Source organism: Dasypus novemcinctus, chromosome 20 (genome assembly GCF_030445035.2).
Source record: "Dasypus novemcinctus isolate mDasNov1 chromosome 20, mDasNov1.1.hap2, whole genome shotgun sequence".
NCBI classification, from domain to species: Eukaryota; Metazoa; Chordata; class Mammalia; order Cingulata; family Dasypodidae; genus Dasypus; species Dasypus novemcinctus.
In genome coordinates, this window is record NC_080692.1 from 1,965,839 (window position 1) to 2,110,017 (window position 144,179).

At 37.1% G+C, this 144,179-nt stretch overlaps 1 non-coding gene and 2 pseudogenes across 1 annotated transcript; 2 read left to right on the plus strand and 1 right to left on the minus strand.

The window, feature by feature from the left end:
* Positions 1–25,912: 25,912 nt before the first annotated feature.
* Positions 25,913–63,276, plus strand: LOC131274716 (eukaryotic translation initiation factor 3 subunit E pseudogene; annotated as a pseudogene).
* Positions 49,491–49,654, minus strand: LOC111764053 (U1 spliceosomal RNA). The gene has a single exon (XR_002796759.1). It is a non-coding gene; the product is annotated as a U1 spliceosomal RNA (small nuclear RNA).
* A 64,186-nt stretch (positions 63,277–127,462) lies between the features above and the next one.
* On the plus strand, positions 127,463–129,270 carry LOC101419773 (translin pseudogene; annotated as a pseudogene).
* The last annotated feature ends 14,909 nt before the right edge of the window (positions 129,271–144,179 follow it).

Consider the following 144,179-nt stretch of genomic DNA (forward strand, 5'->3'; position numbering starts at 1 on the left):
TCTTTTTTTTCCCCACAGGGAAAAATGTGCACTTTGAGGGTGTCAAGAGCTGAGAGCGAGCTAATGTCAGAGACTGCTGAGCTGAATGGAGCAGGAGCTGACCTGAGATGCTGGTTGTCAAATGTTACAGATTTAAAAAGTCAAATCTAAAATGGAAATAAACATTGATCCCTTTAATCACTTACTTTGATAAAATCAGCAAGAGTATTAAGTAAATATTGCCTTTTCCATTGCTCTACAGATTGGTGCCACCAGGAGTGTCTATTGGATGAACAGTGCCATGGATATCTCTCATTATTGAGGGTGTCCCAAACAAAAAGCTCCTGAGGTTTTATGGACCCAGAGGTTGTGGGCAGTGTTAGAGTGAGAGGGGAGAGGGATGGTGTCAAATAGTGGAAAAGTGCTTAGTACTGAGAAGGAGTGGAAAAAATGAAGTGACCTCAAGGTCGTCTCCTCTTTCCTCCCAGATATTGAGGTCTTAGTTGTGATATCTGATTCAGGCCTTAATTTTGAGTCCCTGAGAGAGACGTATAAATACACAAGCAAATAACCAGGCAAGGGGTCCTGAGTCCCTGACTGTAACTCATTTCAGAGCACAGACTTGGCTGTACACCAGGTCTGTGGTCCCACATATTTCCCACACACAAATTACCCTTTATGTGGCCTGCCTGTAAAGCATTTTGTAGTTGCCTCTGGTCAGAACTGAAAATTTGTGCACAGGTTTTTATCAGATGCAGGACTCCTCAACTCCACCTCTTGCTATTTTAGGACATGAGTGAGAAATATAGTCAGTACTGACATTGACCCAAATGGGTCCTACTTTGAGATGCTGTGTAAACAGATATTTAATCTGAGGCAATAGCAGACCAAACCATGACCAAAATAACTCTACGCACATTGATCAGGTCTGCCAGGAGGACTAAAGACAGACAAGATCTTCAAACACAGCCAGCATAGGAAAAGATGTCATACTATATTGGTTCTGTTTTAGAAAGCCAGGAACCCTCTGTGGAAGTTCTCATATGAACTGAGCTGGGACACTAAACTATGGGCAGCACAGCTCTTATCTGTAAGTGCAAGCTTATTTGAGTGTCTTCCAGTGCTGAGGCAGTGTCATGATGGAGTACACCTATAAAAAGTAAAATTTCAGAGGACACACTCAGGTCTCTAGAGACAGATTTCATAACAATGTTATGGCACTTCAATAAGAACCTATGTTAGTGAAGTATTTAAGCTTACAAAACTTCCAGTATGACCTCCTATTGCCCAGAATTCTGCATTAAGATTCCTAGTATAAGGCCAATCATTTAGTTTAGTACTTGGTTTAGAATGACCACCTAAGGTATTCAATTTCAGAATTTTGATGTCTGTGTTATCAATGCATTTGTCTCACTAGTGTAGACATCTGGAGACCTTCTGCTTGGAGATTGCAGGAGCAGAGGACAAATCCTTGGTTTCATGGTGAGTTCTATCAGGTGTGTGAGTACATTAGCAGTTAACTGTACTCAAAACATCTCATAAAGGCAGCATGTGTTCCCCCATCCTATGCCCCTCCCAGGTGATAGTTTGTTGTCATTGTTCTTATTGTTTCCCATTTATCAATCAAAACTTATATAGGAGTTGAGTGCCTGTCTGCATAGGGCAGGATGTGACTGGCAGGTCTCAGCAGGTCTAGGCTTTGCTGGTCTTGCCCATGTGCTGTGCTCAGCACACCCAGTTTGTTCACAAGGGGATAGTGAGCTTGAGTAGACCCAGTCAGAGCCTTGTCAATATGTGTTAGAACTCTCTCCAGTTGTTTCCACTTGTTAGTTCTGAAGTAAACAAATTGAAAAAATGAATGAACAGGAACAGTTGAAGCATGAGGCAGAACAACTATGAAATCAGATCCAGAAGCTTAGGAAAGCATATAAGGAAAGCATATAAAGATGGAAAGATTATTCAGATCACATCAAATATAGACAGATTGCCATCCAATCAATCTAGATAATAAATGCTCATGTTCAGTTCTTGGAGGGGGAGATAATCTGAAGGTCACAGAGATATCATGCTGATTTTATTCATGGATAAGAAAGTGGCTTTTTGTATTTTAAAGGCTAGTTATAAAAAAACAATTAGAATAGCCCTCTTTGAAAAGTTGGATGTTCTTATTGATTTCAAATTCTGGGTCTGAGTTTGTAGGGCATACTCATATTTCAAAAGTTGGTAAATACTGGATTGTTCCTGCATCTAAAGATTCTTTCCCAGTAGTCTCTGTCAATATACATCTGGAAGGAAAAAAATAGTATGAAATCATTGTTTAGAAATTAAAGTTTAAGCAATACTGGCCCTGATTTGTTATAATTTTAGCATTTAATGAAATGTATGATCATGTAATATGAAATCTGAATTGATGTACAAACACATTCACATACATATACATATCATTTTTATTCTCATTTAGATCTTTCACTCAGTAGATTTTATGCAACAGGAACAGAAAACTTTTAATGGGAAAACATGTTATATAATTTAACCAGATTATCAAATCATGCTTAAGAATAAACACAGAACCATGAAATTTAAGGAATTACCTACAATAAGTTTTCCTAACTTCCCATCCCTATCAATTTAATATTTACCATAACATCCCATCTATTTGAATTTTTGTGTGAGATATTAGAGAGAATAGGATGCATTTGCAGGCCCCCATGGAGAATAAGTGGTCAATAACTACAAAGGAGTGTGTACAATTGAAGGAAGGGGGCAAACATCCTGCTCAAATATATATTGTGGGGAGGACATGTGTTTTCAATGAAATGTTGAACTGAGACCCCAGACTGATCACTGGACATGTATAATCTAGACTGAGATCAACTTGTCCCCATTCATCAGCCACCTAGGTTGGCCTTTAATTCATTAAAATATGTGATCACCTCTGTGACTTGAGGGTGATACGGAGAATGGAGAGTTAAACAGATATCCTATCATTGGGCCACTAATTGTAGCTTGGGTCACAAATCCAGGACAATTATCAGACATAATATGTTCAGTAATCCAACACAGGAAACAAATGTGATCCTGTAGGACATGGGTACAATGGCTTAAGTCAGTAAAATTAAAGGGAATGGCCAAACCAAGTCTGAAGAAAGTGTTTATTGCAGTTAAGATCTTCTGGAAGGGAGGAAATACCCAATAGGATGTGCCTATCAGAATGTCCTGATCTGAAGGCTTAGGAATCTGTTCCAGAGTAGTATTTTAGCCTTAACATATTTTGGCAGGTGATATAGCTTTTGCATGCTATTCTGGCATCCTTTTTTAAAACAATTAAAAATATATTTTTTATTGTCTATTTTAAAAGATACATAGATTGCAAAAATGTTTCATTAAAAAATATAAGGTTTCCACATAGCCCATACCCACCCTCCCATCTCTCCCACATCAACAACCTCCCTCATCATTATGGCACATACATTGCATTTAGTGAATACATTTTGGAGCACTGCTGCACCACTTGGATTATAGTTTACATTGTAGTTTACACTCTCCCCCATTACATTCAGTGGGGTATGGCAGGATATATAATGCTCAGCATCTGTCCCTGCAATATCATTTAGGACAACTCCAAGTCCCAAAAATGCCCCCCTGACTCTTTTTTGAAGGCTCTTAGCCATATAAACTCATTTGTCTTTACAATTTCTCCCTTTAATTCAAGGTGTCTTTATAGTTGCATCTCTCCTTCCCTCTCCATGCCCTTGGCAAGTACCATGGCCATTGTCTCCACATCAGTGATATGATTTCTTCAATTGCTAGAGTCACAATAGTTCTATAGGAGAATACCAGTAAATTCACTCTAGTCCATGTTTTATTCCTCCATCCTGTGGGCCCTAGATTGGTGATGTCCACTCCACCTCTAAACTGAGAGGGGGCTTAGATCCCACATGGTTCATGGATGCAATTCTCCTGCTTGGAGTTGTAGGTGTTCTCTGGTGTGGTGGTTGGCCATCTTCACCTTCCTGTTAGCGAAACTATGCAAGTCCAACAAACTGAAGAGTAGGAGTTGCAATTCTGCTGAGGCTCAGGGCCAGCTGGCACATGGCCAGCCTAGAGACTTAGGTCTCCTGGGTAAAAACCAACTTCAGCACCACCACAGGTTTAGTAAAAGGGACAGAAGCATGTTTAGAAAGTTCACATCTGAGTCCAACTCCATCATGCTCAAGAACACAAATTCCAAGGTAGGGTCCACTGACAAGGCACTGAACTTGAGAGCCAACCTCCATGATCATTGAACCTGTGTGTCTCCATAGTCCTCAGGAGCACCAGTACCTGGGGTTGTATCTACTTCGGCTGTGTCTGGGATCCTGCTGAGATGTGCATAAGCACAACAGCTCTGATGACCCCCTGACTCTTTTTTGAAGGCTCTTAGCCATATAAACTCATTTGTCTTTACAATTTCTCCCTTTAATTCAAGGTGTCTTTATAGTTGCATCAGCAATTAGCGATTAGTAGTAATCCCTCAGCACCAGGGAGGCTCATTCCTGGGAGCCACATCCCATGCTTTGGGGAATGTAATGCATTTACATGCTGAGTTTGGCTTAGAGAGTGGCCACATTTGAGCAATATGGAGACTCTCAGGAGGTAACTCAGGCACTCTGCAGCTCTAGGACTAGGTCAAATTTCAAGCATACAGGCTTATAAGCATAGTCATCAGTATCAAGGGCTAATCATTGGACCATCCTTCATTGGTTTTTGCCATTGCACTTGGGGGATTGTTGCTGTTCCATTGGGAATGTGACCAAGCTCCCCTGGCTAGGAACTCAGCACTCCCTTAGTTATCATTTGTAACTGTGACTACTACAAAAACACTCAACATATATCTAAACATTTTTATGTACCCTATATATATGCCCTGGAGAACTCCTTCCTAACCATGTGTTCCCCATTAATAGCATCCCACACCAGCATTCCTCTCCTGTCATAGTTGAAACCCTCTTTGGACCAAAACTTCTTCACAAATGAAGGCTAATGTATTGGCAAATTCAATTAATAGGAAAATGAAAGTAGTGACAGGTTTAAAGATTAGAAATAGAATACATACTAATTTAGAAAAACTAAAATAAAGTAGAAATAAATTGGGGTATTAAATATGAAAAATATCATAAAACTTTGTTTTTAACATTTTGCCTTTCATCACTGTAATAGGTGTTGCCCTGTATGTACAGTGGCAAGGCAATTTCTTTCATTTCTTCCTCATTGTCTACATCCTTTCATTTTTTTCTAATTTTTAATTTTGACTTCAAAAAAGTTTTAGATCACATTAAAGTCACAAATAAAATATAGGGACTCCCATATAACCAACATCAAACCATTCCCCCGCACCCCTTCCCCAGCAATGGTCTTTTACATGTTCATTTTATATTTGCTTCAGCTGATGTATAGATATTGAAACATAGCTATCAAACATGGCTCCATTTGGGTTTACATTATGGTTTATATTTTAGACTGTACAATTTTCTAAATTTATAGTTACCTTATGGTTTACATTATGGTTTTCATTTTAGCCTATAGATTTTTATGCATTTTTGGTGAAATTTAACATGTCCTGTATCCATCATTGCACAATATTGTGAAACAGTTCCATTGCCCCTCAGTTACCCTGCTTTGATCTATTCTATTCCTCTCTACCCCTCCCTCAGAGCCCACAGTGACAATCAATCTTCACTGCTTGAAGGACCAGATTCACAGATACTTACATTGCTGAGGGCTTGACATACTAGACTACCCTCTCCCATTGGGAGCCACTAATTTTCTCGAGAGACACAATTCCCTCTGTTTGAGAACATGAGGCCTCCCCAGGATGTTGGTACACCTTCCAACTCATTGTATGTGTCTCCAACAAATGATATAACACACTGTAACAAGATGAGCACTCACACATTCCCTAGAAGTCTGCCCCTGTGCCAGATGTCCCCCCTTAAGCAACTTAAACAGGTAATCCTTCCTTATAATATATTCTAAAGATTTTTCTCAAAGTTATTTCAATCACACACCTGACAATCTCCCATGTTAAATGATCCCCCAACTCTTCCTCCAATTCCTTGGCCTATCTGGCACATCATCCCAACCCAGGCCCCCCTCAAGCCTGCAAAGCCCCACCTAAATGTATCTCTATGCCCTGATCTTAACCCTTCCCTGTAAAAATACTTACCTCCAACTTTTCATAGATTTCACCCATGTAGGCATCAATTCACTACCTTTCTTTCTTGCCCAACTTCCTGTAAGTCTCTAGCTCACTGACACAGCTTGATTTGCTCATTTCATATCACAGTGGTCATGTAGTATTGGCCCTTTAATGCCTGGCTAGCTTCACTCAACATAACATCCTCAAGATTCATCCATGTTATCCCATGTGTTTGCACTGTATTCCTTCTTATAGTGAGTAGTATTCCCTATGTGTATACCATATTTTATTTATCCATTCATCTGTTTATAGGGATTTGAGTTGATTCTAAGTTTTGGCATAGTGAATAATGCTGCTGTGAACATTGGTATGCATATATTGTTTTGTGTTTTTGCTTTCAGTTCTTCTGGGCATATACCCAGCAGTGGAATTTCTGGGTCATATGGCAAATCTGTAGCTAGTGTTTTGAGAAACCACCAAACTGTCTTACAGAATGGCTGTATCCTACTGCATCCCCACCAGCAATGGATGAAATATTCCTCCACATCCTCTCCAACACTTGCAGTCTTCTGTCTTTTTGATAGCTACCAGTCTTATGGGAGTAAGATGGTATCTCATTGTAGTTTGGATTTGCATTACCCTAATAGTAATTTTGAACATTGTTTTCATGTACTTTTTAGCCATTTGTATTTCTTCTTTGGAGAAGCCTGTGTTCAAATCAACTGCCCATATTTAAATAGGTTGTTTGTCTTTTTATTTTGAGATCTAGGAGTTGTTTATATTTGGAGGATATTAGTCTCCTATCAGATATATGGTTACCAAATATTTCCTCCCATTGGGTAGGCTGTCTTTTCACTTTCTTGACAAACTCCTTTGAGGTGCAAAAGGCTTTAATTTTGAGAAAGTCACATTTATCTATTTGTTCTTTTGCTGCTCGTGCTTTGGGCATGAAGTTCATGAAGGCATTTCCTATACAAACTGCTTCCCTACATTGTTTCCAAGGTCTTTATGGTCTTGTCTCTTATATTTAGGTCTTATATCCATATTGAGTTGATTTTTGTATAAGATGTGTGATGGTAAGCCTCTTTCATTTTTTTTTTTTTTGCATGTGGGTATCCAGTTCTCAAAGCCAATTTTTGAAGAGGCCATTCTCTCCCAGTTGATTGGGCTTGGTGGCCTTGTCAAATATGAGATGACTCTATTTATGAGGAACTATAACAGAACACTCAATTCGGTGTCATTGGGCAGTGTGTCTATCCTTCTGCAATTTCCATGCAATTTTCACTACTGTAGATTTGTAGTATATTTTAAAGTCAGGTAGGGTGATTCCTCCAAGTTCATTTTTCTTTTTCAATATGTCTTTGGCTCTTTGGGGCCTCTTTCCTTTCCAAATAAATTTCATAGTTAGTTTTTCTAGTTTGTTAAAAATGCTATGTTGATTTATATTGAGTATATTGAGATTGCATTGAATCTGTACATCAGTTTTGGTAGGATAGGCATCATAATAATATTTAGTCTTCCTATCCCAGAACAGGGAATATTCTTCCATTTATTTAGGCTTTCTTTGATTTCCTTGAATAGCATTGTGTAATTTTTAAGGCTTTTACTTCTTTAGTTAAATTCATTCCTATGTATTTGATTTTAAAATTTACTATTGTAAATGGTATTTGTTTCTTGATTTCCTCCTCAGATTACTCATTATTGGTGTACAGAAATGCTACTGATTTTTGCACATTCATCTTATAACCCACCACTTTACTACACTCATTTATAACTTCTAGAAGTTTTGTTGTAGACTTTACAGGACCTTCTATGTATAGTATCATGTTATCTGCAAATAGTGAAATTTTGACTTCTTCCTTTCCAATTTGGATGCTTTTATATCTGGTTCTTGCCTAAGAGCTCAAGCAAGAACTTCTAACACAATGTTAAAAATAGAAGGGTTGATAGTGCACATCCTTGTATTTTTCCTGATCTTAGAGGGAATGATTTTAGGGTTTCACCATTGTAAATGATGTTATCTGTGGACTTTTCATATATACTCTTTATCATGTTCAGAAAGTTTCCTTCTATTCATATCTTTTGCAGTGTTTTTATTAAGAAACAGCACTATATTATGTCAAATGCTTTTTCTGCATTTATAGATATGATCATGTGAATTTTTCTTCAATCTGTTTATGTGATGTATTTTTACATTAATTGGTTTTCTTATGTTGAACTATCCTTGCATACCAGGAATGAAACCCACTTGGTCATGGTGTATAATTCATTTAATATGTTGTTGAATGCAATTAGCAAGTATTTTGTTGAGGATTTTCACATCTAGGTCATTAGAGAAATGGATCTGAAATTTTTCTTTCTTGTAGTGTTTTTGTTTTACTCTGGTATTAGCATAATGTTGGCATCATAGAATGAGTTAGGCAGTGTTCCTTGTATTCCAATTTTTGGGAAGAGTTTAAACAAGTTTGGTGTTAGTTCTTTCTGGAACATTTGGTAGAATTCACCTGTGAAGCCATCTGGCCCAGGACCCTTCTTAGTTGGGAGGTTTTTAGTGGCTGATTCTATCTCTTCACTTGTGATTGGTTTATTCAGATCACCAATTTCTTCTTTCATCATGGTAGACTGCTTATGTGTTTTTAGGAATTTGCCATTTCCTCTAAATTGTCCTTCTTGTTGGAAAATAGGTTTTCAAAGTATCCTCTTATAATAGTCCTTAATTCTGTGGTGTCAGTGGTGATATCTCCTTTCTCATTTTTTGTTTTGTGTATTTGCATCTTCTCTCTTTTTCTCTTTGGCAGTATACATAAGGGCTTTTCAATTTTATGAATCTTCTCAAAGAACCAGCTCTTGGTCTTGTTTATTTTTCAAGTGCTTTCTTATTTTCTATTTCATTTAGTTCTGCTCTGATCTTTGTTATTTCATTCTTGCTTCTTCCTTGGGGTTAGTTTGTTGTTTTTTATTTTTTATTTTTTTATTTTATTTTATTTTATTTTTAATTCATTTTTTTAAAAAATATTACATTCAAAAAATATGAGGTCCCATTCAACCCCACCGCCCCCACCCCCCACTCCCCCCACAGCAACACTCTCTCCCATCATCATGACACATCCATTGCACCTGGTAAGTACATGTCTGGGAATCGCTGCACCCCATAGTCAATGGTCCACATCATAGCCCACACTCTCCCACGTTCCATCCAGTGGGCCCTGGGGGGATCTACAATGTCCCGTAGTTGTCCATGAAGCACCACCCAGGACAACTCCACGTCCCAAAAATGCCTCCCCATCTCATCTCTTCCTCCCATTCCCCACAACCAGCAGCCACCACAGCCACCTTTCCCACACCAATGCCACATTTTCTCTGTGGATATTGGATTGGTTGTGTCCATTGCACATCTATGTCAAGTGGAGGCTTAGATTCCACATGGATACTGGATGCAATCCTCCTGCTTTCAGTTGTAGGCACTCTAGGCTCCATGGTGTGGTGGTTGACCTTCTTCAACTCCATGTTAGCTGAGTGGGGTAAGTCCGATAAATCAGAGTGTAGGAGCTGAAGTCTGTTGAGGATCAGGGCCTGGCTATCATATTGTCAGTCCAGAGATTCAAATCCCCTAAATATATCTTAAACCCCAGCAGTTTGTTGTTTTCTAAATAATTCCTCCAAGTGTGCAGTTAGGTCTTCAATTTTCACTCTTCTTTTTTGATGTATGAATTTATGGACATGAATTTCCCTCTCAGTACAGCTTTTACTGCATTCCTTAGTTTTGAAATGTTGTGTTATCATTTTCATTATTTTCAAGGTAGTTATTTATTTTGAGATTTCCTCCTGACCACCTGTTTTCTGAGAGTGTGTTGTTTAACTTCCAGATGTTGGTGCCAAATCTGGGTCTCTGGCCCTTGCAGATTTCCAGCTTAATTCCACTGTGTTCAGAGAAATTATTTTGTATGATTTCAGTCTTTCTGAATACATTGAGACTTTCTATGTATCCTACCATTTTGTCTATATTGGGGAATGATCCATGTGCACTTGACAAGAGTATATATCCTGTTGTATATGTGTGTAATGTTCTGCATATGTCTATTAGGTTCAGCTCCTGTAATATTTTATTCCAAGTCTTTGTTTCCTTATGAATTCTCTAGTGAGATGTTCTCTCCAATGGTGATAGTTGTATATTGAAGTCCCCCACTGTAATTGTAGGGGCATCTTTTCCTTGACTTAGTTTTTCCAGTGTTTGCCTCCTGTTTCTGGAGGCTCTCTTGTTAGGGACATAAATGATTATGATTGTTCTTTCTTCTTGAAAATTATCCATTTCACTAATATATAGTGCCCATTTTTGTCTCTCAAAATAGTTTTGTATTTAAAATCTATTTTGTCCAGTATTAATATAACTACTCCTGCCCCATTTTGGTTATTGTTTGCCTGTAAGATTGCTTTCCATCTGTTCTTTTTCAACCTCCTTGAATTCCTGGGACTAACGTGTGTTTCTTGTAGAGAGCTTATAGATGGGTCATATTTCCTTATCCATTCTTCCGTTCTGAGTCTTTTAACAGGTGTGTTTAATCCATACACATTCAGTGTTACTATTTTCAAGGAATTACTTATATTAGTCATATTTTCTTTGGATTTGTGTTTGCCATAGGTTAATTTTTTCTTTTTTCTTTTTGTTTTTTCACTTGTTCTTACAATCTCCTCCAACTCTGCCTCTCATATTTTTTACTTTCCTCCTGCGTAACTTCATTTAGTATTTCATGAAGGGCAGGTTTCTTGTGAGCATACTTTCTTAGTTTTTATCTGTGAATATTTTGAACTCTCCATCATTTTTTCCCCCAAATTCTACTCAATTTATTCATTTAAAAAAATATTAAATTAAAAAAATATGAGGTCCCCATTCACCCCCACCACCCCCACACCACCACTCCCCCCACAATAACACTCTACCCCATCATCATGACACATCCATTGCATCTGGTGAGTACATCTCTGGGCATCGCTGCACCCCATGGCCTGTGGTCCACACCATAGCCCACACTCTCCCACGTTCCATACAGTGGGTCATGGGAGGACATACAATGTCTGGCAATTGTCCCTGGAGCACCACCCAGGACAACTACAAGTCCCAAAAATGCCTCGACATCTCATCTCTTCCTCCCATTCCCGGCACCCAGCAACCACCATGGCCACTTTTTCCACACCAATGCCATATTTTCTCGATTATTAACCACAATAGTTCATGAATAGAATATCATTAAGTCCACTCTAATCCATACTGTATTCCTCCTTCCTGTGGACCTTGACTTGGTTGTGTCCATTCCACATCTATGTCAAGAGGGGTCTTAGATTCCACATGGATACTGGATGCAATCCTCCTGCTTTCAGTTGTAGGCACTCTAGGCTCCATGGTGTGGTGGTTGACATTCTTCAATTCCATGTTAGCTGAGTGTAGGAGCTGAAGTCTGTGAGGCTCAGGGCCTGGCTATCAAATTGTCAGTCCAGAGATTCAAATCCCCTAGATATATCTTAAACCCCAGCACCAACTACAATTCCAGTAAAGTAGCATGAAAGGTTTGTGAAAAGAGATCCCATCTGAGTCCAGCTCCATCATTCAGAAACAACAGCTCCAAAGAAGGGCCAACTGACATGGCAGTGAACCCCATCTGCCATGACCATAGAACCTGTGGGTCTTTTTAACCCTCAAAAGGACCAATACCTGGGGTTGTATCTACTTTATCTGTCTCTGAGACTCTGCTTGGGTGTGCATAAGGGCAATCCTTCTGACAACCTCCAGACTCTTTTGTAGAGACTCATAGCAAGATAAACTCATTTCTCCTTTCCATTTCCCCGTACTTTAGGGCAAACAGCATTTTTAACTCCTGTTATTATATGTAAACATGGATATTCTGCTGGTCCACATTGAAACTTTAATTCAAGATAATTTTCTAGTTACATCATCAGCTGGTACTTGGTAGTGATCCCTCAGTGCCAGGGAGGCTCATCCCCAGGTGTCATGTCCCACACTGGGGTAAGGCATTGCATTTACATGCTGAGTTTGGCTTCAAGACTGGCCACATTTGAGTAACATGAAGGCTGTCAGGAGGAAACTCCCAGGCACAGTGCTGCTCTAGGCCTTGTTCTTATTTCAGGCTTATAGGCTCACAAGCATAGACATTAGTAACAGGGGCCCACTGTTGGACCCTCATTCCTTCCTGGTTCTTACCATTGCACCTGGGGGACTGCTGCTGCTCCCCTAGGGACCACGACAGAGCACCCCCAGCCAGGAACCCAGTACCTCCCCAGCTATTGTTTTTAATTGTTGCCACTATGAGTATATCCAAACATTACCATGCACCCTGGACATATGCCCTGTATAACTCCCTGTCAACCATATATCACCTATCAATAACATCCCATACCAGTATTCCTCCACTGCCATTGTTGAACCACTCTGTGATCCAAAGCTTCCTGAAAAGCGAACCCCAATATAATGTCAGGATTCCTTACTAGTAAAATGGAATATAGTGATGGGTTTAAAGGTTAGATATAGAATACGTATTGATTTGGAAAAATTCTACATCCTATCTTTTTCTTTTCTTTTTTCCCTAATTATTGAGGTTCCCTTCACAAGAGCCTTAGATAACAGTAATTCATATATACAATATACAGTACTCCCACACATCCACCATAAAACCTTTTCCCTTCCACAGCGATATTTTTATAACTTATTCGTATCATATTTACTTAAACTGATGTACAGACTCTGAGCAAATAGCTTTCAAACAAGGTGACATCTGTGCTTACATTGTGGTCCATACTTTAGGATATATAGTTTTCTAAATTTTTAGTTATCCTATATTTTACATTATGGTTTACATTATTAGTCTGTCGTCCCCTATAGGTTTTTGGTGTAATATTACATGTTTTATATCCATCTTTGTGCACTCTCGTGAAACTCCTCTCTTACCCCCACATTTACCTTGGTTCCATCCATTTAACATCCATTTTCCCCTCCCCTTGGGGCCCACAACAACAGCCAATCTCCATTTCCCAAGGAGCCACGACCAGAGATACTTGCAACAGTGTTCAGGGCCTGACATGCTCAACTGCCCTAATGCCCTGGGAGCCAACCTTTCTCTCGAGAGATACAGTTTCCTCTTTTTGATGGCATTAGTCCTCCCCAGGATGTGGGTCCACCTCCACCCTCACTACTTGGGTCTCTATCCAATGGTACAACCCACCGAGGCAAAATGAGCATTCAGACATTCCCCAGGATTCCGTACCCTGTCAGACTATCCCCTCTGAGCATCGTAAACAGGTAACCCTCTTAATTATATTTTGATACGGTTTTCTCAGCATTTTACTCTCAACCAACATCTGACACTCTCCTATGTTCGTATGTTGCCCCTCCCTCCCCCCAATTTTTCGGGCACTATTACCCATCCACCCATCCCCAGACCCCTCAAACCCACAAAGCCCCAACCAAAGGCAACCCCTTGCCCCCATTTTATCTCTTCTTTGTGCTCATACTTACCACCAGCTCATCGTAGATTCCACCCCTGAAGACATCAGCTCACATCCTTCCTCCACCCCCCGAATTCCTGTAAGCTTATCTTCCAGTCTCTAGCTCTCTGAGGCAGCTTTCTTATTTCATACAATTGAGGTCATGTAGTATTTGTCCTTCAATGCCTGGGTTGCTTCACTCAACATAAGGTTCTCAAGATTCATCCATGTTATCACGTGTGTTTATAGTGTATTTGTTCTTATAGCTGAGTAGTATTCCATTGTATGTATATACCACATTTTATTGATCCACTCATCTGTTGATGGGCATTTGGGTTGATTCCAACTTTTGGCAATAGTAAACAATGCTGCTATGAACATTGCTCTGCATATATCGGTTTGTGTCCTTGTTTTCAGTTCAGCTGGGTATATACCTAGCAGTGGTATTGCTGGGTCATATGGCAAATCTAAGTTTAGATTTTTGAGAAACTGCCAAACTGTCCTCCAGAATGGTTGGATCCTTCTGCATTCCCACCAGCAGTGGATGAGTGTTCCCATTTCTTCACATCCTCTCCAGCATTTGTATTCTTCTATTTTTTCATAGCTGCCAATCTAATGGGAGTAAGATGGTATCTCATTGTAGTTTTGATTCGCATTTCCCTGATAGCTAATGATTTGGAGCATTTTTTCATGTGCTTTTTAGCCATTTGTATTTCTTCTTTGGAGAAGTGTCTGTTTAAATCTTTTTCCCATTTTTTAAATGGGTTGTTTATCTTTTTATTTTCAAGATATATGAATTGTTTATATATGCAAGTTATAAGTCTCATCAGATATATGGTTGCCGAATATTTTCTCCCATTGTGTGGGTTCCCGTTTTACATTCCTGACAAACTCCTTTGAGGTGCAGAAGGCTTTAATTTTGAGGAAGTCCCATTTATCTATTAGTTCTTTTGCTGCTCGTGCTTTTGGTGTGATATTCATGAAGCCATTTCCTATTACAAGGTCCTGTAGATGTTTCCCTACACTGCTTTCCAAGGTCTTTATGGTCTTGGCTTTTATATTTAGGTTTTTGATCCATCTTGAGTTGATCTTTGTATAAGGTGTGAGATGGTAATCCTCTTTCATTCTTCTACATATGGCTATCCAGTTCTCCAGGCACCATTTGTTGAATAGGCCATTCTCTCCCAGTTGAGAGGGTTTGGTGGCTTTATCAAATATTATATAGCTATATATATGAGGTTCTGTATCAGAACTTTCAATTTGATTCCATTGGTCTATGTGTCTCTCCTTATGCCAATACCAGGTTTTCACTACTGTAGCTTTGTAGTATGTTTTGAAGTCCGGTAGTGTGATTCCTCCAATTTCATTTTTCTTTTTCAATATGTCTTTGGCTATTCAGGGTCTCTTTCCTTTCCAAATAAATTTCATAGTTAGTTTTTCAAGTTCCTTAAAGAAGGCTGTGTTGATTTTTATTGTGATTGCATTGAATGTGTGGATCAGTTTTGGTAGGATAGACATCTTAATAATATTTAGTCTTCCTATCCATGAACAAGGAATATTTTTCCATTTATTTAGATCTTCTTTGATTTCCTTGAACAGTCTTGTATAGTTCTCAGTGTATAAGGTTTTTTACAGCTTTAGTTAAATTTATTCCTAAATATTTGATTTTTTTATTTACTATTGTAAATGGTATTTGTTTCTTGATTTCCTCTTGATCTTGCTCATTATTGGTGTACAGAAATGCTAGTGATTTTTGCACATTGATCTTATAAACTGTGACTTTACTAAACTCATTTATAAGTTCTAGAAGCTTTGTTGTAGATCTCTCAGGGTTTTCTATGTATAGGATCATGTCATCTGCAAATAATTAAATTTTGACTTCTTCCTTTGCAATCTGAATGCCTTTTATATCTGGTTCTTTCCTCAGTGCTTGAGCAAGTACTTCTAAGACAATGTTAAATAGCAGGGGAGACAATGGGCATCCTTGTCTTGTTCCTGACTTTAGAGGGAAGGATTTTAGGATTTCTCCATTGTAAACAATGTTGACTGTGGCTTTTTCATATATACTCTTTATCATGTTCAAAAAATTTCCTTGTATTTCGATCTTTTGGAGTGTTTTTATCAAGAAAGTGTGCTGTATTTTGTCAAATGCTTTTTCTGCCTCTATAGATATAATCATGTGATTGTTTTCCTTCAATCTGTTTATATGGTGTATTACATTGATTTTCTTATGTTGAACCATCCTTGCATACCTGGAATGAATCCCACTTGGTCGTGGTGTATAATTCATTTAATGTGTTGTTGAATATGATTAGCAAGTATTTTGTTAAGTATTTTTCCGTCTAGGTTCATTAGAGAAATTGTCTGTAATTTTCCTTTCTTGTGGTGTCTTTGTTTGGCTTTGGTACTAGGGTAATGTTGGCATCATAGAAGAAGTTAGGCAATGTTCCCTCTGTTTTGGTTTTTTGGAAAAATTTCAGCAGGATTGGTGTTAGTTCTTTCCGGAATGTTTTGTAGAATTCAGCTGTGGAGCCGTCTGGCCCTGGGCTCTTCTTACTTGGGAGGTTTTTAATGACTGATTCTATCTCTTTACTTGTGATTAGTTTGTTGAGATCATAAATTTCTTCTTTTGTCAATATATGCTGCTTATGTGTTTCTAGGGATTTGTCCATTTCCTCTGAATTGACATTTTTGTTGGAAAAGAGATTTTCAAAGTATCCTCTTATGATAGTCTTTATTTCTATGGCGTCAGTTGTGATATCTCCTTTCCCATTTCTTATTTTGTGTATTTGCATCTTCTCTCTTTTTTTCTTTGTTAGTCTCACGAAAGGTTTGTCAATTTTGTTGATCTCAAAAAAACAGCTGTTAGGGTTATTTATCTTTTCAAGTGCTTTCTTATTTTCTATTTCATTTAGTTCTGCTCTTATCTTTGTTATTTCCTTCCTTCTTCTTCCTGTTGGATTACTTTGGGTTTTTTTTCTAATTCCTCCAAATTTGCAGTTAGTTCTTCAATTTTTATTCTTTCTTCTTTTTTGATATATGAATTTTTGGCTATAAATTTCCCTCTCAATACTGCTTTTACTGCATCCCATAAATTTTGGTATGTTGTGTTATCATTATCATTTGTTTCAAGATAGTCATTGATTCTTTTGAGATTTCCTCTTTGACCCACTGTTTTTCTAAGAGTGTGCTGTTTAATTTCCAAATCATGGTGTGAAATCTGGGCCTCTGACCCTTGCAAATTTCCAGCTTCACTCCACTGTGGTCAGAGATATTATTTTGTATGATTTTGATCTTTCTGAACTCATTAAGCCTTTCTTTGTGGCCCAGCATATGGTCTATCTTAGAGAATGATCGATGTGCACTTGAGAAAAATGTATATCCTTCTTTGTTTGGGTGTAATGATCTATATATGTCCATTAGATCCAGCTTCTCTAATATATTGTTCAAATATTTTGTTTCTTTAGTGATTCTCTTTTGAGATATTCTGTCCAGAGTTGATAGTGGTGTTTTAAAATCCCCCACTATAATTGTAGATGCATCTATTGTTTCACTTAGTTTTCCCAGCATTTGCCTCACCTATTTAGAGACGCCCTTGTTAGGAGCATAAATATTTATGATTGTTCGATTTTCTTGACAGATTTTCCCTTTCACTAAAATATAGTATCCTTCTTTGTCTCTCACAATTGTTTCGCATTTAAAGTCTATTTTGTCTGATATTAATATAGCTACTCCTGCCTTTTTTTTGATTATTGTTTGCTTTTATGATTGTTTTCCAACCATTCACTTTCAAACTCCATGAGTCTCTGGATCTAAGATGTGTCTTTTGTAGACAGCATATAGTTGGGTCATATTTCCTTATCCAATGTCCCAGTCTGAATCTTTTGATAGGTGATTTTAATCCATTGACATTCAGTGTTATTACTTTCAAGGAATTATTTGTGTTAGCCATATTTTGATTGGGCTTGTGTTTGTCATATTTTGTTTGCTTTTTTTTTTTCCCTTCTCTTTTTGTCTTTTTTGTTTGCTCTTACACTCTCCTCTAACTCTGCCTGTCCTGTTTTTTCCTTTCTTCCTGCAGAACTCCCTTTAGAGTTTCTTCAAGGGAGGTTTCTTGTTCGCACACTCTTCAGTTTCTGTTTATCTGTGAATATTTTGAACTCTCCATCATTTTTGGATGCTAGTTTAACTGGATAGAGTGTTCTTTCTTGGAAATTTTTTTCCTTTAATACCTTGACTATATCGTACCACTGCCTTCTTGCCTCCATGGTTTCAGATGAGAAATTAGCACTCACTCTTATGGAGCTTCCCTTGTATGTGATGGTTTTCTTTTCTCTTGCTGCTTTTAGAATTTTCTCTTTTCTTGAGCATTGGATAATTTGACAAGTATATGTCTTGGGGTAGGCCTGTTGGGGTTTATGACCAGTGGGGTGCACTGTGCTTCTTGGATATGTACAACTCTCTCTTTCAGTAGATTTGGGAAGTTTTCAACCATTATTTCCTGCAACACTCCTTCTGACCCCTTTCCCTTCTCTTCTCCTTCTGCGATGCCTATAATACGTATGTTTGAGTGTTTTGCATTATCATTCAGGTCCCTAAGTCCTAGTTGGATTTTTCCTATCTTTTTATCAATTAATTCTACTATCTGTTTGATTTCTGATGTACTGTCTTCTACATCACTAATTCTCTGCTCTGCCTCTTCTAGTCTGCTGATATTTGCTGCAAGTGTATTTTTGATTTCTTGAACTGTGGTGTTCATTCTCATCATATCTGTTATCTTTTTGCATATGTCTGCAATTTCCCCTCATGTTGTTAACCTCTTCCTTTACTTCATTAAATTTGTCAGTGATAAATGTTCTGAGATCTTTCATTGCTTGTGCAAAGTTCTGCTCCCCTTCCTGATTTTTAGTTTGTTCATTGGATTCAGCCATGTTTTCCTGATTACTGGTTTGGTTTGTAGATTTTTGTTGCTGTCTGGTCATCATTTTATCTTGACAGGTTTAATCAGTTCCATAGCTTCTTTGTCTAGTCTTGGAGATTCATTAGCTGTTTTTTTGCGTAAGTGTTATATCTTCTCTTTGTCACTTTGTTCTTCTTTTTCTAATTTCTTATTGCTGGTTAAGTTCACTTTAAAGGAAAGTATTAGTGCCAGGGAAAGGCAATTGTGTAAGCAAGGAAAAAGTGTAAAGTAGTATTGGTCATATATGTTAACAGAGCAACAATATGAGATCTGGGAGGATGGATGTTAGATTCATGTAAGTTGTGTAGAGTTATAGCATTAGGTAGAGTACCTATAATGATGTAGTCAACTGAATATGGGAGGAATATGGTATGAATTAAAAAGCTAATGTTTTCATGAGAGAGGGAAAGAGAAAAGAAAGGCAATAGTTTCAAGAGTGGATAACAGACAGAAAACAAAACAAAGGTATTAGAAATTAAGAGTTAGACACTTTGTGGATCAAAGAAAGGAGGTGGGATATAGGAGAGACAGTAGATGATGGAGGATATAAAGATGTAGGGGAAAGGGGATAGTGTAGGTAGCCAAAATCAATTCACACAGAAATGAGGCAGTGGAGGATGAGGAAACCCAACAAATGTGAGGTGTTCCTTGCAGCACCTATTGTATAATTAAGATAAAATAAAATAAGAAGAAAATGAGGGACAAGAGAGAGAGAAAAAACAAAAAAACAAAAGAGAGAAGAAAGGAAGAAAAAAAAGGGGGTGGGTAAAGGGTGTGGAACAGGTAGGGAAAAGAAAAAAAAGATATACACCAACCACAACAGCAACAACAACAACAAAAAACAACCTAAATAACTGGAAAAAAAAAAGACTTTGGGGGATACGCTGGGAGAAAAGACTAGGGGATAATGCAATGTTAGCAATCAGAACATTAAAAAAATTTAAAAAAAGATAAAATAAAAACAAAACAAAACAAAAAAGAAAAAATGCAAATGTTGAGGGCTAGGACATTGAAGGACCTCAGATGGACCTCAGGGCATGATGGATTCAGGGATGGAATGTCTGAGATATTGAAGACTCAAGAGGTGTGAGTCTCTGGGGTGTGGGCCACCAGGGTTTAGGGGCCTCAGACCTGGCTACCTCAAGTCTGGTTAACAGGGAGCCTGGGAGCACCACAGTGCAACACAGCCTTCAGGGATCCCCATAGCTGGGTGCCAGCTCTATGGGTGAGGTCACATCCACAAACTGTATCCTGTGTGTCTGAACCCCACAATTCACTCACTCAATGGGGTCTATTCTGTAGATGTATCACCAATTCGACTTCAGGACACCTCCCACCCTGTAAGCCCCCGGAACGGCCACCTGGGGGCGCCTCTACACTGCAGCCAGTTTAATGACACAGATCAATAGCCAGGTCCGGGGGTGGGGCTCCAGCCGTAAACACTGATAACAGAGTCCAAAACCGAAATTCCCATGCTTTGCAAAATATTCCCCTAATCAGCTTCCAGACATCTCACACCCTGCCAGACCCTGGTGGAGTCTCTTTATTGCTATCAATTTAAGTCCACTGCAGATCAGCAACTGGGCTTGGGGGAGGCAGGGCTCTAGGCGGAAGTGCTATTATTTGTGTCCGCAATCAAAAATTCCCCCGCTTCACAATAAAACTCCTGTTTGTCCCCCAAAATCGGTCTGCAAAGGCCTCCTGTCCTTTTAACCTCCCAATAGGCTGCTCAGGGCTTATGAATTCCCCAGTACTGCAGAGCCTCCAGATATTGCCACAGCAGTGCCAGTGCCACGGCTCTGCCCACCCCAGGAGGGAGCTTCCTGCATGCAGCCCCGACCTCCGTGTAATAGAGTCTCAGTTATATTTTATAGACGAATTTTCTCTGTTACCTTCCCATCAAATCGATATCCAGACACCTCCTGCCCTGCAAAAATCCTGAAACAGCCTGGTCCCAAAGAACATCCAATGCTGCCCAGCTGCTTCTTTGCAGGAGATATTATCTGGTTTGCTCACTCAGCCACCATCTTGCCCCGCCCCCACTTGTGTACTCTTGTGAAACACTTCTTTTGCCCTCACATTTACTTTGGTTCCATCTATTCAATATCTATTTCCTCCTCCCCTTGGGCCCCACAGTGACAGTCAATCTTCATTTCTTGAGGAGCCATGTTCAGAGATACTTGCAACAGTATTGAGGGCTTGACTTGCTCAACTGCCCTAATTCCCTGGGAGTCACCCTCTCTCTTGAGAGATACAGTTCCCTCTATTTGATGGCATTAGTCCTCCCCAGGATGTGGGTCTACCTTCACTCTCATTATATGGGTCTCTACCCAATGGTATAACCCACTCTGGCAAAATGAGCATTCAGATATTCCCTAGGAGTCTGCCCTGCATCAGATTATCCCCTTTGAGTATCTTAAACAGGTAACTTTCCAAATTATATTTTGAAAAGGTTTTCTCAGCATTTTACTTTCAACCAACACCTGACAATCGCCCCTCCCCAATATTTTGGGCAATATATACCCATCCACCCATCCCTAGTCCCCCTCAAACCCAGAAAGCCCCACCCAAAGTTCACCCTATGCCCCCATTTTATTTCTTCCTTGTGCACATACTTACCTCCAGCTTATCATAGATTTCACCCATGTAGATGTCAGCTTACATCCTTCCTCTACCCCCCAATTTCCTGTAAGCCTATCTTCCAGTCTTTAGCTCTCTGTGGCAGCTTGCTTATTTCATATCAGTGAGGTCATGTAGTATTTGTCCTTCAATGCCTGGGTTGCTTCACTCAACATAAGGTTCTCAAGATTCATCCATGTTATCACGTGTGTTTGTAGTGTATTTGTTCTGAAAGCCGAATAGTATTCCATTGTATGTATATACCACATTTTATTGATCCACTCATCTGTTGATGGGCATTTGGGTTGATTCCAACTTTTGGCAATAGTGAACAATGCTGCTATGAACATTGCTATGCATATATCGGTTTGTGTCCTTGTTTTCAGTTCTTCTGAGTATATACCCAGCAGTGGTATTGCTGGGTCATATGGCAAATCTGTTTAGTTTTTTGAGAAACTGCTAAACTGTCCTTCAGAATGGTTGGATCCTTCTGCATGCCCACCAGCAGTTCTCCATCATTTTTGAATGTTAGCTTTGATGAATAAAGTATTCTTGGTTGGAAATTTTTTTTCTTTTAATACCTTGACTATGTCATACCACTGACTTCTTGCTTCCATGGTTTCAGATGAGAAAAGAACACTTAATATTATGGAGCCTCCCTTGTATGTGATGGTTCTCTCTCCCTTTGCTGCTTTTAGTATTTTCTCTGTATCTTGAGTATTGGACATTTGACAAGTATATGTGTTGGGTAGGCCTGTTTTGATTTATGCTGTTTGGGGTGCTTTGTGCTCCTGGACATGTTCATCCATCTCTCTTAATAGGTTTGGGAAAGTTTCAGCCATTATTTCTTGCAACATCCTTTTCTTCTCTTTCTGGGATGCCTATAATGCATATCTTTATGTGTTTTGCATTGCCATCCAGGTCCCTAAGTCCCTGCTGAGTTTTTTCTGTCTTTTTATCAATTTTTTCTATCTTTCTATCAATTAATTCTACTATCTGATTTCAGATGTTCTGTCTTCCACATCACTAATTCTTTCCTCTGCCTCTTCAAAATCTGTTGTTATTTGCTGAGAGTGTTTTTGATTTCTTGGGTTTTTCTGTTCATCCCCATCATATCTGTTATCTTGTTGAGTATGATTATCATATCTGTTATCTTGTTGAGTATGATTACAATTTCTTCTGTATGCTCTCCAAATGTTTTCTTAATATCCTTAATCTCTTACTTCAGTTCATCTAATTGGCCTATGATATATGTTTTAAGAGCTTTGATTAGTTGTTCAATGCTCTGCTCCTTTCTTGGTTCTTAGTTTGTTCATTGGATTGGGCCATGTTTTCCTGATTATCAGTATGGTTTGAAACTTTTTGTTGCTGTCTGGTCTTCATTTTATCTTGCTGGGTTTATTCAATTGATTAGCTTCTCCTTCTTGTTATGTCTTCTCTTTGACACTTTGTTCTTCTTATTCTATTTCCTTTTTGGTGTCTAAGTTCCCTTGAAGGAAAGTAGTAGGACCAGGGAAAGCAAAAGAGGTAAGAAAAGAAAAAGTATAATACTAATATTGATACTAAATGTTAGCAGAAAAACCATGTGAGATATAGGAGAATGGATATTAAAATCACTAAAGCTGTGTAGAGATATAACAGTAAAAAAGTGGAGAACCTACAATGAGATGGCAAACTGATTATGGGGAAGAATATAATACAAATTAAAAGGCCAGTATGGTTAGGAGAGAGGAAAAAAGAAAAGAAAGAATAATAATATAAAGAGTCAATGAAACATAGAAAACAGAATAGAGGTATTAGAAATAAAATGTCAGAAAAATTAGGGGCTAAAGAAAGAGGTGGAATGTAAGAGAAATAATAGATGCTGAAGGATAGAAAGATGTAAAGGAAAGGGGATAGAATTGGTAGTCAAAATCAGTCCACACAGAAAAGAGGAAATTGATGTTGAGGAAGCACAGCAAATAAGAAGCACTGCCTGCAGGACCTAATATAAAAAAAGAAAAAGAAGAAAAGGGAAAAAGAAAAAAGAAAAAAGAAAAAGGCAAGCAAGAAAAAAAGAAAGAGAAAAAGGAAAAGGAAAAAGGGCCATGGGAGGATAAAGAGAAAGAAAGAACAAGAAACAAACCAACAAAAAACCCAGACAAGGCCTCAAACAATGAATCCTCTTTGCTTAGATGAATAAACTGCTTAGGAGCCTGACTTTCCCCCTTTCTCCCTTCCTCACTTCCCTCTTTCCTAGGGCAGCAGGAAGTCTGTGTGAGGCCTTCCCTCAGAGAATCAAAGGGGACACTGGAGAACCAATTCACCATAGAAAATGACTCTTAGTTTTTTGACAGAGAGCACCCACATCTTGCCATGAATCCTACATATGTTATTGGAAGCCCATAAACTAAGTTCTACTGTCTGTCTCCCTTAGGTGTGTTATGGTGGGGCTAGTCAATTTTCTGATTCCACCTTCTCCCAGACCAAGTTTCCTATCCCAGGACATTTAGGTAATTTGAGCTCTCTCAGCAGATCCACCTCTCCTCTCTTCTTAGGCTCTCTCTGAGCCAGCTGATATTCTCCTCCAAGCTTGAAGAAAAGGGAGGACCAGATAATTGGGCCTCATCCCACACCAAAACCTTCCCACTCCTGGAGTTAGTCTGTGACTGTAGGGCTAGGGTAATGCCAGGTTTTGGGGAGTGCTGGTCTTGGGAATGCAGGCCCAGGAGAAGGGGGTCTCAGGGTACATGGGTGTGGGGAATGTGGTTTATGGGGAATGTGATGTTTGGGGAATGCAAGTTTCAGTGAACATGGGTTTGGGGGTCACACATTTGAAACCAAGAGACTTGGGTATGCTGCTGTGTGGTGGTTTTCAGAGAATGCTGCAGACCTCAGCCCTAGGGGAAAGGTTTTGCCTTCCCATAGCTTCTGGCTTCAGTGTTAGAAATCCCACAGTTTTACCTTGAGCAAGCACTACTTTTGTCACAGTCTCCCCAGATTGTCATCCAGACACCTCCTGCTTTGTATGTTCCCAAAACTGCCCTCTCCAGCAGGATTCTGTCCCCACTCACCTGGTCTCTTGCAGCAGAGATGTCAAGGGTGCACTCACTTGGATGCCATCTTGATCCACCTCTTATTCTGGCATCTTTTGATGATAACAATCTGTGCATCTAGCCCAGGTGGAGATGGTGTCTGAATCCCATGGATATGTCCTCCCATGTTAACAGATGGCTTTAGGTTAGACAATTCCTTGATCTGGGACTGAGGACAATCCTGTCTCTACATTTAGCTGAGAAGCATGAGCTTTTGTGTGTTTTGTTCCCCCTTGTCAGCATAGGGGCCTCTATGATGAACATCCACATGGGTAATGAATAGATTATTTAAGAGTAGGATGTATTTTTATTGACATGTCTTATCCCCACAAGGTTTGTTTTATATGCTGACCAGAGGCTTGATGGTGGTATGAATAAAAGGGCAGATATAGACACAGCTCACTCAGTGAAAACAGCTGAGTATGTTCACAGTTTTACACATAACCCTTTAAATTTGCCCTAATAAGAGCAATTCCCATCAGAACTTGGAGGTGAAGGGTAACAGGGGTACACATAATAAATCAATATTACTAATATATTAAGTAGTTGCAGCCATACAATGGAGGTTTGTAGGGGCCTAAGGGATCCTCCCATAGTTGAGTCTGAACAAGAGTTCCAGTGGTGATGGACTAAGCACCAAAACAAGAGAACCTAAGGTTTGAAGGTTTCAATGTAATGGTCAGGCTAATGTGTCAGTTCATTCAGGTAAAATTGCCCAGTTGTTTGGTCAAGAAAGCACTGACCTAATTATAATACAAGTGCATTCACAGACTTTGGCAATCAGTAAGTTGATTGCATAGATAGCTGTTTATACCTACAATCAAATAAGGAGATTGCCATTAGCACTGAGTGATGTGTAATCCAATAAATTGAAGGCCATAAAAGGGTAAGTGATTACAGCATTCAGCAAAAGAATTTCTATCTCTACTTCAGACACAGCTAGCATCTCTTAGGAACTCATCAAAGACCTTCATCAAATCCCTTGGTTTGCAGCCTGCCTTATGGAATTTGAACATGTGCCTCCTCCATGATGAATGAGGCAATTTTATGAAAGTTCATACTATTTACAGATATCTCCTTTCAGTTCTGTTTTCCTATAGAGCCCTGACTAATACAGCTAGGTACTGGGAGTAGTTCTATAGAAACAGAATCTTAAAAATAGTATTTCTAAATTTGTTGGGGGTTGTTGCAGTTGGCTTTCTACTCTGATTAGATGCAAGGGCACTAATGATTCTCTGTTCAATAATCAAGAGGCCACTGACAGTTCATGCATTGAGTTGAGATTAGATATGCAAAATATCACCATTGGATACAACTACTTCCTTGCTTATAAGAGGCAAAGTTCTGGGTGAGAGTGTATTTAATACTTTAACAGAGTTGTGTAGTTAAAAGGTAATATGATGTTGGCTTGCTGTTTCACAATATGCTGAACACAGTTACCTAAAAAAGAGGATGAGCTGAAGGCTTCAAATTTACAACCTAAGCACTGCATGAATGATGAGAAAGTTTCTATGTGTGCTCTGAAAGAAAATCTTGTTTCATGTACCTGCAGCCTTGAGATTTCTGGAAACCAGACACAAAGTCTCATTCTACAATAGCAGAGTTACAATGGAAACTAAAATTTCAACCTTGCAGGTGTCTGCTGATCAAGTGAGGGCATTGATTGGAAAGGAGTGGAACCCTGGGAATTGGGATGGACACATATGTGTTGATGATGATTTTGGTGGGAACATTGAAACCCTAAATTCTGTGGAGATTTTGTCAGATAAACATGAAATTTTCTGTTCTGTGGGAAGCACTGAATATCAAGTGTATATCACCCAACGCCCAGGCTGCCCCAAGGAGTCTGGAACTTCTCCTTGCCCTGAGTGGGGTACTACACATCCTCAAGCCTGCACTGCCCAATTTTCAGCTTGTCCTATCAAGTCTCCATCTCCCCCCTGCCCTGAAGATACCATCACCCAACCTCCACATTGCACTGAGGATTCTGCCATGCAACCCCTGACAGAAGAGACTAATCCTGTCTCACTAGAAGATACTGCAAAGGAATGCCCTGAATTCAGTAGTTTACAAGACATTTGTAGTTCTCCTTACCCACCCTCACTACCCCTCCTCTCTCACAAATCTATAACTGGACTAAAATCAGAACAAACCCCCAAAGGTGAAGTACAAAGTTTGAGCCATGAAGAAGTATACTATAATCTAAAAGAACTGCATGATTTTTCCAATTTATATAAACAGAAATCAGGGGAATATGTGGAGGAATAGATAGTAAGGGTATAGGATAATGGTGGAAGATATATAAAGTTGGATCACACTAAATTTATTGATATTGGCCCACTAAGCAAAGATAGATTCTGGATTCAATGCTGCAATCTTGAGGGATTAGAAAGGGCTCTAACAGCTTGTTTGGGTGGCTGGTTGGACCATGGACCAAAAGATGGCTTATAATACCTGAAGTTGAGATGCCTAATTTACCCTGGTGTACTATAGGTGATGGGTAAAGTCTTAGAGAGTTTGGAATGCTAGAAGAGATTCAACATTTAAGTTCTGTGCACCCACAATAGGATTGTCCAGAGGACACACATTTTACAGGGATGTGAGGAATAAATTCATGAGACTAACTCCATGTTTCCTGAAGAGCACTGTGGTTGCTCTTCTCTGTAATTCAGATATTACTATGGGAACTTTTGTCATGAAACTAGAATCCTTAAACTAATGGGGATGATCAAACCCCACGCTGGCAGAAGCCAAGTAGAAGCACTTAATCTCCAAAGGCAAGGTGTGAGTGACTAGCAAAATGAAAAACAGACTCAAAGCAGCAATCTAAAGGGTCTTAGTTACATAGATCTATGGCATTCACTAACAGATCATGGTGTAACTAAAAGAAAAATAGGTGGGCAGTCTACTAAATTCATACTTGATCTCCATAAGCAGAAGAGTTCCAGGTTGTATGAACAAAACCTAACTTGAATTACAGAAAGAAAGAATCATGGCCCCATAATTCCAAGATTGAGACAGTTTACAGACACAGAGCCCCTTGAATGAGGGGAAGTCAGGTCCCTCTATGTCAGCATCCACTCTATGTTTTTCCCACAGCCAGTATTCATGGGTCCATTAATCAAGGAGTTTTCTTCCCTAACATTTCCCCTTATCATATGACATAAGTTGCATTAGTTTCATATTTTATTATTTAAGGATGTCAAATATGAGAGTGAATATTACCCAACGACTTGCACCCTATTCTGGAAATCTGCATATTGTAAGGTATATTTATGTGTTGATTTTATTTAGAGACTAAGAATGGTTTAAAGTGATGTATATAGCTGCCAAGTTGACAAGGGAGATGGACTGTGTTGGTTAGGCTATATGTCAACTCAGCCAAATTTGTTGTTTGTTCAAGCAAGCACTGAGCTAATTGTATTAGAAAAGCATTTCATGGTCTTTAATTACCAGTGAGTTGATGGCATAGACAGCTGGTTTCATCTACAATCAACTGAGGAGATTGACATTGGCAACTAGTGACATCTCATCCAATCAATTGAAGGCCTTAAAATGAAAAGTGATTTCAATATCCAGAGAGATAATTCCCATCTCTACTTCAAACAGACAGTGTCTCCTGAGAACTCATCCAGGACCTTCACTGGAGCCCCTGATTTGCTCTCTGCCCTTCAGAATTTGGACTTCTGCATCCCCATGGTCATGTGAGACAATTTTATAAAATCTATCCTATTTACAGACATCTCTTCTCAGTTATGTTTCCCTAGAGAGCCTTCACTAATACAATCACTATCACCAGTGTGTGGTTATCTAAAAGGCCCTCACCATTTCCACCACCATACTCTAACATTACCAGCAGGCCCTTCATTCCCCCTGCAGACAATTGGTGCTTAGTTGAGAAGACTTTATAAAAAGACTGTGGGACTCTGGCCCTCCCGAAGGTTTGAAGGAAGGTTGGGAGGGAACATACCTAGTGTCACAGAGGACACTATGGTGAGTCATCAGCAGGGCAAACATTTTAGGGGATGGGTATTAGAGCAGTGGAGAGCAGGGCAGAGGACAGCTGTTTTCCAGACAGAAATCCCAGGATGGAAAAGGGGCAGTAGCTCTAGAGGCAACACCTGAAAATTTTTCCAGGCAGTCTGGACATCTTTCCTGCCAATGATGTCATTGATCCTGGATAGAAGCAGCTTGGCAATGGTGGTGATGGTGGTGGTGGTGTGAGTAAGGGGAATTGGTTGTCATTTTATCCTTTTCTCTCTCTGCTGTTATATCTTAAAAAGCCCCACTGTGGCACCTGGACACACACACCCAATAAGCCCACCAATGCCCAACTATGGAGATGAGGGCATACATCAGGGTCCATGTGGACCTCTGGCCACCTGACATCTGCCTCACAGGGGCACCTCTACTATTGTGGGGGCCTCTGTTGTGGCTACAATTCAAGGTGTGCAGAAAGGGGCTTCTTCAGACTGTCACAACTTGGGGATGGAACACTGTTGCCACCTCTATAACAGCCACCATTTCTGTCTTGGTGATTTTTTCTCTGAAGTTGTGGAGGATTAAACTTCCACCCTCAAAATGAAACTCTCCACTACTAACCTTAACAGGATTACTTTTGTTATTGTGGAGAACTAAATCTTTGCAGCCATGAACAAAGTTACCTGGAAAGGCTCTGCATTTCTTTTTTCTGATGTTTCAACAACTTACTGGGCAATATGGTGTCCACCATATCTAGTGATCTGCTTAGAGTTGCTGAACTTATGGGTTTACCCAAACATTCTGTGCTCACATGCTTGGGAGGTCTTAAATAATGACTGGAGAATTTCTTTAACAGCCTTTCACAATCCCTACTCTTGGGTCTATAATTTGACGCATGCATAAATTCTACCAGGAGTCAGGGCTAAAGATCAGGACCAGGTGGTGGACTTGGCCCAGTGGTTGGGGCATCCACCTACCATGTGGGAGGTCTGCGGTTCAAACCCCAGGCCTCCTTGACCCATGTGGAGCTGGCCCATGCACAGTGCTGATGTGCACAGGGAGTGCCCTGCCATGCAGGGTCTCCCCCGCATAGGGGAGCCCCATGCACAAGGAGTGCACCCTATAAGGAGAGCCACCCAGGGCAAAAGAAAGTGCAGCCTGCCTAAGAATGGCACTACACACACACAGAGCAGACACAACAAGATGACACAACAAGGAAACGCAGATTCCTATGCCACTGACAACAGAAGCGGACAAAGAAGAGGACCCAGTGGGTGGACACAGAGAACAGACAACTGGGGTGGGGGGAGAGGGGGAGAGAAATAAGTAAATAAATAAATCTTAAAAAAAAAAGATCAGGACCGATGTTCCCCACAGAACCCAAAACTTATACACAACCCATGAGCATTCACCAAGGACGTTCCTTGGCTTCTGACAGCATTTTCCTAAACTCACTTGCATGGCTGGAGGAATGCCTCAGGATCTTCTAGCATTCCTCCTGAGAGCAACATGTATTCCACTAGCTCATCCCTTAGGTGCCCTGCAGGATCTCCAGTCCTGCTTTTCCAGAATGGCATCATGCTCAGTTGGTCACCCTGCTCCATGTCACGAGCTGAGTTGAGGTGCCAGGTGTTAAAGGTAGCCAATTTATGCAAAGCTAAAATGGAAGTAAACATTGGAAACTTCATTCACTTACTGTGATAATAAAAGCAAGGTAAACTGAGGAAAGACATGGGCATGACCCTGTTCCATTATGCTGCAAAATGTTGCCACTAGGGGAGGGACAGATGGATGAGCATGGACATGGAGATCAACTCACTGCTAAGGGAGCACTGGATGAGAGGTACTGTTTTATACAGTGTTATGGACTCAGGAGATGGAGATTAAAATAGAGTGCTGAAGCAGAGGATACTTAAAAGGTATCCTCCACCTATCTCAAATAAATGCTTCTCAGCTGAGGCATCTAAGGAAGGCCTTCACTTTGGGTCCCTGACAGGAAAGCTTTCTAATGGAAGTCTCTGGGATAGGAATGCAGCTATATTCATGAGTAAGACTGGACAGGGGGAGCTTAGTCCTTGACTAAAACCCCTTCAGAAACATCAGTGTAGTGCTGGGTACAAGGTCTGGTGTGCTGAGGGCAGATTTCCCCAATGTGCCCTGTCAGGTAAAGCCTTTTTAATTGCCTATAGTCTGTCTTGGAAAAAAAAAACAAACACATAGAAGTTTTAAACAGGAACTAAATTCCTCAGGGGGAATAATTATTGATAAAATTAGAATCAATATATTTCAGAAATTAGGAACAAATACAATTCAAATTTTTGACAGTAACTGCAGGCAATGTGACAACATTGCTCAACAAAGTTTTTTTTTTTTTTTTTTTTTTTTAATTGTGGTTTAAGAGAATTTATTCTTTAGGCGTAATGTTTTTTTTTTATTTTTTTTATTTTTTTATTTTTTATTGACTTTGTAATAATATTACATTAAAAATATATATGTGAGGTCCCATTCAACCCCACCCCCCCACCCCCCCTCTCCCCCCCCCCAACAACACTCGTTCCCATCATCATGACACATCCATTGGATTTGGTAAGTACATCTTTGGGCACCTCTGCACCTCATATACATTGGTTCACATCATGGCCCATACTCTCCTCTATTCCATCATGTAGGCCCTGTGAGGATTTACAATGTCCGGTGATTACCTCTGAAGCACCATCCAGGGCAGCTCCATGTCCCGAAGATGCCTCCACCTCTCATCTCTTCCTGCCTTTCCCCATACCCTTTGTCCATTATGTCCACTTTTCCCAATCCAATGCCACCTCTTCTATGTGGACACTGGATTGGTTGTGTCCATTGCACCTTTATGTCAAGAGGAGGCTCAGATTCCACCTGGATGCTGGATGCAATCCTCCCATTTTCAGTTGTAATCACTCTAGGCTCCATGGTGTGGTGGTTGTCCTTCTTCAACTCCATCTTAGCTGAGTGTGGTAAGTCCAATAAATCAGATTGTAGGTGCTGGAGTCTGTTGAGGCTCAGGATCTGGCTATCACATTGTCAGTCCAGAGATTCAAATCCCCTAAATATATCTTAAACCCCAACATTAACTGCACCTCCAGCACATTAGCATGAAAGTCTTATGAAGGGAGATCCCATCTGAGTCCAGATTCATCACACATAAACACCATTTCCAAAGAGGGGCCATCTGCCCTGGTAGTTAACCCCATCAGCCATGACCATAACTCCCATGGGTCTCTTTAGCCCTCAAAGGAACCAATATCTGGGGGTTGTATCTGCTTTATCTGTCTCTCTGACTCTGCTCAGTTGTGCATGAGGGCAAACCTTCTGCCAGCCTCCAGACTCTTTTTTAGAAACTCGTAGCCATATAAACTCATTTCTCCTTTCCATTTCCCCCTTACTTTAGGTCAAACAGCATTTTAAAGTCATGGTATTTTATGTAGACATGGATATTCTGCTGATCCGCATTGAACCTTCCGTATAAGGTCATTTTCCAGTTGCATCATCAGTTGGTAGTTGATAGTGGTCCCTCGTTGCCAGGGAGGCTCATCCCCGGGTGTCATGTCCCACGCTGGGGGGAAGGCATTGCATTTACATGCTGAGTTTGGCTTCGAGACTGGCCACATTTGAGTAACATGAAGGCTGACAGAAGGAAATTCCCAGGCACAAAGTTGCTCTAGGCCTTGTTACTATTTTGGGTTTATCAGCTCACAAGCATAGTCATTAGTATCAGGGGCTCACTGTTGAACCCTCACTCCCTCCCGGTCCCCACCACTGTACCTGGGAGACTGTCGCTGCTCCCCTAGGGACCACGACAGAGCACCACTGGCCGGGAACCCAGTACCCCCCCTACTGTGGTTTTTAATTGTTGCCACTATGAGTATATCCAAACATTACCATGCACCCTGGACATATGTTCTGTACAGCTCCCTGTCAGTCATATATCATCTGTCATTGGTATCCCATACCAGTATCCCTCCATTGCCATTGTTGAAACACTCTGTGATCCAGAACTCCCCGAAATTTGAAGCCCAATATAATGTCATGGTCCCTTACTAGGGAATGGCATATAGCGATGAGTTTAAAGGATAGATAAAGAACTTGGATAAAGTTAGATAAAGAACTTAGATAAAGAATGTTGACTTGAAAAAATTCCACATCCTATTTTTTTCTTTTTTTTTTCCCCCCCCCCCCTAATTATTCAGCTTTTCTTCACAGGAGTCCTAGACCACAGCAATGTATATATATAATATACAGCACTCCCACACATCCACCAGAAAACCTTTTCCCTTCCACAGTGATACTCTTACGCCCTATTCATATCATATTTACTTAAAGTGATGTACAGAGTCTGAGACATTAGCTTTCTAACAAGGTGACATCTGTATTTACATTATGGTGCATACTTTAGGATACACAGTTCTTTACATTTTTAGTTATCCTATGTTTTACATTATGGTTTACATTATCAGTCTGTCATCTCCTATATGTTATGGTGTAATATTACATGTTTTATATCCATCCTTGTGTACTCTCAAGAAACTCCTCTCTTACCCCCCATTTACTTTGGTTCCACACATTTAACGTCCATTTTCCCTTCCACCTTAGTGCCCTTAGTGATAGCCAACCTCCGTTTCCTGAGGAGCCACTTCCAGAGATAGATGGAATAGTGTTCAGGGCCTAACTTGCTCAACTGCCCCAATGCCCTGGGAGCCACCCTTTCTCTCGAGGGATACAGTTCCCTCTATTGGATGGCATTAGTCCTCCCCAGGATGTGGGTCCACCCCCACTCTCACTACTTGGGTTTCTACCCCATGGTGTCACCCACTCTGGCAGAATGAGCATTTAGACATTCCCCAGGAGCCCGTCCTGCATCAGACCCTCCCCTCCGAGCATTCTAAACAGGTAACCCTCTTTATTATATTTTGATATGATTTTCTCGGCATTTTACTCTCCACCAACACCTGACCCTCTCCTGGTTCGTATGCTACCCCTCCCTCCCCCCACTTTTGGGCAACGTTACCCACCCGTCCCACCCCAGCCACCCTCAAACCCGCAAAGCCCCAAGCAAAGGCAACCCCTTGCCCCCCTTTTATCTCTTCTTTGTGTTCATACTTACCACCATCTCGTCTTAAATTCCACCCCTGCAGACATCGGCTCATATCCTTCTAAAGGGCATAATTTTAAAGGATGAAACAAGGACATAGAAATAAAAATAAACTCACATGAATTATTTTATTTAACTCACTAATGAATGCGTGTATTATCAAGGTATTACAACTTGTTCAGAGGATAAATGAAATTATCACATATAAAAGTGCAGATAAAAAATGACAGAATTAATTTTCAAATAGATGTAAAATGTACCGGTCTTAAGAGCAATAATCAATTTTATTAGATCAGAACAGAACTTATTTCCCTTTCACTGGAAAATAATTATTTTCATTCTTAACATTTCTCTTTTTTTTTTGCAATTTACAGAATTGTAAAATAGTCCAAAACTTTAAGAGTGAAAATATTTCCGTGCACTATGCAGGCGACTCTGTATTTTTTTCTAATTTCAATGTTTTTCACAATTTTTCCTGTTAACATCATGAGGAAGAAAGACAGGATAGAAGAAATATCAGCTATTCCATTTCCCCACACCAGAAATGACAGTTATTTTTATCTACATTATTTAATTGTGACAGAGTAATTATCCAAAGAACAAGTTCCCAGTGTAAACTGAGCAAATTGATGCTCAAAATGATTTTTCCGTGGTCACAAAACTAGTAAATGGCTGAGCTGAAATGTGTGCTTCGACTAATTGCTCCAAAATTCATGCCTTTTCTCACTACCTTCTGAAAGATAAAAAGGTGCAAAATTCTATTTATGTAAGATGTGAAGTATGCCCTTAATCTAAATAAAATTTTAAGATGGAAGTTGGTGGGACAGATATCCCATTTTTGTCACACATCTAACATAGAAAACTAGGGTTAAACTGCCTCAGAAACAAATGTACAGTGCTAATCTCCTGTGTTCTCAAATTTTCTCATAAATAAATGAGTGTTAGAAAGGAAATTTGCAATCATCATCATCATCATCATCACCACTTCTGTCCATTTTCCAATTGCTCACTTTTTTTTAGAGTAATTGATTAAATATCCAAAGAAATGGACAACTTTACCTCAGTGACCACGTTCTTCCTCATGGGGTGAGAAGGCAGTGGTATGACATATTTATGGTACTGAAAAAGACAAACTGTCAGCTAATAATTCTGTATTGACAAATATTGTCCTTTAAGAATGATGAAGAAATTAAAATATTCACAATTAAACAGAAATTGAGAGAATTACTAAAGGGAATTCTGCAGGCAGAAAGGGAAAGACAGGCAAGAGCAATTTGGAGGACAGTGTAGAAATGTATGTCTCTTAGCCAAACTCTGCAAATAAACTCACTACATTGCCCCCTACATGGGATATGACTCCTGGCAATTAGCCTCCCTGGCACCAGGGGATAATTACCAAGATTTAATCAGTGATGCTTCTGGAGAAACTCAAACTCCTTGATCAAAAGGGGAAATGTAAATAAATTTTAAATAAATTACAGTTTTATGGCTATGAGATTTCAAACTGAGTCATGAATTGATTCAGAGGTTATGTTTATGCAAGTCTTAGCCAGGCATCACTAACATGCCAAAGTTAACATATCATCAAGCAAAAGTGCCCTGAGTGATCTAGGTTTGTATGGACACTATAGTGAAGCCACACAGCCTCATGACATTAGCACTCCCTCAGAGGATTCTATCAGAGAATATTAGAAATTCTTTTTCCTCAACATAACATAATCATAATCATTTACAAGTTCATACTCATGATTCTTCTACTCCTTTCATCTGAACCTATAATTTTCAATTTACCTTTTATGTATATTTCTGAGACTTAAAGCCATTGGATTGTTCTTATGCCAGTTGAGACCTGAAATTCAGCAGATACGCGGTCAAATTTCACTGTCCATTTCTTTGGGCTTGCCCTGGATAACCAATAAAATGATGAAGATTTACCAGCCTATCTCCCAAAAGCAAGGAAGATATTCAACTGCAGGCAAAACAACTCCACTCTGCTGCCCCTTGATATCTACATCTTTCTCTGGCTGAAGCAGAGTAGCTACTGACCCAAATCCCTCAAGAGATAATGTATGAAAATGTGGTGTGTATGTATCCACCAAGCAGAGCAGATTTTTTGTTCTTGTATTAACTGAATATCCATTAGCACTGATATAAAATACTTTAAAAATAAAAAGTTGGTCATTGATTGATATACACATTTATTCTTGTATTCTTAATTCTATTCCATTAGCTGATATGTCTGTGTTTGTGTTAGTGCTATATTGTCTTGTTTACTGTAGCTTTTTTATGAAGTTTTAGAATCTGGAAGCATGAATCATCCACAACTACTTTTTTTTTCTTTTTCAAGATAGTTTGGCTATTTGGGGCTCCTTAACCTTCAATGTGAATTTGTTTATTGATATATGCATTTCTGCAAAGAAGGCTGTTGATATATTGATGGGTATTCCACTGATTCTAACAATTGCTTTGGGTGCAATTGACTTGTAATTGATATTTAATCTTCTAATCCACAAACATTAAAAAAATGCTTCCATTTATTCTCATTTATTGAATTTCTTCCAGTAACATTTTTGTAGTTTTCCATGTAATAGTCATTTATATCCTTGGTTAATTTTTTCCCAAGAAAACAGATTCTTTCATTGGCTGTTAAAAATGTCACAATTTTCTTGATTTCCTTTTCAGATTTTTCATTACCAATGTGTAGAAAAACCACTGATTTTTGTGAGTTCATATTGTACCCTACAAAATTGCTGAATTAGTTTATTAGCTCTAATATTTTTCTTCTAGACTTTGTTGGGAGTTTCTATATATTGAGTCATGACATCTGCAGATAGAAAAGGTTTTGTTTCTTCCCTTCCAATTTGGATGCTTTTTATTACTTTTTTCTTGCCTAATTGCTCTAACTAGAACCTCCAGTACTCTCTTGAATAACAGCTGTGGTGGTAAACATTATTATCTTATTCTTGACAAGAGGGGAAACTTTCAATCTTTCTCCATTGAGTATACCTCCATTGAGTGTTACCTTTTTTGTTTTTGCTATATGTCCTTCATGTTTTTTCCTATTTTATTCCATCTGTTATTATAAAGAATATGTGCTGGATCTTGTCAAATATGTTTTCTGCATCAATTGACTTTAACATTTGTTTTTTTCTCCCCCCTTTCTTCTATTAATGTGGTGCATTACATTACTTGATTTTTTTGGACTCAACAATTACCAACCAAGAATGTTCTGATTTCTCCACATCATCTCCAGCACATATAGTTCCTGTTTTTTTAATAATAGCCATTCTGTAAGACATGGCATGATATCTCAAAATAGTTTTGATATGCATTTCCCTAATAGCTAGTGATGGCTAGCATATTTTAATGTGCTTTCAGGCCAGGTCTTTTGCCCATTTTTAAATTGAGTTGCTTGTTTTTTTTATCTTTGAACTGCATGATCTCTTAAAGCTATGTGGAAATCCTTATTGGATATGTTATTTCCAATTTTTTCCCCATGGAGTTGGCTACCTTTTCAACTTCTTACCCAAGTCACTGGAGGCAAAATAAAAAGCACAATTAAGAAATCACCACACTCCACAAGATCTTCAAGATATTTTCCTACATTTCTTCTTGGGTTGTTATGGTTCTAGTTTTTACATTTAGGTCCTTGATCCATTTGAGTTAATCTTTCTATGAGGCTTGAAATAGGGGTTCTTTTTATTTTAGCCATAGATATCCAGTTCTCCCAGGACCATGTCTTGAAAGGGCTGTTTTCACCTTCTGACCCATCTGAATGTGCTTGATAGCCTTGTAAAAAATTACTTGCCTGTATGTGGGTCTATTTCCAAATTCTCAACCCAATTCCTTTAGTCAATATTTCTATCATTATGTTTCTTCCATGTTTTTTTAAAAAATCACTGTACTTAAGTAATAAGTAAAGTTAGGCTGTGAGATTCCTCCAATTTCAGTATTCTTTTTTTAAATTAAATTTAATTAAAAAAAGATAGACTATACAAGTGCCACATAAAAAATATAGGGAGTTCCAATATGTCCTGCTCCCCATATCTTCCACATTTTCCCACATTAACAACATCCTTCATTAGTAAGGTACATTCATTAAAATTGATGAACACATTTTGGAGCATTGCCACTAAGTGTGGATAAAAATTTACATTGTAGTTTATTCTGTCTCCCACACAATTCTGTAGGTTATGACAAGGTTGATAATGGTCTGTATCTGTCATTGCAATGTCATTCGGGACAATTCCCAAGTCCCAAAAATGCTGCCATATTACACATGTTTTTCCCTCTCCCTGCCCTCAGAAGCTCCAGTGCCCACTGCCTCCACATCAATAATATGGTTTAATCCATTGCTAACATCACAATAAGTCTATAGTAGAATACCAGTAAGTCTACTTTAGTCCATAGTTCATTCCTCAACCCTGAGGATTCTGGGATGGAGATGTTCACCCCACCTCTAAGTGAGAGGTGGATGTTTTCCCATAAAGACTATGAGTGGGCACTCATGTTTGCAGTTGTAGACTCTCAGTTTCTTGGTATGGTAGTTGTCCACCATCACTGCCATATTTATTGTCCTAGGTGAGACCAGTGAACTGAAGATTAGTTATTTCACCTTCAATGAGATCCAGGGCCCAGCTGGCACATAGACAGCCCAAAGATTTAAGTCTCTTTGCTGTAGACCTACCAACTCTAGTACTAATTATAGGTTCAAATAGAAGGACAGAAGAGCCTATTTTGTCACTCGGGATCATAAATTCCAAAGTAGGGCCCACTGGCAGGTCACCAAACTCCTGAGTCATCTGCCCTGACTATGGTGTCTGGGTGTGTCCAGAGCCCTCAGGACTCCTACTATTTGGAATGGGAGAAAATGTTTTTAAACCACATCTGATAAGGATTAAATATCTGTAATATAAAAGCAATCCTGCAACTCAACAACAAAAAGTCCAAGTCGAAAATGATCAAAGCATTTCAATAGACATTTCTTCAAAGAAGATATAAAAATGTCCATAAACACATGAAGACAGTCAACATCCCTACCCATTAGGGTAATGCAAATAAAAAACAACATGATATACTTTTTCACACACACTAGGTTGTCTATTAATCAAAAAATGATAAATAAATGCTGGAAAGAATGTGGAGAAATTGGAGGACTCATATATTGCTGTTTGTAATGTAAAATAACATCGCTGTTGGAGATTTGGACCCAAAGGGTATCAGGAATGAAAGAAAGAGAAAAAGGGAGAAGAAAACAAAGAGTAAGAATGAGTGAGAAAAAGAACAAGAGAGCTGAGATCAGGGGGTCTGCGAGTAGAGACTCCTCAGGCAACTTTATTGTTCACAAGGGGCTCTATATATACCATAGTTCACATGGGTAAAACCATCAACATTACTAATAGTTTAAGAGATTAAGAAAATCTTATCTCAAGGTTTCAGTGTTCTATTTACTACACAAATGTTATCTGCTCATCTTTTCTTTCAGCCTTTCACAGCTTCATCCTGTTTGCTGGGAACTCTTAATTACCACATTCCTTAGATTGTAAGCATAACCATGGAGACAACATGTCTTCCTGAGAGGCCACTGTGCCTCAGTTTCCAACATCTCCCTCTTTTTGTTTTAGTCAAGGTGACCATGCCTGTCTTAGGTTGCCCTCCTCTGAGAGTCTTGCCCGTCATTGACTACCGGCCAAGCTCTTTGACTTGGGGGAATTATTGAAGTGTTTTTGCTAGCACCAGATTATTTGCATGTTTCATGGCTGTTACACTTTGCAATTTTCTTCAAAAGCACTGTCCGGCACAGGCAAGAATCATGAGCAACAGAACAAATATGATTAACCCTATTCCTAAAGCTGACAGGAAATGCTGCAATTTCCACCAATTAACTGGGAGTAATACAAAAGTTGCTTTCATTCCAATCACTTTTCAACACCCTTAACAAACTTAAATTATACAATTGATCTCCAATATGCAAAACAGAAGATCCTAAATCATTAACCCAATTATTTAACTGTTCATCAAAGTGCTCTTGGCTATGCCACAAATCACTAACATTTTTATGCCAATTATGCATGTATTGTGAAGTCTGTACTTTCAGGTAAAGCTACCATAGCAGTAGCAGCAGCTGTGATGATTCCAATTAGTCCCAAAATGCTTATAATAAGCAGTCCAAAAAAACATTTAGTTCATTTCAAGAATTCTTATGTAGCAATAATTGACTTTCAGAAGATGACTGCCAAATCTGAGTCATTCTCACCAGTATCCAGATGCATTTTCTTCTTCTGGCCTTTGCTATTGTTTCTCCATCTGGGGATGTCTATGAGCTGTTGGCAAGTAACAGGCAGTTGGAACTGCTGGGCTAGGCACCACAAGGTTTGGTCACCTTTCTGATGGAGCCATGCTGCCTTTACTCAGGTTTCAGTGGTAGGGCCCAGATCTTTGTAAAAGCATTTGCGTTAACAGTCCTAAAAGAGATGTTAGAGGAGTGACAGGGACATGACAGTCACCTGGAGGTTTTTTCATAATCTGAGGGTGATTTACAACAGTCCATCATTTCTGTCTTGTTTTTATATTTGCAATCTACCCCTGGATATGGATGGCAGTCTTTAGAATGACCAAACATTATTGGGTTAAGTCTTTCACTTTTAGCAGGACCTCCTATGCTAAACACAATTGCTTTTTTATGTTTGGCTTTTGGCCTCTTTTCAGAATTGTGATTAAAACCTAAGGGTTACTTGTTTAGAATTTTGCTTTTGCCACAAACTCCACCCAAAGCCAATACGGGTGCTTGCTACATTCAATTCATAGGCTAAGTTAATGTCCACAATTTAACTTCCTATTATTATTATTAAAAGCAGCTTGCTGGAGGCTTTCCTACTTCCATGAAGGACTTTTCCCAATTAATACATACAATAGTTTTAATATTTGAGCTAAGTGAGAGATGAAAGATTTTCAGTATTCCAAAAATATTACAAACTACAATAACATGAGAAAACACTGTTAATTACAGGAGGTTATAGTTTTGTTTTACCAAACTAAACATCATTGAAGAACTTGATAGAGCAGCTGGGACCCTGTAGCCCATTCCAATTGTTTGCTTCATTCAGGCTCTTAAGATAAGATAGTGTCTCTGATGTTTCTTTTCATTCTGAAGAAAGGATTACTGGTTAACATGATGTCATCAGTAGAGTTTCAGCCACCGATTTTATGCAGCTAGATTATTATCACCATGTTAGGACAGATGGTTGGGCTATGCACACAGCCTTGGGGAGGCACTGCAAAAGCCCATTGTTGACTTTTCTACAAGTAGGAGAATGCAGGCTGGCTTGACTTGCCTAAGGAAATACTAAAGAAAGTCTTACTGGTGTTTTAAAACAAAGTGATACCAACACAGCTGGACATAACTTTTTGCAACAAACTAGCAATATTTGTGACTGCTGCATACTATAATGTTGTTACTTCAATTTTTCTTTCAAGGTAAAAGAACAAATCTCTTGTAATTAGTTTGGAATAAAAAGAAAGCAGATTTAAACATTATTTTCCTTTAAAAGAGATAAGACTTTTTCTTCCTCAAACACTGAGGAAATGATGAGGTTAAAGCACAAGAAGCTATTTTGATAAAACGGACTTTCTTTGAATACTGATTATGAGGATAGAAACTTTTCATAAACTTTTACCAAAACAAACTAATGATTTGAGAGACTTTGAAAAAGGACAAAGTTTTAATCTTTGCATTAGTATACTACTTGATATTAAACCTTTTAAAACTTTATAGACTGATCCATCAAATTTTATTTAACTTTAATCATAAAAATTTCTTTTCCACGAACCTTCTACGCTTTCAGTATTCATTCAGGTTTTGACCCACATTTTACTCTTTCCCAATAATCATTTTATCTTAGGACAAAATTATTACTACTATTTTTAATAATAAAAACACATTCTATATATTCTACATACTAAGTTACCAGGCAAACTTCTTATAACTTGTAATTGCCATTAACACAAAATGAGCTTGTTAAAATAATTAACTTTTCTTCATTTTAAATACTTAGTAGCATGTAATACTAGAAACAGTTCCCTAGAAGCAAATTGGCAGGGGAGGCTGACTGCCAACAAGTTTTCCTGTTACAAAATTACCTTTTGTTATTATTATTATCAATTCAGGTTTTATTTAATAATGACTTTTGGGAATTAGTCACTTAAATACTTTAATTTAAACAATGCTTCATTATACTTCTTATAATTATTTATAACCATATAGACTATATTATCTTAAGACAAATTTTACCTTCACAGAGCACATTCCCTTACTTAAAGTTACCACAATATCTTCTATAACTTGTCACATGCATTTAAGTTCCAAGAGTTTATGAAAATTAGCCATTCTATTTTAGGACAAAAACACACCTTTTAGGAAAAACTTATTAAATTTCTGTCAGCATTCCCACAAACTTTTAACCTTTTAAAATATTCATTTAAGTTTTACATCCTTCATTTTATCCTGTGAAGAAAAATAAACTTTCATTTCAATCTAGGCAAGAACAACTTTTTATGAAAAGACTTATAGTAATTTTGTTAATCAAGACTTACAATTTTTATCATTGTAGAGACCTTATTAACATTTAAACTTATGTATTAATATAAGTGCTTATTTAATTTTTCACCATTTGAATAGAGCACTTGAAAAACATTTTCACTTATTAGTTTAATTTATATTATCATCCAGAGGTATCAAAATGACATTGAACTGACATTGAACAGACAGACAAACACAAAACAATTACAACACATTAACAGAAACATACAGTTTACAATTGATTCATAATTCTTACTTTCTTGGTATAGCTACTTTTAAGTTCTCTGTTATATCACATCTTAGATTGTACTTTTTAAAATTTCTTCTGGAATCCATGTTGCCTGTAACATGCAAGCTTGTGCTTGGAAACATTTTTATTAGTTATCAGCAATCAGTTAAGATAACTTGAGCAGCATAAATGTAGTTAAGTTCTTATTTAGCAGTTTAGACAGACCGTTAACACACATTTTTGGATTTCTACTCTGTAAGACTAAACTGAGCACCTCAAGCTCCTATTCTTGTTCTGATTTACTTTCTTTTATTTCAAATTTATTTATGGGCTAAAGCTGCTGCTATCTGGTGGGTGGTGGAACCTATGTCCTGGCAAGCTTTAATATAGTCTTGCATTGACCCTCCCACTGCCTTAATGGGTCTAATAGCTTTTTTGCATTCACTATTTGCTTGATCAAATGCAAGAGTTAATAAAATCAAGTTTCTAGCATCTGGAATTTCTATAGTTTTTTTGAATAATATCTGATAGCCTAGCTACAAACTCTACATATGGCTCATTTACTCCTTGTATAAATTTAGCAATGGATTGTACAGGTTTCCCAGGGGCTGAAATTTTTCTCCAAGCTGCTAAGCAGGACATTCTAACTTGAACTATTGCTACATCATCATACTGCATTTGTCTGCCAACTCCTGCCCAAGCTCCTATTCCCAATAACTGTTCTGCTGATATAAGCACCAGAGGGTCTTGACTAGCATTTTGCTGGGCAGTCATATTAGCCTCATCAGTCCACCAAGTTTTAAATTGCAGAAATTCAGCACAGCTAAGAACAGTACAGGCTAACATTTCCCAGTCCCAAGGAATCAATCTATCTGCCTGAGCCATGCCCTGAACTAAGCCAAACATATATGGAGAATTACCCCATATTGCACACAAGACTGTTTTAAATCTTTCAGTAGTTTAAAAGGTATTGATTCATGATGGAACTCAGCACCTCCCTGAGAATTATTGGCATTTAATGGAATTGGTTGTGATATGACTGGAAAAGCTGATAAAAATCTCATGGCCTCCAGATCCCCTTGTTGAGATCTTTGCAATAAACAGCACATCAAGGGTGTTTGAGGAGTGGGGTTGGAAACAACTGTCTTTTTAACACAGGGTATAGTGTCTGTCATATCTGAAAAAATTCCAGGGGCTGAGGTTGGGGCAGCCATAAGCGGTAGCTCATCAGGCACAGTATGTTGGACTGGATGTAAGCTAGGATAAGCACCTGGATGAGATATATGGAGATTGGATATTTCATTAGAGCAGACAGTTGTCTTTTTATCTATAGAAGGATTAGTACTGGGATTAGGCATAAAGCCAGGAGATTTTCCTCCATCCTTTGGTTCAGAATTTAGTTCTTTCACATGGCCCTCCATTTTATTTTTGTGTATGGGTTTTGAAAATAGAATAATTTCTTCTTCCTCATCTTCATCTGATTGTAAAGGATCTAATGTGATGACAATTTGCTCGCACAAAGTCCTCGCAGATAAAGGAATGGATTCCCCTTTCTGATAAGCCTCTGTTACACATTTCTACTGTTTTAAATTTAAGACATTATGTCTCCGAGGCTGAAACCAACCACAATGCTTTTGTATTAAAGCAAACAGTTCTTTTAACTCACAACTTTTTGCAGGCACCCCACTAGCTTTCAATAAGGTTTTTAACACTTGAGAATGTTCTTCCACACATCCTGTTTGATTACCCATTACCCTGATGACTTCATGGAAAATGTTACTTACTTAAAAGAAGACTCAAGTCACTCTGCTTTGGACATCACACAACCCTCAATGAAGTCTTTTCCATGGTTCCCGATACTGATTTGGAAGACTCGCTAACTTCTTCAGGCCCCATGTTAGGCACCAGATGTTGGAGATTTGGACCCAAAGGGTATCAGGAATGAAAGAAAGAGAAAAAGGGAGAAGGAAACAAAGAGAAAGAATGAGCAAGAAAAAGAACGAGAGAGCTGGGATCAGGGGGTCTGCAAGTAGAGACTCCTCAGATAACTTTATTGTTCACAAGGGGCTCTATATATACCCCAGTCCACATGGGTAAAACCATCAACATTACTCATAGTTTAAGGGATTAAGAAAACCTTATCTCAAGGTTTAAGTGTTCTATTTACTACACAAATGTTATCTGCTCATCTTTTCTTTCAGCCTTTCACAGCTTCATCCTGCTTGCTAGGAATTCTTAATTACCACATTCCTTAGATTGCAAGCTTAGCCATGGAGGCTGCATGTCTCCCTGAGAGGCCACTGTGCCTCAGTTTCCAACACATAATCATTGTGAAAAAGAGTTTGGTGGAAATGCAATGAATGTGCCTTACTGATGAAAGGGGATGTTGATGTGGGAGGAGTATGGGCAGGTGGAGAGCGGGGTATATGGGAACCTCTTATGTTTTTTAACTTAACATTTTTTGTGATCTATTTATCTTTTTAAAAAAGACAATAGTAAAAATAAATTTAAAAAATATCCTACAGGAAAAATAAAAAAATAAAAATACTTATATTTTGACAATGTTTTAATGACAGGCTTTTATTTACTAAAACAAAATGGGTAAAATAAATCAAATTGAAAGAGGAAAGGATTTATGATAAATAAACTAATGTCATACTCTAGAATAAAAGAGTTTGATGGTTCTTCATGGATTTAAGTATAATATTAATGTATGACAACCTATGCTATACCTAACTATATACAGAAAAGAATTGAAAACAGGAACTCAATCTGAAATTTGTACAGCAATATTCATAGCAGCATTATTAACAATTGCCAAAAGGCAGAATAAATACAAATATCCATCAATGTAAGACTGGATAAATAAATTGTGACCTATACATTAAATGGAATATTATTCAGGTGCATACTGTTGGAAACTGAAGCACAGTGGTTTCACAAGAAGAGATATGCTGTTTCCATGGCTATGCTTGCACCCTAAGGAATGCAGTAATTAAGAATTCTTGGTAAATTGGATGAAGCTTTTAAAGGTTCAAAGAAAAGTTGAGCACATACTTTTTGTAGTAAATAGAACACTTAGACTTTGTACCTTGAGATAAGAATTTTTGAGTTCCTTTGTAATGCTAATAGTTAACTGCCTGGTGCTCCTTGTTGTCAGGTGGACTGGGGTATACAGAGAGCCTTTGTAAACAGTAAAGTTGTCTGATGAGTCTTTACTTGCAGACCCCCTGATCCCAGCTCACTCGTTCTTCCTTTCTTTTTCTTTCTTTCTTTCTCTTTATTTCACTCTCCTCAAGTCCAAATCGCCAACAGCATACATAAATGAAGTTCTTCTACATCTAACAACAGTGATGTATCTTGAAGACATCATGTTGAAAGAAATAAATCAGAAACAACTGACAAATATTTCATGATCTCACATATCAAATAATACAATATGTAAATTCAGAGTCAGAAATTAGCAATTAGATTACAGGTTACCAGTGATATGGTCAGGCCAGGGAATGGGGAATTAGTTCATGAACATGACTTCATAGTTGGTGATGATGGTAGCAGAACATTAGGAATGTATTCATCACCATCAAATTGTATATTTGAAAGTGATTAAATTGATTAACTTAGTGTGTGTGTATTATATATATATACAATTAAAAAATATACAAGAATATCCTGTACCAGGATTATATCATGTTAATAGAGCAAATAATTGAAAAATAAGGACTTAAGGGAAAATATAAATGCTCTTTAGATCAAGCAGTATATCCTGAGTTCCTGTATCAAATAATTGAAATCTAACCAGTTTCTAATCATCAGCTTATCTATTCAAGACAGAAATCATTTTTATATATTTTTTGAGATGCACACATCTACTTGTTATAACTGCTCTAAAATCTTTGATAGATATTTAGTCTAAGTTAAAAGCATTTCTCTCATTGTGATGAAGATGACATCAAAATAATTGCTTGGAAAATATGCATATCATTCAGCAACATAACAAGATGGTATTCATAGGAAAATTGGTATTCATGAATGGAGAAGGAAGTCTTAAATGATAGTATATATGGAAGCAGAAAGAGGGATACATGGTTTTGTACCCCTTATAAAACAAAAATCATTAGCCTATGGGAAAGGCAAAAAACATATAATGTTACTTTGATTGTGACTTTGGAGAAATTCAAATACCTTAATGTCATCATGCTAACAAGAAGCAGTCAGCAGTCAGCCATGTGCAGACCAAAACTATGTGATGATTCTTGTTTATCAAAATAAATACTTAGAAAATTGACAAAAAGGCCATGGGCAGGATTTGTGGACTGAGAACTGAGAGGAAAGAGACTTGCTATTATGGAAGATAAGAAATCATGTACTGCTCAAACCTACATATCACTAAACAGAAGTCACCAGTCAATTACCTTTATGGAACAGAGTTTCTCAGCAACTTCAATCTTTTGAGTTACAATTGTGAGCAAACATCTCAATAAAGCACAGCATTGGCAGAAATTGAGATTTTGAATGAGAATAAACATAAAGAAACCATTTTTAAGTGGCCACAAAAATGCTGAGATACTAAACAGGTATGTGTGACATTTTAAGATGACTTTGAGTTGTCCTAAATGATATTGCAGGTCAGATTATGGACTTTATACATCCTGCCTTAACCTATTGAATGTACTGGGGGAGAGTGTGAACTACAGGGTAAACTATTTTCTATGTGGTGCAGTAGTGGTCCAGAATGTGTTCACTGAGTGTGATGAGTGTGCCACAATGATGGAGTAGGTTGTTGGTGTGGGAGGCATGGGGTGGGGGGATCGGGAGTATATAGGAACCTCTTATATTTTTTAATGTAACTTTTTTGTGTGATGTATATATCTTCAAAAAATACAATTGACAAAAATGATGGGGTGGTGGGTAGGGAGTAGGGTATAAGGGAACCTCTTACTTTTTTATTTTTATTTTTATTTTTTTAACTTTTTAAATGTAACCTTCTTTGTGATCTATTAACTTTAACTTAAAAAATGTAAAAAAAGTAAAACAGAAAAAAGAAACTATTGCCTAATACAAAAAAAGTAAAGAAATAAAGGATAATTTTGCATCTTCATTGTGCTTTGAGAAAAATATCTTACAGATAAGAGAGAGAAAAAGTACTAAGGAATATTAAATATTTGAGTTTTAATTAAAAGTTCATTTTATATGAAGAAACCTTGAAGAATATTTTTCATAATATATATTTATAATAAATATACACTGAAATTATGGACAAAATAAATGACCATATTATCCCTGAGATAAAAGTGAAATTGGAATTAAATATTACAAAAATTAAATGCATGCAAAAAATTTCAGGAATTGAAAACTTAAGTTTTCTGTTTAGAATAACATACTATATGCCAGGCCCATTAATGATAACACACACTTAGAAATATCAATAAATATGTAAAATGAAATGGCATAGTATCAAGAAAATGAAAGAAGTAGAATCTGAAGACTATTAGATTTTTGTCAGGAGCCACTGAGAAACATAATTCAATATTAAACATATTAAAGCAAACATGCTCTGTGAGTAAGTTTCTATATAAACCAGAAGCTTTTAACCCTATCCAGCAGGTACGAATATCTTCATAATCAGGGAACACAAATGACTTCTATCTCTATCTATTGCTATATGACCTAGAAATTGTTTCTATAATAAATTTAATGAAAAGTTCTGAGGATCTTCTGAGATTTTCTTTTTACAAATGAGATATATGATTATTCATCATCATTTTAAAAAATTTTACATTATAAGAAATGTAGGATTTTCTTGCCTCCTTTGTAAAACCCCAAAATTTGCATTTATATTGATTTTTTAATCACAATTTTTTTTCATTTTTAGATTTCCATGAAATGCCATCATAACATTCTTTTTGGCTCAGGTCTCCATTTGAATCTAGCTCAAGAAAATATCTCATTATTATTGCTTCACTATTTCAGCTTCAGGGGCATTTTGGTGTTAATATAGTTCTAATATTTTGAGTCAAACTGTGTAATCACAGAGAGATCTTCAGGTAACATTTTGAAAAAATATAGTAAACAATTGAATCAAAAATATCCAACTTACCTGATGAGAAAAATTCTGCCACATGGGGAAGAAAGATTTAGGAGTGCAAATGATTGAAGCTTTAACAGTACTATGTCTGAGAATTATTCATTAGGAATATCAAAGAAACTAATTAAATAGAATATAAAAATAAACCTGAAATGTGAGAGAATATTATTTTCCCTAACATGAATATATCTTTGAAATATTTAAATGATAAACAAAATCCATGATTCACTGAACAAAATTAATGGAGTCCCTTCCTGGGTAGATATACTTTTAACAAACTTTCTGCTGCTGGATTATTTATAAACATGTTTATTTTCTTTAGGATGGACACATATGAGTCATAGCTCTCATAAACCCTGGTTAACATTAATTTCATCCTCAAGGGAAAAAACTTTCCTTCAACATCTACATGCTAAAGAGTTCTTCCCTAAACCCTTGAGATAAATTAAATTTGAGGGGTATTTCTTTGAAGTAAAATTAGCAAGCTGATTTTTTGTTGTTGTTAAAATTAAGAAAAGAATTATTTATTAATTCTTTCCCAATTCACAGGAGATTCAATATATTTTAATTTATTCTAGATATATCATATAGGAAATACATAAAATATTTAACCATAGTGAAATAGATTTTCTAAAGATTTAGAACTAAGATTATGGCATTAAGGAAAATCATCTGCAGATTAAAAATAACTGAAAAATTAAAACCAATTTTACCAGTAGCTATGAAATGTAAAGAAAAGGAAATATTCAATACTTGATTTTAAAATAAAATATGAAAAAATAAAAATAAAAATACAGTTTGTGGCACAGACTGGAACTCTTACTCACCAAATACATTTTGAAAAAGTCCTCACATATAGGATATGTCCACTAATGTTAGTTTCCACTCAGAATGTAAATTATTAACCCTTAGCAGAATTTATTTAGGAAAATCAATAGTCTTTGTTCTATAATTTTTCGTTAATGACTGGCAATCTGAAGAGAAGCATAATGTGCAAAAAACTAAGGAACTCTGTGAAAAATCTTGAAAGTGAAGGCTACAAATAAAGATGTCACTTTCTAAGTGCTGCTACAGCTTCTTAACAGTTATAAAGTTAGAAATTTGGTGGGTAGGGGTTAGAACTCAAGCCCATAGAAGCAGAAATCCCAATTTACTTTTTTTTCTTCTTCTTCTTCTTTTTTTTTTTTTGGTGAGAGAGAGAGGACACAGTCCCCCACTACCTCAAATTATGCAGTGAAGTTTCCCACATTTGGGGAAATCTCAGGGGTCAGCATATCCAGAGTGCAATGAATAGGCCTTGACCAGGGAAAACCACCTTTGTGATCATGGTGTCTCCCCTGCCATGTAAGTAAGTAATGCCTTTTACATTTTAACAACCTTCTAATTTCTGGATTCATAGTACTCTTCTGAATTCACATATTGGCTTTTTCATTCAAACTGTTAGAGTTTGTTATAGGTTGAAAAATAAGTTTCAACTGGAAAATATTGGTTCACAGAGTGATGGAAATCTTCTAAATACTATATATTTCATTTTATAGTATCAAAATAATTCATTTATTAAAAATGAAAGAGATCACAAGCAGTCATATGATATATTTTTACAGATTAATTTTTAGACTGAACTAACAAATGGTATTTTAGTTTTAACTCTATAATCTCACTCTCGTAAGTGATATCAGGTGGCTGTGCTTCACTACTTATTTTTTTATAATTATTTTTAAAGAAGCTTTAGATTATATAAGTGCTAAATAAAACATATAGGGGATTCCCATATGTGACACTCCCTTTCCCTCTCATGCTTTGTCACATTAACATTAGTGAGGTACATTTGTTACAGTTTATGAACCCATATTGAAGCATTGCTACTAATCATGAATGACAGTTTACATTATAATTTGCCCCACACAATTTTGTAACTAATGACAAAATATACAATGACCTGTATCTATCACTGCAATGTCATAGAGGACAAATCCAATGTCCAAAAAATACCCACATATTACACCTATTCTTCCCTCTCCCAGAATATCTGTTGGCCATTGCCTTTATATCAATTTAAGAGTTCTTCATTACTAGAATGATAATTCTATAGTACAATAATAATTTCAACTTTAGTCCATTGTTCATTCCCCAATCTTGAGGATTGGGGGATGGTGATGCCCACTCTGCTTCTAACTGAGAGGGGGATAAGATCCCATGAGGCAGATGGATGGAGCTATCTTGCTTGCTGTTGCAGATACTCTCCTAAGGATGGGAGTTGTCCATCATCATCTCCTTGTTAGTTGTACTGGGTGAGTCCAAAGAACAGCAGAATTGGTATTGCAACTCTACTGAAATTCATGACTCAACTGGCAAATGGCTAGATGAAAAATTTGTTTCTGGGACATATATTTATCAGATACAGTGCTAATTATTGGTTCAAATAAAAGGGGTTGAAAGCCAAGGGTAGAGAACATATAAATGAATCTAATTCTCTTATGCTGGGGATCATAAATTCCAAAGTAAGGCAGACTGACAGGGTGCCAAACTCTGGAGGTGTCTGTCCTACTTACAGTTTCTGTATATTACCAGAGACCACAGGAACCTCACTATTTAAAGAACTGAATACTGTGGCAGCCAATGAAATTCTGCTGACATTTGCATAAGTGTAACCTCTGTAATGACCTCTTGATACAATTTGAAATCAGTCATAAAAACTCATTTGCATTTACCATCTCTTTCTTTTGGTCAAGGTATTTTTCCAGATGCTTTGCTAGTTGGTGCTTGGAAATACTCTTTTTTTTTTTGCAGACATAGAAAAGCCAATCATCAAATTTATATGGAAGGGTCAGAGACCTGATTAGCCAATGCCAGCTTGAAGAAGAAATTTTTTCTTTTCTTTTTTTTATTTTTTTAAAAATTTTTTTCTTTATTTTTTTACCATTACATTAAAAAAATATGAGGTCCCCATATATCCCCTACCCCCCTCACCCCACTCCTCCCCACATAACAACAATCACCTCCATCATCATGAGACATTCATTGCATTTGGTGAATACATCTCCGAGGATTGCTGCACCTCATGGTCAAAGTTCCACATCATATGCCCACACTCTCCCACATTCCATCCAGTGGGCCATGGGAGGACCTACAATGTCTGGTAATTGTCCCTACAACACCACCCAGTACAACTCCAAGTCCCAAAAATGCCCCCACATCTCCTCTCTTCCTCCCATTCCCCACACCCAGCAGCCACCATGGCCACTTCCTCCACACCAATGCCACACTTTCTTCAATTACTAATCACAATAGTTCATGAATAGAATATCAGTAACTCCACTCTAATCCATACTCTATTCCTCCATCCTGTGGACCTTGGAATGGTTGTCTCCACTCCACATCTATATCAAGCAAGGGCTTAGATTCCACATGGATGCTGGATGCAATCCCCCTGCTTTCAGTTGTAGGCACTCTTGGCTCCATGGTGTGGTGGTTGACCTTCTTCAACTCCATGTTAGCTGAGTGGGGTAAATCCAATAAACCAGAGTGTAGGAACTGAAGTATGTTGAGGCTCAGGGCCTGGCTATTACATGGTCAGTCCAGAGATTCAGGTCCCCTGGGTATACATTAAAGCCCAGCACCAACTACAGTTCCAGTAAAAGTAACAGGAGAGGCTTGTGAACAAAGATCACATCTGAGTCCAGCTCCATCACACAGAAACACAAACTCCAAAGTAGGGCCAACTGAGATGGCACCGAACTCCATCTGCCATAACCATAGAATCAGTGGGTCTCTGTAGCCCTCAGAAGAACAAATTCCTGGGGTTGTATCTACTTTATCTGTCTCTGGGACTCTGCTGAGGTGTGCATAAGGGCAACCCCTCTGATTACCTCCCAGCTCTTTTTGGAGACTCATAGCCATATAAACTCATTTGTCCTTTCCATTTTCCCTTGATTTAGGTCAAAAAGCATTTTTAACTCCTGTTATTATATGTAGACAGAGATATTTTGCTGGTCCAAGTTGAACCATTTATTCAAGGTAGTTTTCTAGTTACATCACCAGCTGGTACTTGGTAGTAATCCCTCGGTGTCAGGGAGGCTTATCCCCGGGAGTCATGTCCCACACTGAGGGGAAGGCAACGCATTTACATGCTGAGTTTGGCTTCAAGACTGGCCACATTTGAGCAACACAGAGGCTCTCAGGAGGTAACTCTTAGGCAACCTGCAGCTCTAGGTCTTGTTCTTATTTCACGTCCACAGGCTCACAAGCATACTCCTTAGTATGAAGGGCTCATTGTTGGACCTTCCTTCTTTTTGGTCTTTGCCATTGCACTGGGGGGACTGTTGCTGTTCCTTTAGGGACTGTGATAGAGCTCCCCTGGCTAGGAACTCAGCACTCCCTCAGTTGTTGTTTTTAAGTGTAACCACTAATAAAATATCCAAACATTTTTATGTACCCTGGATATATGCCCTGTAGAACTCCCTGCCAACCATGTGTCCCCTGTCAATAACATCCCACACCAGTATTCCTCCCCTGCCATTGTTGAAACTCTCTGTGATCCAAAACTTCTTGAAAAGCGAAGCCCAAAATATTGCCACATTCCATTAATAGTAAAATGGAATATAGTGATGAGTTTAAAGGTTAGACATAGAAAGCATATTAATTTAGAAAAATTAAGGTAAAAATAAATTGGGATATCAAAAAATTTAAAAATGCAAAAGCTTTGTTTTTGATGTTTTCCCTTCCATCACTGCAATAAGGTGTTGCCCTGTATGTAAATTGGCAAGGCAACTACCTCTGTCTTTTCCTCAGTGTCTATGTCCTATTTTCTTTTTTTCCTAATTATTAAGCTTATCTTCACAAAAGTTTTAGATCACAGTAATTCATATATACAATATACAGTACTCCCACATATCCAACATAAAACCCTTTTCTGTTCCACAGCAATAATCTTTTTACATATTCATACTATTTTTTACTGAAACTGATACACAGATATTGAGACAATAGCTTTCAAACAAGGTAACAGGTGGGTTTACCTTGTGGTTTATATTTTAGACTATACAATTTTCTAAATTTTTAGTTATCTTATGCTTTACATTATGATTTACCTTTTAACCTATCAGCCCATATATATTTTTGGTGTAATTTAACATGTCTTATATCCATCCTTGTGTAATCTTGTGGAACACTTCTATTTTCTACACCATTATATTGATGCCATCTATTCAGTACCTCTTTCCCCCTCCCCTTAGGGCACACAGTGACAGTCAATCTTCATTGCTTGAAGGTCCATATTCAGAGATACTTTCCACACTGTTGAGGGCTTGATATGCTAAACTGCCCTAAAGCACTGGGAGCCCCCATTTCTCTCCAGAGATACAATTGCCTCTATTTGAGAACATCAGTACTCCCCAGGACGTGGGCATACCTTCACTCTCATGATACGGGGCTCTAGCCAATGATATAACCCACTATGGCAAGATGAGCACTCACAAACTCCCAAGAAACCTGCCCTGCATCTGATTATCCCCTTTAAGAGTCTTAAACAGGTAACCTTCCTTATTATATTTTTGAAAAAGTTTTCTCAGCATTGTACTCTGAACCAAATACCTGACAACCTCCTATGTTCATCTGTTACGCCACCCTCCCCCTAATTCCTTGGGTAATATTACCCATCCTCCCATCCCTAGCCCCCTCAAGCCCATAAAGCCCCACCCAAAAATAACCCTATGCTACCATTTTATCCCTTCCTTGTACAAATACTTACCTCCAGCTTATCATAGATTTCACCCATGTAGGTGTCAGCTTACATCCTTCCTCTACCCCAATTTCCTTTAAGCCTATCATCCAGTCTCTAGCTCTTTAAGGCACCTTGTTACTTATTTCATATCATTAAGGTCATGTAGTATTTGTCCTTCAATGCCTGGGTTGCTTCACTCAACTTAAGGTTCTCAAGATTCATCCATGTTATCATGTGTGTTTGTAGTATATTCGTTCTTAAAGCTGAGTAGTATTCCATTGTACGGATATACCACATTTTAATTATCCATTCATCTCTTGATGGGCATTTGCATTGATTCCAACTTCTGACAAAAGTGGACAATGCTGCCATGAACATTGGTGTGCATATATCAGTTTGTGTCCTTGTTTTCAGTTCTACAGGGTATATACCCAGCAGTGGAATTGCTGGGTCATATGGCAAATCTATGGCTAGTTTTTTGAGAAGCCACCAAACTGTCCTCCAGAGTGGTTGGATCCTTCTGCATTCCCACCAGCAGTAGATAAATGTACCCATTCCTCCACATCCTCTCTAGCACTTGTAGTCTTCTGTTTTTTCATAGGTGCCAATCTTATGGGAGTAAGATGGTATCTCATTGTAATTTAGATTTGCATTTCCCTGATAGCTAGAGATTTGGAGCATTTTTTCATGTGCTTCTTAGCCATTTGTATTTCTTCTTTGCAGAAGTGTCTTTAAAATTTTTCCTATTTTTTAAATGGGTTGTTTGTCTTATTATCAAGATATAGGTTTTCTTTATATATGCAGGTTATAAGTTTTCTATCAGATATATGGTTACCGAATATTTTCTCCCATTGTGTAGACTCTCTTTTCACTTTCTTGACAAACTCTTTTGAGGTGCAGAAGGCTTTAATTTTGAGGAAGTCCCATTTATCTATTTTTTTCTTTAGCTGCTCATGCTTTTGGTGTGAAGTTCATGCAGCCATTTTCTATTAAAGTTCTAGTATATGCTTCCCTACACTGCTTTCCAAAGGCTTTATGGTCTTGGCTCTTATATTTAGGTCTTTGATCCATCCTGAGTTAATTTTTGCATAAGGTGTGAGATGGCAATACTCTTTCATTCTTTTACATATGGCTATCCAGTTCTCCAGGCACCATTTATTGAATAGGCCATTTTCTCCCATTTGAGATGGTTTGGTGGCTTTATCATATATTATATGACTATATATATGAGGATCTATATCAGAAATCTCAATTCAGTTTCATTGGTCTGTGTGTCCCTCCTTGTGCCAATACCATGCTGTTTTCATTACTGTAGCTTTGTAGTATGTTTTTGAGGCCAGGTAGTGTGACTTCTCCAATTTCATTTTTCTTTTTTAATATGTCTTTGGTTATTTGGGGCTTCTTTCCTTTCCAAATAAATTTCATAGCTAGTTTTTCTAGTTCCTTAAAGAATGCTGTTTTGATTTTTATTGGGATCACATTGAATGTGTAGATCAGTTTTGGTAGGATAGACATCTTAATAATATTTAGTCTTCCTATCCATGAACAGGGAATATTTTTCCATTTATTCCATTTATTTAGGTTGATTTCCTTGAACAGTGTTGTGTAATTCTCTGTGCAGAAGTTTTTTACATCTTTAGTTAAATTTATTCCTAGGTATTTGATTTTTTTATTGACTATTGTAAATGGTATTTGTTTCTTGATTTCCTTCTGAGCTTGCTCGTTATTGCTGTACAGAAATGCTACTGATTTTTGCACATTGATCTTATAACCTGCGATGTTACTAAGCTCATTTATGAGTTCTAGAAGCTTTGTGGTAGAACTCTCAGGGTTTTCTATGTACAGGATCATGTCATCTGCAAATAATGAAATTTTGGCTTCCTCCTTTCCAATTTAAATGCTTATTAAATGTGGTTCTTGTCTCAGTGCTTGAGCAAGTACTTTTAAGACAATGTTAAATAGAAGAGGTGATAGTGGTTGGCTGTGGGTTTTTCATATATACTCTTTCTCATGTTCAGAAAATTTCCTTGTATTCCAATCTTTTGCAGTGTTTTTATCTAGAAAGGGTGCTATATTTGGTCAAATGCTTTTTCTGCACCTATAGCTATAACCATGTGGTTTTTTTCCTTCAATCTGTTTATATGGTGTATTACATTGATTGATTTTCTTATGTTGAACCATCCTTGCATACCTGGAATGAATCCCACTTGGTCATGGTGTATAATTCATTTAATGTGTTGTTGAATACGGTTAGGAAATGTTTTGTTGAGGAATTTTGTGTCTATGTTCATTAGCGAAATTGGTCTGTAATTTTCCTTTCTTGTGGTGTCTTTGTTTGGCTTTGGTACTAGGGTAATGTTGGAATCATAGAATGAGTTAGGTAATGTTCCTTCTGTTTCAGTTTTTTGGAAGAGTTTCAGCAAGTTTGGTGTTAGTTCTTTCCAGAATGTTTTGTAGAATTCACCTTTAAATTCATCTGGCCCTGGCCTCCATTTAGTTGGGAGATTTTTAATGAGTGATTCTTTTTCTTTACTTGTGATTGTTTTGTTGAGATCATCAATTTCTTCTTTTGTCAATAGAGGCTGCTTATGTGTTTCTAGGAATTTGTCCATTTCCCCTGAATTGTCATTTTTGTTGGTATATAGTTTTTCAAAGTATCCTCTTATGATAGTCTTTATTTATGTGGGGTCATTGCTGGTATCTCCTTTCTCCTTTCTTATTTTGTGTATTTGCATCTTCTCTCTTTTTTTCTTTGTTAGTCTCGCTAAGGGTTTGTCAATTTTATTGATCTTCTCAAAGAACCAGTGCTTAGTTTTGTTTATATTTTCAAGTGTTTTCCTATTTTATATCTCATTTAGTTCTGCTCTTATCTTTGTTATTTCTTTCTTTCTTCTTCCTGTGGGTACACTTTAGTTTTTTTTTTTTTTTTACTAATTCCTCCAAATGTGTAGTTAGTTCTTCCTTTTTTTTTTTTTTTGAGGGATGAATTTATGGCTATACATTTCCCTCTCAGTACTGCTTTTGCTGCATCCCATAAGTTTTGGTATGTTGTGTTATCATTTTCATTAGTTTCAAGATAGTTATTAATTTCTTTTCATGTTTCTTCTTTGACCATTTTCCTAAGAGTGTGCTATTCAATTTATATATCTTGGTGTGAAATCTGGCCTCTGGCCCTTGCAGATTTCCAGCTTCATTCCACTGTGGTCAGAGATATTATTTTGTATGATTTTGATCTTTCTGAATTTATTGAGCCTTTCTTTGTGTCCTAGCGTATGGTCTATCTTGGAGAATGATCCATGTGCGCTTGAGAAAAATGTATATCATGCTGTATTCAGGTGTAATGATCTGTATATGTCTATTAGATCCAGCTCCTCTAATATACTGTTCAAAGTTTTTGTTTCTTTATTGATTCTCTTTTGAGATGTCCAAAGGTGATAGTGGTGTATTAAAGTCTCCCATTATAATTGTTGAGGCATCTATTCTTTCACTTAGTTTTTCCAGTGTTTTCTGCTTGTATTTGGAGGTGCCCTTGTTAGGAGCATAAATATTTATGATTGTTCATTCTTCTTGAAACATTATCACTTTCACTAATATGTAGTATCCATCTTTGTCTCTCACAATTGTTTCGCATTTAAAGTCTATTTTGTCTGATATTAACATAGCTACTCCTGCCTTTTTTTTTTTTTTTTTTTTTTTGGTTATTGTTTGCTTGTAAGATTTTTTTCCAGCCATTCACTTTCAACCTCCATGAATCCCTGGGTCTAAGATGTGTTTCTTGTAGACAGGATATAGATGAGTCATGTTTCCTTTTCCAGTCTTCAAGTCTGAATCTTTTGACTGGTGAGTTTAATCCATTGACATTCAGTGTTATTACTTTCAAGGAATTATTCATGTTAGCCATATTTTGTTTGGTCTGCGTTTGTCATATTTTGTTTGTTTTTGTCCTTCTCTTTTTGTCTTTTATGTTGCTCTTTCACTCTCCTCCCAACTCTGCCTTTCCTGTTTTTTTCTTCCTTCCTGCAGAACTCCTTTAAGTATTTCTTGAAAGGCAGGGTTCTTGTTGGCATATTCCTTTAATTTCTGTTTATTCTGAGAATATTTTGAACTCTCCATCATTTTTGAATGCTCGTTTAGCTGGGTAGAGTATTCTTGGTTGGAATTTTTTTTCTTTTAGTACCTTGACTATGTCATACTACTGCCTTCTTGCCTCCATGAGAAATCAGCACTTAATCTTATGGAGCCTCCCTCGTATGTGATGGTTTTCTTTTCTCTTGCTGCTTTTGGAATTTTCTCTTTGTCTTGAGCATGGGATCATTTGACAAGTATATGCCTTGGGGTGGACCTGTTGGGATTTATGGTGTTTGGGGTGCAGTGTGCTTCCTGGACATGTACATCCATCTATCTCTCAGTAGATTTGGGAAGTTTTCAGCCATTATTTTCTCCAAAAAACCTTCTGTCCCCTTTCCCTTCTCTTCTCCTTCTGGGATGCCTATAATACGTATGTTTGTGTGTTTTGCATTGTCATTCAGGTCCTTAAGTCCTAGCTTGATTTTTCTGTCTTTTTATCGATCATTTCTACTATCTGTTTGATTTCATATGTACTGTCTTCCACATCGTTAATTCTCTCCTCTGCTCTTCTAATCTGCTGCTATTTGCTGAGAGTGTATTTTTGATTTCTTGAACTGTGGTGTTCATCACAATCGTATCTGTTTTCTTTTTTGCATATGTCTGCCATTTCCTTTCCAAGTGATTTCTTCATATTGTTAATCTCTTCCTTTACTTCGTTAAGTTGGTCTCTAATATATATTTTGAGATCTTTAATTACTTGCCTGATGCTCTGCTCCCCTTCCAGGTTTTTAGTTTGTTCATTGGATTTGGCCATGTTTCCTGATTATTGTTTCGGTGTGTGTGTGTGTGTTGTTGTTTTGTTTTTTTTTTTGCTATCTGGTCATCATTTTATCTTGATGGGTTTAATCAGTTCCTTAATTTCTTTGTCTAGTCTTGGGGATTAATTAGTTGTTAGTGCCTAAGTGTTATGTCTTCTCTTTGTCACTTTGTTCTTCTTACTCTATTTTCTTGTTGCTGGCTAAGTTCACTTTGTAGGAGAATATTAGGGCCAGGGAAAGCAAAATGAGTAAGAGAAGAAAATGTATAAAGTAGTATTGGTAATAAATGTTAACAGAGCAACAATGTGAGATCTAGGAGAATGGATATTAGACTCATGTAAGTTGTGTAGAGTTATAGCAGTAAGTAGAGTACCTATAATGAGACAGTCAACTGAATATGGGGAAAATATAGTATGAATTAAAAGGCCAGTGTTTTCATGAGAGAGGGAAAGAGGAAAGAAAGACAATAATATCAAGAGTGGATAAAAGAAAACAGAACAAAGGTATCAGAAATAAAATGCCAGACAATTTGGGGGCCAAAGAAAGGTAGGTGGAATGTAAGAGACACAGTAGATGATGGAGGATAGCAAGATGGGGGGGAGGGGATAGTGTAGGTGGCCAAAATCAATACACACAGAAAAGAGGAAATGGAGGGAGAGGAAACACAGCAAGTGTGAAGTGCTCCCTGCAGTACCTATTATATAAAGAAAATAAAATAAAAAAAGAAGAAAAAGAGAGAAAAGGAAAAAAATGAGAAAAAGGGGGGGAACAAGCAAGAAAAAGAAAAAGAGAAAAAAAACTAAATAAATAAAAAAGGACCTTGGGGGATAAAATGGAGAAAAGACTGGGAGACAATGCAATATTAGCAACCATGACAAAAAAATAGAACCAACATTTCAATCTAGGAATCCTCTTTGCAGGATAATACACTTAGGGATCTGGCCTTCCCCCTTTCTCCTTTCCAAACTTCTCTCTCTCCCCAGGTAGCAGGAAAGCTGCTTGAGATGTCAGGTAGGAGATTCAAGTAGGTCCTTGTTGAACCAACTCAGCACAGAAGATCATAACTCTTTATTTCCAGTGTGAGAGCCCCTACACCTCACCAGAAACCCCAAATATGCTATTGGAAGCTTGGATAGCACCTCCTACTGTCCCTCCCCCTTAGGTGTGCTAGGGGAGGTCTAATTGATTTTCAGACTCCACCTTCTCCCAGACCAAGTTTCCTATCCCAGGACGTTTAGGTAAATTGAGCTTTCTCAGCAGATTCACCTCTCCTTTCTTCCCAGACTCTCCCCAAGTCAGCTGGTACACACCTCCAAGTTCAAGGAGAGAGAGAATAAACAACAACGCAAAACTCCAAGGGCTAGGGTAATCAAGGGCCTCAGATGGACCTTAGGGCTTTGTGGATTCAGGGATGGGAAGTCCGTGATATTGCAGACTCAAGGTGTGTGAGTCTCTGGAGTGTGGGCCACCAGGGTTTAGGGGACACAAACCTGGGAACCATGCATCCAATTAACACGGGGCCTGGGAGCACTGCAGCACAACAAAGCCTTCAGCGATCACAGCAGCCAAATTGCCAGCACTAGGAGGAGGTGTCCCACCACAACTTCTGGCCTCTGTGTCAGAAACCCAAAATTCCACTTCTTGCAAAAATCTCTTCCGTCACTGTCTCACTGAATTGACATCCAGACACCTCCCACCCTGCAAGCCCTGGAAACAGCCCGCTCAGGGCTTGGGAACACCCCAGCATAACAAAACCTTCAGGAATCCCTGCAGCCAGGTCGCTAGCCCCAGGGGGAAGGGTCCCACCCACAACCTCCGATCTCCGTGCAAGAGACCCAAAATTCTACCTCTTGCAAGGATCTCCTCTGTCACCATCCCACCAAATCAACATCCAAACACCTCCTGCCCTGAAAACACCTGAAACAGCCCAGTTCAGCAGGACTCTGACCCTAGTCAGCCACTTCTTTGCAGGAGAGATTATGAGGTGCACTCTCTCAGATGACATCTTGCCCCACCTCCTGGTAGTTTTCAAAGTCTGTCCCCTTTCCAAAAAAGGCAAGGATGCTTTAAATAATAAAATTTGTCCAAAGAAGTATATAGAAGAGAAATTTGAATATTTGTGGTAAGTTGCATGTTTTAAAAAATTGAATGAGTTCTGTGATAAAGCAAAATGTTTATTACAGAATTAAAAAGAGAAAAATGTTTGCTAAAACCTGAGTGGATATTGAAATTTCCAATGGTTTGCAGAAAAGGAATTTTATATTTCATGGTAAGATTTATTAGGTTTTTCTGTAAGATTTTTTAAAGAAATGTTTTATAGTCATGTAAAACTAAAATTTCAAAATTTACTGGGATTATTGGTCAGTTTTAGTATGGGATTTTTAAAAAGATTTATTTACCTTTAAGTATTTGGCCTAGAAGGTAAATTGTCTGTCTTATCACAATATTTTTTCAAATTTATGTTTTCTTTATCACGCCCCTCATTTAAAAAAACTAAGTTATGTCACATTTATATAACTATATCTTTAAAAGAACTATATTAACTCTCTTATTTTTCATATTACTTTTTAAAATCTTTTATCTTATCAGTTAAGGAGCTAAATATTGTTTCATCATGAACTATGACCTTATTTAGAGAGAGATTAAAAACAAAAACATTCATATGATATATATTAATGTAGCCATATAGTATATGTAAGCACTCATACGATATATATTACACAGTAGACTTAATTTTAAATTTAGCTAATGAATATTATTTTAATTTTCACTATGCAATCTCACTTACATAATCCAAAACTTGACTGTATTCTGTTGCCTATTAATAAAAACTATCTTTTGTCACCAAAGGAAATTAGTTTTTCACTCCCTAGCAGGTTTCTGATTTTTTTTTTTTTTGCTAGAAAAAGCTCCTGTGATTTCTTCTTCATCTATCTGAAACTTCATAAACCATTCACAGACAAAGAAGACTGGGAACTGGAAAACTACAAGGAGTGCAATTAAATCAGCCAAAGAGTACACCTTGACTACTCCCATCATGCACTTTTTGGATCAGCTTCTAGTCTTTCTGCTGCTTGAGTTTCTCTCTGTAAAGGAGATATATCATGAAAAAAAGAATTACTACAAGGGAAACTGAATCTTCTTAGTGATACCAACATGGTAGACTTTGCTATGGATGTTTACAAAAACCTTTGTTCTGATGATATTCCTCATGCTTTGAGAGAAAAAAGAACCATGGTTGTTGCACAACTGAAACAGCTTCAGGCAGAAACAGAACCAATTGTGAAGATGTTTGAAGATCCTGAAACTATTAGGCAAATGCAGTCAACCAGGGATGGTTGGATGCTGTAGGACTATCTGGCTGACAAACATGTTTTTAGGCAGGAATATTTAGACACACTCTACAGGTATGCAAAATTCCAGTATTAATGCGGGAAGTACTCAGGAGCAGCAGAGTATCTTTACTTTTTTAGAGTGTTGGCTCCAGCAACAGATAGAAATGCTTTGAGTTCACTCTGGGAGAAACTGGCCTCTGAAATCTTAATGCAGAATTGGGATATAGCCATGGAAGACTTTATATGATTAAAAGAGACCATAGATAATAATTCTGTGAGTTCTCCACTCCAGGCTCTTCAGTAGTGAACATGGCTTATTCACTGGTCTCTGTTTGTTTTCTTCAACCACCTCGAAGGCCGAGATAATATGACTGATCTCTTCCTTAACCAGCCACAGTATCTTAATGCAATCCAGACAATGTGTCCTCATATTCTCCGCTATATGACCACAGTTGTCATAACAAAGATGTTCAAAAATGCCGGCAGGTGCTAAAAGATCTAGTCAAAGTTATTCAAAAGGAGTCTTACACATATAAAGATCCAATTATAGAGTTTGTTGAATTCTTATATGTTAACTTTGATTTTGATGGGGCTCAGAAAAAGCTAAGAGAATGTGAATCAGTTCTTATGAAAGACTTCTTTTTGGTGGCTTGTCTTGAGGATTTCATTGAAAATGCTCACCTCTTCACATCTGAGACTTTTTGTCGCATCCCCCAGTGTACCAGCATTAACATGTTAGCAGATAAGCTGAACATGACTCCAGAGGAAGCTGAAATGTGGATTGTTAATTTGATTAGAAATGTGAAACTGGATGCCAAAACTGATTCTAAATTAGGTCATGTGGTTATGGGTAAAATGCAGTCTCACCCTATCAGCAAGTGATTGAAAAGACCAAAAGCCTTTCATTTAGAAGCCAGATGTTGGCAATGAATATTGAGAAGAAACTTAATCAGAATAGTAGGTCAGAAGCTCCTAACTGGGCAACACAGGACTCTGGCTTCCACTTAAGACGTGTTTACCAAAAAAGATGAAAAAACTATAAAGAAAGATGAAATAATAAAAGCATTATATAAAGTGTGACATTCATTTTAGAAAAAAAATAACATATTGGTTATAAATTTTGGAGAATTTGAATAAAATTGAATGTTTCATTAAAAAGTAAATAAATAAATCAGACAAAGCCAGCAACTGAGTTCACCCCCCCTCTGATGCCCACCTTGCAGACCACAGTTTGCAGGTGGACTCAGTCAATGACAACCCTGTCCCCACCAATGTTTGTCTAAATCAAATGAAAAACCTTGACTCCTTTGTTTGAGAAGGCAGACTTGAGGCTTTGTCTCCTAGCCTCCACAAACTTTAGAAAATGTTCCCTTGTATGGTCAATTTTAGTGTAGAAGTCAATCTTTTGCATTGGGTAAGGACCTAGAGAGCACGTGGTGTTCCCCTTCAATTTGACAATATTTAAACACTCCTGAATACTTTGACATTTTGCCTTCCCCCAAACTCCTTGATATCAAATTGTTTTGCACATCCCAGATGGCTCTTGGATAATCACCAATGATTGGTTCTTTTACCCTATAAAAAAGGAAATGTTAAATATACTTAGGTTTATTTGACATGTTGTCAGTTGTTTGGGAACTGTCAAATTAAAAGGGATTTTCTAATCTTGGTTAAATGTAAGTAAAACATTATTAATACAAATGTTTCAGAAACTATATTATTAAAATTTTGCCATCTACATTGTCAAATATATGTATTAGAACTGATAAGCTTGATATTAGAGATCAGTATAGCACTATTGACTATACTTTCAGTTACTTAAAAAATATTGCATGCCTCTAAATTGACCAAATATCATTTTCTGTTACACTGCTTCATTCTGGCACTTCTCTGAAAGTGCTTGCAATCAAGTACAGGTCAGACATTTTTATTCAGGAAAAAAAAAAAAACAATAACAGAAAACCCAAATACCTAAATGAGAAGCAAGGGTAGTTTAAAAATCATGTTTCACCTATCAATTATATAACGTTAGTAAAACTGAAAGGGTGGGACAAGGTCAAATACCTTGACCAACAGGTCCCTGTGAACATCTTCAACTGAACTTCATAGAGTCCCTACAGCCCTCAATGTTAAGCTTACCACAATTAAACCTTTTCATTGTTTATGAAAATCAGCCATTAAGTGTCCTTACTCCAAGATATGGCAGTCAACAGTGATGAAGAACATATTAAGTCTTCACTTGAATGCAGTGCTTGGCATATTCCCAGATGCCTAAAAACAGGAAGTGCTGCCAAATTAGTTGAGGCATCAGGTTATTTGGCCTAAGGACACATACAGTGCTTGAAAGAGCACCATGCTGCTGACCATCTAACCCCATGTAAAACCCAGCATATGTCAGGTGACTTCTTAAGAAACCATATTGCCCTCTCCTTCAAATATCCAAATCCTCCATAGTAATACTTTAAAGCCTGCAACTCTGTTACCCTTTCCTGAAGAAGGTGCACCCTCCTCAATGTTAAGAGGTTGTAGTTTCTCAGTTATCATCCCCAGGACCAGACTTACAGAAAAAAAATAAAAAACAAAACAAAACAAAAAAAAACACCACAACAAAACCAGTATTAAGTGGTGAAGCTGAAGAGATAAGTCATATACTGAGGCTCACAGTTGGACCTGAGAAGAAAGCAGAACAGCCTAGGCTGAAAGAGGAGGCCTGGTAAAAGGTAAATCCTATGCCTGGTGCCCACAGCAGAGCTCTAGGAGATGGTAGACTCTGGAGGGGAAGACAGGGTCCTCAGGAAAGATTGGAAACCATCTTCACCACTTGGTAGGAACTCTGAGAAAGCATCTCTGCTCATGCCTTGACTTGTACATTTCACAGCCCTGGAAATATAAGATTTTGCCCCCAATAAATTTCCCATTATTAGTACCAACCCATTTCTGGTACTTGTAACAGAAACCATGTGGCACACTAAGACTATTTCCAAATCATGGCAAAATACTCATGGATAATCTTTGATAACATAGTTCAAAACATCAAAATACATATATTTTTACATAATGTTTGTGTAACTGAAAGCCTCTTTAAAAATAAAAATATATATATACTGAAAAAAATCCCACAAAACACTCAGACATGTCAGGCTCATAAACCAGGCAAAATCATTAAGATATTTACCATATAAAAATTATCTCTCCCCTAACAGGATCATTTGAAAATTGGCAAGTGGACTTTATCAACTTCTACTTTCAATGACTTATAATTACATATGGGTCATGTTTTCCATGTTCTCTAAATGAGATAAGACCATCCCTTGTCCAAAAAAGGATGATACAGTGGAAGGAAGACATAAAATATTTTTTCCAACTTGGGACTTTGAACTCTGCAGTGACCTAGAACCTCACTTCACTGAATAAGTTAGAAAAAGTGTTTCCCATCTAGCAACACCTCCACTGTCCATTATATTGCCAATTTCTCAATTGCTGAGATCAACTCAGTGATAGACTGACTCAAAGGGAAGGCAATGCAAAACTTTACAAAATAAAGGACAGAAAGAAACACGAAAGAGGAATTAAAGATGGAACCAGGGAACTTATAGCTTTAGGAACTGAGAGACTTGACCCTAGTTTCCACATCATATTTATTAGGAACTCCAAAGCAGCTGTTCCTCATTGGCATGGCAACTTTTGCAATAATTGGGGGCAAGTGCAACAAATAGGGAACAGGTAAGCCAACTTTCCACATTTACTCCTTTTTGTTCTTGTAAAGCAACAAAGGCACATTCGTTGTTCTCTTGTTGCTTCATATCCTGAAGGGCTCGTTGTGTGCTTCTGAGGACTAAGCTCAAAAGAAACAAAGACAAACAAGCAACATTTCTCCCAGAATATCTCCTCCCCAACTTTTCCCCCAAGTCATAGGGTTTAGTGACTGTAGTCCATCAGCAATTCCAGTCATAGTTTAAGAAACAGGTAACAATTTCAAATCAGCATCCTGAATACTCAGTACAATACTTTTACAACTTGTTATACACTATTCTGTCCCAAACATCTCCATTTCTGATTTTATAAAACTATCCATTTTATTTTAAGACAAATTACTCCTTATACAATTTCAATTAGCATTCCCACAAACTTTTTATTTTCAATATTCACTTAACTTTTTACACCTTTCATTTTATCCTATGAAGAAAAAGAATTGATTTCAATTTTAAACAACTATTTTTTATGAAGAGACTTAGAGTAATTATATTAATCAAGACTTACATTTCTTATAGAGATCTCATTAACATTTTAAATTTAGGTAATAATATAAGTGCTTATTTAATTTTTGTGGCCATTTGAATAGAGCTTTTTCAGAATTTTTTAAATCAAATTATATCACTATCCAGAGGTATCAGAATATACACTGACAATGAACAATCACAAAAACAGTTAAACAGTTACAACATACACTGAAACAATTACTACACACACACTGACATGGAACAAAGACAAAAGCAGTTCCAAATCTACTAACCTAGAATTAATTTCTTCACTGATTTTAATTAGAAATTTTATATGATCTCAAGTTGCCCTATCTTCTGCCTTTTCTGTTTCTTTCTTCTAACATTCTTTTTGTTAGTTCTTCTTCTTGCTTTCTTTTATAATCCAACATTTCTTTTCCAGTTTTCCTCCTCTCAATTTCCCTCTTAATCTAGTTCTGTCTCCAAGCTATACTTGCTTTATGATGCTATGCTTGAACAAGTTCTGTAGTTTTGATACTTTGATGTAAAGCCATTCTAGTCCTCAGGATGAGACCCAGCCATGTAGTTTTCAGTGTCTGTCTCTCCATCTGTGTGACTGGAGGTTCTGGGTTCCACAGGAACTTTCATTGTCTCTTGGCATTCATAGTATGGCTTTATCCCACAAGCTGGTACCCAAACAGGACATTCTCCATTTCCTTGAGAAATACAAACAAACTCTCTTTCCCCAAGTTAACAGCTTCCCTGTCAACCATTCATTGGTCAATGAATCATTCCACCAAGTTAAAGCTTTTTCAGACAGTTTGGGTTTGAGTTTTAGAATTAGTTTGGAAATGCCTTTCAGCTGCTGTTCCTTCCAGGATTATTCCACAGTTAAGAAAATTAAGAGTGAATAATGCTTTGTGTAACTACACCTGTGTTGTCTCCCTGTCTCCCCTTTTAGTTTTCATAGCATGAGTTTAAAGGTTTGATTTGCTCACTCAACAATAGCCTGCCCTTGGGGTTATAAGGAAGTCTTGTAGTATGTGAAATACTCCAGGTAACTAGAAACTTTTTAAGGGAGACAATGGTTAAGCAGTAGCATTGTCTATTTTTAGAGACTCTGAGGAAGACCCATTACAGCAAAGCAAGCCAAAAGTGCTGTCTGTCAAGCAGTTTCTCTAGTCTGAGCTGTGGCCCAAATGAATCCTGAACAAGTATCTATAGAGACATGAATATAACATAATTTTCCAAAGGAGGAGATATGAGTTACATCAATTTGTCACAGTGAGTTAACAGTTAAACTATGAGGATTTACTCCAGGTTCTGGTTGTTTTGGATTGTTGAGAATTTGACAGGATGTACAAGTGCAAACAATGTCCTTAGCTTGTGTCCATGTTAAAGGAAAATAATTTCTGAGGCCAGCTGGATTCAGATGGGTTAAATTATGAAAATAAATAGCTTCTTGTAAAACAGGGGTAACTATTTTATTGGCTTCATCATTTCCCCTTACCAATGTTCTGGGTAAATTTAAATGTTACTGAATGTGAATAATAAGAAATTTACTATTTCTATTCCCATTTCTATTCCTAAATCCACCTGCCAATTTTCAAATGATCCAGTGAGGGGGCAGATAATTTTTATATGATAAATATCTATTTCTATTCCTAACTGAAACTTGTGAAAAAGTTTATAAAGAAATTGATTTAAATTGGGTTTGATAAAAGCTGTTTCATTTAATTGGGTTACTTGAATGATGTAACAGAATCTGAAAGAATGTTTATAGACTCTGGTATGTCCTGCAAAGCAGTAAGCACTGTTACTAATTCAGCCTGCTGAGCCAAGAATCCAGGAGTAGGAATTTTCTTAGTTTTATACACAGTACACCCAGCTGCACTATTTCCAGACCCATCAGTAAAGATTGTAGGGGCATCAGGTATTGGCTGAAATCTAGTTACGTTAGGTAAAAATCCATTAAGTGAATTATAATATATGATTTTTAGGGTAGAAATTATTTGTCCACTATAATCAGCAATAGCTATTTGCCATTGTAAGTGATTTTGTAGGCAAGCCTCAACTTCTTTGCATAAAAGCAGGAAATGATATGAGAAGGGTACTGTCTGTGAAGGGCACGAGTGCATTCATGGCCTTTAAGTATAACTGGGCCATAAAATCCACATAAGAAGATAAAGTTTTAACAATATATTAAGCAAAAACATCCATTCTACAATATGATCTTGCTGTATAAGAACTACCATGGAAGAGTGTAAAGAAGGTAAAATAAGCAATTGTAGTGGCTGTTGTGGATTAATGCACTCAACTTGGGCACTTTGAATTTTTCCTCTATGAGTTTGAATTCTTGTTCTGCTTCTTTCATCAACTCAGGGGCTGCTTAATTGAGGATCTCCTCATAAGAAGGAAAAAAGATTAGATAGTTCATATGTGTCAATGTCCATTTTGGGCCTCAGCCAGTTTATGTCTCCTAACAATTTTTGCAATTCATTCAAAGCTTTAATAGAGTCTCTACAAATCTGAACTTTTTGAGGCTTAATTGTAGTTTTATCAACTATAGTCCCGAGATAAGAAATGAAAATATATCTTAAACCCCAACATTAACTGCACCTCCAGCACATTAGCATGAAAATGTGATAGCCAGATCCTGAGCCTCAACAGACTCCAGCACCTACAATCTGATTTATTGGACTTACCACACTCAGCTAAGATGGAGGTGAAGAAGGACAACCACCACACCATGGAGCCTAGAGTGATTACAACTGAAAATGGGAGGATTGCATCCAGCATCCAGGTGGAATCTGAGCCTCCTCTTGACATAAAGGTGCAATGGACACAACCAATCCAGTGTCCACATAGAAGAGGTGGCATTGGATTGGAAAAAGTGGACATAATGGACAAAGGGTATGGGGAAAGGCAGGAAGAGATGAGAGGTGGAGGCGTCTTCGGGACATGGAGCTGCCCTGGATGGTGCTTCAGAGGTAATCACCAGACATTGTAAATCCTCACAGGGCCTACATGATGGAATAGAGGAGAGTATGGGCCATGATGTGAACCAATGTATATGAGGTGCAGAGGTGCCCAAAGATGTACTTACCAAATCCAATGGATGTGTCATGATGATGGGAACGAGTGTTGTTGGGGGGGGGAGAGGGGGGGTGGGGGGGTGGGGTTGAATGGGACCTCACATATATATTTTTAATGTAATATTATTACAAAGTCAATAAAAAATAAAAAAATTTAAAAAAAAATAAATAAATAAATATATAGGCCATGAGATCTACATAGTTTCAAAGCTGAGGTATGATTTTACCTCTAAGGTTGCTACAAAGTCTGAGGGAAACAGTCAATTTAATTCAGATCAATAAATATTTATTTTATTAGTATCTACTATGAGATGAGACAATCATTGTTCTAAGTAATAGGAATAAAGCATTAAAACAGAAAAAAGTCTTGGCTGTCATGGAGCAAGATAATTAGTTATATAATTCCTTTTGATAATGAGAAAAATAGCAATTCTTTAAGGGAAGAGATGTCTTCCCTGGTGTATAGCACTGAAAAATATTTCACTTGAAGTTTTAAATAAACAACATTGAATGATGCTATGAAAAAAAAAAAAAAAAAAGAAATGAAAATAACCTTTTGAAATTTTCAGGGGCAAGTTTTAATCCTGCTGCAGTTAAACTCTTTTCTAAGGCCTGCTATGGTAAAACTAAAGTCTGGGAAGAGGGAGCAGCACATAATATACCATCCATATAATGTATAATGTAACAGGAAGGAAAAGCCAATCTGACTGCATCTAAGGCTTTAGCTATAAAATTTTGACATATAGTGGAGCAATTAAGCATTCCTTGAGGAAGATATTTCCACTGAAACTGTTTCATAGGTTTTTTGTTATTGAAAGAATTTCTCACAGTCTTGGGTAGCCAAAGTTATTGTATAGAAACAATCCTTTAAATTAGTAACAAGTGGCTAGCTACTAGGGATCATAGCTGGTATAGGCAAAGCTGCTGCTGTGCACCCATAGGTTGAATGACTGCTGCATTTATAGGTCAGAGGTCTGTTAAAAGCCTCCATTTGCTGGACTTTTTCTTAATAGGAAACACGGAGAGTTCCAAGAACTAAAAAATTCTTCAATATGACCCTTGTCTAATTGTTCCTTAACTAATTTATGAAGTGACTCCAATTTGTCTTGAGTTAATGGCTGCTGTTCAACCCAAACCAGAGAAGTAGTAGTCCACTTGAGAAGAATGGGTTTGGGTGGTCAAAGGAGGCTAGATTGAGCAGTGACCATTATGGAAAAGGTGAGTATCCAAATCCTTCACAATTACCATGAGCTGTGGTATCTATTGGTTTAATAATTCTCTGGTCATCCTTACCCAACCCTAATTCTAGAACTTGTCCTTATTTCCTCATTAATTGTTGACTTTGTTTACTATATTGGCCATCCTGGGGAATATAAATTTCAGCCTGCCATCGTTCTAATAGACCATGCCCCCAAAGTCTGCAACATACAGCTTCAGGGTGACAGGTTGCCCATCAGGTTCCAGACACTGAAATATCTGCTTGCTTTGTTTCAAACCTCTGGGAACGCCAAGTCCCACAACACAAATAGATGAATCTTGTAATGGCCAAGTAGGGTCAGTGGTTAGAACTAATAATAGAAATGTCAGCTCCAGTATCAATAAGTCCTTTAAACAGTTTGTTCTGAATGGTTACTTCACAAACAGGATGAGATTCTAAAATTTTTTCAGTTAAGAATATTCTTGTCATTCCTGTACTTCCAAAACTATCTTTCCCTTGAACTTTCTTATGAGTTCCTATAGAAATGTAAGGGAGTAACAACAATTGTGCTATGCTATCCCCAATATCAGCTTTCCAAGGAACTGAGGTGGACATGATAACCTGAATATGTCCTTGATAGTCACAATCAGTTACTCCTGTGTGTACTCTAACTCCCTGTGAAGTAAGACTGCTTCTCCCAAGGAAAAGTCTGACCATGTCAATTGGTAAATGTCCCTTTATTCCAGTTTTTGCACAGACTGGGGTATCCCTGGAAGCAAGATAATAGGTCAGTCACAGAGATATCTATGGCTGCACTTCCTGCTGTGGTGGGAGATAAGTCTAGGACACTGCAGAGTGTTGGAGAGTGCTGAGGTTGCTCTGTTCAACCAGGAAAGCCCCCTTTTACAGTGGGGCTGGGAGCAGACCCATTGGAAGTTTCCTGATAGGTGGGTGCCATTCTTATGGTATTTAGACCAACATAAGTTACACCAATGGTTTCCACTATCACAGCAGGGACACAGCTTATATCATTTTGTTACTGGGTTTTATCTAGGTTCTTGGCTATGCTGCAGAAATGAATTTCAAGAGCACACTGGGTGAGTTAGACCAGTAATTTATTTAGGTAGGGAGGGAACAGAAATGGGAGAAAATAAAAGAGCAGAGGTCCTAGGTAGAGAGGAAGGGGGTGAAAAGGGATAAAGAGGGCTTATTTACAAGCTACAATTCCCCATTATAGATTATAAATCCCCAGGTTTACTTGCATGACCACATGGTAGAGGAAAAATAGCAAGGGCAGCACACAGAGTTCAGGAAATAGGTCCAGAGGCAGGAGAGCAGGGCAAGAGCCCATGCTCAGGCCTGTGCCTGGCTTTTAAATTGTTAATTATTCCTCCCCTTTGCTAATGTCCAGAGAAGAGTTCCAGCTGTTTGCTGTTTTGATTGATTACTCCACCCATCAATCCCCTAGTGAGGACCCAATGATAAAGTCCCTAGGGAACATCCAGGCCTTTTTCTTGTTCCCAGGAAGAAGTCTTTGTTCTCGATAGTAGAATCCTGGGGGTGGGGTTTTCCAGCAGCCATCTTGGGGGTTACTGATATCCACATTAACTGTCTGCCAGGTTCTGGATCCATCTATCAACTCCCTATCTTATTAACTTATTAATTCCCCCCTCAGAGAGTTTTACACCTTTAATCTTATAGGGGTGCAGAAGGAAGATGATCTTCTGTAGCTACTTCCTGCTGGTTAGGGGCTGAAGACTCTGCCTGACAAGGTGTAGAACTCTGCTATTCTAATTGGAGAAAGATGGATCTGGCATCCTGTATGAAGTGGGATGAAGTCCTCATATGGCTAACAAGATATTGATTCTGGAAGAAATAAATTTAATTAGAATTTTGAGAATATATGGTTCCACTAAGAGGACACTGGACCACAGGAGTAGAAAAGGCCAGGTATTTATAAAGGCTGCATTTTCCTGACATTGGTGGGTTTTATTTTGCAGGTTTTGAACACTGTTTAGGACTGTTTTAGAGTAATTTATATAGAGATGGCATTTTTCCTTAAGGAAAGGACATACTCTTCCCTGTACTGCAGTTAGCATCTCAAGTGCCTGTAATTTTGCATCTCTGCAGCAGTAAGAGAGTCTTCTTGCTGTTTTAGAACTTTTAAGGCATGGCTGGTTTCATCTGTGCTGTTAGTTTTAGGGAGTAATTGAAATAGATAGTGGGTTAGGTATAGATTGTCAATCCCAATTTTTGATGATTGTGGTTATGCTTATAACAGCTAAGAGGGGGATGAGAAGGGATATTGCCTTTTTAAAAAAGAAAACAGACATGGGTTTTTTTAAGGCAATGTTTGGTTTGTTTTCCTTCCAGCAATAGGCATTTGGGCTAGAGTTCAAGAGAACAGCTGACTTTGACACAGACACTTCTTAGCTTTTTATCTTGAAGAGGTATTTCAGGTTGTCCAATGACTGACATTTGTACATCCAATCAGGTGCTTTTGGTGAGCTGGCACTTTCTTGGGCAGCTGGTTTTATTTAGGATTAGTGCATCAAGTTGGAAATTCCTTTAGTAGCTGTAGGACTAATCAGAACTACAAGGGGAAAGTTTCTTACATACTGATGATGCTTGTTGTTTTTCTGTGTTTTGTTTTTGTTTTTGTTTTTTGTCAAGTTGTGATCAGAACCTGATTTTTAGGTCCTGGAAAGATTGCCCATGGACCATCTCAAAGGGGCTAGGCTGAAGTGGGTTCTAGCCTTCTCATTTGCTGTTTCCCTTCTTGTGGGAAAACACTTAGATCTGGTTGAATGGCATGTGGGCCTGCCAGTCTTTCCCAGGGTATGATGCCCACATCTCGACAGCCTCCCATTGTCTGAGTTATTAACTGACAGGTGTTGGAATAAGGGGTATGAGGGAGACCTGAGTTTGTGCTGCTGCTTTAGCAGCTGCATCAGCTTGAGCATTTCCCTTGCTATAGCAGTGTTTGCTTTCTGATACCCTGAACAATGCATAACTGCTGTCTCTTGAGGTGACAGCACAGCCTCTAACAAATCTAGGATTTCTTGCCTATGCTTAATAGGTGACCCACTCTTAGTAAGCAAGTCTCATTCTTGCCACACAGCTGAGTGAGCATTAAGGACAAGGAAAGCTTACTTAGAGTCTGTATAAATATTAGCCTGTTTCCCAGCTGCTAGTTTTAAACTTTGGGTAAGGGCAATTAGCTCTGCTGTCTGGGCTGAAGTTCCAGGGGGAAGAGCTTTGGCTTCTATGGTTTCAAACTGAGAAACCCTGCATAGCCTGCCTTTTTAATTCCTTCCTTAATAAAACTGCTTCCATCTGTGAACTGTTCATTGTCTGGGTTCACAAGAGGCTCATCTTTTAAATCTGGCCTGCCTGAGTAGTTTTGATTAAGAATTTTGAGGCAGGAGTGAAGAAGGGGTTCCTTAGGATCTGACTTTGGGCCCTATACTGGTAATAGCATGGTTGGGTTAAGACACAGTCTTATTTGCACTTCAGGGGTCTCTAGCAATTGAGCTTGGTATTTAACTAACCAGCTACCTGTGAGCCACTGATGGCCTCTGGCCTCAAGCACATCCTTTACCTGGTGTGGGGAGAAAACTGAGAGGTTAGTTTGGTGGCTTTCTCAATTAAAAGGATTGTTGGCCCCACTGCTATCAGGCAAGGTGGCCATTCCTTTATTTTACAGACATGTTCATTAACTACTCAGAAAATGAAGTTTACTTTTAACATGTTCAATATTCTTCTGTACATGATCTAATAGAAAAGATAACACTATAATCATCAGGCATATATTTAGAACAGGATAAAGGTACAGTACTTAATACTAATTAATGTACTAAATGCATAAGTTTCTTTTTGAGCTGCAATTAATAGATTCAAGTTTCAGGTTTGTAATACCTTACATGTTCTCTCTCCATGGGAGCAGGCCATAATGCCACTTTGCATTTAAGTTCTACTTGGTATGTCTTTCACACAGTAAGCAAGTTGCAGCATTGTTGATCCTAGAGAGAAGCTAAGAAGATAGTTTCCAGTATTTTATCAGACTGGTGCATAGTGCTCTTTGGCACTATGAAACAGTGCCAGTCTGGAGGCAATATCTATTGTACATTTGGCTGTACCAAGCCATCATTGAAAGTGTCAGGAGTTTGAAACTACAACAAAGTTTCCATCAACTTCAAGAGTACAACCAGAGACATAGTAGATACTTTTATTGTTTCAGGGGTCAGTGACCAGCCTAGCAAACAACTCAAATGGAGAGGCAACCTGCAATTTATTCAAGGCCTGGTTTGAATGCACAAGGGAGTTTGACAATACTGAAGTCTACCTCTTGATTTTTATATACATTTTAAACATTTCCAATGCAATGTGTTACATATCAAATGATTTGCTTACTACTACCATGCTTACTTTAGCATGCTACTACTTTGCTTATTTTTACCATGAAGACATTAGCAGGAATTTTACTTTAGCAGTAGAGGCAAAATTATTTTTTTCATTTTTAAAATGAAAATTGAAGATTCCCAATGGAATCAAGGTAACTTTTTATTACCACTACTTTAATATGAACATTGAATTGGCTTTCAGAAATGTTTCATTGCTACGATGTTACTTTTTGCCATTACTATCAATCTAGGTTTCTAGTTGGAATATGCTTTTACAAACTCTTTATATTTGACCACAACAATATACTGGCTAATTTATCTTAGATTACAATGAGCAAATAATGGAATTTACTTCATGCATTTAAGAGAGGGCAGCCCTACATTTCTTTAACTTAATTTCATTAGATATGAACTTAGATTTTTCATCATTTGTTAATTTGATATTATTATCCTGATGTATAAAGTTATACACTGAGCAAATAGGCAGATATGAAATACAACTTACTTAAAACTTTCATTTTTTACAAAACAAGTTTTACTGTAAAACATTTGCAAGATCTCTTGGAAGGTTTTTCTTTAATTTGCATTATGACCATGCAGTTTTACACAAGAATTTTGTTTCTTAACCAATGGCTTATAACTATAATGTCCCCAGTGCTTTAATACAATTTTCCTTAGTTTCAGAACTTTATATTTACTTTGACTTTAGCAGACTTTGGATGAGCAAGACTATGTGTATTCACTGAGGCTATCAAAGCCTCAGGGAACCTGGTTTCACTCATGAATTGCCACTTTTAGGAATCCCAACAGTCAGGGCAGGAAGCCTTCTTCACTTCCCAGTCTTCAGAGATAACAAGACTCCAGTGGCCAGTGGACTGGGAGAGTGGATGCTCAACCCTGAGGATCAAGAACTCCACCAGGCAGCAATTTAGCTTATACCTGGAGCCATAAGAGAAAGCAGGGTTACTAACACCAATAGGACAAGAGACAGGAATGTCTCATGTTTGCTTTCCCCTGAGCTATAGGAGCAGAAGCTGTTATGAAATAACTATGAGCAAAGATAAGGGGTGAGGCTAGTCATAAAGTGACCATAAATGAAGGTAAGGTCAGTGGAGAATTTACACTTACAATAATAGGTTCAGGCTAAATCGACCCAGTTATAATTTCCATTATTATCCTTCTGCTGTTTTATAATATAAATGCATCTATAAATGATCTTAACTCTTAGTTACAGTTTCAGGAAGTTTTTACCTTAAGGTGAATTGTATACCTTCATTAACTAAGCCACAAGAAATTTATTAGTAAGAACTTTGTGAAATTTCTTTGCTTTTCTCACAATTGAATTAATATCACTTGTGATTTATACATTAAATCCACTAGCAAGACAGTATTGACCCCCAAAGACTTATTCTCAAGTTACCTTTTACCATTACTCAATTTGTAACAGGTGACCCCCAAATTTGATTTCCTAGGCACAAACTGACAAAGTTAAACACAGATTTCAAAGTTGAACACAAAGTTATGCACAAATTAAAGCAGAAGAGAGAATTTTATACCTTTAGCATTTCAAGGGCCTCTTTGACCTTAATTGATGGCACATGAAGTTTCTTTTGTTTTGATCACTATTCACACCTTTTATAGGCACAACTGAGTTTAAACTGAGAAGTTTGAAGTTTATTTCCTCATTTCTTTAAGGAGACTTGACATGAGGTTTCTGGGCCTCAGATTTATCTCTTCTCATTTTTTACCCTTGTTTAATTGGAATTCAGGGTTCTATACAGTGACTGCTCTTGACTATACTTTGGCCATGTGGACCAGCAGTAGGCATAATTTCCTGATTCCTAAGAGACTCCTTCAGGGAGTTGGTTGGTAGGCTAGAGACTACACCCATTACTTTAGGGAGAATGGAGAAGCATCCTTTAGTCAACTGTTCTGATGTCCCAGAGTACTAGTCTGACTAAATTCACTGCTCCACATAATTTGGAGCTGAAGCCCTGTCTCAGTGTCCTGAGAATATTTATTTTCAGGGCATAACTTGCCCACAGGCATCATTGTGGGTAGGTCTTGGGGGTATCTGAATCTGGATATCAGATAAATGAGCCCACTCCAACTGGGAAACCTGAGTAGTGGCCCCAAATCAAAGCACCTGAGACATTTGTACCAGGAGATATTTGGCTGCTCTTTGAATGGATGGGCCAAAGGAATGGAGGCCATTCAGTTTCCTGCTCTGGCTCTCAGCACCCCTACTTTCCATGGTCTGAGACTGACCCAAGCAAAAATTCCTGAGTTAAATATGAGGAAATGTTTGGCTGCTCTCTAATTCCTACCACCCCAGGAAATCAGAAAGCCCCTGTCACTGGGCATTCCTGGGGCAGCCTAAACTTGGGAAACAAGCTGATTTGATTTCAACCTGAAGCTGCCAAGGCAAATTGTGCTTCTTCCTGCTGTCCTTCTAGAATTATTAAACACAGTCTTAGTTCTTATGACTTTACTGTCTGATAGTTCCCCAGTTAAAGGAGTTATCAAAAGATCACTAAGTGATTAGAGGTTAATTGTACAAAGTTAACAGGCTTTGGGGTTCTGAGGCAATAATTTTCTTGCTAAACAAAGGCATTTTCGATTTTCACAGTTTTTAAAACAGACCAAAGCATCCTAACACAAACCTGCAAAAAGAAATTCAGTAAAAGGCTAAAATATGGGTAAAGGTTAGAAATGGCAAGGGTATCATGGCATGTGACCACCCTGGGGAAGGAGAACTCCCATGGCATCCATCTTGGCTCTACCCACTGCCTTCCTACTTCATTCCCCCCAGGTAACTGGGTGTGGTCAGATAGGAAAGCTGCTTGCAGAGGGTTAGACCCAGTGGATGAGGTAAGCCCCCAGCTTTCCACCTTTCCATTACTGCCATACACCCTCTAGGAGGAAGGGTGGAAGAAGGTGATGGTCACTGGCCCTGAGGGCAGAAACTGGCTGCTAAAAGAGCTTGAAATAGCAGTGAAGTGAGCTTCAGTTCTGTGCCCTAGCCCTCCCTACTGGGGTTAGAAATAACAAGGTGGGGCATGTGGCATGGATGCTGAGAATTTCTGAACCCCAGTCCCTTCTTTCCTGGGATTACATCCTGTGGGGGCTCATACACAAACCTGAATAAAATAGAGAACCAAAGGAAGGTATTAAACAGGCTGTAAGCCATAGAGTCACTTAACAATAAACTCCTGGACTGGCTAACCAAATATGTTACCAGATTTTATCTAGGTTCTTTGTTATGCTACAGAAATAAATTTCAAGAGCATGTCAGGTGAGTTAGGCCAATAATTTATTTAGGTAGGGAGGGAATAGAAATGGGAGAAAATAATAGAGCAGAGGTCCTAGGTAGAGTGGAAGGGGGTGAAAAGGGATAACGAGGGCTTATTTATAAGCTACAATTCCCCATTGTAGATTATAAATCCCCAGGTTTACTTGCATGGCCACATGGTAGAGGAAAAATGGCAAGGGCAGCACACAGAGTTCAGGAAATAGGTCCAGAGGCAGGAGAGCCGGGCAAGAGCCCATGCTCAGGCCTGTGCATGGCTTTTAAACTGTTAATTATTCCACTCCTTTGCTAATATCCAGGAAGGGGTTCCAGCTGTTTGCTGTTTTGAATGATTACTCCATCCATCAATCCCCTAATAAGGACCCAATGATAAAGTCCCTAGGGAACAACCAGGCCTTTTCTTTGTTTCCAGGAAGAAGTCTTTGTTCTGGATAGCAGAATCCTGGGGGTGAGGTTTTCCAGCACTGAACTTGGGGGGTTACTGATGTCCATGTGGACTTTGCCAGGTTCTGGATCCATCTGTTAACTCCTTAACTTATTAGCCTGCTTCAGTTTCTGAGCAAAAATATTCTGTCCATGTGGCACTGTTTTTGTCTCAGATCTTTTCTAACAATTTTTCTCATAAGACCAATCCTTCCACAATTAACACATTTCCCAGGGAATCTCTTATTAATTCTCATCCCTGCCATAGCTTGAGCCATCATTGTAGAATGGTGGACCCCTGTTCCTACATCCTGGCACAATTGAACATATCCAGTCAAATCCATTTTACCTTTTTTTAATACATTAAAATTACAAAAAATACATTTTTAAATACATTTAAAAAAATATGAGGTTCCCATATACTCCCCACACCTCTCACCCCACTTCTCCCATACCAACAACCTTCTCTATCATCAAAGGACATTGATTGTGCTTGGTGAATACACCCCTGAGCACTGCTACACCACATGGTCAGTGGTCCACATTATAGTTTACACTCTCCCACAGTCCATCAAATGGGCCATGGGAGGACATACAATGTCCAGTAACTGTCCCTGCAATACCACCCAGGACAGCTCCAAGTCCTGAAAATGCCCCCACATCACATCTCTTCTTCCCACTCCCTACCCTCAACAGCTACCATGGCCACTTTTTCCACATCAATGCTACATCTTCTTCAATTACTAATCACAAGAGTTCATGAATAAAATATCAGTAAGTCCACTCTAATCCATACTCTATACCTCCATCTGGTAGACCCTGGAATGGTTGGGTCAGGGGGCTTGAATGATGGATGCAATTCTACTTTAAGTTGTAGGTACTCGTGGCTCCCTGGTGTGGTGGTTGATCTTCACCTCCATGTTAGATGAGTGAGGTAAGTCCAATAAACCAGAGTGTAGGAGCTGAAGTCTGTTGAGGCTCAGGGCCTGGCTTTCACATGGACAGTACAGAGATTCAGGTCCCCTGGGTATACACTAAACCCCAGAACCAACTACAGATCCAGTAAATGTAACAGGTGAGGCTTGTGGACAAAGACCACATCTGAGTCCAACTCCGTCACACAGAAACACAAACTCCAAAGTAGGGCCAACTGACATGGCACTGAACTCCATCTGCCATGACCATAGAATGTGTGGGTCTCTGTAGCCCGCAGAAGAACCAATAACTGGGTTTATCTACTTTATCTGTCTCTGGGACTCTGCAGAGGCGTGCATAAGGGTGACCCCTCTGGTAACCTCCCAGCTCTTTTTTGGAGACTCATAGCCATATAAACTCATTTGTCCTTTACATCCCTTTTATTCAGGTCAAAAAGCATTTTTAACTCCTGATATTATATGTAGGCTAAGATATTTGGTTGGTTTAGTTGACCCTTTTATTCAAGGTCATTTTCTATTTACATCATCAGCTGGTACTTGGTAGTAATCCCTCAGTGCAAGGGAGGCTCATCCCTGGGAGTCATGTCCCACACTGGGGGGAAGGCAATGCATTTACATGCTGAGTTTGGCTTCTAGACAGGCCACATTAGAGCAACATGGAGGCTCTCAGGAGGTAACTCTTAGGCACCCTGTAGCTCTAGATCTTGTTCTTATTTCAAGGACAAAGGCTCACAAGCATAGTCATTAGTATCAAGGGCTCATTGTTGGACCATCATTATTTTTTTGTTCTTTGCCATTGCACTTGGGGGATTGTTGCTGCTCCATTAGGGAATGTGATAGAGCTCCCCTGGCTAGGAACTCAGCACACCCTCAGTTGTCATTTTTAACTGTAACCACTATGAAAATATCCAAACATTTTATGTACCCTGCATATATGCCCTGGAGAACTCCCTGCCAACCATGCATCTCCTATAAATAACATCCTACACCAGTATTCCTCCCCTGCCATTGTTGAAACTCTCTGTGATCCAAAACTTCTTGAAAACTGAAGCCCAAAATATTGTTACATTCCATTAATAGTAAAATGCAATATAGTGATGACTTTAAAGGTTAGATATAGAAAACATATTAATTTAGAAAAATTAAGGTAAAAATAAATTGAGGTATCAAAAAATTAAAAAATGCAAAAGCTTTATTTCTGATGTTTTGCCTGCCATCACTGCAATAAGTGTTGCCCTCTATGCAAATTGGCAAGGCAATTTCTTCCATCTTTTCCTCAGTGTCTACGTCATTTCTTTTTCTGTTTTCTTTTTCATAATTATTAAGCTTGTCTTCACAAAGTTTTAGATCACAGTAATTCATATATACAATATATGGTACTCCCACATATCCAATATAAAATCCTTTTTCCTTCCACAGCAATAATCTTTTTACATGTTCATACTATATTTACTGAAACTGATGTACAGATATTGAGACAATAGCTTTCAAACAAGGTAACACTTGGGTTTACATTGTGGTTTATATTTTAGACTATACTATTTTCTAAATTTTTAGTTATCTTATGTTTTACATTATGATTTACATTTTAGCCTACAGGCCCCTATACATTTTTGGTGTAATCTAACATGTCCTATATCCATCCATGAATAATCTTGTGGAACACTTCCATTGCCCCACAGTTACATTGATTCCATCTATTCAATACCTCTTTCCCCGTCCCCTCATGGCCCACAGTGTCAATCAATCTTCATTGATAGAAGGGCCTCATTCAGAGATACTTGCAACAATGTTGAGGGCTTGACATGCTCGACTCCCCTAATGCACTGAGAGCCACCATTTCTCTCAAGAGATACAATTCCCTCTATTTGAGAACATCAGTCCTCACCAGAATATGTGTATACCTTCACTCTCATTATATGGGTCTCCATGCAATGATATAACGCAGTATGACAAAATGAGCACTCACACACTCCCTGGAAGTCTGTCCTGCATCAGATTCTCCACTTTAAGCATCTTAAACAGGTAACCTTCCTTATTATATTTTTGAAAAAGTTTTTTCAAGGTTTTATTCTCAACCCAATACCTGACATTCTCCTATCTTCATATGTTCCCCTCCCTCCCCCAATTTCTTGGGAAATATTACCCATCCTCCCATCTCTAGCCACCCTCAAGCTCACAAAGCCCCACCCAAAGGTATCCCTATGCCCCAATTTTTTCCCTTCCTTGTACAAATACTTATTCCCAGCTTATCTTAGAGTTCACCCATGTAGGTGCCAGCTTACATCCTTCCTCTACCCCCCAAATTCCTTTAAGCATATCATCCACTTTAAGCTCTCTGAGGCAGCTTGGTTTACATATTTCATATCATTGAGTTCATGCAGTATGTGTCCTTCAATGCCTGGGTTGCTTCACTCAACATAAGGTTCTGAAGATTCATCTGTTATCACATGTGTTTGTAGTATATTCATTCTTAAAGCTGGGTAGTATTCCACTGTATATATGTATGACATTTTATTTATCCATTCATCTGTTGATGGGCATTTGGGTTGATTCCAACTTTTGACAATAGTGAACAATGCTGTTATGAACATCGGTGTGCATATATTGGTTTTTGTCCTTGTTTACAGTTCTGCTGGGTATATAACCAGCAGTGGAATTGCTGGGTCATATGGCAAATTTATAGGTAGTTTTTTGAGAAACTGCAAAACTGTCATCCAGAATGGCTGTATCCTTCTGCATTCCCACCAGCAGTGTATGAGTGTTCCCATTCCTCCACATCTTCATCAGCACTTGTAGCCTTCTGTTTTTTCATAGCTGCAAATCTTGTGGGAGTAAGATGATATCTCACTGTAGTTTAGATTTGCATTTCCCTAATAGCTAGAGATTTGGAGCATTTTTTCTTGTGCTTTTTAGCCATTTGTGTTTCTTCTTTGGAGAAGTGTCTGTTTAAATCTTTTTCCCAATTTAAATGGGTTGTTTGTCTTTTTATTTTCAAGTTATAGGAGTTCTTTATATATGCAGATAATTAGTCTCCTATCAGATATATGGTTACCAAATATTTTCTCCCATTGTGTAGGCTCTCTTTTCACTTTCTTGACAAACACCTTTGAGGTGTGAAAGGCTTTAATTTTGAGGAAGTCTCATTCATCTATTTGTTCTTTTGCTGTTCATGCTTTTGGTGTGAAGTTCATGAAGCCATTTCCTATTACAATGTCCTGTAGATGCTTCCCTACACTGCTTTCCAAAGTCTTTATGGTCTTGGGTCTTATATTTAGGTCTTTGATCCATCTTGAGTTGATTTTTGTATAAGGTGTGAGTTGGTAATCTTCTTTCATTCTTTTACATATGGATATCCAGTTCTCCAGGCACCATTTGTTGAAGAGGCCATTCTCTCCCAGTTGAGAGGGTTTGAGGGCTTTGTCAAATATTATATGACTGTATATATGAGGATCTATATCAGAATTCTGAATTCGGTTCCATTGGTCAGTGTGTCTCTCCTTGTGTCAATACCATGCTGTTTTCACTACGGTAGCTTTGTAGTATGTTTTGAAGTCAGTAGTGTGATTCCTCCAATTTCATTTTTCTTTTTCAATATGTCTTTGGCTATTCAGGGCCTCTTTTCTTTCCAAATAATTTTCATAGCTAGTTTTTCTAATTCCTTCAAGATTGCTGTGTTGATTTTTATTGGGATTGCATTGAATGTGTAGACCAGTTTTGGTAGGATGTGCATCTTAATAATATTAAGTCTTCCTATCCATGAACAGGGAATATTCTTCCATTTTCTTAGGTCTTCTTTGATTTCCTTGAACAATGTTTTGTAGTTCTCTGTTTTTTACATCTTCAGTGAAATTTATTCCTAGGTATTTGATTTTTTTAATTTACTATTTGTAAATAATGTCCACCTTTGTCTCTCACAGTTGTTTTGCATTTAAAGTCTATTTTGTCTGATATTAATATAGCTACCCCTGCCTTTTTTTTATTATGTTTGCTTGTAAGAGTGTTTTCCATCCATTCACTTTCAATCTTCTTGAATCCCTGGGTCTAAGGCGTGTTTCTTGTAGACAGCATATAGAAGGATCTTATTTCCTTATCCAATCCTCCAGTCTGAAACTTTTGACAGATTAGTTTGATCCATTGACATTCAGTGTTATTACTTTAAAGGAATTATTTATGTTAGCCATTTTTTTGAACCTGTGTTTGTCATATTTTTTTGTTTTTCTTCTCTTTTTGTCCTTTTTGTGTCTCTTACACTCTCCTCCATCTCCCCCTCTTGTTTTATTCTGTATTTCTGCAGAACTCCCTTTAGTATTTCTGGAAGGGCATGTTTCTTGTTGGCATACTCTTTTAGTTTCTGCTTATGTGTGAATATTTTGCACTCTCCATCATTCTTGAATGCTGCTTAGCTGTGCAGAGTATTATTGGTTGGAAATTTATATTCTTTTAAGACCTTGACTATATCATACCACTGCCTTCTTGCTTCCATGGTTTCCAATGAGAAATCAGCAGTTAATCTTATGGAGTCTCCTTTGTATATGATGGTTCTCTTTTCTCTTGCTGCTTTTAGAATTTTCTGTTTGTCTTAAGCATTGGATAATTTGACAAGTATATGTCTTGGGGTAGACCTGTTGGGATTTATGCTCTTTGGGGTGTGCTGTGCTTCCTGGACATGTACATCCATCTCCCTCAGTAGATTTGGGAAGTTTTCGGCCATTATTTCCTCCAACATCCCTTCTGACCCCTTTCCCTTCTTTTCTCCTTCTGGGATGCCTATAATGCATATGTTTGTGCATTTTGCATTGCCATTCAGGTTGCTAAGTCCTAGCTGGATTTTTTCTTTTTATTGATCAGTTCTACTATCCATTTGATTTGAGATATAATGTCTTCCACATAACTAATTCTCTCCTCTGCCTCTTCTAATCTTCTGTTATTTGCTGAGAGTGTATTTTTGATTTCTTGAATTGTTGTTTTCATCCCCATCCTATCTCTTATCTTTTTGTGTATGACTACAATTTCTTCTGTATTCTCTCCAAGTGCTTTCTTCATATCATTAATCTCTTCCTTTACTTCATTAATTTGGTCACTAATATATGTTTTGAGAGCTCTAAATACTTGTTTGATGTTCTGCTCCTCTTCCTGGTTTTTAGTTTGTTCATTGGATTCAGCTATGTTTTCCTGGTTATTGATTTGATTTCTAGTTTTTTGTTGCTTTGTGGTCATCATTTTATCTTGACAGATTTACTTAGTTCCTTAGCTTATTTGTCTAGTCTTGGGGTTTAATTAGTTGTTGGTCATGTGTAAATGTTATGTCTTCTCATTGTCATTTTTTTCTTCTTATTCTATTTTTTTGCTGCTGTCTAAATTCACTTTGAAGGAAAATATTAGGGCCAGTGAATGCAAAATGAGTAGGAAAAGAAAATGTATAAAGTAGTATTGAAAATAAATGTTAACAGAGCAACAATGTGAGATCTAGAAGAATGGATATTAGACTCAAGTAAGTTGTGTAGAGTTATAGCAGTAAGTAGAGTACCTATAATGAGACAGTTAACTGAATATGGGGAGGAATATAGTATGAATTAAAAGGCCAGTGTTTTCATGAGGGAGGGAAAGAGATAAGAAAGGCAATAATATTGAGTGAATAAAAGATAGAAAACAGAACAAAGGTATTAGAAATAAAAATCAGACAATTTGGGGAGAAAGGGAGGTGGAATGTAACAGAAACAGTAGATGATGGAGGATGGAAAGATGTAGAGGAAAGGTGATAGTGTAGGTGGCTAAAATCAATACACACATAAAAGAGGAAAAGGAGTAAGAGGAAACACAGCAAATGTGAAGTGCTCCTGCAGCACCTATTATAGAAAAAAAGTAAAATAAAAATGAAGACAAAGAGAAGAAAGGGGGGTGGGACAAAAAAGAGGGGAAGAAAGCAAGGAAAAGAAAGAGAGAAAAAACTAAAGAAAAGAAATAGGGCTTTGGGGATAAAATGGAGAAAAAAAAAACTGGAGACAATGCAAGTATGGTGACCACAATTTAAAAATAAAAAAGAACCGAAGTTTCAAGCTAGGTATCCTCTTTGCAGTTAAATAAAAATGCTTAGGGATCTGACCTTCTCCCTTTCTCCCTTCCTCATTTCTCTCTCTCCCAGGGCAGCAGGAAAGCTGCATGAGGTGTCCAGTAGGAGATTCATGTGGGTCCTTGTTGAAGCAACTCAAACACAGAACACAATGACTCTTTATTTCCAGCATGAGAGCATGTACACCTCACCAGAAACCCCAAATATGCTATTGGAAGCTTGGATAGCACATCCTACAGTCCCTCCCCCTTAGGTGTGCTAGGGGAGGTCTAATTGATTTTCTGACTCCACCTTCTCCCAGACCAAGTTTCCTATCCCAGGACATTTAGGTAAATTGGACTTTCTCAGCAGATTCACCTCTCCTTTCTTCCCAGGCCCTCCCCAAGTCAGCTGGTATGATTCTCCAAGCTCAAAAAAACAAACAAATAAATAAATAAATAAATAAATAAATGTGGAGGGCTAGGGTAATCATGGACCTCAGACAGACCTCAGGGTGCTTAGTCTGGAATGGGAATTCCAGGATATTGCAGGCTCAAGGTATGTGAGTCTGTGGAGTGTTGGGTTCCAGGGTTTAGGCAATACTGACCTGAGAACTGTGCCTCTGGTAAACACAGGATTTGGGAACACCACAGCACAACAGTTTTCAGGGATCACTGAAGCTGGGCTTTCAGCCCTAGGGGAATGTCCCTGCCCACAACTTCTGACCTCTATGTCAGAAACCCAAAATTCCACCTCTTGCAAGAATCTCGTCTGTCACTGTCTCACCAAATTGACGTCCAGACACCTGCCCTGCAAACCCCTGAAACAGCCTGCTCAGGGGTTTGGGAACACTGCAGCCCAGTGAAGTTTTCAGGGATCACCACAGCTAGGCTGCCAGCCCTAGGGGGAAGGGTCCTGCCCAAATTCTGACCTCCATGTAAGAGACCCAAAATTCTACCTCTTGTAAGAATCTTTTCTGTCACTTTCTCACCAAATTGACATCCAGACACCTCCTGCCCTGCAAGTCCCCAAAACAGCCCACTCCACAGGACTCTGACTCTACTCAGCCTCTTCTTTGCAGTTGAGATTATGAGGTGCACTCAGTCAGATGCCATCTTGCCCTGCCTCTTCCTCCACTTTACCTTTTGTAATCCCTATAGCATTCTGACATTCCTGATTAGCATTTTCATAATCCATTGGCCACAAAATAGTATCAGCAGCCTCTAAATTATTGACCTGTTTTATTTTTTTAGCCTTCTCTAACCAGATGTTAAAGTCGGGATAGGGTTCTTTAGGTCCTTGTAACATTTTTTTGGAATGACACCAGAGGCTGACCTTTAACCTCAATCTTTTCCCAGGCTCTTACACAACAGCCAATGAACCTGTGTGAAGGCTTGATCATTCACCACTAATTGCTGATCTAGTCCTGCCCATTTCCCCACCCCCACTAATTAGTCCCAGGAAATGGGGATATTATGGGCGCTATTGTAAGCAGCCTGAGTCTTCGCATAATCATTCCAGCAGGTTTTGAATTGTAAAAATTCTCCAGGCCCTAGGGTGATGCATGCTAATGTAGACCAGTCAGCCTAGAACAGCCTAGAGCTTTCAGCAAGACCTTGCACCATAACATAGGTGAAAGGAGATTTTGGATCATACTGTTGCACTGCTGCTTTTAAATCTTTCCATATTTTAAATTGGAAAGGTTCATGGGTGAACTCAAACTCCATTCAGGTTTTGAGGATCTACTCTGAAAGCTATTCTTTCTAGTATGTTAACTGGAAAGGCCATTTGAAATGCTGCCAAATCACCCTCCCTTCTAGCCTGTAAGATGCCCTGTTGTAAAGCATACAACTTTGGCTGAGTGTCTCTGGATATGGGAGGGGGAGGAGTAAGGGATGTTGATGGAGGGGAAACTGGCTCTCTAAAGTCAGTTAATGAAGGGACTTAAGGCAAAACAACTTTAGATTTGTTGTCATCAAAAGATTCAATGGGGGGAAGTGGACTTGGCCCAGTGGTTAGGGTATCCATCTACCACATGGGAGGTCTGAGGTTCAAACCCAGGGCCTCCTTGACCCATGTGGAGCTGGCCCATGCACAGTGCTGATGCTCACAAGGAGAGCTGTGCCATGCAGGGGTGTCCCCTGCATAGGGGAGCCCCATGCATGAGGAGTGCACCCCATAAGGAGAGCCACCCAGTGCAAAAGAAAGTACAGCCTGCCTAAGAATGGCACCACCCACACAGAGAGCTGACACAACAAGATGACACAACAGAAAGAAACACAGATTCCCATGCCACTGACAACAACAGAAGCAGACAAAGAAGAACATGCAGCAAATAAACACAGAGAACAGACAACTTGGCTGTGGGGGTAGGGGGAAGGGGTGAGAAATAAAGAAAATAAATAAATAAATAAATAAATAAATCTTTTAAAAAAGATTCGATGGGAGGAATTTCCTCACATTCTCTATTTTCATCCTTATCTCTTTGCAAGGGTTCCAAAACAGATTTCATTATGATCAAAGTGGGCCAAATAGTAATAGGGAGTAGAACACCTTGTACAAGTAATTTTTCCTCTTTTCCTACTTTTTCCCAGTCTCCTAATTCTAAACTTCCTATTGCTAAGAACCATGAGCAGTATTTTTCTATAAACTGTAAGAGTTCTAAAATACAAGGCACAGTCACCTTAGCTCCTCCAGCTTTGAGGAGTTGTTTCAAAAGACAGACTTATGGGTGATATTTTGTTGAACTACCTCTGTTTCTCACCATAGCCCTGAAAAAATACCAGAGAGTGTCTTACTTATCGAGGACTTGGAAGACCTTCTATACCACTCAGGGCTTTATGCCGTTACACCACTTTTTAGTTTTGCTTCAAGTGAGGCTTCTTCCCTAGGAGCCCCACATTGGGCACCAGTTGCTGAGAACAAGCTCAGCAAGTGGTTGCCCCAAAGGGAAGGTGGCACAAAACTTAAGGAATATAAAGGACAGAGAGAGACATGAGAGAGGAATCAAGGGTGGAAACAGAGGGTTCACAGGTTTGGAAACTGAGAACCTCAACCCTAGTCTCTGTATCATATTTATTTAGGAACTAACAAACAGTTGTTTGTTATTTAGAATAATAAAGAATGTGTGCAATATTTACAATAATAAAGAATGGGTGTGGCATTTATAATAATAATAAACAGGTTATACAAAGTTCAAATGCCTCCTTATGCAAACAATTTCTCGTGCTGGCTAGATGATGTTCTTTCTAGTCAAGGCCTGGTGTTCCTAAATCTGCACTTTTGTCTGCATTATGGAAACATTTAAACTTAAAACAATGTTCCTGCAATGGTTTATATGTTTTCAATGGTGCTTAGGAAGCATTTTGTGGAAGCCTGTAGCTAAGTCTTATCCACATGTACCCAAAAGTTAGCAATTCCAAATATTTGTAATTTCTGGGTTGATTTCTGTCTTAGGTAAATAAAGGGTCTCTTAAAAATGTTCTCAAAGCCCTGTTCTACTTTATGATGAACTCATTCATAACTCCCCTCATCTATATCCTGTGGCACAGGGAGATGAACATTGCTCAAGGCAAAATGTTCAGCAGACATTTTGAGTTCATAAGCATAAATTGTCTTGATTAAAATTTTCTTAAAGACTTCTGGGAAGATGACATTATAATACTTAGGCAGGTATCAACTAAAAAAAATGGAAGAAGAGCAAAACGCTTGGGGTTCTGAAGATCAGGAGAGTGCCACACACCCCCAGGAGTGTCAGGAAAGAGAAGTCAAAATTAAAAGTGAGCTATTATCCCCTGCAACTGGAGATGGCACACATCCCCCACCCTCAAGGTGAACCTGTACCTCACTGCAGTCAACTAAGAGGGGAACAAAGATCTTCCTCCCTGGAAAGATGTTTGATATGAAGGAGACAGGAGAGAGGTTTCTTTTCAAGGAATTTTAAAGGCAGAGCCTGCCTATACTCTCATCTCTGACCTGAGGCAAATGGAGGGTGAAAAAGTCACCTCTGTGAAAAGATTTGCCAATAAGCACCATCTGCTGACTGGTCAGGAAGCTATAAGAAGATCCTCTTTAGGTGTATTTTGTCCCACACCACTCCCCTGGAAATGGCTCTGTACTGCAATAGTGAGTATCTGGCCTTATATTATATATAAATTAAGCTGGGCAATTTTAAAGACTCAGAGTAAGTTGAACCAAAATCAAAGAAGAGCTGTGAAACAATATCACTAGGCAAGAGAGAGGAATTGAGTATCAGATTAAATTCACCAACATATTCAGATGCCTAAATGCCAGCCAAAATTTTTTTAAATGTTGGTTTTTATTCCTTTAACACTTTTATTATTATTTTTTTTATTTCTTTCCCCTTGTCCTGCCCCCAGTTGTCTGCTCTCTGTGTGTTCTTCTGTGACCGCTTCTATCCTTATCAGCAGCACTGGGAATCTGTGTTTCTTTTTTTGTTGTGTCATCTCATTGTGTCAGCTCTCCATGTGTGTGGTGCCATTCTTGGGCAGGCTGCACTTTCTTTCACTTTGAGTGGCTCTCCTTACAGGGCACACTCCTATGTGGGGGACAACCGTGTTTGGCACTGCATTCCTTGCGTGCATCAGCTCTGTGCATGCGTCAGCTCCACACAGGTCAAGGAGGCCTGGGGTTTGAACTGTAGACCTCCCATATGGTAGGCAGATGCCCTATCCACTGGGCCAAGTCCATTTCCCCATCAGTCAAAAATTACAAGCCATGCTAAGAAGTCATATTGAGAAACAGGAAGAAATGGACCGTCAAAGGAACAAACCAAAAATTGTCACAAGACAGAGGATTTAAGGGTACTAATCAATGATAATCCATCAAAACTCCTAGAAAAATTCAAGGAGTTTAAAGAAAACATGACATGAGTTTAAAAATTCATAAGAGGCATATAAAAGCAGATTTAAATATTGGAGGACAGAATTAATGAAATTGAGGACACAGCATCTGAACATGAAAAGACAGGGTAACAGAAAGAGAAAAGGATATTTAAAAAAATGGAACAGGGTCTCAGGAATTTGAATGAATATATGAAAAATGTAAAAATACACACTAGTGTTCCAGAAGGGGAAGAGAATGGAAAAGGTGAAGAAAGAATATTTGAGGAAATAATGACTGAAAACTTCCCAACCATATGAAAGACATAAATATCAATATCCAAAAAGGACAACACATCCCAAACAGAAAAATCTAAATAGACTTACTCTGAGACACCTACTATTCAGGATAACAAATACCAAAGATAAATAAAGGATTATGAAAGGAGCAAGAGAAAAGCAATACCTCACATACAGGGGAATCTGAATAAGATTAAGTGCCAATCACTTATCAGATATCACAGAGGTGAGAAGAAAGTGGTATAATGTATTTAAGGTACTGAAAAAAAAAGTGCCAGCCAAGAATTTTTTATCTGGCAAAACTGTCCTTCAAAAATGAGAATGAGTTTGAAGTCTTCACAGAGAAAAACCGTGAGAGTATGTCACCAAAAGACCAGTTTCAGAAGAAATAATAAAGGGAGTCTAAAACCTGAAAGGAAAAGTTAAGGATGAGAGACTTGGAGAAGAGTGTATAAATGAAGATTAATAAGGGTAATTTAAAGGGTAAAAAGCCAATAGTAAGATATGACAACAGAAAGCAAAAGGATAAAATGAAGTGTGAAATGCCTTTACAGTAAAAATATTGAATGTTAAATAACTTAATTTCCCAATCAAAAAAACATACACTGACATAATGGATAAAAATATGAGTCATCTATAAGCTGGTTTGTGATGATGATTTCTTTGGCATTGTGTTGGTTCTAGAGAAGAAATTCTTCATTTTAGTGGAAATTCAAATTCATTTCCATTGTGTTAATTTTTCTTTTTCCATCTCCATCTTTTCCTTCTCTTCTTCCTACTCTTCTCATTTCCTTCCTTCTCTCCTCCTTCTCAACTTCCTCTGCCCCTACTAAGGAAATGTTCCTACTATAAAGTTCTAAAGATATCTTCAAATTTATTATATTATTGGTTTTCACTGTTTATTATTTAATCCAGTAAGTGTTGATTTTGAATTGCTTGGGATATAAGAATACTATTCCCCATGCAGTACTGTGCTACACCTATCATTTGCTGCATATTCCTATAAGAATCCTCTATTTTGTTGCATTGTTTGATGCCAAAATGTCAAATTATGGTTTTTTTTTTGCAAGATTGATACCTATTATGTAAATCTTACTAATTTGTCTTCCTTTGTAGTGTTTAAAATTAGAAAATTAAATATACTAATTAACTAAAATAATAGATCTCACAGAAGAAATATTATGGAATCATTATGAATGCAGAAAATACTTCTGGTACACTAAAATACCTAGTGATGATGAAAATTGTTAGAAAAGAATTATAAGGCAACATGTTTACTAAAAGAAAAATATGTATGTTGGAATAGGGATTTTAGCTAGAAAGCTAATACCACCCTCACCCACTTCTTAAACAGCATAATGAGGCAAGAAAAGGAAAATGAAATTGGAAATGAAAAATAGGTGGAAGAGAATGAACAACATTGGCATTGGGAACACATATAATTAATATGAATGATAGAAAAGAATAAACAAGAAATTGTGAGAATCTTATTTGAATAGGGTTTGAGAAGACAAGGGAAGCAAAAATCTTCCACAAATAAATACCAAAATATCAAATATCTATAAAATTGTAACAAAAATAGAAAATGGAATTTCAAAATAATTGAGAGTTGAATGAAACATGTTACAGATATATGCCAGACTTCATAGAGAATATCAAATATTACATTGAGAGTTATCAAATAACAAAAATGAATGGGGATTTATGTGCACCATATTCACCAGAGGACTCAATATTATAAAGATGCAATTATATTTATTGATATTTAATAATAATTCTCAGATTTTCTTCTGTAAAAATTGTCATATGAAGCCCAAATACTATAAACACTACAAAGGAAGACAAATTAATAAGATTTACATAATAGGTATCAATCTTGCAAAAAAAAACATAATTTGACATTTTGGCATCAAACAATGCAACAAAATAGAGGATTCTTATAGGAATATGCAGCAAATGATAGGTGTAGCACAGTACTGCATGGGGAATAGTATTCTTATATCCCAAGCAATTCAAAATCAACACTTACTGGATTAAATAATAAACAGTGAAAACCAATAATATAATAAATTTGAAGATATCTTTAGAACTTTATAGTAGGAACATTTCAATTGGAAACAGAGTGGCATCAACAACCCCAAATCCTTAAGAATGGAAAATGAACAATAGACTAAAGTAGACTTATTATTATTCTATTATAGGCATTCTAGTAATGGAAGAACTTTCATGACTGATGTAAAGGCAATAGCCACCAGGGTTTCTGAGAAGAGGGAGATGGAAAAATGGGTATAATATGGGCATGTTTTTTGGACATTGGAATTCCCAGCATGATATTGCAATGACAGATCCAGGCCATTATATATTTTGTCCTAAACTATAAATTTGTGTGGGACAGAGTGCAAACTATAATGTAAACTATAATCCACAATTAGTAGCAATGCTTCAATATATTTTCATCAAACATAACAAATGTACCACATTAATGAAGGATTTTGTTAATTGGGAAAGTATGGGAGGAGGCGGGGATAAGGCATATGGGAGTTTCCTTTATTTTTATGTAACATTTATGCAATCTAAACATCCTTTAAAAATAAAAAATAAAACACCTAAGAGAGTATTATTCTACTTGGAGTTACACAATTTCATGGATTTACTATGATGTACATAAATTACTTTTATAACCATGAATGAAAATGAAAGTGTATTGAATCTCCAGGGACCCTAGAAAACATTTGTGATTGGTTGTATTTTGTTACTTTAAATATTTTTTCCTTATTTTGTTCCTATGAAATACTATTATAAGCTTAAATAATCTCGTGAGTATTAATAGCCAATCATCCACACTACTCAATAGCTGAAGGAAAGCTGGCTTTTCCGGGGTTCCAGAGATATGACCCATACATGACTGTCATAAAAAAATAACCATATTTATAAAGAATCCAAAGGCAGAATTGTTCATGGGTTTTTGGATAAATGTGAATCTCTGAGAAGTGACTCAGTAACTTTTACTCACTGAAGAAAGAAATAGAATCACCAGATTTTATCGAATTTATTTAAATTGTGCAGAAGAAATATTCATGTTGCAGAAAATAAACTTCTTACTTCATTTTCCAGATTTATTTGTATATTTTATTTATGTATTTCCTTAAAATAATGACTAATTCAGTGAAATACCTGTGTAATGTCACAATATAATTAGCATATTAATTATGTCAGTTAATATTATAAATCTATGCTAATAGACTATGTTTCTGGGAAAGTATTTATTTTAGGCAATTAATTTTTGAGAAGTTGAACTGGTTCAGACATGATTGAAATTCTTCTTGAGCAGCATTCTAAAGGACAGCTAAGAAATGTACAGACAAAAGAGAGTTACTGCTGCAATCAGCTCGCAATAGGTTGCCTTGAAGGGAAGTCAACACAAAATTATTATGAAATAAAGGGACAAAGAGACACAAGAGAGGAGATAAAGCTGGGACCAGGGGACTCACAACTTCTGAAACTGAGAACCCTGACCCTAGTTTCCACCTCGTATTTATTGGAAACAACCAAGCAGCTGTTTGCTATTGGAATTGCAACATAATCTATAATAGGGAACAACTGCAACATCTACAATAGAACAGGTGTAACATTTACAATAAAGAACAGGTAAGACAGTTTCCCACAACAAGTTACCATGCGATTTTCTGAAAATTGTTTCATGTTAGCAAAAATAGTACTTAAAGGACCAAAATAAATATTGAGACATCCAATGTAATTATTATGGTGAACAATTTCTCAACCAATTTTCTGAATATTTTAAAAAGCCATGCTCTATGTTAATGATTTTAATATATTACTGTACCTTGTCTCTTTAACAATTGATGAGGGTTTAGCAATATCATTCATTATTTTACATAAAATTGTGATGGCAATCATTTCTAAATATCACTGAGGTAATAAGGAGCATAGGGAAAAAAAAGCCTGACTCTACTTTGCAAGGCTATTTATTTGACATGATACACTTTGAAGGAGAAGATATTAGGTAACATTTAGCAAAAGGAAATTTGAAATTTATAAAGACCAAGGAGAAAAATGAAATCTGAGGACCTGGAAGATAATAATGAACCGCTAATGAGTAATAGTAAATGACTGACTTATACAAAGCATATTTTTCAAAAAAGATAGTTACAAGCCTGGTTGTGTCTGTAACCTGCCACTTAGGTCAATATATCAAATTAATCCCTAAGTATTATATTAATAATATATTATATTATATTAATAATTTCTTTTGTGTTTGTGTTTGTGTCTTTTTTCTGTTACCTTTTTCTGAAGATACATAGATCACACAAAAAGTTACATTAAAAAATATAAGAGGCTCCCATTTACCCATACTCCCCACCCACCCACTCATCCCTGATCAACATCTTTCATCAGTGTGGCACATTGATTGCATTTGATGAATACATTTTGAAGTACTGCTACACAGTATGGATTATACTTTACATTGTGATTTACACTCTCCTCTGGCCCATTCAGTGGGTAAGGGCAGGATATGTAATGTCCTGCATCTGTCCCCCAAATGTCCCCATATCACACATCTTCTTCCCTTCCCCTGCCCTCAGCAATTCCTGTGGCCAAGGTCTCCACATCAATGATACAGTCTCTCTCATTGCTAGAGTCAAAAGAATTCTATGGATTAATACCAGGAAGTCCCCTCTAACCCATACTTTATACCTCCATCCTGAGGACTCTGAGATGGCAATGTCTACTCCACCTCTAAGTCAAGAAGGGGCTTAGATCTCACCTAGCTTGTGGATGGGATTCTCCTGCTTGTAGTTGGAGACTCTCTTGGTTCCCTGGTGTAGTGGCTAACCATCTTCAATTCCCTATTAGTTGAGTGGGTAAGTCCAATGAACCAGAGAGTAGGTGCTGCAACTCTGCTGAGTCTGAGGGCCCAACTGGCACATGGACAGTCCAGGGAGTCAAGTCTCCTAAGCATACACCAACCCCAGTACCAACCACAGGTTCAGTAAAAGTGACAGAATAGGCATGTGTAGAGAGGTCGCATCTGAACCCAAGTCCATCACACCTAGGAGCACAAATGCCAAAGTAGGACCCACTGGCAATGCACTGAACTCCAGAGCAATTTTTCATGGCCTTAAGACATGGCTGTCTTCCATAGCCCTCAGGAGGATCACTACCTGGGGTTATATCTACTCTGGCTGTATTTGAGATCCGGGGTAGTTGTGCATAAGCACTACCCCTCTGATGACCTATCTACTCCTTTTGAAGTCTCTTAGCTATATAAACTCATTTGTCTTTACCATTTACTCTTTTATTCAAGGTCTTTTTCTAGTTGCATCAGAAGCTGATGCTTGGTAAACATCCCAGGGCTAGGGAGGCTCATCTCCAAGAGTCATGTCCCATGCTGGGGGGGAGGAGGAGGAAGAAATGCATTTACATGCTAAGTTTGGCCTAGGGAGTGGCCATATTTGAGCAACTCGGAGGCTCTTAGGAAGTAACTCTTGAGCATGCTGCAGTTCTAGGCCTAGTTGAAATTTCAAGCACACAGGCTCATAAGTGTAGTCATCAGTATCAAGGGTCCATCATTGGAGCATCCTTCTTCACTGGTCTTTGTGTTTGCCTTTGTACTCAGGGATTGTTGCTGCTCCATTGGAGAGTGTGACACAGTTCCCTGGAATGAGAACTCAGCACTACCTGAGTTGTCATGTGAAACTTGATCCACTATGTCAATACCCAACAAATATCTGAACATATCTATGTACCATATATGGATGCCCTGGAGAACTCCCTCCCACCCAAACATCCCCCATCAATGACACCCCATTGATGATCCAAAATTTCTTAAAAAATGAAGTCTAATATATTGCCAAATTCAATTAAATGGGAAAATGAAATAGTAAGATAGGCTTAAAGATTAGAAATAGAATACATAAATATTTTAAAAAACTAAAGTAAAGTAAAAAATAAATTGGGGTATTAAAAAATGAACTATCATAAAAATTCTTTTGACATTTTGCCTTTCATAATGTAATAGGTGTTGCTCTGTATGTACAGTGGCAAGGCAATCTTTTCCATTTTTTCCTCAGTGTCTACATCCTTTTTTTTATAACTATGTCTTCAAAAAAGTTTTAGGTCACAGTAAAGTCATGTAGAGAATATAGAGGACTCTCATATACCCAACAGCAAGCCCTTTCCCCCCTTCTGCAGCAATGATCTTTTTACATGTGGATATTAAATTTGCTGCAACTGATGTACAGATCTTGAAACATAGCTACTAACCGTGGTTCCAATATGGTTTACATGATGGTTGACATTTTTTACTGTACACTTTTATAAATTTTGGGTTACATTATGGTTTATATTATGGCTTACATTTTAGATTATACAGTTTTATAAAATTTTGGTGAAATGTAATATGGCCTATATCCATCATTGCACAATCTTATGGAACACATTGATTGCCCACCAGTTACCACCTCTTCCGTCTATTCTATTCCTCCTCTCCCTCCCCTCAGGCCCATAGGGACAACCAATCATCACTGCTTAAAGGACAAGATTAATAGATACTTGAAACATTTCTGATGGATTGACACACTAGTCTGTCCTCCCCCATTGGGAAGCATCCATGCTCTCAGTAGATATCCTCCCCTCTGTTTGAGAACATCAAGCCTCCCAAGGATGGGAATATAACACCTTCCTGCTCATTGTATAGGTCTCCACCTACAGTTATAACACACTATGACAAGATGAGCACTCACAAACTTCCTGGAAGCTTGCCCCAGGGACACCCTGTGCTGTATGACTACTGTCAAACACTTTAAACAAGTAACACTTCCTTATTATATTCTCTAAGTTTACTCAACATTATAATTTCAAACACATACCTGAAAATCTCCCATGTACACTTGCTTCCCCAAACCATCCCCCCAATTCCTGGGACAATCTGACCATTCCTCCTAACCCTAGCTCCCCTTAAATTAACAAATCCCAACCCAATAGTATCCTTATGCCCCCATTTTATCCCTTTACTGCACAACTACTTACCTTCACTTTATCATATATTTCACCCATGTGGTCATTGGTTCACAACCTTCCTCTCCCACACTATTTCCTGTAAGCCTATTTTCCAGTCTCTAGCTTTCTGAGCCAGCTTGAATTGCTTAATTCATATCAGAGAGGTCATGTAGTATTTGTCCTTCAATGCCTGGCTTGCTTCACTTAACGTAAGTCCTCAGGATTCGTCCATGCTATCACATGTGTTAGCGCTGTATTACTTATTACAGCTTCATAGTATTCCATTGTATGTATATACCACATTTTATATATCCATTCATCTGTTGATGGGTGTTTGGGTTGATTCCAACTTTTGGCAATAGTGAATAATGCCACTATGAACTGGTGTGTATATATCAGCTCATGTCCTTGTTTTCAATTCTCCTGGGTATATGCCCAGTAGTGGAATTGCTGAATCATATCTATAGCTAGTTTTCTGAGGAACTGTCAAACTGTCCTCCAGAATGACCGGATCCTTCTACATTCCCACAAGCAGTGGATGAGGGGTCCCATTCCTCCATATCATTTCCAACACTTGTAGTCCTCTGATTTTTTAATAGCCACCAGTCTAATGGATGTAAGATGGTATCTCATTGGAGTTTTTATTTGTATTACCTTAATAGCTAGTGATTTGGAGCATTTTTTCATGTGCTTTTTAGCCATTTGTATTTCTTCTTTGGAGAATCATCTGTTCAAATCCCTTGCCCATTTTTAAAATGGGTTTTTTGTCTTTTTAATTTTGAGATATAGGATTTCTTTATATATGCTGGGTATTAGGCTCCTTTCAGGTATATGGTTACCAAATAATTTCTCCCACTGCATATGCTGCCTTTTCACTTTCTTGATAAACTCCTTTGAGGTGCAAAAGTCCTTAACTTTGAAGAGATCTCATTTATTTACTAATTCAAAAATGAGGGGAAATTTAATATGGCATCCCCATAGTAAACAAACAAAATATCTTGAGGGAGTTCTTTACTACCTGTATTGCTCTACAAAAAAAGTTTAAGCAAGGTCTTTAGATAGAAGTGAAAGGACACTCAACAGTGGGCTGAACTACATAAAAATTTAAGATCTCTGGTAACTGCAACTTTTTTGTAATTATAAAAACTAGTAATAATGTATTGGGTTTTTGTCGTGTAACTCCATATTTTATAATTTCTAAAATTCAAGTGCAAAAAGTTAAAGATAATCTATGGTTTGGGATATACAGTGTATGAATATAAAATATGTAACAATTACAGAAAAAAGAGGTTTAACAGAAGAGAATAGGAACAGTATATGTGCATATGAACTATAGTTAACCCTATAATATAATATTGGTTTATCAGTTGTAACATATGTACCACACTAATGTAGAATATTAATGATAAGGAAAACTGTATGTGTGTGTGGGCTATATGGCAACTTTTTTCATTCTGCATGATTTTGGGGTAAACCATAACAGCTATAATTACAAATAAAACTGCTGTCTATGACAAAGAAAAACACCACATAATGATAAAAGTAAATTAAAGACACAGACAACAAATAAATATAAATATAAACAATTATATATACACAGAAAAGCTGAAAAATATTTGAAGGAAATATTGACAAATTTAAAGGGAGAAATAGATAGTTCTACATTACTAGTAGGAGAATTCAATACACCACATTCCATAATGGATTTAACATCTAGACAGAAGATCAATTAGGAAATAGAGAATATATAAAATATTAATGATAAGGAAAACAAGAGAGGGATACACAGAAATTCTCTATTTTTTGCAAGAATTTTTTGGTAAACCAACTGACTAGTAATATGAGCATAATGAAAACAACTACTATCATGGTGAGATGTGTTTCAAGAGAAAAATAAAATTTACTTTCTACACATGAGTTTGAGAACCTCCCAAAACGTAAAGATCTGTGAGGATTGGTGGTATTAATAAGGTTGGTTTATTTTAGAATTGTAAATCATTCTGTGAACAAATATTTTGCAGATAAACACTACTTGATATTACAAATCTAATAAAATTAGTATTCCAAATTGGAACTATTCTATATGTATAGAATAAAATTCAACAAATTTTCTTCACTTATTGGTTTTTAGTTTAGAATATTAATAATATTGTTATTATGGCAGAACATTAAATATCATCTTAAAGCTATAAGCAAATATTTCTTAACTTTTCAAACCATATATCTGTGTAACACAATCTTTTCTTCAGATTCTTCTACCAAACCAATATATTGCAAAAATATGAATCAAGAAGCAGATATGATAATTCAACTATTCCCCAGTAAGCCAGAAATATATTGAATTTCAAAAGGAAAACATCATTTCCTCTTTCCTCAAAATGTATTTTGGTTTTGGAAAATAACATTTCTAGAAATACAGTATTGCATTAAAATACAATGATTTATTATTTCTAATAATTTAAATGTTATACACATATCAATTTTAATTTCTCATATTGTAATTTCCCTAGATATTAGGAAAAGAGATATAGTTATTTAGGATTTTCAATCATTTCTAGAGTGCAAAGTATCCCTGAAAGAAAAAAGCATGAGAACCAATGATTTATAAAAATTATATTAAATAATGTTCTGCCATATTTCTAGGAACTTCAGGTAACATATTTTTGCATGTATTTTCCCTTCTCTTACCCTCGTCCCAGTGCTAAATTTCATGAAAATATTAGTATGACTTTATTAGATGTCTAGCTATCATTTTCACTTATAATCATCTTCAGATTCCAAAACTGTCCAATTCTTCAGTATATTTTGTTTCTCTCTGAATATCCTCACCATATCAGGGAATTTTCCACCTTTAAGAAGCTGAGCAATCCTTCATGTAGATACTTATTTTTGTCCTGAATACAAATATAGACACTAGGAAGACAGAGTGATAATGAAAATTGGCAAGCTTTCCCTGGGCTTTGTGAGGGTACCTGGCTCTGGTTAAGCTAAAAATGCCCTATACTAAGTTAAGGAAGACCTCTGTTTACATAGACATGACTTCTTATATCTTCTCACCACACACTATCTGCCAACTATCATGACTGTGCTGAGAATGTGTTAGGGTATCTGAAGACTTTATTTTTGAGTCTTCATTTCCAAGACTTTCCTTAGAGCTTCTAGTCCTTCCCATGTTTTGATACTCTCCTGACTGGCAGGGATTAATAAGCATATTTTAGAATGATGACAAATGGTCCACTTTGCTATTACTTGCTTGTAGGAGCAGTAACTAATGATCTAATGTCTTTCCTAAAATTATTGTCATTGACCATATTCCTTGCACCATTTCAATTGTGAGGAGGCACTTTTGGTAAAAGTCTTATTATATGTCACAAATTCTTTAACTTGATTTAAAAAAATAACAATTCATTCTAAAATGATCCCCAATTTTCTTTAATTTAGTAGCTACTGGCCAAATTCATTTGTTTTTCTTATTGATGTTTTTATTTGTTTAAATTTTATTGAAATATATCATGCATACATGAACATACATAAACAATAAGTGTACAGTAATAGTTGTGAACTTACAGAACTGACATGCATAATAGTAAACAACTTTCCTTCATGCAATAATATTTTTCTAAAACCTTAAAATATAACTTTATTGTGGGTGCTTGATTTATGGATATATTGTTGCATTAATAAATTACATTTATGACCTGATATAAAATTGAAAGTAATTATGAAACATTTTGGAATACTGCTTGTTTGTTAAGTTTAACAGCAACCAAAAAAACTTTTGCTAATTTCATTGCTAGTAAGCACTCAAAAATTTAACTAATCACAAGAATAGTGAAAAATTCCTTATCATTAAGGAGTTAAAAGAAATTAGCTCCTCTAGATGTGGGAAAAACAGTTCTCTAGGGTTCCTAAGACCTATGACCCATATGTATTCATCCTAAATAATAGCCATGTTGATAATGAATTTGGAAGGACAATTGTTCCTATGATTATGGGTAAATGTAAATTTCTTGGAGGAATGACTTGCAGAATTTAAATAAGGGAAGAATGAAGCAAGATCACAGATTTTATAAAGTCTCCACAATTGTGCAAAAGAAATATTCATATTAAAGAAGATAAAAATGTTTCCTCATTACTCAGGTATATTTGTATGCTTTAATTCAGCTATTTCTTAAAAATAGGTAACAAAAATGTACTGAGATAGCTATGATATGTTTCAAGATCATTACCATAATTATTTCTTACTTGCTGTAAATTGATACTCATAGAAAATCTGAAAGTTTCTGATTCTGGTTTTATTATTGTTGTTTAGTTTTACAAATGATACCTCATGATATCTGTGTGATTCATAGGCTGCATTCCAACATTGAAATATAACAATTCAAATTACCAAAAAATTGAAATAGTAAACCCACAATAAATTAAATGCTACTTGAACTAGACTGTAAAGAATAGCTAACAAATTCAGAGCCAGCAATGAGTTACCATAGCATTTCATATAAACAATCATTGTGAGCAAAATAGTCCTTCATAAATGGATGGACTTGTAGATATATACAGTAAAGTTTAACTATGATGATTTTTAAAATTATTTTCATATATTAAGAAATAAGATTTTTAATATGTTCTTCTATTTCATGTGTTTAACAATTAAGGAGGAATAAATATATCACACATTTTTCCACATTAAAAAAAACATGAAAATAAAGACAACAACAACAACAAAAATCATGAAGTAGATATTTTCTACACTTCCCTGAGGTACAAGGGAGCAGGGAAAAACCATGAACTCTCTCTCACTCTTATGCCTAATGCTATCACTATGCACTCTAAAGTAGAAAATATATGGTAAATTTAGCCTAGGGAAATTTTAGAACTTTACAAACCTAGTGGAAAGATGCAATCTGAAGAGGAAGAGAGCAGGAATTAAATTTCTAAGGATGAATATGCATGTGTGATTTGATAAAGTAAATAAAAAATTACCTGGATTTTTGTTATGTCCAATAACCAATTCTTATGTAAATAGCATCAAATTATTTACTGAGAATTGCTTTGGATATCTGTTAAATTTCTGCCTAAAAGACTTTCTCTTATAATATTGAGGATATAAGAAATATGCATAATGGAAAAGATTATTATAGTGACATAATTTACATAAGTGTTTTGCATAAATCCTATGAATTATTATGGATATAATCAATGAGAGTAAACCAACACTATTTATATTACCCACATAAAATGCTAGTCAAATCATATGCTACTTTGAAAGTAAAAGGATGGTACATAAAAATAATTATTACTAAAAATTATATTTCTAACATTTTGTAGTTATTTTGCCTCCATTTAATTATTCCAACTATAAAATTAAATAGTTTTCAAATGAGATCCTCAAGATTATTAGTTTTATAATTGAAAGTATAATTAAGACTGAAATAGGATTTCTTATTTGGTATGCTTCAATTCAAGCAAAAATAAAGTAGTTGTGGTTTCAGTAGTTACTTTGAATAAGATTTCTGTAAAATCTAGAAGAGCATGTAGGCAATATATCTTGACAGAAAATTAGTCTTTCATCAAACATTGGAATTCATGTCTGATGAAAGGAAACATGCTTTGAGGAAGACTAATATTAGGTGGGATGCATTTCTTAGACACTGTGTCAATTCCAAGGATAAACTAGAAAGACAACAAGAAAACTTTGGGAAACACTGAAATGGAAAATAGGAGACAAATAGAATCTCAAGAGAATCTTTTTTTTTTTTTTCATTGCTGTAAAGGATGACAGGAAGGACTCAAAGGATGAAAAGATTCAAAGGATGTAAAAGCTTAAAGGATGAAAGAAAGACTGATGAGGCATAATTCATCTATTGTCCTTTGGATAAAAACCATTCTAAGAAGTACCGCAGACTGATTCATTAACTCTTTTACTGAAACCATTGTTATTCAGCTGGTCAAACCAGAGTGATATTAGCAAACATCCTAGTCATCTGATACGTGATGAGCATAGTTGTTAAGTGTTCAAGCAAAAGGGATAATGCAGAGGCTTTCTTACTATGAGTATCTGGAATAAAACTTTGTTAATGCATTAAATGGGGCAATAATTACTGCATGTCTTTTGGCAGTGCTTGAAAAGATAGTTGCCTAAAATACTATAAATAGGGTGGGGCAAGATGGCATCTGAGTAAGTACACCATCGTCATCTCTCTTACAAAAGATCTGCTGTGTGGTGATGGAGTCCTACTGGAGCAGGCTGTTTCAGGAACCTGCAGGCTGGGAGTGTCTGGACATTGACCTGGCCAGACTGCAGCAGAATTGTTTTTTGCTCAAGGTAGGATTGCAGGTTTCTAACATTGAACTCAGAAGCCATGGGAAGGTAAATCTCTTCCACCTAGGGCTGAGGGCTGCAGCGTTCACTGAGAACTGCCGATCATGGGGCAGGGTTTCCAAGCCCTGTTTCCCAAATGCGTGAATCCCAAGCCTGTGTCCTCTGAAACCCCATGGCCCATGTTTCACGGACCTATATACCCTGAGTCCACATTCTCCTGGGCCTCTGTTTCCCAAGCCCAGCACTCTCGGAAATCTGGCATTGCTCTACCCCTCCAGTCACGGACTAACTCCGGGAGTGGGAAAGTTTAGGTGGGAGGTGCAGAGGAGCCAAGGAGTGCAGGTTCAATTTTCTGGTCCCTCCCTTTTATTGAGTTTGTAGGAGCATGTCAGCTGACTTGGGGAGAGCCTAGGAGGAGAGGAGAGGCAAATCTGGTGAGAGAGCCCAATCTACCTAAATGCCTTAGGATAGGAAACTTGGTCTGGAAGAAGGTGGAATCAGAAAATTAACTAGCTGCCTTGTGGCACACCTAAGGGAGAGGGACAGTATAATGTGCTTTACAGGATTCCAATAGCATATTTAGGGATCCTGGCAAGGGCTGAGTGTTCTCTCAAGAAATTAAGAGTCATTATTTTCTCAGGTTGGTTGGTTCACCAGGGACCCATTTGATTTTCCTACAGGAGCCCTCATGCAGTCTTCCTGCTGCCTTGGGAGAGAGGGAAGTGAAGAAGGGAGAAAGGGGGAAGGTCAGACTCCTAAGCAGTTTATTCAATTACAAAGAGGATTCTTTGCCTGAGGCCTTGTCTGGTCTTTTTTGTTGGTTTGTTTTCTTGTTTTTTCTTCTTCTTTATCCCCACCACTGCCTCTTTTTTTTGTTTTCTTTTTTTCTCCCTTCTTTTTTTTTTGTTCTGCTTTTTTCCCCCTCTTTCTTTTTTTCTTTTTTTCTTTTTTTCTTTTTTTATGTTAGTGCTGCAGGCAACATTTCTTATTTGCTGTTCTTCCTCATCAATTTTCTCTTTTCTGTATGTACTGATTTTGGCTATGAATGCTATCCCCTTTCCTTTACATCTTTCTCTCCTCCATCATTTATCATTTCTCTTACATTCCACCTCTCTCTGTTTAGCTCCCAATATTTCTGACTTTTTATCTCTAATACCTCTAATCTGTTTTCTATCATTTATTCACTCTTTATATTATTGTCCTCTCTTTACTTTTTCCCTCTCTCCTGACCACATTGACATTTAATTCATAGTATATTCCTCCCCATATTCAGTTTAATATCTCATTATAGGTACTGCACATTGTTATGGTTATAAATATACACAGCTTGCATGAGTTCTATATCCGTTCTCCCAGATCTCAAATGGTTATTATGCTAATATTCGCTATCAGTACTACTATTATATTTTTCTTTTCTTACCCCTTTTGCTTTCTCTGGGCCTAATATTTTCCTTCAAGGGAACTTAGCCAACATCAAGGAAATAGACTAAGAAGAAAAAATTGACAAGAGAAGACTTAATATGCATGTAAAAACAACTAATTAAACTCCAAGACTAGATGAAGATAACCAACAGAACAAACCCAACAAGATAAAATGATGACCAGACAGTGACAAAAAACTACAGACCATAGAAATAATCAGGAAAACATGGCCCAATCCAATGAACAAACTTAAAACCAGGAAGAGAAATGGAACATTGAACAAATAATTAAAGATCTCAAAACATATATCATGGACCAATTCAGTGAACTGAAGGAAGAGATTAAGCATGTTAAGAAAACACTTGTACAGGAAGTGGACTTGGACCAGTGGTTAGGGCATCTGTCTACCACATGGGAGGTCTGTAGTTCAAACCCTGGGCCTCCTTGACCTGTGTGGAGCTGGCCCATGCACAGTGCTGATGCCCACAAGGAGTGCCATGCCATGCAGGGGTGTCCTCTGCATAGGGGAGCCCCACATGCAAGGATTGCACCCTGTAAGGAGAGCCACCCAGTGCAAAAGAAAGTACAGCCTGCCCAGGAATGGTGCTGCACACAGGGAGAGCTGACACAGAAGATAACAGAACAAAAAGAAACACAGATTCCCATGCTGCTGACAACAACAGAAGCCAATAAAGAAGAACACTCAGTAAAGGGACACAGAAAGCAGACAATGGGGGGGGGGTGGTTAGGGGGGAGGGGAGAGAAATAAATAAAAAATAAATCTTTTTAAAAAAGAGAAAATACTTGTAGAGCATACAGAAGAAATTGTCATCATGCACAAAAAGATCACAGATATGATGGGGATCAATAGCACAATCCAAGAAATCAAAAATACACTCTCAGCAAATAACAGCAGATTTGAAGAGGCAGAGGAGAGGATTAGTGATGTGGAAAACAGTACATCTGAAATCAAACAGAGAGTAAAATTAATTGATAAAAAGATAGAAAAAATCCAGCAGGGACTTAGGGACCTGAATGACGATGCAAAATGCACAAACATACACATTATAGGCATCCCAGAAAAAGAGAAGGGGACAGAATGGGGGTGTTGGAGGAAATAATGGCTGAAAACTTCATAAACATATTGAGGGAAATGCATGTACATGTCCAAGAAGCACAACACACCCAAAACAGCATAAATCCCAACAGGCTACCCCAAGACAAATTATCCAATGCACAAGACAAAGAGAAAATACTAAAAATGCAAGAGAAAAGAGAACCATCACATACAAGGGAGGCTCCATAAGAAAAAGTGCTGATTTCTCTTCTGAATCCATGGAGGCAAGAAGGCAGTGGTATGACAAAGTCAACGTACTAAAAGAAAACAATTTTCAACCAAGAATACTCTATCCAGCAAAGTAAGCATTCAAAAATGATGGAGAGTTCAAAATATTCACAGATAAACAAAAACTAAGAGAGTATGCCAACAAGAACCCTGCCCTTCAAGAAATATTAAAGGGAATCCTGAAGGACAAAAGAAAAAAAAAACAAAAGAAACAGAGTTGGAGGAGAGTGGAAGAGCAACTAAAAAGACAAAAAACAAAACAAAACAAAAAATCAGACAACATGTGTCAAACACAAATCGAAAGAAGATATGGCTAATATAAGTAATTTCTTGAAAGTAATAATCTTGAATGTAAATGGATTAAACTCACCTGTCAAGAGACTCATACTGGAAGATTGGATAAGGAAATATGACCTATCTGTATGTTGTCTACAAGAAACACATTTTAGATCCATGGATTCAAGGAGACTGAAAGTGAATGGCTGGAAAACAATCTTACAGGCAAACAATAATGAAAAAAGAGCAGGTGTAACTATGTTAATATCAGACAAAGTAGACTTTAAATACAAAACTGTCATGAGAGACAAAGATGAACACTACATATTAATGAAAGGGATAATCTTTCAAGAAGAAAGAACAATCATAAACATTTATCCCCCTAACAAGGGTGCCTCCAAATATGTGAGGAAAACACTGGAGAAACTAAATGAAGGAATAGATGCCTCTACAATTATAGTGGCAGACTTTAACATGCCACTATCACCATTGGACAGTACATCTCAAAAGAGAATCAATAAAGAAACAAAAACTTTGAATAATATATTAGAGAATCTGGACCTAATAGACATATAGAGAACATTACACCCAGATACAGCAGGATATACATTTTTCTTAAGTGCATGATCATTCTCCAAGACAGACAACATGCTAGGCCACAAAGAAAGTCTCAATGAATTCAGAAAGATCAAAATTATAGAAAATAATTTCTCTGACCACAGTGGAGTGAAGCCAGAAATCTGCAAGGGCCAGAGACCCAGATTTGGCACCAAGATATGGAAGTGAAACAACACACTATTAGAAAAACAGTGAGTCAAAGAGGAAATTTCAACAGAAATCAATAACTACCTTGAAACTAATGAAAATAATAACACAACATATCAAAACTCATGGGATGCAACAAAAGCTTACTGAGAGGGACATTCATAGCCATAAATTCATATATCAAAAAAGAAGAAAGAACTAAAATTGAAGAACTAACTGCACAATTGGAGGAATTAGTAAAAAACAAAACAAAACAAAACAAAAAAACTAACCCCAAAGAAAGAAGAAAGAAATAACAAAGAACACAGCAGAACTAAATGAAATAGAAAATAGGAAAGCACTTGAAAAAATAAACAAAACAAAGAACTGGTTTTTTGAAAAGATCAATAAAATTGACAGACCCTTAGCTAGACTAAGAGAAAAAGAGAGAAGATGCAAATACACAAAGTAAGAAATGAGAAGGATGATATCACCACTGATCCCACTGAAATAAAGACTATCACAAGAGGATACTTTGAAAAACTATATTCCAACAAGAAAGACAATTTAAAGATAATGGACAAATTCCTAGAAACACACAAGCAGCCTACACTGACAAAAGAAGAAATCAATGATCTCAACAACCCAATAACAAGTAAAGAGATAGAATCAGTCCACATAGAAAAGGTGGCATTGGATTGAGAAAAGTGGACATGATGGCTGATGGGTATGGGGAAAGGCAGGAAGAGATGAGAGGTGGAGGCGTCTTTGGGACATGGAGCTGCCCTGGATGGTGCTTCAGGGGCAATCACCGGACATTGTAAATCCTCACAGGGCCCACTGGATGGAATGGGGGAGAGTATGGGCCATGATGTGGACCATTGACCATGAGGTGCAGAGGTGCCCAAAGATGTACTTGCCAAATGCAATGGATGTGTCATGATGATGGGAAGGAGTGTTGCTGGGGGGGGGGGGGAGAGGTGGGGTGGGGGTGGTAGGGTTCAATGGGACCTCATATATATATATTTTTAATGTAATATTATTACAAAGTCAATAAAAAATAAAAAATAAAAAATAAAAAAAACCTCCCAACAAAGAAGAGCCTTGGGCCAGATGGCTTCACAGATGAATTCTACCAAACATTCCAGAAAGAAGTAACATCAATCTTGCTTAAACTCTTCAAAAAAATTGAAATAGAAGGACATTGCTTTTTCTGATGCCAACATTACCCTAATACCAAAGCCAAACAAAGACACCACAAGAAAGGAAAATTGCAGACCAATCTGTAATGAACCTAGTTGCAAAAATCCTCAACAAAATACTTCCTAATCATATTCAAGAACACATCAAAGAAATTATACACCATGACAAAGTGGGCTTCATTCCTGGTATGCAAGGATGGCTCAACATATGAAAATCAATTAATGTAATATATCACATAAACAGATTGAAGGAAAAAAATCACGTGATCATATCTATATATGCAGAAAAAGCATTTGAGAAAATACAGCACCCTTTCTTGATAGAAACACTGCAAAAAGGTAGGAATAGAAGGAACTTTCTGAATATAATAAAGGGTATATATGAAAAACCCACAACTAACATCATTTACAAAGGTGAAATCCTAAAATCTTTCCCTCTAAGATCAGGAACAAGAGAAGGATGCCCACTATCACTTCTCCTATTTAACATTGTGTTAGAAGTACTTGCTCAAGCACTGAAGCAAGACTGAGATATAAAAGGAATCCAAAATAAGAAAGGAAGAAGTCAAAATTTCACTATCTGCGGATGACATGATTCTATACATAGAAAGCCCTGAGACATTTACAACAAAGCTTCTAGAACCTATTACCTGTGTAGTGCAGCAGCATTCCAAAATGTGTTCACCGAGTGTGAGAGTATGCCACAATGATGAGGGAGGTCATTGGTTAGGGAGGAGTGGGGTGGGGGGCTGGGAGGTATACAGGAACCTCTTATATTTTTTAGTGTAACTTTTTTTGTGTGATGTATATATCTTCAAAAAATACAATTTACAAAAATGATGTGGTGGGGATGGGGAGTGGGTTATTGGGGACCCTCTTATTTTTTTTTAATGTTTTTTAATGTAACATTCCTTGTGATCTATTGACTTTAATTTAAAAAGTATATATTGCATAGAAAAATAAAATAAAATTAAAATACTAGAAATAGGAATCATACCTTATTGGCTTTGATTTCATTTTAAATAATGTGATATATTTAGATTGCCTGATTATATTAATTTTGAAACTGCCATATTAGAGCAGAATTGGGAAAGTGTAAGGGGAATATGTGAATTCATTGTTTTCAAAATACTGTCAGCTCCATTTCCTCTAAGCTGAGTTGCTCAGGAGCTACAAATGCCCATTGATACCCATGGTATTGGCATTTTCCTTTTGAGTAATATTAACTATTTCCATTTGATTTTAATATATTCTTATCAATTTAATATTTTGATTACAGGGAAATGGCAGCATATTAGGAGAAATGGACAATCTAACTATCTTCACTGAATTCCACTTTATGGATCTCTCGACCTCCCAAGAGCTCCAAATCCTGCAAGATCTGCTCTTAGTGATTGATCTAGGAGCCCTTACTGGGAATCTTATGTTAGTGTCATTGAAACAGACCCTCATCTGCATTCTCCTATGTACTTCTTTCTAGGCAGTTTATCCCTCATAGAATGTTTTTGCATTTCAGTTACTGTTTCTGAAATATTTGTGAATTCTCTGTCAAACTATAAAGTAATTTCTCTCCCAGCATGTGTTGCTCAGGTTTTTGTGTCTATCTTGCTTATATTCAAAGTTGGCATTCCTTGTGGTGATGCCCTATGATTGCTATGTTGCCATTTGCCACCCTCTGTGCTATGGGCTCACCATCACCCCATGTCTGTGCACACAGGCAGCTGGTGGCTCATGGGTAAGGGGGTTGGCCCATTCTGCTGTCCACACAGCTATCATATTCAGGCTTCCCTTCACAGAGTCCAATGTGATCCATCAATACTTCTGTGAAGTACCTTAAATTTTGAGGATCTCATCGTCAGACATTAAGTTTTCTGAGTTTATTGTCATAGCTCTTGTTGTATTCTATTAGTACATTCTGCTTTTGTGATGAAGTTCTCTTTTGATATATTTTTCAACGGTGCTTAGGATGCGTTCTGTGGAAGCCCATTACAAAGCCCCAAAATTGACTTTTCTCATCTTCTTTTTAATTTCTGGGTTGATTGCTGCCCTTAGTCCTGTGGAAAATAAAGCATCTCTTGGTAATCTTCTCATGGCCATATTCTATTCCATGGTGCCCCTGTTCATAAATTCCATCATCTACAGCCTGCAGAACAGAGAGATTAAAACTGCTCTGTGAGGATGTTCAACAGATATTTTGAACATTGAAGCAGGTTTATCTGGATTAAAAAATTCTGAAAATAATGGAATTAAGTTAAATTATATTTTATATGTCCTTAGATTAGAATCTATCCCCTTTGAATATCCAAAATGTTGTTTTCTGTACAACCATTTATTGTTCACATAAATGACAATGAGCTATGCCACTGTGTTTTAAAATTTTTAATCCATGCATTTTTGTAATACACACATTTTTAAGGAAATGGTCTCTGCAATTTTATTATTTTGGATGTTGTTTGGGTGATCTTCTGGTAAAAACAAAGAATTATATTTTTGGGGAAGAACATGGATAAGATTCTTAACAGGTGCCTATACATTTTAGAGACCTTCAAAGTACAGGACCCTACCACCCTGAAAAAATATTGATTGTTTTGAACTTAAAAATTCAATTCAAATTACTCTCTTTGCTTTCATCTTCCTACAAATGGCTGCACCAAGTAATATAGTGATTTTAATTGGGTCTCAACTGCAGAATTAAGGATGCAAAACAGATACAACCATGAGATCCTCATTAAAGTAGCTTCCTCATTGAAAAGTGGACTACAGTTAAGCCTAAACAGAACATATCCTTTTTCAGTTTCTTTCTCTACCTGTTAGCTGGCTAAATAGGCACATATCAGGCTTGATTGATTTAAAGTTTCTGGATGATGAACAAATATTTATAAAGTGGTGTGAGATGTAGCAACAAGCGGAATTGGATTTTGCTTACAGAATATTAGATATTGCTTATACTATATGGTTTACTTTTCCTTTCAAATAAATAGGAAAACTTGTCCTTTCAATACATAAATGGTTTTATTCCTTTTTAACAAAAAGCATAATGTCAGTAAAACCCTATTATACTTTTGTTATTGGTAATTGTTTTCATTCTCTTTGTTTTAGATAAATCTAGGTAGGAATACATGATTTGTTTTCAAGTAAACATTTTTACTTTAGTCACAATTTCCTTTTGTTACACTACTTTTATGCCAGTGTTTTGTATTCTTTACTTTATTATTTTCTTCCTTCTAGTTAATTTTGGATCACTTTGCTCTTCTCTTCCTGGTTTCTTGAATTGAAAATGTAGGTTATTATTTTTAGATTTTTCTCTTGTCCTAGTATAATCATTTATCATGTTTAAACTTCTTTGTATGCCCTGTTTTATTTCTATTCCACCCATTTTTATGTTTTTTATTTTCTTTATCATTCAATTTTAAATATTTTTAAAAATTATCCTTTTGCTTTCTTTTTATTTCCAGATTAAATGCTTGCTGTTTAATTTCTAAAAGTTTAACTGTTGATTTCTAATGTAATCCATTTTTGTACAGAACATACTTTGTATAATTAAGGCTTTTAAGTCCATGAAGTCTTGTTTAATTGCTCGGCATCATATATCTTGCTATATTCTTAAGGAAAATGGTAATTAAAACCATTTTAATATTCTGCTACACAACTCCAGAATTTCAGATTCTGTCTGCCCCCTTTCCTAAATATCCGTTCTGCATGTTTAATCCTAAATATATATTATGTATATATCATTGCTGCAGATATGAATTGTTTTGTAATTCCACAAATCACAGGAAGCCCATGACTGTAGGTTAGCCTTCCTATATAAGAAAAGAGTATTTAGGACCATAAGATTTACAAATATACAAACATGAAAGAAGAGCCTTTATAAAAAAACTTCATGTACTTTTTCATAAAAAGGATTTTTCATAGAAATTAAGAGTCTGTTGTAAAATATCCCAATTCAATAAACTCAGAGGGATATTGAAGATCATTTATATATGCATATACAAAAATCATGGACATATATATATATGTGTGCATCTATCATGTTTGTGTATACACACATATGATGGGAAAACAGGGTGCCATAAAAAAGGAATCAGAGAACAATAAATCTCTTAGACCTTACATATATTTTGGTTGGATAAAGTCAAAAAAGGAAGAGAAAATTATTGTATTTGGAACTTACCTAAAGACATACAAACACCATTTAGAAGGGAAAAGAAAATAGATAAATGCCAAAGAGGACTGATTTAGTAACACCAACATAATGAAACAATAAGAAAACACACACACACAGAGAAATATTAAAAACTAATTATTACTAAGGAATACTGGAATCATTCTTTAGAATTGAGATACAGGGGAATAACAAATTTATATACTTATGATACTTAAAAGCAGAAAAAGTAAGTGAATTCTTGAGAGGATCTTAATTAGGAAAATATGAATGAATTTAGGATAACAAAAAGTCAGAATTGTCAATTATTTCTTAGCTTCTTTATTGCCCACTTGAATTTTCTTAGGATACTACATGAAAGAAGTGACTATGAGAATTTCATTTCAAAAGAACATTGAAGAGAGGAGTTAGCATGACTGTGGTATGTGGGGCATATAATATCCTCATTACAAATTAACAAGGGAGGGTAGGAAGTTGACTGAGAAAGATTTTCAGATAGTGGATTTTTATAGAATAGATAAGGATATATTTAATAAATTAGCTATTTCAAATAAGTTAGCATGTGAGTCAAAATTTCACAAAATATCGGTGATATAAGAGATATAGTTTATTGACCAAGTTCTACTTATTGCTGAAATATATGTATAGTTTAAAGTTAGAAAATTAAAAATAATAATTCATGACAGAACTTAAAGGAAATATAGTATTATTGCAGGGGATGCACAAAATATATGTTACAATGCATTCATATTGAAAAATTTAGCAAATAAATTAAAAATCCTTGCTATGAAAAATAAATAATACTAAAAAACAAATTATCTGATTTCAATCTTCAAAGAAATTAATATATGACTGATATAAACATCCTTTGTTAAGGATCTAGACAATAAAAAATCCCTGCACTCACTGCCTTTCTAAAGCAATAAAGTGAGGCAATAAAAGGAAAATGAAATGTAGGAAAGTTCGAAAAACAAGTAAAAAATAGCAAATAGAAGCATACACAATTTCCAATATGGATGTTAAAAAATATGCATAGATTATATGAGAACATATTCTAATCAGATTTAAGAAAGCAATTGGTTGAGTAAAATCAACAAAGAAATATCAAACACATATAACCTGGAAACAAAATATAGTGAAAATTTAAAAGTAATAGTTAAGGGCATGAAAATATATGTCTATTATATTTATCTGCACATAATATGTTAAATAAGTATAATAGAATTTGTGAAGACAATTTTTAAAATCATTGAGAAATTAAAAAAACTAAATTAATGGAGAGTTGGTCTATAGTTATAGATTGGAAAACTCAATATTATTAAAATTTAAATTATTTTTATTTATTAAATGGCACCTGAATTAAATTCCCAGCAGATTTTCTCTTGAGAAATTAACAGGTTGGCCCTAAAATTCATATGAAATCCCACTAGCATTAACACATTTTAGGAGGATAAAGTTAAAAGGATTTCCTTAAATTCTCTATGAACAAATAGTAAGAAATTATTGCAGCATGAGAGAAAAAAAGAGATGTAAGCAATGGAACAAAATAAAAAATACATAGGAATAATCAAAGATGACATATACAGTTAGGTACAGAACTGAGAATAGCATATGTATTTCAATAACGTTATCAGAACTATGGTTTATAAAATTATTCATAATAGAATGACATTTAATTCCTAGCAACCTACCCAAAATAAAGTGAATTAAATAATAATATACCACAGTTATTTGGAAGCTGTCTTTAGAACTTTAAAGTAGGAAAGAATTATTTGGACTGAGGTGGAGGAAAAGGAGGACAAGGAAAATGAAGATCAGTGAGAAGAGGTAAAGATATAAAAATGGGTACAGTGTCTGTCAGTAACAACCCATATTTCATTCCTGCTTTTGGGTATTTGTTTACATTCTCTTTAATCCTGCTAAATCTATGTAGAAGTTGATAATTTTGTTTGCTATTTTTAAAGAAAATATTTATTCTTTTGTCAACTTTTTCTGCAGTTTGTCTAGTTACTATATCATTGTTTCTTGTCTTTTTCTTTATGATTTTCTTCCTCCTACATACTGGAGCATCAATGTGGTCTTCTTTTCCTGGTCACTGGAAATGTTGCTCATTGTATTTAAACCTTCTGACTTTTCTATTATTAACACTTACAATTTTAAACATTTCTCCAAGCACTGCTTTACTTTCATTCCACCAAATTTTGTATATCATAATTTCATTAAAATTCAATTTAAAATATATTTAAAATTCCCTTCTGATTTTTTAAAATCACAGATTGTACAAGTGTATCTCTTTTAATATTCAAAATATTGGTTTGTGTTGATAACTAATTTACATCCATTATGGTCAGAGAACATACTCTGTGTAATTAAGTTCTTCAGAATTCATGAAGATATATTTAATGATTCAGTACATCATCAATTTGTGTATATACAATGATATTTTATTAAACACCTCCAGAATTTCTAATTTATCAACACAAAAGGATGACAACACAAAAGGATGATGATGAGAATACTCAACCTAATTTTTCATGAATTTTGTGGTAACATGAAATATTATAGTCTTTTTTGCAAATGTCAGGCAGTTTCTTACAAAGTTAATTAGAGCCAACCTCGTAACCTGAAGTTTGCTTTTCATTATTTACCTAACAAGAAGGAAAATTTATATCTAAAGAAACATGTTCAAGATCATTTATAAAACACTAATAATAATAATTAAAATTGAGTATGACATAGGTATCCATCAAAGGAAAATTAAATAAAAAACTGTGACATGTTTATGAAAATTATTATTACTACAATTTTAATGGAACAGAGTACTGGTACCACAACTACATGGATGAATTGCAAAAACATTTGAGTTTGAAAATGAGTCTTAAACAATAGATTTGTTATTGCATAATATAAATTATATGAAGGCATAGAAGAGCAAAAATGAACGTACAATAAAATAAGTGATTAAATATTTAGATTAGGAGTTGCCTTTTGGAAGCAGGTGATGGATTATGAATATACTAGGAAGAGACAAGGGAAATCTCTGGGTTGATGGTGTTCCACAATTTTATACTTGATTGTGTTAAAGGGTTTTATATTTGTTGAGTATCATTGAATTATATGAATTTAATTATTGTGCCTTCAACTGTTTGTAAATTATTTTCAAATCCAAAGAGCACCCTATTAAAAATATATAGGTCATTTTTCAGCTATATCCTGAAGTGTTTATAGGTGAAGATTACTCATATTTGCAACTTACTTTGATAAGCAAAGAAATTAAAAATCTAAAACAAAACAAAAAATTTTCTTGATGGAGAGCACAATGGATAGATGAAATGATATACAATAAAATAATTATTACAAAATGCTCAAGTATATTGCTCAAGGTAAAAATAGATATATGGATGTTCAAATATAATTATTTCATCTTTATATTTAAATAATGAAATGAGATTCACAATTCATCAATATAATATTTTTAAGAAATGTCTTGTCCACTTCATATTTATAAAATACTTTTTGTGATTTTCAAATTGATGAACAGCAAATTCCTTATAATGTAAATTTTAATATAAAAGTAATTAATTTCATGTATCAAAACTTGTAAAAGAAAGCCAAATTTCTCCTTTGAAAAAGGAAATATTTTTAAATATTTTCCTCAGAGTTATGTAAAACAAAGGGAATAAAATTTTTAAAGTAAAATGTTTTTTAAAGGAAAAGAAATATAGCAATTTAAAATGATGGGAACTGGATTTGACTCAATGGATAGGGTGTCCACCTACCCCATGGGAGGTCCAGGGTTCAAATCCAGGGCCTCCTGACCTGTGTGATGAGCTGGCCCACACACAGTGTTGATGTGCGCAAGGAGTGCCATGTCTCCTGTGTAGGGGAGCCCCACATGCAAGGAGTGTGCCCCATAGGGAGCACCCAGTGTGAAAAAAGTGCAGGCTTCCCAGGAGTGGTGCCACACATGTGGAGAGCTGATGCAGCAAGATAATGAAACAAAAAGAGACCTGGATTCCCGGTGCTGCTCACAAGAATACAAGCCGACGCAGAAGAACACACAGTGAATGGACACAGAGAGCAGACAACTAGGGGAGTGTGGACAGGGAAAGGGAGAGAAATAAAAAATTTTAAAAATCTTTTAAAAAAATAAATAAAATGAATATATTTTTTACTGCCACCAATAATAAAAGACATTGAATTTGTTTTTGTAGAAAATTATATAACTGTTTGCCAAATTAAACACTTCATAATAGAAATTGAAAATGCTAGGTAATGCGATTATAACATAAATACATGAGGTAAGTGTAAAAGAAAATTGAGAAATTCTATTTTCTGAAGTTTGATAAGAAAATAGAATATTCTTAAACAATAGCTTGACAGCAGAGTGATGGTCATCATTTCACAGTAATCTTCTCATCCACAGCTTTTTATGCACTAATTCCTTAGTAAAGCCATGGAATTTTTCTGAAATAGAGAGTAATATAAATTGAATAAATAAACACAAAACAACCAAATCTAAGTATATTTTATTTTCAATATATACTTAATGATCCCACATTAGTCACAAAATTAATTTTACCTATTACATATCTTTTTACTTCTATATAATTTGAAATTAGCCTGGAAAAATTACCTATGGGTTTCAAATTGCTGCAGGTTTATCAGTTATCCCACTTTGTTATTTGCTATATTACTGGCTTTAAAATAATGATTGCCTTCATTAGAATAATAAAATTTAATTTCATGCTCAGTCAAGGCCAAGTGTTCTAAATATGTAAAGCTACCTACCAACACATTACCCCTAGTATATGTACTTACCATATCTATCAATTATCAACTATCTGTCTATCTATCTATCTATCTATCTATCTATCTATCTATCTATCTCTAGCTATTGTATATAATATTGTTTTTATGTTCCTGTGTGTGTGCGATTATAGTAATTTATTAATAGATGTATTTTCTAGTTTATTGTAATACTATACTAATAATCAAATGTAATAGTGAACAAAACAGCTAAAAATATCATTAAGAGGTAGAACAAAAGATACATCTATAGATGAGATTGTAGGGCAAGGCCAAAGTTGTAGACTGAAATGACTTCAAATATGAATATAGAATCATGAAAAATCTATTAGAGGACAATTCCTTCTATCTGCACTTGGAGTCAGGCTTGTGTTCAGAATCTTAGCACAACAGACTTTTCCCTGAAGAAAATGAAAATAAATAATTGAGTAGGGAGGGATTTTTTGAGTGGGTATGTTACAAAATGGCTCTGGTTTCTGGGCTTCTAGGTTCTTGGCTTATGTTGCATAAAAGAATTTAAGGACATGCCATAGGGTAGGGCAAGGGAGTAAAGAGTTTATTTTAAAAAGAAAAAAGTACACAATCCATGATGAGGCACTGATGGCAGGGGAACTGCACGATGAGTTACAAGTGTGGGGCAGCAGGTCAGCCCTTTTAAAGAAGTCTTTCCTCCTCCCCCTTCAAGATTTTATGGGTAGTGTCCAAGCTGTTGGCTGCTCTGACTGGTTGCCTGACCTGTCAGTTCTCAGGGGGCCAATGGTGAGGACTTTTGAGGATATGTAGGGCTTTCCCTCTGGTTCCAAATGATACTCTCACTGCCAGACCTCACAGTGTCCTTCCAGCAGCCTGCCTCTCAGGAGATTTCCAGACCTGGTGTCATGGCCTTGTGGTCTGTCATGTTGTCTACAGGGCCAGCTGCCTTCCCCCTTTCACTACACTAGCCTCCCTCAGGTACTTAGATTCTTTATCACTTGTACTTTATGGAACTCTCAGATGTTCTCTCCACCCTTTCCCTCCGATTAATTTTGACCTTTTACAGCTTTCACATGTAATATGCTCCAGTTATCATTTCCTTCTAAAGCCCCAAATTACAGGAAACCCATAATCATAGCACAATATTTTCCTACACAAGAAAATAAATTTTAGGATCATGAGGTTAATGATATATGCACAAATGCAAATATATCTTCAGCTTTACATGTAAAAATGAAAAATCATTTCATCAAAATGAAGAAAACTATAAAAATACTTTAATTCAATAAACACAGAATAGTGCATGAAGAATGTATATTTATATAGGAAGAGAAGGAAGAAAGGGTTCAAAGTGCAAAGACAAAGGAATAATGAAAAAAACAATAAATTTCTCAGACTTTATAAAGATAAGGTTTGGAAAAAAAATCAAATGCAGGAGAGGCTACTGCAGGGTCTAAAGATGACAGTCTGCACCTTTCTGAGGCCTTTTATACATGCCAGGCTGGGTGGTTAAACTGGTACAAGGTGATGCTCAACACTCCTGCCCCTGCAGCAAATTCTGAGCCAACAAAGCAATGCACATTTTCCCAATGGGAGGTAGAACTGCTTTAGTGGAAAAATATGTCAGGGCTCTGGCAACTCTGGAGGTGGCAGGAGTGGACACACTCTACAGTTACTGCCCAAGTTCCTCACTGTGAGGTGCCTACTCCTCAGGAGGTGGTGCTGGTCCTGGACCAGGCAGCCTGAATGCCAGGACTTACACTGCACTCAGCACTGGAACCATGGCCACTGGTGCCTAAAATGACCAATGGGCCCCACCCACACGTGACCTCACTGTTGTGGTCAGTGTGTCCACTCACAGCCCCCAGCATCACTTAGTGTGCACTTGCCCCTGAGAGGCTCCAGGATTTATCACCTGGGCTCCTGCACCTAAGAGCCCCAGGAACGTCTGGATCCCCCATTTAGCCCTTTTACCTGAGCTGAAGCAGAGGAACTTGGCCCCACTTTAGTCACGTTGTGAGGGAATGAGGTCAGGGACCAGGTGAGGTGGTTCATCCTCCCTGTCGAACACAACACGCTCACACTCAATTGCCCTCCTCCCTGTCCTGGATGGGGCACAGGGAGGTCTTAGTAACTGTCATTTCCCTTCTTCCCTGGCTGTGCTCAGGCCTTAGAGGGTGGAGATGCTGGATTCTGAACCTCCTCAGTCCTGTGAGCCTCTTCCTGCTCCTTTAGGGCTGTACCAGGGCCTGAAGCCCCAGCTTAGGGGACCCCTTTGCCCAGTGGTGCTGTGGAATTCTTCCACAGGGATTCTACTGCCCTCCACTCCATCTATCTATGGCTTAATAACCAAAACCACACTACCTGCCTGAAGGCCCTGCCTCTCCTTTTTCTTTCCCTGGTTACTCTTTGTGTTGCTCTTATGACCCTTTGGGGAGCTGCTTCCCATTGCTCAGCTCCTGGGTCCTGCCCCCCTGGCCTGCCTCATTGAAGGTGGCTGACACCTCCCTGTTATTTCCACCCTAGAGGTGGATATGCTGGTGGAGCTTTCTTACAGTTTCCTACACTGACATCCCTGGGACAACAAATGGGACAGGGGGAACTTTAATTAGCAAAGGCCCTCTTTTATGCACACTTTGAAGACTGACCCAGACAGGATCATCTCACCCACATCCTGCCACTGTGTCATGTCTTATAGTCAAGTGTCTAACACATTTACCTTTAGGCTATAGACTGATGAACAGTTTTCCGTATCATGGGGTTTTACTGTTTGGGGAGTCTCCTTCAGATAATCACTATCATGCTTCCCGCAGCCCAGAAAAAATTTAGCATAGGCTCATCTATATCACCATCCTGCCAGTTTTTCTGTTCATTGTGGGCAAAAATATACTGTAGCAGAGGGTCAGTAGTTAATTTTCCCAAACTGTATCTCTCTGCCTTGGAATTTGTGTTTGCAATGTCCTCTCTTCAAACAAATGTTCCAACCAAGCCACAAATGATCTTCTCCTGACTTCTGCCAATATCTGTCTTTTATCATCCATGTGTTGCTCTCAGATAAAGTCCTCATCATCAGTTTGGTTTGTAACAATGCCATCAGTAGTTGTTCATTGAATGAGAACAGGCTGAACCTGGGGCCTGCAAACAAGCCAAATCTGGCGAAGCTCCCCACAAGGGGGCCCCAGGCTCTCCTCTGGAGTCATTTGGGACCCTTGAGCCCCCTTGGGGGTCAGGTCATTGTGGGGCAGCCTATAGACATCCAGGAATCAGGGAATAGCTTCCCTACCATTCCTAGAACTTACCTTTCTCATCTCTACCCTTATCTGCTGCATTAATTCAACCCTGTAAACAGGGATACTGCTTACATCCCACTTGTCCCCACATGGCCAGGGGAAGGCCAGTTTCTCAGTCAGCTTATCACCTCCCAGGGAACCAGGACAGCCCTGCAAAAATGAACTGCCAAGCCATTAATCACTCACTATGCCATGGTGTGCTTTTTGGTAATCCAGCTGACTATACCAAGCTGTCATTCAAAAAGAAAGACACCTAAAGAAATGCCAACCAATTCCAAAACAGGTGTCAGTGTCACCAGCAGAAGCACATCTCACACAATACTGGATGGAGCAATGTTTTACTGACATGGAGAGAAGATAGAGCAAGCTCATCTTCACTGGTGGGCCTCAGTTCCCCATAGCCAGCATGTCTCAATCTGGCCATTGTGGAGAGATGTACATGGAGCATCCCTTATTGTGTTTGCATGTCCCAGGGGAAGAATTCCATCCCTTCCCCTCCAGGGGCAGATATATTAGGGTGTGAACTGGATGGGATAATATATGCCCATCAGAACCAGACTATCTCCAGAGAATATTTACATATGTTTGGGGCAAAAGGGGAAGAGATGTACCCGCAATCCAATTATTTATTAGGGCATTACATTTTATCCTGCCAGGTTTATACATCAGGTTCTGAGCACAGGAGATATCTATGGCTTCCATGGAAAGGAGGCAGGCTGTGCTAAGACTGTCCCCTACCACATGTTCCCCTATAAAAATGTTTTTCATCATGCAGAAAACTTGAATGACTTGAGAATAGCATGCGATTTTTCAAGCAGATCACATGGAGAGAGGCAAACACCCAAAGGATATTCTATATTCAGGACCAGGATTTTATAGACAACTTTTCAATGAGGAAGGCAGCTTTACCACAGATCTCAGTACTATAATTTTCTTATGTTCTTATTCTGAAATTATGCTCAATTCTTAACAATTATTTTTTGATGTAAGCATTTATATTAAAAGTGAATGGAAAAATTCAATTTGAATTGGATTCTCTAACTCAAGAGTGTCAACATTCTCTTCCTGGGTATCAGTATCCAGTACCATGAAATTCTATCAAATGTATAGGTACTGTTAAAGTAATAATCCATATGTTGTTGTGGATTTTTAGTTTAGCTCTGATATAGATCCTTGCATATAAAGGAGGTTATGGTTTGGGCTATCCATGGAACTGGGGGAAGGTTGGGGGAAGAAGAAGGTGAAATATGGGGATTTGTAGGACTGTGGTTAAAATTACAATGGTGGGAATGTACTTTAGGCAAATATGACTTGTTCACAAAGAACATCAGACTTTGCAAGACTTGAAGCTCCTGGAAAGTTGAGATATCCATGAGGAAGGATTCTGTGGACATATTGAAGTTGTCCATGTCTTCCAATATGTTGCAATCTCCTATAAACCAAATTATAACATGATAAACTCTGCTAAAATCTAAATGGAGAAGGTTCTCATATCTTGGTATCAATATATGTCTTTTCATCAGGAATGCAGCTTAGCAGAATTGGACAAAAGACAATATTTAGAAATGAATGAATGAATGTTATTTCCCTTTTCATTTCACTTCCAATTTTTTCCCAAAGTGTTGATTTCTAAATTCATAGGATCAGATATTATGAGTTTATTAAATGATTTAATATAAAATCAACATGCATAAACATTTCCATTATTGATTCACAATTATGCTAATATAAGCAAAATATGTTTTCATATCTACCTGGACACATGCAGTGATTATTTTCTCACTTTCTTTATTAGTGAATCTTCATTACAGACAGGCTCAGTAGGAGCCTCTGCATCAGCACCCTTGTTTGCACAGCCTACCACTATTCCTGGTGCTTTTTATTACCAATTGACTAGGAAGATTGCGGATATCTCTCATTATTTGGGATGGGTGACTAAGAATCTCTCCCTATAACAATTAATCAATGATTTTGAGGTTTATCTGAGACTAATTAATCTAAAGGGGGCCAGATTATGTCTCACTATCCTTTCATTTTAGTTGTAATATAAGAGAGCTATGTCATTTCAGTTGCAATGTGAGACATCTGTGTCATTTCAGTTGTAATATAAAACATCCGTGTGAGCCCTTTCTGTCCTCCTTTGCCCCACAACCCATAAACAATTTTATTCGATTAGATGATAATCAATTCCATCTTTTTGTTGCAGTGCATACCAGAGTTCCTTTGTTGTCTTTCTAGTTCACCTTCTCACCTGTACATAATATCTAAAGTAAGCTTCCACATCTTATTACTCTTCCTCAATGAACCCTCCCTTCAATCAAGCATGAACATTGATGAGTTACTGGTGCAGGGCTTCAGGGGTGGGGATATGTGGGATAGGGCACACCTGGGGCATGCTTCTGTGTTATATGAAACTCTCATCTTGTCATGATGCTATCTCAGGGGGTGGAGACCCACACAGTAAACATGAAAATGTTAAACTCCTAATCTGGGTAGTCCTGCCATGTTCTCAGTTAGAGGGCCAAGAATCTCTTGAGAACTTAGGCAGTGCCTAATAAAAGAAAAGTCCTCAATATATCAAGTCCTCAATTTTATTGCATGTAACTATGAATATTATTCTTCAAAACTTTCAACTTAATGTTTTCCAAAGGTTCTGAAGGAAGAAGGGGGAAGAATAGGAAAGATGGAACAAAGGGCATTTTCAGGGCATTCTGATTGTTCTGCATGATCTTGCAATGATGATACAGTCAGTTTTAAAGTTTGCTAAAACCTATAAAAGTGTATATTTAATAATGTTAACCATAATGTAAACCATTCACCCTGGTTAGTAGCAGTGCTTCAATATTTGTACATCAATTGTAACAAATGTATCATACACATGCAAAATACTATTAATAAGGGAGAATGGCAGAAGGAAAGAGATTGGGTACATGGGAATCCCCTATATTTTCTATTTGATTATCTGTAACCTAAAGCTTCTTTGAAGATAAAACAAAAAATGACCCTGGAACATATGGAAGAAATTGTCACTGTACAAAAAAGATAACAGAACTCACAGTGATGAAAGACACAATGAAAAAATTATGATGTGTACTTCTGTGCTGCTTTTTTGGCTTTAAGGAAAGAAATTCATTTCAATGCAAATTCAGAAACATATTTCCATTGCGTTTATTTTCATAGTCTGTAATTTCTCTTTTATCTTCCTTTATCTCCTCTACTTTATCCACAAAATTCTTTCCTAAATTAGGCTTTGAATATATCTTGCAAAATCTTATAATGTTCATGTAGTGGTTTGGAGTTGTATGTACCCTACAAAAAGCCTTCTAAACCTGAATCCATTCCTATGGGTGGGAAGCCATTGTGAGTAGGTCATTTTGATGAGGTTTATTGTGGGGCTCACTTAAAAAAGGATGAGTCTTAATCCTATTGCTGGAGTCCTTTATAAGCAGAATGAAATATTTACAGAAATGGAAAGCCACAGAATGAGTAGCTAGAAGCTGGACATCAATGGAACCTGGAGGGGAAGAGAGAGATCAGGAGACACTGACATGTGCCAAGTCAAGTACAAGCTAAAAGTCAAGGATCACCGGGATCCAGCTCCAGAACACCATAGTTTTCAGGGAGAAAGCATCACCGTGGAGATGTATTTAGGCATTTTCCTAACCTCTACAGTGAGCAAATAAATTCCCTTTGCTTAACCTGACTCATTTCATGGCATTTGCTTGATCAACATAGGAAATAAAACAGTTGTTTTTCACATTTTATTATTTAACCCATTTGGTTTTCATTTTGCATATGTTTTGGCATACGAACATAATTTAACTTTTCCCAACATGTGTACCATGTTCTGGTAATATTTCCTGAGATATCTATATATTCCCACTGTAATGTCTTACTGTATCTTTTTTAAAAAAATTATTCCTATGATGTCTCTATTATGTTGCATTTTTTACTTGTCTATTTTTGCTTTATGTCATAATGTTTACTTACTAATATTTTATAGCAAGACTTAGTGTCTGTTATAGAAATCCTTCTAAAGATTTTCTAAGAATTGTTTATGCTGTTTGGTTCTCACATGAATTTTAGGGCAAAATTTTCAATTTGTACAAAATTAAATCTGTAGAGATTTTTATTCAGGTTTCATTTAATAAATATATATAGTTAGTATGTTTTATTATTGAGTTTAATTTCCATAAATATGGTCTAATATTCAATTAATAGAACAATTTAATATATTAAATTTATTTATTATTTATTTATTGTTGGTGGGAATATAAAATTCTGTAGCCATCATGGAAAATATTTGGCATTTATCATTAAATTAAGTATAATTTTACTAAAAGATCTTGCAATCCCACTTGTAGGTTTACACCCCAAATCATGAAATGCACGTAATCAGTTATTTGCACACCAATATTAATAGTGCCATTATTCACAATTGTCAAAAGATAGACAGCATCCATGTGTCCATTAACTGTAGAATGGATACATAAAGTGGGCTAATACATAAAACTGAATATAAATAAATGAAGTATTGATTCATGCTGCAGAATGGATGTGTATTGAAGATATCATGTTTAGTGAAGTAAGTCAGACACAAAAGGACAAAGATTGTATAAACTCTGCATTATGAAATAATTAGAATATGGAAACTCATAAAGTCAGAAATTAAAGTATGATTTACCAGGGTCCAGGGTGTTTTATGGAATGAGGAATTAATGAATACTTGGTACAGAACTTCTGTTTGAGGTGATGGAAAATTTCTGTGATGGATGGTGATGATGGCAATGCAGCATTGTGAATTTAATTATCATCACTATATTGTAACAAAGGGATCACAGTAATGCAAAATGTTAATGATAGGTAAAACTGCTTGTAGGGGGTGTTTCTAGGAACTCGTTCTTTCTGCATGGTTTTTTTCTGTAAGCAGTTGCAAACAAATGCTTAATGGGAGTTCCACTTTCCATAGATGTTCATAGCAACATTATTCACAATTGCTAAAAGATGGATACAGTGCAGATGTCCATGTTACTAAGCTGTAAGAAGAAATGATGTTGTGTAGCATATGACAATTTAGATGAAACTGGAGGACATTATGTTAAGTGATGCAAACCAGGAAGAAAAGCATAAATACTGTAAGATTTATCTACTATGGACTAAATATAATGAGCATACTTATGAGTTAATAGCTAGGATATAAATCACCAAGGAATTGAATGTAGTTAGAGAATGGAAAGCTGAAGTTTAATCTGTGCTGAATTGGTAAAAATTTGTTTGTAAGTGTTTGGAAATAAATAGAAATAGTGAAAACACATCATAGAATTTGGAATGAGTACCTCTAACATATGGGTGGTTTTTGAATAATGAAAATGCTCTTATAGTGATTGAAAGAATGAAGGCACAACTCAGTGATTTTTCCAAATACCATTGATTGTATACTTTAGATAAATTATATGGTTTATGAACAAAAAGTAATAGTGTGGGCTAGGGGAAAAATACAGCAAGTGTAAGATATGGACTATAGTTAATAGTAATAGATTGATGATGCTTTTTCATAATTCATTACAAATGTTCACAATAATGCAGGTATTTGTGGTAGAGTAACTTATGGGTGCCCTGTGTGATGTTATGTATGTTTGTTTTGTAAGTTCACAGTTTTTACTGTACACTTGCTTATGTATATTCATATGTGAAAGATATACAATAAATTGTTTTTAAATTTTTAAAAAATGACTGTTTACAATGTTCACATATAAAGTTGAGGGTCGTGGTGTAGAGCTCAGTGAACACTTGAGTGGTTTAGCTACTGAGTGCACTGTTTGTCTCGGAATTTACTCTGTTGGCCACCTTCCTTGCTTGGGTTGATTGTTTTATGGTTAACGCCAAGTCTGTGATTGAAATCTTCGTGGAGCTGCAGGACTTTTAGGCCGCTGCGCAGCATATTCGAGAGAAAATCCGAAGACTTGCAGAGTTTAGAACAAACAGCTCCAGAGATTCTAGCACTACTGCAAGGGATTCATCAGGGTGCCGGGATGCTAGACCATTCAAAGAGGTGTTTGAAAGCTGAGAATATTTTGGTACAGTAAAAACACATCTAACATCTCTGAAGACCAAGTTTCCTAATGATCAGTACTTCAGGTTTCATGATCACTGCAGGTTGTGTTGCAATGCTTGGTCTCGGCAGCATTTGTTGTGTTTTTGGAATCAGAAACACTCGTGACTCCAGAAGTGGTTACCGAAATTTTTGGGATTGAGCTAGATGGGGAGAAAAGATTTCATCTGGATGTAGAAGACTATCTCTAAGGAGTTTTAATTCTTCCTAGTGAGCTATCAGTGCTGTCAGTCAACAGCGTGATGCTGGAGACTACTCGCCGCCCCTCCTCATTTCCACCTTCATCAAGAGCTGGATTCCGGTTTCTGCCATCTCAACCTGAAGAACCATTCACTGAGGAAGTGCTATGATGGCTTTAAGTATGATGTGAAGAAAGTAGAAGCAGCTGTCTATGATCTCTTTTTTTTTTGCCTCTTTATTTTTATTTATTATTTATTTATTTAATATTACATTCAAAAAATATGAGGTCCCCATATACCCGCCACCCTCCTCACCCCACTCCTCCCCCATAACAACAATCTCCTCCATCATCATGAGACATTCATTGCATTTGGTGAATACATCTCTGAGCACCACTGCACCTCATGGTCAATGGTATAGCCCACACTTTCCCACATTCCACTCAGTGGGCCATGGGAGGACATAAAATGTCTGGTAACTGTCCCTGCAGCACCACCCAGGACAACTCCAAGTCCCGAAAACACCCCCACATCTCATCTCTTCCTCCCGCTCTCTACCCCCAGCAGCCACCATGGCCACTTTCTCCACACCAATGCCACATTTTCTTCAATTATTAATCACAATAGTTCATGAATAGAATACCAGTAAGTCCACTCTAATCCATACTCTATTCCTCCATCCTGTGGACCTTAGAATGGTTGTGTCCACTCCACATCTATATCAAGAGGGGGCTTAGATTCCATGTGGATGCTGGATGCAATTCTCCTGCTTTCAGTTGCAGGCAGTCTTGGCTCCCTGGTGTGGTGGTTGACCTTCTTCACCTCCATGTTAGCTGAGTGGGGTAAGTCCATTAAACCAGAGTGTAGGAGTTGCAAATCTGTTGAGGCTCAGGGCCTGGCTATCCCATGGACAGTCCAGAGATTCAGGTCCCCTGAGTATACATTAAACCCCAGCACCAATTACAGTTCCAGTAAATATAACAGGAGAGACTTGTGGACAAAGATCACATCTAAGTCCAGCTCCATCACACAGAAACACAAACTCCAAAGTAGGGCTAACTGAGATGGCACTGAACTCCATCTGCCATGACCATAGAACCTGTGGGTCTCTGTAGCCCTCAGGAGAAGCAATACCTGGGGTTGTATCTACTTTATCTGTCTCTGGGACTCTGCTCAGGTGTGCATAATGGCAACCCCTCTGATAACCTCCTGGCTCTTTTTGGAAACTCATAACCATACATACTCATTTGTCCTTTCCATTTCTCCCTTTTCTTCAGGTCAAAAAGCATTTTTAACTCCTGGTATTATATGTAGACTGAGATATTCTGCTGGTCCGAGTTGACCTGTGGCTTCAACAAGGAAACGGCTGCTCCTTGTGTAGAAAAATAAGCAGAAGGCTTTCTCCTTTTCTCTGGCTTTGTTTACCTCAATGGTTGACAGTGAGGGTGCCTCCTATGGTAGGATGCCCATTGCTAAATACTGGCTCTCGTTTGTGTGGTGTAAGTACCAGGAGAGAAACATTTTCTTGGGGAGTGAAAACCGAAGGAAAGAATTCTCTTTGTTGTTTCAGTGGACTTGCACTGTATTCCAGTGTATTTCAGTTGTCAAAAACATTTAAATGTCAATCTCTGGGTAAAGTCCTTTAGCTAACCTTGACTGTTAATGTGCTGATTGGAACGTTTATTGCCTTGTTTGTAATTCTTCCACATCTGACCTTTGATGTTTTCTATTTCCTAAGTTAGCTGTCTGTACTCAGGCATAACCTGAATACAGTATAAAAATAGGTATTTAGGAGGATGGTTGCCAAGCCAATACCAAATACAATATTATTATATTTTTCCTTGTTTATTTTAAGCCTTATGAGTAAATCAGATATAGAAAGTTTTTGCAAGGGAGTTACAGCCCTAAGGCCTTCAGAATATAAAATATTTAAACTGTGCAATGCAGCTCAACAGATTATTTTGGGAAATTTTTGTATGAAGAAATTTAATAGTGTCTTGTTATTGAATCTATTTTAAGGAAACACTTTATCAGGTGGGGAGGATGACTGAATATATTGTCATTTCTACTTTACGATGTTGTCCTTACATTCTGCTATTGCAGCCAACTTATCTTAAAAATCATCTTCATCCATATATGGACTAACACTTCATGTGATATGTTTCTAAGCTATGAGACCTTTTATTCCAGCAGCTAGGTAGATGATTTTTCATGGTAGAATAAAGACACCCACATAACTTAATTAGCAATACCCTGTCTAGTATGTTCTTAAAGAAAATTGTGTTTTGTATGGAAGAAAAATAGAATCTTCATTTTTTTGTTGTTTTGTTTTGTTTTTAACTTAGTTGGATTTTTTAATGTTTTTAGAATAAGACATTTCAGATTGTTAATGGTTATCACAATAGAAATATTCAAGTTTTAAATTTACAATTTCAGGCATGTCATTTAAGTCTTGCTGGTTTTCCCCAGAACTCCTCCCCATCCCTTATTTCTCAGGTAGTTATAAGAACACTCAAGGTAACATTACTGTTGAATTGAAATGATTAAGACAGTGATTTAATCCACAGTCATTTGTAGCTCACTTCAAGGAAATTGCTATTGTTTCCATATTAATACGAAATATTTCATGCCTGGTACCCAGTTTTGACTCCATGTTTGTATAATACAATATGTGGCATTGCCATCAGAGCTTTTTATCTCAGGCCAACTTAAAGGATGAGTAATTTTTCCATCTTAAGAGAAGAAGTAGAAATTAGGTGCAAGTTGCTAGGCATTGTTGGATTTTTTAACAATTTTGTTGACTTTTTTTCCTGCAGAAATGTTTGCATAAAAAAGAGTTTTAGGTTCCTCAAAGTGCCCAGGATGGTCACCAAAAATGAGCAGTGAGAGCACTGTCTGGATTGTACATCAAAGCCTTGTCACAGATGTAGTAAGACATATGGATTAGCTCCAAAGCCATTTCCTTTACCTCTAAACTGATTTTGCCTGAGAATATGGTGGATGTTGTAAATTTCAGTTTTAACAAATACATTTTTTTAAAGATTTATTTATTTGTTTTTCTCCACCCACCCTGTTGTCTGCTCTCTGTATCCATTCACTCTGTGTTCTTCTGTGTCTGCTTGTATTCTCATTAGGTGGCTCCAGGAACCAATTCTGGGACCTTCCAGAGTGGGAGAGAGGTGATTGCTCTCTTGCACCACCTCAGCTCCCTGGTCTACTGTGTCTTCTTATTTTCTGTCCTCTGCGTCTCTTGCTGCATCATCTTGCTAAATCAGCTCTCCACATCAGCTGGCACACCTGCACTGGAGGCATTCCTGAGTGGGGTGGCACTCCCGCGCGGGGCAACTTTCCTGCGCTGGATGGCATTCCCATGCAAGGCAGCACTCTTTTGTGGGACAGCATTCCCGCATTAGCCGGCACTTTGCATGGGCCAGCTTGCCATGCAGGCCAGTTTGCCCTCACCAAGAGGCCCTTGGGCATCAAGCCCTGGACCTCCTATATGGTAAATGGGAGCCCAACTGCTTGAGCCACATCTGTTTCCCTTAACAAATGCATTTTAATTGGAGGAGCACATTCTGGTCTTGTCATTCTATTTGAGAATTTAGAAGTGTTATACATATTCAGCTGTCATTGTTGCTGGCTTGTAAACAATAAACAATTGTCAGAGTCTGTTAAAAAAAGGAAAGTACAATTGATAGTAGCTTAAATTCTAAGAAGAAATAAAGATCTTTTGCGTAGATAACACAGTTAATACAAATTTCAGTATTATATTATTCATGTTTGTAACTCTACTTTTTATTTCGTACAAGATATAGAATACAATTACTTAAGAAATAAACTTAATTCTATTTAATTGAGCATACAAAAATATAACGAGATAATATATAATATCAACCTAAAGAAGGGGCTCAGAGGGATATAGGAACAGAGTTTTTTGTAACTGAAGATAATTTATTTCAGATGTTTCTTATAGATTTAGCATGTTAAATATAAGCCTGATGGTAAACCACAAATACGTTATCTAAAATAAAAACAGAAAGGAAAATGAGAAGGGTATCAATCTGTTTCACTACAAATGGTCAACTATACAAAAAACAAAAAGGTGCAGTGGAGAAATGAGGGACCAAAAGTTACAACACATGCAAGAAACAAAGAACAAGTTGCAAAGTAAGTCCTGCCTTGTTACTTTTGTTACTTTTACTTTACTTGTTACTTGTTACAGTTACTTTAATGTAAGTGGATTAATTCTCCTATCAAAATACTCATATTAACAGAACAGATACAAAGTGTGATTCAACTACATTTTACGAGGAACTCCCCATATATGCAAATATACAAATGGGATGAAAGTGAAAGTTTGGAAAATTCTATTCTGTGCAAAAAGTAATGAAGAAAGATCTGGGGTGGATAAATTTATATCAGAAAAAGAGACTAAGTCAAAAACTTTTATGAGACAAAGAAGCATATTATATTTTAATAAAATCTACAACCAAAAAAATAAAACAATTACAAGTATGTATTCACATAATAGCAGAGTATCAATATAAAATATACAAACATTAAAATTTGAAGAAATAGTTCTACAATAATTATTGAAGACTTCAATTTGCCATTTTCAATACTGGATAGAATACGTAATGGTAAGATAAACAAGGAAACAAGAGGATTAGAACAATACAGAAAATGAACTAGAATGAACAGTCTTATTTAGAGCAACATAACCCTAATTTGAAAGTCAGATAAGGACATGACAAGAAAAGAAAACTACTGACCAATATTCTTATGAATATAAAATGTAAAAATACTCAGTAAAATACTAGCAAATCAACACAAGAATAAACTAAAGGGAATGCATGCCATGACCAAGTCTTATTTATTCCAGTAATAGAAGGGTGGTTCAACTTAAAATTAATCACTGTAAATACAAAACCATTATAAAATGAAGAAAAAACATCTTGTGAGCACCTCATTGTAAACAGAAAAGACATTTGGCAACATCTAACACATTTAATGATGGAAATACACCGGAGAATAGCAATGGATGGCAACGTCCTCAATATGATAATGGATACATATGAGAAATGTATGTGCGATTACCAGTGTTCTCAATTGCTAAAGACCAAAAGCCTTCCCCTTGAGTTCAGGTACAATACAGGATGCTTGATTTCACCTCTTGTGTTCAACATTGTACTGGAAATCCTTGCAAGAGCAATTTGGCAAAAAGAAACAAAAGGTGTCAAAATTGGGAAGAAAAGTACAACTACCTCCATTTACAGATTACATGATTAAAGACAAATTCCAAAATGATGCCAAAGAGTACTAATACTTCAAATAAACAAATTCAACAAATTTGCAGGGTATAAGCTACCAGGTATGTTTTATACACCAGCAAAGAATATTTTGAAATTAAAATTAGAAACTTACATACACAATAGCTCCTGAGAATGAAATATCTATAAACAAATTTCACTGAAGAGGTAAAGGAGTTTACACTGAATACTACAAATTACTGCTGAAAGAAATTAAAGGAGACAAAAATAAATGGTCAGACATGTGTTCAAGCAAAGGAAGTAATAATATTATTAATATGTCAACACTATACAAAACAATCTGCAGATTCAAAAATTACCCATCAAAATTCTATCATCCCATTTTGCAAAAGTGGAAATGTCCTTTTAATTCATGTGGCATTTATGTGTGGCTCTGGAGACAAATGCCTTGTGCAAAACAGATGAAAGTTAAAGTTCTTTTACTTAATGATTTCAAAACTTACTACAGATTGAGAGGTGAAGAATTTTCTTGTTTGTTTATTTCTTTTTTATTAGTTATTGAAATAATGAAAATGCTCTCATGATTATTGAAGTGATGAATGCACAACTATATGATTGTACGCTTTGGGTGAATTGAATGCTTTATTAATATGAAACAATAAAACTGACTTGCTTAAAACAAAAAAATTAAAAAAAAATTTACTATAAAGGCACATTAATCAAAACCAGTTTGGTTCTTGTGTAAAGAAATATAGATGGAACTTAGCCTAGTATTATAGGGTGCCCAAGTGTTACCTTCTGAGAGTCGCCTTGTTGCTCCAGTAGGTTTGTTGTAAATTTTCTGGAGACTTTCAGTATCTATAATGATGTCACCTATAAATAGCAATAGTTTCACTCCTTCCTTTACAATTTTTATACTTTTTATTTCTTTTTCTCACCTAAGTGCTCTAGCTTGAATTTCCAGCACTACACTGAATAACACTGGTGACATCAGTCAACCTTGTTTCGCTCCATACTTTAGAGAGAAAGCTTTCAGTCTTTCACCACTGAGTATGAGATTGGCTGTGAGCTTTTCATATATGTCCATTATTGTGTTGAGGAACTTTTTTCCTATTCCTAGCTTTCAAAGTACAGTCTATGTATTTTGATCAGGGTGTTTAATCCATTAATCTTCAGTGGTATTAATGTAAAGATGATATTTACTTCATCCATTTTCTCCTTTAGTTTTTATATGTTGTATCTGTTTTTTAAAGATTTATTTATTTATTTCTCTCCCCTCCCCCCCCAGTTGTCTGTTCTCTGTGTCTATTTGCTGCGTCGTCTTTGTCCACTTCTGTTGTTGTGAGCGGCATGGGAATCTGTGTTTCTTTTTGCTGCGTCATCTTGTTGTGTCACTTCGTGTGGGCGGCGCCATTCCTGGGCAGGCTGCACTTTCTTCCGCGCTGGGAGGCTCTCCTTATGGGGCTCACTCCTTGCGCGTGGGGTTCCCCTACAGGGGGACACCCCTGTGTGGCAGGGCACTGCTTGCGCGCATCAGCACTGTGCATGGGCCAGCTCCACACGGGTCAGGGAGGCCTGGGGTTTGAACCTGGGACCTCCCATATGGTAGAAGGATGCCCAAACCACTGGGCCAAGTCCTCTGCCTATATGTTGTATCTTATTTTTGTCCTTCTTTTTACCCTTTTAATTACCTTTACTTGTGATCTTCATTTCTACTCTCTCCTTTAAGTCTCTCTCTCATTTTCTTTCTTTTCAACCTGCTGAATCCCTTAATATTTCTTGGAGGACAGGACATTTTTTTGGCATTCTTTCTCAGTTTCTGATCATCTGTGAATATTTAAAACTTTTCCTCATTTTTGAAGGATAATTTTGTTAAATAAAGATTCCATGGCTTGGCTATATTTAGTAGTAATACTTTGATGATTTCATAGTTTGTAACAAAGATTTCACAACAGTGCAAGGAATAGGTGGTGGGAGCTCTGTATAATGATATGCATGTTAGTTTTGTAAGTTCATAGCTTTTACTGTACACTTCTCATTTATGTATGTGCATGTGCATGTACATGATGTATTTAAATAAATTTTTAAAAAATATTCTTGGCTGGCAGTTTCCTCTTTCAAGGTCTTAAATATATAATACAACTAACTTCTTGTCTCCATGATTTCTGAAAAAGAGAAATCATGGTCCCCTTTATATAATGGATTGCTTTGCTCTTGCTGCTTTCAGGATTCTCTCTTTACCTTTGGCATTTAACATTTGAATTAGGATGTGCCTCAGAGTAGGCCTACTAGGATTTATTCTCTTCAGAGTACATTGCACTTTTTGAACTTGTATAGTTTATCTTTCATAAGTGTTTGGAAATTTTTAGCCATTATTTCTTCAAATATTGTTTCTGTCCCTTTTCCCATCTCTTCTATTCCTGGGAACCCATGTGTTCCCAGGAATATGTTTGTGAGCGTCACACTGTCATTCAATTCACTGAGGGCCTCTTCCTCATTTTTTCCCATTATTTTCTGTATATCTTCTTCTGTCTATAACATTTCAAATGTCCTATTTTCCAGTTTGCTGATTCTTCTGCCAGTTCATATATGTCGTTGTATGTCTCTGGAGTATTTTTAATCCCATCCATTGTGCCATTCATTCAATTAGTTCATCATGCTACTTCTCACACATTCAATTCTTTATGGTCACCCAATATTTTCTTAATATCCTTTAGCGCTTTAGTTGTATTTTCCTTCATCTCCTTGAATTGATTTAAATTTGTTTGTACATCTTTGATTAGTTGTTCCAAATACTGTTTTCTCCAAATTTTTATGACTTTTTTTTTGGAAAAAAAATTGATTGATATATATTAATAAAGCATATAATTCATCTAAAGTGTACAATCAATGTTTTTGTTATAATCACATAGTGGAGCATTCATCACTTCAATCATTATTAGAGCATTTTCATTATTTCAATAATAATAATGGACAAAAAAAATTTCTATCTCTCCATCTCTCTATGCTTCTCCTGCTGTACATAGCTGCAATTTCTGGTTATTCTTGCACATTTATTTATTTAAAAGTTTTATTGCAATATATTCACATATGCTATCATCTATCCAAAGTATACAATCAATGGCTTTTAGTGTAATAACAATGTTGTGGATTCATCACTACAAAAATTTTTAAAGCAATTTCATTACTCCAAAAAGAAAAAAATCCACGTCCCTTAGCAGTTCTTTCCCAGTCCTAAATAACCACTTATTTCATCTTTCTAAATTGATTTATATTTATATTTTATATAAATGGAGTCTTATAATATGTAAGGCTTTGTGTTTGGTTTCTTTCTCTTAGCATAATGTATTTTTTGTCTGATATTAACTTCTTATAGTATTAACATACATTTGTTTTGTTTCAAAGGAAAACATTCTTATATATGAAATTTTATTCATATTCATATATCACAAGTAGTGTTACTATGCTATACAATTCCATGTTATATTTTTTAGCTTTCCTTATAATAATATACATGACCTTAGAATTTTCCTTTAAACCACTTTTATGCCCACGTAATAGTACTGACAGATACATATATTATGTTGGACTTTCATCCTTTCTACTCATTTCCAAAGATTAACACACATCTTTTGTACCAAATATGCACAATTTAACCCTCAGCTTTCCATTCTCTAACCTTGTTCTATTCCCTGGTGACCCATATTCAAGTTAACTCCATGAGATTAGTAAATATATTTAGTTCATAGTAGTGCACTCATAAAGTTTTTCTCCTCTTGTGTCTTGCTTGCTTTATTCAACATAATGTTCTCCAGATTCATCTATGTTGTCATATGCTTTTCAACTTCATTTCTTCTTACAGCTGCTTAATATTTCATTATGTGGATACACCACTGCTTGTTTATTCATTCATCATTTGACAGACAACTAGGTTGTTTCCAACTTTTGACAATTGTGAATAATGCCTCTATGAACATTGGTTTGCAGATGTCTGTTCATGTCACTGCTCTTCTGGGTATATATGCAGTAGTTATATTGCCATGTCACATTGCAAATCTCTACCTGAACTTCTTTAGGAAATGCCAAACAGCCCTCTACTGTGGCTGTAGCATTCTACATTCCCACCAACAGTGAACAAGTGTTCCAATCTCTCCACATCCTCTCCAACATTCATATTTCTCTGTCTTTTTAGTGGTGGCCAATCTAATAGGTATAAGATATTTCTCATTGTAACTTTGGTTTGCATTTCCTTAATCACTAGTGATGTTGAACATTTTTTTCATATTTTTACCATTTGTATTTCTTCTTTGGACAAATGTCTATTTAAGTCTTTTGCCCATTTTTAAATTGGGTTGTTTGTCTCTTTATTATTGAGTTGTAGCTCCTCTTTATATATCCTGGATATTAAACCCTTATTGGATATGTGATTTCCAAATATTTTCTCCAATTTAGTCAGCTACCTTTCCACCTTTTTGACAAAGTCCTGTGAGATACAAAAGTGTTTAATTTTGAGGAGGTCCCATTTATCTATTTTTTTGTTCTGTTGTTTGTGCTTTGGGTGTAAGGTCCAAGAAACCACCAAATGCCACAAGGTCTTTAAGGTATGTCCCTTCATTTTCTTCTAGTAATTTTATGGTCCTGGCTTTTGATATTTAGGTCATTGATCCATTTTGAGTTGATTCTTGTATAGGGAGTGAGATTTAATTTATTCCTTAACTGGATCATAACTCCTTATTTCTTAGTATGGCTTATTTATTTATTCATTTGCTTATCTCTAGGCATCTGATTATCTTGAATTTATTCTGAAGGTCAGTTTCTTTCTCTTGTCTAGGGTTTTGTTGGTGATTGCTTTGTGTTAATCTTCTTCTCTGATATTGATTCAACTTATTCTAGACCTTTGGAATTACCCATTTAATTGTTAAGATTTATTCACCTCTTCTACATCTGATTCTTTCTCTGGATATTCAGTTGAATTTTTAATATTGCTCTGTTCATGTATTTATTTCAACTCCAGGAGAAAAATTCCTTTACTTTCTTCTTTATGTGGTATCCTAATAAGTTCTGTTTGTTTCTGTTTTACCACTTTTAAAAAACATCTTTCATTGTCTCTAGGTGGTTTTGTGTGGAGAGCAAATTCTGTGAAAAGCCGCCCAGAGGACTTTCCCTGTCAGTAATTCTCAGCCAAAACAGGGCCAGAAACCCAGAAAGGGGATACAGAACAGTTCCAAATGGCCCTGGAGTGAAGTTCAGAAAAGATGCCACAAAACCCTTTTGTTGGCTTCCTGACGCTGCACTTCTCGGATATGCCCAGGTGAACATGCTCTTTGTCAAGTTCTTCCCACAGCTCTAAGGAAGCAGTGCCCCTTTAAGCCTCCTTTGGCTCTGCCCCTGTCAGTAGTGGGCTTGAAGTTGATACAATGACTGTAGTTCCCTTTCCAGGGCAGGCTAAAACAGAGGTTCACAGCTGGGATCCAGCAGTTTAAATTTGTCCATCAAAACCATGATCATTCCTCAGTTGTGCCCCACCCCTTCTTGGAGAGGAGTCCCTCCAAATCCCTCTGTCTGCAGCAGTCATCCAGGGACCAGCTCTGAGGCTGCTTGACTTGAGGGTGAGGTATGGGCACCAGCAGCCATGTGGAGCGAGTTACTTAAAGTTTTTGTTTTACCACAGTTTCTCAGTCTCTTCAATGTGCTTTTCCCTGGATGCTGTAGAGAATGCCCCTGGCCTCCAGAGCTCCAGGACAGTTGTTTCATACAGTTTCTGCCTATGAACTGGCTGTTCTTGGGGGAGGCGTGAGTCCTGTAGCTCCCTACTCTACATCTTCCCCAGAAGTCTGACTTGAGTTTTCGTGTTTAATTACATATTTCTTCTTGTGATAAATAGAGGCAAATATCAGAATTATTGCTCTTATCCTTCTGAAATTTTTACCCAGTGTGGTAGAGGAATTTATTTGCTTCAGGTTTCTGTAAGAATTATTTCAACCAATGTTTGTATTTGTTAGAAAATCATCAAGACAGATATTTGATTAAAGGGAATGGATTTTTCCATTTGTAATTATTCTTTGTAAATATCTTAACAAAGAAAAACATGGAAATAATAATTTAGCATAGATTGCTTTAATTTTTATCATTTTAATGAGTTTTGGCTGTGCCTAATGAAGCAAGCTAGTAAAATAGGAAATTAATAGACGAATCTGGATCCTGTCAGAAAGTCCATGTGGACATCAGAAATCCCCAAGATTCTGCTATCCAGAACAAAGACTCCTTCCTGGGAGCAAGGAAAAGAAGCCCAGATATTCCCTAGGAACTTTATCATTGGGTCCTCACTAAGGGATTGATGGGTGGGGTAATCAATCAAAACAGCCAACAGCTGGAACACCTCCCCTGCTATTAGCAAAGGGGTGGAATAATTAACAATTTAAAAGCCAGGCACAGACCTGAGTGGGGGCTCTCACCCTTCTCTCATGTCTTGCCCTCTGTGCACCACTCTTGCCATTTTCCCTCTGCCATGTGGCCATGCAAGTAATCCTGGGGATTTATAGTCTATAATGGGGAATTGTAGCTTGTAAATCAGCCCTCTTCATCACTTTTCACCCCCTTCTTCTCTACCTGGAACCCCTGCTCTGTTATTTTCTCCCATTTCTTTTCCTTCCCTATCTGAATAAATTACTGGCCTAACTCACCCAGCGTGCTTTTGAAATACATTTCTGCAACATAGCCAAGAACCTAGATAAAATCAGGTAACACTAAGATCAGCTTATGGTTGCAAAAGGAGGCAACTCATCATTATATTTGAATTTATCCCAGTGTCCCTTCCCTGGTATAAGTGGAAGGAGAGTCAGCCTCCCCCAGAGTCAGTGCAATAATATGTTTAAGGAAGTTTCTCTGCAGATGATCATTAACACCTGTCAGATTTGGTAGGGCAGCAGAGGTCATGTCATTGAGTTTCATTTTACATTTTGGAAAATAAACCAAATGAATTTGTAGCTTCCTCATTTCATTTTTTAAAAATTTTAAATTGACATTTTAATTTATTTATAATCTTAACCCTCGTTTCAAATTGTAAGGCTGTATAAAGAAATGACCAGGACTCCGGTCTCCTTCAACATACTGCACAGCATTCCACAGGGTATACTTTGATTTTTTTCAAACTTGATTTACAACTCATTTGAGTAAAATATTGAGGTATACAGAGGGTGTGTGTTGTGGGAAACTGGCTTACCTATTTGTTATTGTAAATGTTACACCTGTTAAATGTAGCTGTTGTTAGATGTTGCAGTTGTTCCCTGTTATTGTAAATGATGTTGCAGTTCAGATAGCAAACATCTGCTTGGTAGTTTCCCAATAAATGTGATGGGAAAACTAGGGTTGAGGCTCTCAGTTCCAGAAGCTGTGAGTCCCCTGGTCCCAGGTTTGTCTCCCCTCTTGTGTCTCTACCTTTATTTCTGCATTGCCTCCCCTTTGAGCCAACCTGCTGAATGTAGCAGGTATGGATCTGAAAATAGGATACTCTTGAAGTCAACTGTGTACTTGGGTTGCATAGCAAGAAGGGGGAAAATACATCCAGTTTAGTGGAAAAGGCCTAGAATTCCATTCTGCCCAGGCCATTTTGTAGCAACACCCTGGCTAAGTCATTACCTCTTAGAGATTATTGCAATCACAAATGAAATGGGTTCTGGTAGAATTAGATGAATGACTTAACACCCCTCCTGTCAAGTGAATAGAAATCCTTTTGGCATTGAGTAATGAGAAAGCTGAAGTAAGAATGCCCTTTCCTCCTCTCTCTGTGTGTCCTTCATGTCATGCTCAGCATTCCTTCCCTGAACTTAACACTTTCCTGTCAAGTCTAGAGTCAGTGATTGAGGAACATTTAACCAAGATGCTCCCGGGCTACCTCAGCTGACCTAGGTTCAGGCATGGGGAGTGATAAAAGATTTTTCATTCCTGACGTAAGTACAATTCAGACATGCAGTCCACTTATTTCTCAGATGATGTATGAATTTAAAATAAGACTTGGAAGAATGATACTTTTATTAAATACTTAATTCAGTAAGTATGACAGGTAAAAGCAATTCATTCAAAATTGCAAGTTATATATTGTTGTAGGAAAAGTGATTTCATAGTCCAGTGAGCATGAGAAGCCAATTGCATGACAATAGTTTTTTCAAAAAGAGAAAGAATTTATTGCAAGGTGCCAAGAGTGGAGACAGGTCTGTTTCCCCAAATCTAAAGAGTTTAGGATTTTCATGGATGGAGATAGTGTTCTTGGTCAATATGCTGGGTTATATTATAGTTCTGGTTAATAGGGAGTGCATAAGCAACTGCCCCAACAGCCCTTGAAGACTGACTAAAGCCTGCTGGGAGCAAGCATTTGGCTGTGGGTTACAATTGAAAATTGCTCAGTTAACAGAAGATAATAAGTAAATAAATGAAAATAAGCTAATATGACATTTACAGTTACAGGTAAAACTGCTGTAGTCAGTGGTTGCAATCCAATGGGAAGTAGAGGCCTTCTCCAAGGACACAAGGGAGGGTCCCTAAGAGGAAATGGACTAACTAGGAGAGGTTTCTTTATCTAGTCATATGTATTTGAGTGGAAGGGAATTGTGCCAATTTTATAGATGTAACTACTAAGCATTTGTTGATGAATGAAGCAATCAGGGTTTGATTAGCCAATCTACAACACATAATATATATGTGTTATAGATTGGTAGATAGATCAGTATACATAAATAGATAGACATAAATAGAGATGTGTATATTGATATTGCATGCAGAAAATACATTGCTTTTTATATATCAATAAATGGTTATTACATGCCTTCAATTCTGAATTACTAACAATTGAAAGAAACTTTTTGATTTACTAAAATCTTTTCAGTAAAAATACAAATCATATATCTATATGATATTTTTCCCTTTTAAAAACAAAAATATGACAATTCAGTTAGTGGAAGATGAGCATAATTTTATCATTCTCTAGACAATTGATTAATGCAGTTATGTAGAATTTTATATCTATTGCATGCAAGCTAACCTGGTATACACTTGTCCTATTGCTGATTTGGCCAGGGAGAGTATGTGACCCGCCCATTGCTTTACAAGTCCTGATTGGTTGGTTGGGATACTTTGAAATCATATCATGAAAACATGCATTTTACTGCTATTTTTATTATTCTATTAAATAATAAAAAGCCAACATAAAATTTCACTTGTTTAAACATTTTATAATGAATATTAAAAATGTGCAGCAAGTAATAGCAGATATTATAATAACACCTGGCTTCTCAGAACCTTCCTGTATTAAATCCTAACAATTTAAATACATTCCAAAATTCTTAATGGTCTTAAGTGGAAGGACTTATTGGATACATAAAACCAAAGACTGTTCCTCACACTGAATGTTAAAGGTAATTTGAAAAGTAGGATTCAATTAATAATACATAAACTTATGCCAATATTGTCTTTGACATCCAATACAGGCAATATTGACAATATTAAAACAAATATGAAGTATCAAAAATCCATAGAAATTTGTATATTAATTTTTAGAACTAATATTGATTTTATCACGTATTTTCCCTTTCCTTGTAAGTTTCCTGATATACATGGTAAGAAATAAGTTATGTTTTCTTCTCAGTGCAAAAAAAAATGTCATTTTATGAAATTTACTTTCTGATTCCCATATTTGATTTGGTTAGAGGTTTCTGAACAAACTCCAGGAAGTTATAAAACACAAATTTTCAGAGCAGTTTATAAACTGCTCTTTCTTTATTAACTTATGTTTTAAATGAATTCCAAGGAAGCACACTGTCTTGTATCTAATCCTTTCACTTGGAAGAGGATCACTTTTTCCTAGTGCTACAAAATCTTCACATCACTTCAAGTGTTTGGATAAGCATCTTCACATTTATGATGCTATGCCAGAGATTTGTTCATAGAAATTTCCTGTTTTGCTTTGTGTTGTTTATTTAATTAAACCAGGCCGCGTGGACCAGAGAGCAGCTGATAGCTGCCTGCAGCTTGTCCAAGGTTTAAGGGCAGTGCGGGGACCAGCTGAGGGCGGCGATAGTGAGCGCCGCACTGCGCTCCAGCCTCTTTTCCCTCCGAGGTTTCTCTTGACTCCAGAGAGTAACTTGGATTCCTGGGCTCTGCCCGCCCACCCGCCTCTACTGTCCGCTGCTCGGGCCCATGTATCAGCAGCCTTTGGCAGTTTGAGACAGTGATACTCCCAGTAATACCCAGTATCCAAAGTATCTGTCCATTTTATCTTACTTAATTATGATCCCAATTTGGACCTTTTTCCAGTGATCTCAGTGGAAAGTTGACCAAAACTTTTCATCACCACCCTATGATTTCTTGTTTTATCAGTTGATTAGGCCTTTTTGGTTATTTTGATCCTTTTTCTTTTCTTTTTTTTTATGAGGGGGTGCTGATGGGGGTTCCTTTCTTGATTAAAGTGAGATTCTGTCGGTGGCTATTATATCTCATTTAAGACCTTGGAGTGAGTATACAACAGAATAAGTAAAGGAGAAAACTTATGTAACATTCACACTGACTGTTGATAAAACAATTAATGTCAAAGCTTATTCAAGGTAAAAACTTTCATCAAATTAAGAATGATTAGATGGAGTGGACATGGCTCAAGTTGCTGGGAGCCAGCCTCCCACATGGGAGGTCCCAGTTCCATTCCTTGTGCTTCCCAGAAAAAGAATATAAGTGGACACAATGAGCAGACAGACAAGGGAGCCTTCTAAGGGGGGCAATAAGTGAATGGGATATCTTTAATCTGATAGGAAGCATCTACCAAAATAAACACAACCATTCTATTTCTGGAAGCTGAGTATATTACTATTGGATTACTATTGGATTACTACTATCTAATCATTATAAACTCTAGAAAATATGAATGCCTAACTGAAGGCACTATAGAGCAAAGACCAAATAAGGATATTACTGAAGATGTTGATCGATTTTCCCAATTTTAAATTTTGCAGCCTGATGGCAGAGTTGAACCTACACCATGTG